This window comes from Festucalex cinctus, chromosome 5 (assembly GCF_051991245.1).
Source record: "Festucalex cinctus isolate MCC-2025b chromosome 5, RoL_Fcin_1.0, whole genome shotgun sequence".
In the NCBI taxonomy this organism is placed as follows: Eukaryota; Metazoa; Chordata; class Actinopteri; order Syngnathiformes; family Syngnathidae; genus Festucalex; species Festucalex cinctus.
Genome location: NC_135415.1, coordinates 17,002,973 through 17,124,868, shown reverse-complemented (window position 1 = coordinate 17,124,868; position 121,896 = coordinate 17,002,973). Strand labels below are relative to the sequence as shown.

Below are 121,896 nucleotides of genomic sequence, written 5' to 3'. Positions count from 1 at the left end.
GAGTTTACGCTTTATAGACTGCTGGGTCAGAAGTAATTTGGTGACATAAAATAACCCAAAACTAACCCAGCACTGCGTCCAAAAGTACTCCAGCCAATTTATACGAAGTGCACTGGGTTGAGTATTTGACCCAGCATGTTGGGGTCAAGATTTTGCTGAAACAAAAATTTGAATCCAACCTTGAGTAAAAGTAATCCAGTATTAGGAAGACAACCCAACATTTTTTAGTGTCTATTTATTATTCTCCCATCCAGAACTTATCAAGAACACATTAAATTGACCATTGATTCTCTTTTCACATAGTTCAAATAAAATGTGTGCACGGCTCACTCGATAAGCTTTTGCTTTGCTTAAGTAAAATTCAACTTAGGGTTAACTGAGGGCAAAGGTCTCCGGGATGTGGCTGTCACGCGCATCGCAGTGTACTAATAAACTGAACGTTACACGCACACACACAGAGACAGACTGTCAGAGAGAGGTTAAGCATGACTGATTAGATTAGGAATTATGAGCTAATTAATGCGTATCTTGGGAGAACTCGTGCAGCATGCTTATTAGGAGACACAGCCGCGGTCGGCTGCAGAGAACGAGGAACTGTTGTTAATTCCCACTATATTAGATGTGGCCTTACATTAATTGGAACAATATGCTGCCGCTCAGACCTTCCCGCGTTATGAATAAAAAGCACATGAAGATGAGACGTCTGCGGACACAGTCACAGAGGAGGATGGCATTCAGCTGAGAGCAGACCCGAGGCCAAATCATCTGAAATGGAACATTTGAACAAATTCAGACACACGCACTTTTCAAAAGCATTTTTATGATAACATGTGTCCTTGAAATTATTTCATAAAAAAAAATATTTTAGTGCAGATGTGTGTGGTTTTTTGTCAAATGGTGTCTCTTAGATACTCACAGGTAAACCCAGACTTTTTTTTTTTTTTTTAAAGAATTTAGAGTGGCCTTTTACAGTGGGCAGTCCAAGACAGTTTATCATAGCAAATACATGCTCACTAACAGATTTGGGCAGATTTGTGAACAATAATTGATTGAAACAAACAGACCTCTGTATATAGAAAACATGTTTGAGTTCAACTCATGAAAGTTGTTCAGTGGATTACAACTGCATTTAGTAGTCTGTAAACCAAACATAACCCAAAAAATTAACTGCCCAGCCATACCGTAAAACCCTGTGTATAATATGCACCACCCCAAATCACCCTTAAAAACGTTTTTTTTTACCCTTGTATTTGTGTATAATACACCCCGCCCCTTGTTGATGACCTTTTATTATCAGAGTGAATATTAAGAACGGATATTGAAGATTACAAACATACCAATAAAGTGTAAATGCTTTAAAATCCAGGATAGCAACTGTACTTTTTTTTTTTTTTTTCTTTTTCTTTTTTTTCCCCCCATACATCTGATTAAGGTCTTTCCAAAATATTTGTAAAATCCTTTTTTTTGACAATCTTCTTCTGGCTCTTTGAGTAATTTCAGTAAGCTACTTTATATGTTTTGTATTTCTGTTGCTTTTTAACAGCTTTTTAGATGTTGTTAAATGTTAAATATACTTTTCGATGTATTTTTTTACAACTCGGAAGTACTGGTAAATATCTAAACAATGTGAACATTTTTTTTTTAATTTCTTATTAAGCCCCATGTACCCATACACCACGCCATTGATTTAGGATTTTATTCATTCATTCATTCATTCATTCACTCATTCGCTCACTCACTCACTCATTCATTCATTCATTCATTCATTCATTCATTCATTCACTCATTCGTTCATTCATTCATTCATTCATATATTTTGCCCTGCAATTCGTTGGCAACCAGTTCAGGGTGTACCCCACCTACTGCCCAAAGCCAGCTGGGATAGGTTCCAGCACCTCCCGCGACCCTTGTGAGGAGTAAGCGGTTAAGAAAATGGGTGGTTGGATTTATATATTTATGTATTTGTTTATTTTGCAAATGGGATTTACAGTAAAATTTGGTAAACACGACTGCCTTCCTGTCGAGAGGTTCTCCGTCAGCGGTCACCAACATGTTGCCCGTCAAAGACCCACGAGTAGCTTGCGGGCCTGTTTGAAAAAAGAACTCAGCAGTGATGGGACATTGTGATTTCCTTGGAATGTCGCAGAAGTGATCAAATTGGATGACAATGAATAAATAAATGAATTGAAAATGTGAACACTTGCAGAAATTTGTAGAAATAAAGTAGTAATGAACAAAAGTGATGTTAGGCACTTCGGAGTTCATGGAGAGTAACAAATGACGTTAATATTGCATGGCTGGGATGTTACCATTTGCATTCTGGCTCTGGCTGAATGGGTCCTTTGTGACTCACAACAACGGCGTGGAGTGGAAAATCATTTTTTGAATGATAAGACAAAGCAATTCCAGTTGCTACATTTGTCAGACGGCTGTTGACGACGAGTGAGTCATGTAACATTTAAAGAGAATCTTTGGTGCCTGTGTGAGTTGCAGAGCCTGAAGTCAGGTGAAACTAGTCGGCCGAAATCAATATGAGGGTGAAAACCGTCAATTGGTGAGGAAGGTGGAGTGACAGGCACTGCCACAAGCTACTTCATATTCCGTCCAGGCTACAACTAGCCTTGGACATTCCCTATTACGGTTGTTTTTGTTGTTATTGCGACATCAAAGTGCTCTTGTTCCCACATCAGGTCTGACATGTCGGCGTTTAAGTGAATGTCAACGTTGTTTTGCTCATTTCAACAGCCCCAAATTTGCGACGCGACCTCCGGCAGACTCTCGGGAGGCTATCGACCAGTCGGATCCATTTGTTTTCCAGCCATTTCTCCACGCTGTCCATTTCTATCACATTACTTTGACAGAAATTGAATTTGCTCTGATGCATTTTGATGTCTCCTAAGTGCACGCGCTGGAAGTGTCGCGTTTCAAGTGGCGCGACGATGCGAAAACACTTCAGATTTAAACAGAAAAGAGGGAAATAGATTTCATTTTATTGTCTTCGGTTGGCATTTGTTTACGTGATTTTCTGAAAAGGATTTGTCCTTCAAATCTAGTTAAATGCACTTTGAGACATGTTTGCTTCCAGAGACTGTCATTGTTATAATTATTGTGGCAACATTCTTCCGCATGCATATATAAACTGCACTTATCCCAGTCAATGGGATCCATAAACATCATTTGCGTGCTTATTTCTTCTCTTGGTCAGTTCAAGAGTTCATTAATGTCACGGGCAAGTGTTTCTGTGGGCTGGTTGATGGGTCGCATACCAGTGGAACTTCTAGGCCAGGGCCTAGAATCTAGGTCATATGATTGAAGACACCGTGGGTCCCATATGGGATATTGACTGGGACCTCTGCTCTGCCCAGCTCAGTGAAGGTCTTAGCATCCAGAACGAGAAGGAATGTACTTTTGTCCTGGAAACAAAAGCGGAACACGTTAGTGTTTGTGTGTTAGTGTTTGTGTATAAAAGTAAAGTGATGCTTTGAGTTACAATGCTGAGATGATTTTCTTTTTTGTTGTTGTTGTTGTTGTTGTTTTTTCTCTGACTTTGAACAAAAAAATGAGATACGAACGCTCCCTGTTAGCCAAGGTGCCCACACCAACGAACAGAATAATGGTCCTTCCATCCATTTCACTGGGGACTGATTTGAGATAGCAGCGTTTTGGATTACAATTTTGGTCATGGAAAGAATTGAACTCTTAAGTCAAGGCACCACTATATCAACATTCTGGTATCATGCACAGTTTGATAGCGAGACTCGGTATTAATTAAACAATGAGGCTTGGGGAAAAACAGCACAGTTTACATTATTTCTGCAGATGTGAACTCACTTTTCGTGGTGTGATAATGACTGACAACACAACTCCATCATCTTCCTCCATCGCCTCTGGCGAAGCAACAAAGACAGGCTCAGACGGGAACAAGCCGGGATACCGCCACACCTAAACAGGAAATATGGCATTAAAATGTGCTATGCATAAAAAACAAGCTCATGGTCAACTGCTTTCCAGTCTAACTTTGACGTAAATAAACAATACAGCGTTACGCTGGTCCCACTCAAGACACACTTCCCCATTAAATCATACTATATTTATTCAGGACTGGCTGTGAATATGTATTAACACCCAATTTAGAATCTTCAATTAACCTAACCTGAGGCCCACCACACACTGGCTAAACTGACTAAACTATCCCACAGTTTCTGTCACTAGCTTAGAGGAGAGGTTGACCATCAGCTGTTTTTCTGATATTCAAAATTTGAATTGCTAGTGAAAGGTGTCGCGACATCACAGGTGTAACAGCAATGTTCATTTGGTGGCGCAAATCAATTAATGTGAACTGTTACAACATTCATGACACGTTAGTATATCGCAGGCTAGATAGCTAGCTAGCTAATGCAAGACGCTAACATAGGAGTCAACAGATGGACTCCAATGTAGGACAACAATCAAAGGAGATACTAATCAAAGCCAGGTTTAAAAAAAAACTGAAGTTAATAATACCACCTGTTGAGAGTCAAATCAAGCTAATAGCAATAAGAACAAAAATAAATCAAAACAGGTCACAGCTCTAAACATTTTTCACCTTCTTATACTCATTAAATCCTTTATGCTTGCTAAAGCATGTGATATGAATAAATCACAAAACTATTACAAATTTTGGAGTGTACTTTAAGTTCTGGTATGTTCTGACATTGACGTTTATGAGCAGTCTGTGATCAGTGGAGACCTTAAGCTTCTTGGTGTGTACGTCCATCTTGAGCAGGGAGTCACTGAAGACGTGCCCAAAACCACACGAGTAGAAGTAGCGGTAAGGTCGTCCGTTGTAGCGCTCGTAGTTGATCTGAGGGAACTCGAGGCCACCGTGTTGCAGCAGTTCATCATCGTGAAGTTCCTCGTGGGTCATGTAAACCTAGACAAGGTCAAACGTTCACTCACATTGATGCATTTTTTTTTCCAGTTCTTTTTTACAGGTCGATGTTTAAACTGATTAAATTAACTCATTCACTGCCAAAAAGACGTCAAATGATGCAATTTTTTTTCTGGTCTGGCAATGAATGCGTTAATAAATAACGAGAAAAAAAAATCAAAGTGGCCCTTGCAGCTTTCTATTTTTTTGTATGTGGCCCTCAGAGGAAAAAGTTTGGACACCCCTGCTGTACATTATATCAACAATTTATAATTGCTTCATTGATTTTTACCATGTTTAACGCATTCACTGCCATTGACGGAAAAAGACGTCAAATGATTTTTTTTTATTTTTTTTGCTGGTCTGGCAATGAATGTGTTAATAAGATCTGTATTCACTGTTAAGACTCTTTCAGTACATTTGCCTGTCAATCAACCAAAGCATCTTTAATATCACATTTTCTACCCTTATTTTTTTTTTATCAAAACATATTCTAATGAATAAATAAGGGTTATTGTTTTTAATTCTAATTCAATGTCCAACTCATTCCTCACAATACTCTTACCATGAAAACCATCCTGTCTAAGAGCTTATCCTCATCAGGTGTGTAATTACTCACAGAGTGTAGTAGTTAACGCTATTGATTACAATTTCAACTTCACCCTTAACTGTAAAGTGAAGTGCAATCAAGTTAATGACATCATTATTCAGTGATGTACGCTACCTCTCCAGGTTTGGTCATTTTGGCCGTGGCTTTATAGTTAGGCAAGGTCACGAGGTTCTGGTCCAGGGGGGTCGATTTGTCCACATTTAACGGCAGGACGTATCTCCTTGGCAGGTTTCTGCACAGTGAGTTGTAAAACTGATCAAACAAAACACAAAGGAGTGGAGCACCTGTAGTTTATCACAGCAAAATATGCTTTGCAACAAGTATTTTTATTATTATTTGTCATGAAGTGCAGTTTTTAATTGAAGTGATCGAAACTGAATTATTTAACGCTTATTCCAAATGTATGGAGGATGCAGTACAGTTCTACCTTACTCCAAAATACAACCACATCAACTAAATTCATTGCATTTATGTGTGCATGTTATGGCCAGTAAACGGGTAGAAAAAAAATGATGTCAATAAACACACGAGCCAAAGTGTACGTAAAATCCATCTGCTGGAAACAGGCATGAATGAATGAAAAATGAATATGTTCCACACAGACAAACACAAACTCACCTTGTCCATCTCCTCTCCCGGACCTCTGCGGAGGTTCTCCAGGGTAAAGTCTCCGATGACCTCGCCGTCATCCCCGCAGCACATGTCCATAACCAGCAGGCCGTTGTCTTCAAAGGCATTGATTTGATGCAGCGTGAACATGGGAGCTGCGCGGTACTTCACTTCACTCTCCTGTCGACAGGTGTCACATCACATAAAGGTAATTTAATTCAGTACAGCCTTCTGGAGTGGTCTTTCTTGTATGTGACCGAGGTCAATGACCTTTTTGAAACTGAGAGCTGCTTCTTGGTTAATAACTTGTGTGAAGGGCTACCAGTTTCATACATACTTCTGAAATAACACATTTGCTCAAGTTAGCTTTATTTTTATGTTATTATTCATAACTATGCCCTGCGATTGGCTGGCAACCAGTTCAGGGTGTTGAAGGGTGCTGAAGCCCTCTGGGATAGGCTCCAGCACCCCCCACGACCCTTGTGAGGAGCAAGTGGTTAAGAAAATGGATGGATGGATGGATGGATGGATGGATGAATTATTCATAACTAATGAAGTCCATCTAACAACATAGACTTTATGGTGTTACAGTATTTTTACAAGTTTTAAATAGTAATAATAATAATAGTACTTAAATGGTGGAGCCAAGAGAGTCTGGCCTTTGACTCACTTTGCCAGTGTGCCGGTTGACCAGGTGGAAGATGGTGTCATTGCGCGGCTCCCAGGTCATGACTTTGTGAAAACTCTTTCCCTGGATGCGGTACAGCATAAACTTGAGCAGATCCAACTTGATGGGCTGCTCCACAAACACAATGTAGTTCTCAGACATGACTGTAGGAGGCATACACAGAGGGAAGTAAGGATATGTTTTTACAATATTTGTCACACAAATGGTGTAGCGATGTAAATCATGTAATAAAGCAATACTCAGTAATATATTCTTTATCCTCTGTAAAGAAGGACTAATCTTACTGCCACCTAAATGTGGCATGACCATCTTCATGCAAGTGCGTATGTATTTGGGGGGGTGGACAGTATTTTTGTCCTAACGTAAGCCAAATAAGGGATTTACCACAGGCCTCACCCAGTCTTCTTTGGCTAAACAATGCAAAGCGAATTTATGTGACACAATCAAGGGAATTTGGAGACTAAAATATGTGCTTGTATATAAACACATGAATGTGGGAATAAACAGATCCTCTGCTTCTCCCGCTAATCTAGCCAAGGATGCAAGTGGGCGCCTTGAACCACTTTGCAATGCTTCACACTCTTAGCAAAAAAAAAAAAATGTCTTGTGCCATCCAGGAATAGCATGGAGGTCTGCACGCAATTGTATTGTGTATTTACAGAAGTAAACACAGAAGCTTGAAGCGCTGAAAGAGGCCTATCGGGTCATGTGACATATCACATACACACCAGCTGCTTGTGTTCCTCCTTCACTTGCTTATTTTATTTTTTATTTTTTGCGTTAACTAAAAGAAACTCCTTTTGTTTTCCAGTAATTTTCAATACATTCCGGAGATCTAAAAATGCAGGATAATGATATTGATTTGGGAGGAATAGAGACAATCACACACAGCTGGTGAGAACTGAACACAATACAAAAGCACTGTGATTGACAAAGTAAAGCAGGGTGAGACTAGAATTTGAATGAGTAATTAATAAGAGTATGGAAGGAAAAAAAAAAAGTGTAGGCTCAAGCCTGTCAAAGCAGGCAGGCGCCAAAGCTCTTCGCGTAGAATGCATTCGTTCGACTTATCCCTTTGGCGACGTGCTGCATCTCACCGAAGCTGTGATAGTAGGAGGGTTTTCTGGGTTCGCTGGCTCGGATGGAGCAGATCACTTTGGCTCCGTATAGGTCTGCGCCGTCCTCGCTCGCCCCCGTCTCCTCGGGTGGGGGCACGCGGATGATGTTGTAGAAGAATCCTGAGGTTTTTGCACATGTGTGTAAGTAACATACTGTAGGTGTAATAATAATCGTGTGTATAGAAATAGAGAAGGCGGGCAATTTAGAACATGAAATTGGAGTTAATACGAGCAAACATAAACACATGAATAAGTAATATTATGAATAATTAATATTCTTATTAAATACAGTTAATACACAAAGGAAAGTAAGACATGCACTCGCTAGCCACTTAATTTGGTTTATCTGCACAATATAATGAGATTCAGCACAAAAGAACCATTAAAAAATAATGATGCTCAGATTTGGTTGAAACTGTCAGAGATACTTTTTTAACAATGTTTTTTTTTTTTTTTTTTTTAATAACGGGTCAGCATGGTAGACTAGTGGTGAGCACGTTTGCCTCACAGTTATGGGTTCGAATCTCATCTCAAGCCTTGCTGTTTGAAATTTGCATGATCTCTCTCACACGTATCTTAAAAATACATCTCTAGCTAATGTTCAGTAGTGTCTAAAACTGTTCAATGCTTTATATTAAAGACCCGAAATCCTGTGAGGGAAAACAAAAGCCCGACCTTGAACCTTCAGGCCCCCTGGCGAGTGCCAGAAATTCGTACCTGAAAATAGTGCGTCATGGTCAGATAGGGGAGGCTGATGAAGACCCCACTGGCTGGACCTCCATAAAATGAAATTCAGAACTTGGAATTCAAAATGGAAAATGGATTCTGGGTTCAAATTTACATTTTCACATTGCCATATGGGGCAGTGGATTTGGAATCCATGGAATCTTCTCAGTTCATTTCATCAAATGCAACCTAGTATTTGAATAAATACAAATGCTAATAATTTTTGTAATTTAGTGTTTCAGCACCGGTATCGAGGTCATATTTATCCAGGTTTAGTATCAAAGTTAGAATTATGGTATTACTATTGCCAACTGTCTGTCAAAATGTGTACTCGCTCTCTATGGCAGTCTGCTTCTTTGACAATCTTGCCATGTTTTTGTGGTTCAATTAAAAAAAAAAAAAAAAAAGCAAAAAAAAATCCTGTATGTTGAGCCTCAGAACAGTTTTTTTTTTCCACAATGGTCCGCTTGATTGTGCGGCGGGCCTAAATGTTGCGGCTTTAGCGTGGGTGTTTACCGCCTTTCCCATGAGAGTTGCCCATGTTGTACGTGGCCCCTTGGCGGTCATAATGCGGGTGGGCTGTGGCTGCATTGATAGCAACATACTGGCTCCAGTCCACCTGAAATTGGCAAGTAACAGTCATCTTGGTGCAAATTTAGTTGATGCAAACGCCAGGAGAACATGAACGAGAGACCGCTTTGTCTCGCTACCTTTTCTTTGGTGTCCAGAGTTTGAGGATCAATTCTCCTCATGTAGTTGGTTTCTGTGCTGACATAATAGTCTCCCTTGTACTTGACAAAATTCACACTTGCATTGTCTGTGGCCTCTGTTGACAACAGAAAAATGACTGTTATATACAGCTGTGTTCAAATAACAGCAGCGTATTCAAAAGGGAAGGATGATGAATCCGATCTATAGACTTAAACCGTACAGAGCATGCATTTCACTTGCTAGGTAGGAGACAGAAGGGAATAGCCATCCAAAACAAACAACTTGAAGAAGCTACGGGGAAATCCTGGACAAACAGCACAAATTGGCCTCTCTGAAGCTTTACTCCCGTTTCATTTTCAAACAAACTAATATTCAGAGCACACTTTTATAGCAACATCAATGTTCAGGCTTCCTCACAGTTTAGAAGTTAATTTTAAAATATTGCCCTGTTGAGGATGTTATGGATTACAAAAATGATTTAGATTGTTATGCAATGCTTGGCAGTGGTAGGTTAAAATCCCCTGACCAGGTGATTTCATTTTGTTAAATGTTAGGTCAAGGTCAAGGACACATCTGTGCATTGTAACCTAATGAAATCAATGTGCTTCTTTGTTAAATATACTACAATATATTTGTATTAAGTTGAAAATTTTAATGCACAGTGCAGTTGTACATAAATAAAGAATTTGGGGTTGTTAAATAAATAGAAAACAAAACCCGACAAAGCTATCATTTTATGATTTGTGTTGCTGCTATAATTTAAAATCCAAACACATTATGATATACCGGCTGCACCTTTTGTTAAGGCTGGAAAATCAATGGTCATAAAGTCAAAAAAAGATCAGTTTTTATCTGTTTTACTTCACCTGTGCTTCTGCTCCCTAATGCATTCCGTGATGGCAGGGATACATTAAGATTCAGTAAAGGGACCTCTCCACTTTAGTGGGCTGATATTCATTCAGCATTTGAATTGCACATACTTGGGATCTGAAAACGTGAGAAGAATCGCGCAAAGACGTTCTTGCAGGGATCAGGCATGGCCAGCGTTCCGAACTCTGACACCACGATGCGGTTCTTCTCCGAGTTGCGCACGTACGAGTCACTTCTCAGGAAGCGGCTGCTGTACGTCACTTTGCCCTCGCTGATGTGAAATCTGTGCATCATGGCCATGCCGTCAAACCAGTGGGTGTATCTGAGGAGGGGGGAGAAAGATCAACACCAAACATACACCAAGTGCTTGGATACACCGGCACAATCTTGTGAGACGCGAGACAAATGTGCTGCCTTGACAAGTGAACTTGGATGACTCATGACTTGTTTTTATGAGCACATTGCAGTCGTGTAATGTGTTGTACCTGTCTTGGCCAAATTCAAACTTCCCTGGACCGTTCCTCAGAAAGCTCCCATTGATCCACGTTGGGACAGTTCCCTTGATGTTGGTGGGAATGGGATCAAGGCTTTCCTCCACAGAGCTCACCAGGGGGGCCACACTCTCCAAACCTTTGCCCTGGGGGCATCTCTGCCTGCTGGACACTGTAGGGAAATCGAAAACATAATCACCAAAATTATATTCATGATAGAAAGGAATGTAGTGGAATCACATTTGTTTTCATTGCATATATCACGGGTATAGGGCAATGATCAAGAAACATAAATAAATAAATGACCAACAGAGGGTGACAGAACGGAAGCCTGACGGGTTGCCAGATGGCGCACCATTTTTCTTAGATAGAAAAGAAAATTATAAGGAATAGGGGCATATTCAAGAGTATATAATGCATAATAGCACCTTTAATAATAAATCTAAACTATATTGCTAAATAAATCCAGTATACAGTATGTTTATATATTTATTTTATTTTATTTGTTTTAAAGTGGTTTTTACTTCTTGCATTGTAAATATGCTTTGTATGGTTCTTTTTATGTGTTTTTTAAATTGTTTTTTTATATATATATTGTTGTTGATTTTATCTGGACCATTGAGTCTGTAATAGAAGTTGATCTTATTGTTAAAATTTGTTATTATTTATAAAAGGATCATAATGACAGGAAATTACAAATTAAATTCTAACAATAAAATATAATACATACTAAAATGTACCAATAATAGTCATGCTAATGTACGACTACTACACTTTAAAAAATGGCTTGGTAAAATAAATAAAATAAAATGAAATGAAAAAAAACTACTAATCTAGTAGGTTAACCTCATATTGGCTTAATTAGCCAATAGACTGGCTAGACATTGACCATTCCGGGTGGTTACCGGCATACCAATTTTATTGGTTAGCCAAACAACCAACGAAATTAGTTACAATAAAAAGTAAGTCTAGATAGAACAATTGGAAATATATTTATTGTATCAATGTATTGCATTCTAAATGTATTTTTTTTTAATTATTATGATTAGGATTAGATAAGCAAGGAAGATTATGGGTACATCTAAAATGTCATTGAGGTAGCATGCTGACACTTGTGGAATTTATATAAATGATAACAAAATAAAAATAAAATTCACCAGTGACTGTTTGTTAAACTGTCAACACGCTAATTGAACTGTCCACTAAAAAAAAGTGCATAGATGAGGGAAACATTATCTATTGTGTGCTTTGTGAGATTACATAATGCCGTCCACCACTGTGACATGGCTCCCTGGGGTGACGTACTGTGAATGACACCTGCTCTATCTGCTGCCTTATCTGCCAACCAATAAGCAATGTCGATTCATTGCCTGCTATCACCGCACGCACAAACCACTCCGCTGCTTCAGATTCACATGATAAGCACGAAGCAAACCAACGTTGTGGCTCAATAGTGTGATGATGCGTGCTGAGCAGCTCACCTTTCTGGGAATAAATTAAGTTTGTTCCTGAGTTGCAAATGACACCGACAATGAAAACAAAAGCATATGCAATGGAGAGATAAGTGCTGCAGGCTACAACAGACTCATACACCGTCAACAAGGTGGGGTTAAATTGCAAACTGCTGCAGGCATTGGGGACGTAGAGGTAGCAGAAGTCTTTGCTTGATCAAACCCCCCCCATCCCCCCAACCTTTAGCTATATGTCATTGTCTCAACAATGCGTTCAGCAAAGACAAACTGTCTGTGAATTAGATGAACACTTTAAAATAAACAAAATCCCTTTATACTTTGCATTTTATAGTCCATTGTATTCATACTTTTTATGTTTTTCGTCCGTTTTCTTGACCGCTTATTCCTCACAAGGCTCACGAGGGGTGCTGGAGCCTATCTCAGCTGGCTTTGGGCAGGAGGCGGAGTACACCCTGGACTGGTTGCCAGCCAATCGCAGCTTTTTATTTATTTATTTTATTTTTTTTTATTTGTCCACGCTTTTAAACCAACTGCACATAAGATATATACCGTACCTCTCCACATAATCGCCTGTAAATATGCCAATGTAATGGAGATGCCTCCAGTCATATAATGTACATGCATAACCATTTACCCAAACACTGTGTTATGAGAGATCATCAGGTGTTGTTTGGGAAATTATTCAGTTTCATCAAATTGGTATGAAAACAGTTAGTATTTAGTTACTGAAAAAAATTTAAAAAAAAATTAATTAAAAAAAAATAAATTAGAAAAAAAAGGGGGGTTAATCTATCTAGCCAGCTAAATCTAGTGACAGGTGAAACAATTACCATAAATAGTCATACCTCTTGCCATTTTTTCAATGGAACAGTAGATTTTGTTAATCTCAACTGGCCCAGATTTCACCTCCGAGTGTATTTGTGATTCATTTAGATGGGATGATCATTATTTCAGTAGGTAGTAATTTTACAAAGTCTACACACCCCTGTTCAAATGTAATGTTTTTGTGAATTATACAAAAAGAGACCAACATATTCCATTTCTTTTTTTTCTCTCTTTTTTTTTGTCATTAATATGACTAAAAACCTGTGCAACGCAATTGACAAAAAAATAAAATAAAAAATAACTAAAGAAGTCTGTTTGAATGGGAAAATACAGTAAACTATTGAGACAATTGTGGTTGCACGTGTGTGCACACACTCTTATAACTAGGGATATGGCTTAGAATTAATTCATCACATTCAAATTCATGTTAAATGGAAGTCAGCAAACACTTGCCACCATTGAAAGTGCCTCTGACTAACCGCAAATAAAATTCCGATTTTCTAGGAGGCTTTTCTTGACATTTATGTCGTCAAATCTTACAGCGCAGGTCCTGGTCCACAGAGAACTTTCATAGCATCAGAGGGATGTCATTGTTCAACGGTGTCATTCAGGAGAAGGGTCAGAACTTCATCACATGTAACATGATGAAAAATTGTACTGACAATCACCATCCAGTGGAGAAAATATGGCGCAACGTCGGTGACATTGCTAAGAACTGAATGTCCCTCCAAAATCGATGAAAAGAGAAGAAATGTGGGAGGTTGCAAAGAGGTTGACAGCAAAATTGAGGAGCTGCGGGAAGTTCCGTCGTCCTTATATGGGCCTTCTTTATGGTCATATCAAAAACATGTTATATAAACAGGGGTGTGCAGACTTTATTCATCTAGTGTTTATACTTTTTATGACATTTTTGTTTGTTTTGTCGAATGTAAAATTTACAGTGGCTCTATCAAAGTTGAAACTGTTTCTTTAAAGCATACATGAAATTTAAAACAAATTCCATCTCGTAGAGGCTATTCAAGTCAGTGCTCTCTAAAGAAAACGTACTTCCTGTTTTTTAATGTTTTGTGTGCATGTTCATAAAATTCAAAGGGTAACCTACGACCAGTGCTATTATTATTCCAATTGATCCTAAATGCCAACCAAATACCTTGATGCATTTTCCCTTTTTGTCAAAATGAAGCTATAAATGAATTCAATATGCCCCAAGAAAAGTGCCTTTCATTCATAAATTGCCAATTCTGTCTTGCTGATATACGAGGCGACTACTCACTGGGCTGCGGCTCTGCGGTCCCGGACATGCTTGGCCTGTTGCTGTGCAAATCAAATGAGACTTAACACTGCGCTTTTATTACCGACAGTGTGAAGAGAAGAGCCTTTGGACTCTGGGATCGGTGCCGAGTTCAAGAGGTGGTCACTCGACATAAAAAAAAGGTACATCAGTCACGCTATCGAACAACTGATCGTAAAAATGTCTTAAGACACTTCCTACTGTTTCTCTTGTATGGCATAATACATTATGAATGATTTTTTTAAATTATGTATAGAATGTCAAGTACCTCCTGACACTTTGTAGCTTCAGAATCTTGCAGAAAGTCTTGCTGGAAGATTTGAAGCTATATACAACTCCAATTATTGTAACAAGAAATTGAGTTGAAATTGGCATCTCTCTACTACTGTACATTCTTTGTGTGATATACGAGCTGAACTGCAGAACAGTTGAAGATCATGTTGTGAGTTGCGCATCACATATTTGTGTGTGTGTGTGTGTGTGTGGATCTTGCCTGCAGCTCTCACGTCAGAATACAGAATTAACGCATATCGGTTTTTGCAGTGTTTGTTTTTGTACTGGTCAAATACATCGACGTGTTCACATATTTTTTTTCTCAAAAAATACGAAACACGGACCATATCTCAAAGATCCTGAGGTTATACTGTATCTATTACACATAGCCATGTTTCTCTTGTATATAGCTCACATTTTAAGTTTTGCGATTGCTTTTGCTACATTAAATCAGTGTCATTTTATACTTTATTTCATGAACTGTTATGAAGCAGTGGAAAGAAAGCCATTTTTGTTGGATCGTTCTTGTTAGAATAAAACAAACAAACAAAGAAAGCACAGTGAGGTTCATTCATATTAAATGTAGCTCCACGTCCCGGTGCATGAGCCGTACTCGGAATCCAAATAAATATTAACTCGCCATAACAGACTGCCTGCGTGCAACCGTGCTTCCCCTTCTCCCGCTTGACGTGCATGAGGGGAGTGGAAACGTGGCGAGTAGGAACAAGACCTGCAGGAAGACCAGTCGGGGCACGAGGCGCTTCTGAAGATTTAATTAAACGGCTTGTTCCGTGCTGCATGTACTTTCAACGCGAGAAATGTTGAGCTCCAATTAAAAAACAAAAGTGAAAAGATGATCCAATGCACAGCCGGTGAGGGGAGCCTGTGGTTGTCATTTTTCTAGAGGTGTAAAAATTGTTTGATTCCTTATTAAATGTAGAGCAAAATATTAGGAACACCTCACAATTTACACAGATGTCAACAACAACAACAACAATAATAATAATGAAAATATCGTTGAATTACAATAACGCTTAACTAAGAGCAGAGATCCACCAAAGTTGAAGTGTTGGCAAAAGGAATTGGTATCTGAATCAGTTGACTATGAATCAGTTGACTACTCATGCAACTGTTTCTGGAAAAACTGACAAGAGTTTCTTGAAACTGGAAAAATTTGTCAAAATTCCAATCGGGAAAAAGAGGCTGCAATGTAGGCAATTCCTGTGGTAGGCAATTCTGCGTGGTAGAATTTCTTTTCAAAGGCAAAAAGAAAAAAAAATCATGAGCTTCTCCTGAGAGATACTGAATTAATTGTGAAAAAAATTACAGTAAAATACACAAAATTATTATTTTTTTCTGATTAGTTCATCCAGGACGGGCTGTATATGTTATGGTTTGAGTTGGGTTTTGGTTAGTTTTTTGTTTTACTTTTGTCATGGTTCAGGTTGAGTTTGGGTTTTGTCTTTATCCTCATGTTTCTTTGAGTTTCATCCATGATCTGCGTTATGTTTTGTTGTCCTTGTGTGCCTCCCTAGTCTCGTCAAGCATTATGTGCACCTGTGTTTTGGCATGCCCTTCCTAATGTGTCAACCAATCAGCACCCTCTACCACTTGTGCCTTGCCCAGGTGTGTCACCTTGTTTCAATTAGTGTGTGTATTTAGTCTCTTGTCTTCCCGCTGTCTGAGTCGTCCATTGTCATTTTCCTCCTGTCATGCTGCCGGATCTGTTCCCACGCCTTCTCTCAGTTTACCTGTTAGGCTTTGTTTTTAATAGTTTCTTAGTTTGTAGTTAATTTTTGCCTCCTTGTTGTTGTTTATTAAACGTTTTGTTTGTTTTTTACACCACATTCTTTGCCTCCTCCTTCCCTGCCTCCTCCTTCACTTTTTTTTAATGTCTGTGGGAAAATCAAGTAAAAAAAAATACATTTGTAATACATTGTATACGCCCCACTTGTCTAAACAAGGCATTCAGATTAATATTTTGTTTGTGGAATATGACTATAAAGCAGTAAAAATTACTTGTTTTTATTAGTGTTGTTCCGATACCGATACTAGTATTGGCAGAGGTGCCCATACTGCATTAAAACAGTGGTATCGGTATCGGTGACTACTCACAAGTAACATGCCGATACCATTAATTCCAACGCTAATATAGGATTTTGGATGCAGCATCTTGTGTCTTGCTGGTGCATGACATTCACTGGTATGTGACATGTTCACTGCATGCCGATCTAAGATATCCTATTGGCCCTTGAATGCTCTGAACCAATGGCAGGACAGCTTTTTCATGTTAAGGAAAAAAAACCTTAAGTATCGGTATGGTATCGGTATTGGCCGATACTGCAAAGCTGGGTACCGGTATCGGTATCGGGAGTCAAAAAACGGGATCGGAACAACACTAGTTTTTATCCATCTCAGGAGGCAGCCATTTTGCTTTGTACTGCCACTTACTGTTGATTGAAAATGACATCACAGTGCCCGAGGGCTCACGTCACGACCGTCACGGCTCACCTGTTTTCTGCAATTGGTCATGTGACTTTTAGTTGATGGTACTTGTTAACAACTGCATTAGACGATGGCGTTGTATCGTTATGTGTCTGATTTGTGCACATGCTAATAAAATGCACTGTGTGCTGAAGTCATGCGCCCTGGCCCGTTCCTCACGATATTTCGAGATGATCTCACTCCCTTTGCTCCATACGAAGAACTATCATCGAAAGGCGATGTTTACTGCCACAAAGAGATAGAGAGCAACTATAAAAGCGGCGAGTCACCCAGAGTTCAGCAGTACTTCCTGACAGGTAAAACAGGATGAGACGAAGCTGCTACAAAAGCCCAGAGGGGGCCTTCCGAAGGCCGGGCATGCGCTAGATCCATCACATGCGCCAAGCTACAGGCTGCAGGTACACCTCAGCGCATCTGCCCACCGACAATGTCATGAATACAAGAGGTTTAATCATCACACGGCAAGGGCTGGCGCATGCATTGTGGACGGCGAGCAGCGATAAGCACAACAATGTTTTACAGATTTGACCGAGAATTTTAATTAGCTTTCAATTAATTGCATATCTGGGCACGGCGGAGCTCACAGAGGGATGCTGACTATCTCGGCTTATTCTCTTGTTGCCGCGCTTCATCTGTCGCCACACGGCCAGATGAAAAGGGTCGCTCGAGTCCAACTTGCAAAACATAACTTCAGAAATGAGACTGGAAACAGACTTTTCCTCTGGAACAATTTTCAAGTAATATTACTCTGTTTTCTTTTTAGCAAGAATAAATTGATACATATAGTGGTGAACTGATTGAATGGTTCAGAAGGGATACTTTTTTGATAATATTAATCATCATCACATCTTTTCCTCATTAATGTTAATGTAAAAGGTGAGCTGGTGCCCGAACGGCAGTGACAATAGTGTAAAGAAAAAGAAAAAAAAACTCTTGGGAATGCTACAAGGTTTCAGTTTAAACCACATTATGCCACCACGAATTAATTCTAAAACAATCACACTGAAATTTGTAATAAATAACAATAAATTTATTGTTATGTATAAAAAATTAGCTAAGCCTCACTCTGACAAGATGTTTGCAACAAGTCACAACATCACTTGAAAAAAAAAAAAACAGCATCAATAGCGTCATAATGATGCTCCAGCATGAATACACGCTTAAGATTTCCCCATTTACAGAGAGTCGTCTGTTTTTTTTATGCTGACTGTCAATATTAGCCGCAGCAATGTCACCATCTGGTTATTTATTATTCTAATGTTTCTTTGGTTGGATTTTCATTTTGTGATTCAGAGCAAACACGCTCTCGCGCCAGGAATCCAGATGTTGGCTTCTCATGCGCTTATGCAAGCATTTAAATCCAGGTTACAACAAACTGACATCGAAGGGGAGCATACAGTAGAAATGATGAGTCTATTTTGGAAAAACATAATATTATTTATGCAACTTTATTTATATTGGGGGTGGAAAAAAAGCAAGCTTTCCCAGTTAAGTGTATTTAGTTTTGCCTCCTAAGTAGGCATGATGTGCAGCTCCAAATGAAGGTCATGAGAAATGTTCCAGAGAAACCACCTGTGTGGGCTGCTTCGCCATTGGCTCGTCCTCATCCCTGGGGGGCCACTATACACCAATAGTGTGTGTTAATGCTTTCCCAAGGGGGGGGGGGTTGCCTGCGGAAGAACGTTTAAAAGCGAGTGAGTGTTGAGCGGCCTCTTTAGAGACGCATCAATCAACATGATCCCCATTGTGTTGGCCTCGGTTCTCATTGCTGCTGGTAAGAACATCTGGCCTTCTTTCTCCAGTGGGTGCGTGTGTGTGTGAGTGGGGTTTGGGGTTGGGGTGGGGTGTACTGCCTCAGGTAGAGCAATGACTCTGCATTAAGGACAAGGTATGCCCTGCCTCCGTATCCAGCAGATGGCCCCTGATGATGTTCTTGGTATTATTTTTTTTTTTTTTTTGAAAGCCGTGTGGTGGACTAGTGGTAGCACATCTGTCTCACTAACGTTCAAGTTTGAATCTCAACTCACCCCTTCCTGCGTGACGTTGCCATGTTCCCTCCCCCATTCTTTTTTCTTTCTTTCTTTTTTCCATACTCTGGTTTTCTCCCATATTTCAAAAATATTCTTCATTATGTTTTTAAGGCCACACTGAAAAGAAAAGTAGGACAGGTAAAATGATGTCAGTTGTTATAGTGAAATCTACATTCAGGAGACTATATTATTATTTTCACTTAGTCTTGCCTTAGTATCTGTTCCTGCTGGCATCAGCCACAAGTTTGCTATTCGAGCAGCAGAGCAGCTGTTATAGCTACTTATGATTTGCTTGTTTTTAAAAGCAAATTTTGCCTAGCAACAAGTAGCAATGCAAATGAGTGTCGTAAAATGAAAAAAAAATCTTAGCAATTATACATAGAAAGGTAGATAGATAGCTGAATAGATAGCTAGGTGTTTAGCGAGCTAGCTAGATGTGTACATTGGTAGCTAGATAGGTATATAGTTAGCTAGCTAGCTACCTAGAAACCTAGCTAGGCAGATACCTAGCTAGAGCTGTAGTTAGTTAGCTTAAAAGGAAATGTGTTAAAATATACATAAGTTGTTCTTTATTGATGAATTGAGCACTTTTCTTAAGCCACTTGTGACTGGTCGAATAATGTAATATTTCAAAAAGAAATGTTTCTTCCACCTGTTGCCCTTCACGCGTCCTCTTCCCCCAGCCCTCGGGTGCGGCACTCCGCCCATTGAGCCCCAGACTTCCCGTGTGGTCAACGGCGAAGATGCCAGGCCTCACAGCTGGCCCTGGCAGGTAACGCTAACACGTCCACATCTCACATCTGTCTGACTTTTCAAATCCGCTGGCAAGCGTCACGCGCCTGGCATCTGCTTCTTAGCTGACAGACTCAAGAGCTGCTGAAAAGTGCAGTAATTAGATGTTTGCCTCTGAAATGAGCTGCCATCCATCGCCAAAACCTTTGTGTGGATGTGTATGTGTGTGTGTGTTTGTTCCATGTGCAGATTTCTCTTCAGTATGAGAGGAATGGAGAGTGGAGGCACACTTGTGGGGGATCTCTGATTGCTGACAACTGGGTCATGACTGCCGCTCACTGCATCAAGTAGGAGTGTTAACATACAGGAACTCACTTATGCGACCACATAGACAGCTGGCACGAACGCGGCCTGTGACAAAAGGGCCTCAGGTTCGATTCTCCCCGGCTGGCAGCTGCATTTGCGGCTCTTGAGAAAGCAAAACTAACTCAAGAGCCCTTTGGTTAGGGAAAAGCTTCCAATTCTTGATGTCAAATTCAAAATGTATGCAAGCAAGTCAAGAGACTTTCATTTTCAATGTTGCACACACTGCTGCAAGTAAAACCTCAAATTGCATTCAGATAAAATCCTCATGGCATGTACGTTTTGTCCACAGCACGAAGCTTTCCTACAGGGTGTTTGTGGGCAAACACAACCTGGTGGAGGAAGAGGCCGGCTCCCAGGCCATCCTGCCTGCGAAGATCATTGTGCATCAGAAATGGAACCCTCTCTTCGTGGCTTTTGGGTAAGGCATGCTCCAGTTTAAAAAAAAAAAAAAAAAAAAAGGTTGTTGCTTCTAAAGTGAGGTGATTGATGATCTGGAGCAGGGGTAGGGAACCCTGGTCCTCAGCTGTGTTGGAGGCAGACATGGAAAACAGGCGGGACACGGCTCTCGAGGACCTTCCCTACCCCTGATTTCTGGAGGATACACAAAATAAAAAAAACACTACACAGTAAATTTTGCAGAGTACATTTTACTCTAAACAGAGTCAATTTTACTCAGAAGAATATTTAAGTAAATTTCAGAAGGAAATTTTGAATACTTCTACCCGTGCCTGCGTAGGTCTTCTCCGGGTACTCCGGTCTCCTCCCACATTCCAAAGACAAGCTTGGCAGGTTAATTGGGTTCTCTGAATTGTCTCTAGATGTGCTTGTGAGTGTGAGTAGTTATTCGTCTCTGTGTGCCCTGTAATTGGCTGGCAACCAGTTCAGGGTGTACCCTGCCTGCTGCCTGAAGCCAGCTGGGATAGGCTCCAGCACCCCCCGCATCCCTTGTGAGGAAAATCGGTTAAGAAAATGGATGGATGGATGGATGGATGGATGGATGGAAGGAAATTTTGAGTACATTATACTAGTTTATTCAAAACCAAAACAAATGTTGCACAAGGTTTGAGGAACAAACTCAACTTCAGCTTGGGAAATGGCACTCTACCACCTGAGCTATGCCACTCCTACTGTTTGCTAATATTCAAAAGGAGACCAAAAACATACAGCAACGACTTGTTTTTTATGTATTTATTATTAATAAACTAATACAATTTAGTCAAATTCTCCTTGCTAAATTTGCTTAGAATTTCTGAGTGAAAAATCTTTCATAGATTTTTTTCATGGGATAGACAAATTCTCTCATACACAATAATAGTAAAATGTATCCTGAAAATTTTACTCTCTTCCAAGTCTAAATTCTACTCTGTTTATCATGGGAAGAAATAGATTCTGTTTAGAGTAAAACTTACTCTGCAAAATTTCACTGTGTACTTTAAACTCAAGCTTGACTCCTCTTTAAACACAGTAGCATTATTCTGAGCACAACTTTACTCTGCCGTTGTGCCCTCGGTGTCTGCTTCCAAATGCACCTGCAGTCCAATACAATGAACTTCCCTCTGCGTGTGTCACGTAGAAACGACATCGCCATGATCAAGCTGTCTGAGCCGGTGACTTTGAGCGACCAGGTTCAGCTGGCATGCATCCCCCCTGCTGACACCCTGCTGACCAACCTCTACCCCTGCTTCATCACTGGATGGGGCAGACTGTACAGTAAGCATGTTTCGGTTGCGTCTTACAGCTGAGCGAGCGATGTTTGGACTGATGTGAGGCGGTATCTCAGGGAAACCTCCACAGTTGCGATGAAAATATGAGATACTGGCAAAAATCATTTTTGCGAGCTAATGCTCCAAAATTGAACATTTGCGATTGCCCATGGAAGCCGCCGGCAGCGGCTAGCGCGTGCGGTTGCTCACGCGGAGTTTGTGATGTGTGTTGTAGCCGGAGGCCCCATTGCTGATAAGCTGCAGCAGGCTTTGATGCCGGTGGCTGACCACCCCACTTGCTCGCAGCCTGACTGGTGGGGCATCGCTGTCAGGACCACCATGGTGTGTGCCGGTGGGGATGGAATCGTGGCTGGATGCAATGTAAGTAGATTTATGGAATGTGGGGGTGTCCAAACTTTTCTTTAAAATTCTTTGACTTGAAATTGTTAAACACACTGAAATCAATCAAGAAATTATGTATTGTTTATATATGTAGCATGTAGATTTTGGGGTGGCTTTGGCCCTGTATGCCACTAGACTAGATCCTCCCCTGCACCGAACAATGACCAACAACATTCAGAACCAAAACAGGAGCCATATGTAGTACATTGACCATTTTTACATAAATCGGACATTGCAATAGCAGAAAGTTGAAGAAAAATAGCATTATTGTTGTAGTCATAAATAGTTCATTTGTTTCTTTGCATACCTCAAAAAGCTTGACACTATCTATCCCTTCTCACTCTCCCCACCTCCTCCACATCATTTTTTTTTTTTAACTCGCCTTGTGGGTCATGTCAAATGTCATTTTTGAGTACATTCATTATGTTGCGGGTCCCAGAAAAATGAATGGTGGGCCGCAAAAGGCCCCTGGGCTGCAATTTGGACATCCCTAATGTATTGCATGTGAGAAGTGGGCCATGTTTGTTAGAACTATGAAAAATATAGTGGCTAAATAGCTCTGAATATTCAAATAAAACAATATCGGTGTGAGAATTTAGTAGGAAACCATACCAACAAAAAAAAAAATCCAATCTTTTCAAAGATTGTTTGCACCTCACGTAATGCCTACACTCACAGTAATGTGTTTCCAATTACTGAATAATTTTGCCAAAACTTAATATCAATTATTGTTAGGAATATAAGCTCTCATTTGTTTAAATAAGAAGTTTAACCTTAATTTGTTCCAAAATTCAAAACATCAATACTATCCGAATTAATAACCACAAAATCTTTATTGATGCACTGTAGAATCAATATTTCATGTAGAGAGTCTTGACTGGCAGGAAAGTGTAGAAAAAAAAAAGTTTTTTAAAGTGTAGAAAATAATAATAAATATGTTAATGTGAAATGTCAAATGCAAAAGTAGTTTGTGGTTCACAGCAAAAACTTTCATAATTGCTACACAAGTAAAAAAAATAAAATAGAAAATTGATGATAATTTTCAGCCTGGACAAAAGTATTGGGACACATTGGATTTGTTCTGCTTCGAGCAGATTTTCTTTTCTTTCTTGATGAGTTCTTGCATAAAAGACAATCAAATCCATAGAACGAACATATTTGACATCTGATTCTTGCTCAACTGAGGTTTCAGTGCTTTGACGATGTTTTGTGTCACGGTGGTTTTATTTGAGTTTTATGCAACTTTAGATGTGTAATTTCTGTGAAAATGTTGCTCAATTTCTCAATTCATTCATTTTTCCACTTTATAGCATATTTTGGTTTGTTGACAGCAATTATTTGCCTTTCTGACATTTTAAAAATACATTTTACATTTCTAGTCAGTGATTCTTTTTTTTTTTTTTTTTTTTTTTTTTTGTCCTGAACCTCATTTTACCTGCAAGGTCTTAGTCATCCCCTTGTCAGTGTGGCTGTAACCAGCAGCAGAATAAAACATGATGTCTCGCTTGTCAGGGCGACTCGGGTGGCCCTCTGAACTGTAAGAACATGGAGGGTACCTGGGAGGTGCACGGCATCGCCAGTTTCGTCTCCGGCTTGGGCTGCAACTACGAGAAGAAGCCCACCGTCTTCACCCGCGTGTCCGCCTTCAACGATTGGATTGATCAGGTCCAAGTCGCACAAATTCGACTTTGCTTCATCTAAGTTTTGCTTTGTTTTAATTTAGTTGTTTGATTTTTATGTATTTATTTTTTATTTTTTTGTCTTTTAGGTTATGATGAGCAACTAAAGATCATGACGTGTCAATAAATTCACCCATCTCTCTGCGTTCGTCTTGTGTGATGAATGATGTCATATTGAGAACATAACACATGAGGTGTTTGAGGTCATGTTGGGGGGAGCTGAAGCACCTCTAGAGTTTTGGAAGTCAAAATATGCGGCCAATAAGATTTTCCTCATGTAGCTAAAATATGTGCCTTGGCTCAATAAACGTTTGAGAAATGCTGCCATACAGTAAGCGACTGGACTAAACATCTAAGAACAATGTCAACAATTGTCCAGCAGGTGTCCTCACATGCTCATGTTGTAAAATCGGGCCTGACTTCTCACTATGTATGACGAGCCAAAGTGAACAGATGAGAGACAGTCCAGCAAACAGATGTGACATGCTGAAAATAGCTCCCCAAAAACATGCTCGCTACAATAACATCAGCGAATGGCGTCAGCTTCTTTATGAAAACGGACCCTCGGTATAAAATATGAGACTAATATCCCTCCATGGCTTGTCTTTATGAAAACCATAATGCTCAGCTGGGGAATCCGCCCTCATATTCTCGTGATAACAGAGAATGAAGAGCTGGTGACAATGGCAAAGCTGAGATTAACACTTCTCTGGTTTATGTGCCTGACTGTAATGAGAGTCGTGGTCTGAAATAATAATATTGATGAGAAAATGAAATAGTCTCCTGCCCAGCACATTCAATTGGTCACATTTGCGGGACATTTTGACAGAGGGAATTGACGACGAGGGCACGAGAGGTTGAAAGAGCAAGATATGAGAATTAATTAAAATGTGTGGACGTGTCTGCGTGTGTGCATGAGAGAGTGAGAGAAAGTAGAGCAAGATGTCTGGAAGATGTTTGATCTTTTAAAGTAAGCTAGCATGCACAAAAAAAGCCAAAATGTACAGTGATATTTTATTGATTATGAACTAATTTGGTACAAACTGCAATTAAGTTGGCAGCACGGTGGAAGAGTGGTTATCAAGTCCGCCTCACTGTTATTTTTAAATTGGTCATTCATGTGAATGTGAGCATGAATGGTTGTTGAGGGGGGATGTTTAATCTTTCCATCCACAGTCTGTTTGTCCAAAATGGGTGCCCCCTCGAAAGGATTGACGCCCCCTCCGAAATGATCAAACACGAGGTTGTGTGAACAGAAACTTTTTCTTGATGATGCTGCCTATTCACAATTGTTCATCAATGGGGGTTGATTGGTTGCCCCTCCTCAATAAGACAACTGATGCTGCCCCCTCAGCCCCCCTTATAGAAAATATGTATAGCGAAGTACCAATTCCCATACTAACTAAGCTAACTTTCTACTATCTTGCTCCTTTTAAATTTCTGTAATATGACTAACTAAAGAGAAATACTTATTTGATTGTTTTCAACTGTAAATACTTTAAACAGCAGCTCCAAATGAGTTTCTTTACGCGCAACTTTCTCACTTTCTGTCTGAAAGTGGAAGAGAAGAGGTTGGTGGCCTCAAAAGAATGCTTTTGTCTCCTTGAATTTATGTCGTGGTACCCCAATTGAAACTCACACACAAAGGAATTAGGACAGGGAACCATGCTGTTGTGCTGCATAGTAACCAGAAAAAAAAATGGGGAGGGAACTTGTCTGAGAGGGGCTTAAAGAGGAAAAAAGTACCCCCCAAATTCTTGACAATAATATGTTTTATGCACTACCACTAATTTAAATACAGTATTACAGTATTCCATTTAATATTGTGTTATTGGAATATGAGTTAAGCAGCAAAATTCCGCAGTTTTGATCAATATCAGGAGGCAACCATTTTGACACTTTTTGTCGACGGAAGATGACATCACAGTTGCTCAGTCTCAGCCAAAGACCAATCACAGCTCGCCTGTTTTCGGAAGCTGAGCTGTGATTGGTTGTCAACTGTGACCTGAACCACTGTGATGTCATCTTCAGTCGACAGCAAGTGGCAAAATGGCCGCCCTCTGAGATGGATGGATTTTGCTGCATAATTCATATTCCACAAATGTCATGTTTAGATTAGTGAGGTCACATATAACATATTGTCAAGAAATCTTTAAGGTTTACCTAGGGGCAAGTTATCTTGCATGCCAAGTAGTTACAATAGTGAGTCATTTTATGTAGTGTTTGTTGTTGTTTTAGTTTGTAGTGGTCAAGTTACACTAAGAACTGTTTTGAATGTTTTCCCAATTAAATTCCATATTCAAATTTCAGCATAATGTCCTAATAACACACATCTTGTTCAATTGACTTCTAATTTCATTTTCAATTTCAAGTTGGAACCACGCCCCAACCATCAATGGTATCACTCTCAAAACAACCGTCGTGATCCTTATTAATATTCCATTCAAGCACCTGAAGGGCAAAAATGGCTTTGTTGTTTATTTGTTTGATGCGTGATTATTGAGTCATAATTCACACTCACATTACAGATGGTACTTTTGTGGGCCGCATAAAATGATTTGGTGGGCCTGATATGGCCACTGGGACTTGAGTTTGGCACCTGTGAGACCAGCATCTTTTTAAAACAAAAAAAAAGATGATAGATTATTGACATTTTGGCACCTTTTACGTCACCTCTGTGGACTTTTACGAAGGTGTGAGGAGTAAATCGCTTGATGGGATGTTCCAAGAGTGTCTTAACTACTAACAGCTCAGTGGGGGGCAGAATAAGCAGCAGAGAGGGGGAGGGAGGGTGTGAGTGTGTAGTGGGGGAGGGACCGTTCACTGATGCACATCCCCACTATGTAGTGACAGCACCATCTCAGCCCCACCGCGCTGCAGCCTGTCAACATTTACTGCAAAGCGACTGGGACACCTCCGGGGCTGACCGCCGGCGTGCCGGCTCATCAAGCGCGCACCCACCAGGGCCCGGGCGGGCTCACTTTGATGACCTACTTTCACCCCACCAAGACTTTCACACTCTCCTGTATGCGTGGACTTGTGGCGTGAACCTCTCCTGACTGTGCGTCCATGTTTTGCAGGAGGACAACAAACTGAAAGGATAAAGAGGAGCGGGAAAAGGATTTCTGGACAAAAATAAAGTAAGTTTCCTGAAAAAAAAAAAAAAAGTGTGGCATTGTTGAATTTTGATGTTTTTGAAAATATTTTATGACTTAAGGTCATAAACCATAATGTGTACGATCAAACTGCCACTGATATCTTTTCAACAATATTTTTCATAATAGTTATTTGACAAAGCAAAACAAGAGACATGATTTTTACTTTTAAACTTTTAGCCTGTCTGACTTTAGTCCTTTATATTTTTATTGTTAAGGATACTTTTTTTAAATGATCATTTTCAAACATTTGCAGTACAGTATACACAATGAAACGAAACATGTTTTTCCAGGCCCTCGATCAATATCAACATGCTCAAACTGTTTTACATATTGTCACCTAGGGGGAATTCAATTCACCCTTTGTTTACACAGCAACAAACTGATGTCATCACTTGACTGTCTGTTATCTACAAAGTGCTATTTCACGAAAGCAAGTCGCCCATTTTGCATGTGAGTTGCATGTGCATGCGTGCAGGTAGTTTGTCACATGAGATGAAGTCGCAGTCTGATGCAACGGAGATGCATTATGCAAACGTTCACCTGATTAGCATGGCCGGCGCACGTTGCATGCCATGCGCATTTGTACAAAGAGGGCATTCTCGGCCGTTGCTCATGTTTGCATTCATTTACATTCGATTATCGGCCTATGTGGGCCGAATCACAAAAGTGGGTTTGTAAAAGTGGAGCAGGAACACACGCGAGATCTCTTTCGCTGTGTGTTGTCACTTTTCGGATCTAAAAGCTTGTTGGAGAGTTATTAACAGATGGACTGTTGCTGTCTGTATTGACTGGAGCCTCAGGGACATGTGTAATAATTGTCATATTTTTAGACTGCTGATTTTTGGACTTGAAACAATTTATGAAGGCCCTCATTGAAATAAATTGAATTAATCAGATTCATTGGTCACATATGTTAAAACACGCAAGGAATTTGTCTTCACAGTCATAACCCGTCCGAGAAACAAGAAAAACAAACAGGAAGCTGCAGCCTGGCGGTTCACTAATTAGCAAACCATCTTTTTTAAAATGGAGGGGAAAAAAGGAAAAATGAAGAAGAAGCAAGGGGGTGAACAAGGCTGGATCTTTGTGTCATGACTGGGTCATTCTAGGGTTATGCTTACTGTTATGACTAGGGTCATGCAAGGGTTGTGCTTATACTGACATGACTAGGGTCATGCAAGGGTTATGCTTACTGTTATCACTAGGGTCATGCAAGGGTAATGTTTAGTACTGTCATGACTAGGGCCATACAAGGGTTATGCTTACTGTTATCACTAGGGTCATGCAAGGGTTGTGCTTATACTGTCATGACTAGGGTCATGCAAGGGTTATGCTTACTGTTATGACTAGGGTCATGCAAGGGTTATGTTTAGTACTGTCATGACTAGGGCCATACAAGGGTTATGCTTACTGTTATCACTAGGGTCATACAAGGGTTGTGCTTATACTGTCATGACTAGGGCCATACAAGGGTTATGCTTACAGTTATGACTAGGGTCATGCAAGGGTTATGTTTGGGTCACGACCGTGAGGTCAAGTGTCTGTTTTGAACTGATGTAACCAGCATCTAGTTTCAACTGGTAAGACGCTAATGTCAGAAGCTATGTGATGTCAGGAACCTTTAATCTGTTTATCTAGTCAACAGCCAATCAGATAATTCCATGTCAGTCCTGTTACCCACATGTCTAGCCACAACCAATCAGATCGATTCACTGTCCATATAAGACTTTCTGAGAAGTGTGTGTCTATCTTGGATTATTACTTCTGTTACCTCTCTTCCTCTGTGCAACTCTCGTTGTTTGTCATCTAATCAAGTTTATTCCACGCCTCTCGATGTGAATAAAGAGTTAAAATCTTATTTGTGTTTGCGCTTTGGGATCCAACCTCTGCACATAACACTTTGCTGCTTTAAAGGGGAGCACAGTATGGACCTGGAAAAAAAAAAAAAACTCTTCACATTGCAACACAATAACATACATAGGCTACAACATTAATTAAAAAAAATTTAGAATAACATGTGACAATAATATGATTAAATGCAATTTGAGCAAATGTGTTATTTCAAAAGTGTGTATCAAGCTGGTAGCCCTTTGCATTCATCAGTAGAAGTGACCACTGATCTAATAGCACCTCTTGATGGATCAAAAATTGGACCGACCCTCTAACTAGGGTCAATTTGCCAAACTTTGTGTTGTTTCATATAAAACAAACCAGAATGCTGTGTCAAATTATCGCCCGATGAAAGTAAATACTTGAGAAAATAACTGGATGGGTGGACTTCTCTGCATGATTCTCCTTCTTCTGGAGAAGGCCTCATTAGAAATGCATTAGGCGTGTGTGCATGTGTCTGTTCTTTTTTTATCTTAAAGAACAGACACATACACACATACACTCTCTCCCTTTATGTCAGACACACACACCTGTGTAACCTGATAACATTCTCACGTTCTCCTCAAACGCGCTGCAGGAAAAACATTTCAACAGTGCTAAATGTGTTTTTAGAAGTTCCTTTTATCATTTGCTGCTTTTCATTTTTCCTCACACATACATTATATACATATATATATATATGTATATATATATATATATATATATATATATATATATATATATATATATATATATATATATATATATATATATATATATATATATATATATATATATATATATATATATATATATATATATATTAGGGGGGTGCCAAAAATATTGATTCATAAAAGAATCGAGATTCTCATTTATTAATCAAATCAAATCGATATTAATATCCAAAAATCGATTTTATTTAAATTAGAAATGAAGAAGAAGGGGAAAAGGCAGTTGTAGCCCACACTTACAATACAAAATTAATAAATGTTTAAAAAAAAAAAAAAAGACATTTCAATGTCTCTATTTGTCATTTTGTCTTGCGAAGCAGACTGGAGTAGATAATGACAATGTTGTGCATATCTGTAAATTGAAGCGGAAATCATTTGTCAATCAAATAATTTTGAATCGAAAATCGTTCGAATCGAGAATTGAAAATCGATTCTGAATCGAATCGTAGACCCAAAAATCGCAATCGAATCGAATCGTGAGACAGTCAGAGATTCCCAGCCCTAATATATATATATATATATATATATATATATAAACGTGTATTTATTATTTATTTTTTATTTTTTATATGTATTATTATTATTATTATTATTATTATTATATATTCTGGCCTTTTTACAGCTCCATGTAAATAGGGGGATTTTTGAAAACAACAAGAAAACAAACAGCACCTCTTTGTATTTGTCAGTCCCTCTGGTGAAAACATACCCTGAGAAAGTTTCCAGCCCTTTGTAAATCATTTTTATGCACCGACGCTGACACAAAAGATGTTGTTGTGTGGCCTCTAGCACGCACAAATGGATTCAAGTTGAGCGTCCGTTGGGATAAGAGCACATTGGCCGTGTGACAAACTTGGCTGACACAAAGTAGTCTTTAGCGAGCTCATCTTTCTTGTGGACTCAGCAGATCCACGTGACGGGCTAACTCGAGCCAGACACGTTTGCGTGTCTGTGTGTGTGTGTGTGCACGGGCCTGGAAATGAAAGGCATTGTTTTTCTTTCAGGCTCTCAATGATGTGGCACAGGAAGTGAATTTTGTGGAAGCGTCCACCGAGCGCTTCTCTGGCAATGGAGCATGATGTGAGGACGGGGCTGTCGGTGTGGGCCATCGCCGCCATCGTCTGCAACTCGGCAGTGGGCGTCCTCATCCTCATCCTCTTCGTCATCCTGTACAAGGCCTGCCAGGTGCCATCCAAACCGGCGCCCGTCTTCACGCCGGAACCGGCGAAGAAGAAGCAGAAGAAGCCCGAGCACAAGTATCTTCTGGCGGCCTGATCACGATAAAGTTGAGCCGAAAAGGAGCTCCTTGTTTTCACAAAATATGTGGAGTCCATCTCTTCCGCGCAGCAGCTTTGTTTGCAACGAGTTGAAGCAAGACCAAGAGCAACAACAAGCTGGCCCAATCCTCTTATCTGTGCAGCGCGTCTCTGGGACTGTCCATCTGTCTGTCTGTTTGCTGTACCGTGATCCTCCACTCGCTCTGAAAGGGATCCAACAAACAGGAGTGGGCACACCAAGTATGGTGGCATTGGATAAGAGGGGAAAGTGCACACCTAATGATGGAGACGGTGAAATCGCACAAGCGTGAAAGACTTATTCTTTTTTTCTTTTTTTTTTCTTTTAGAGAGAGTGAGAGGAGTTCGGCAACGCTGCTCAAACTCCTCAGTGATGAATTGTAGGAGCAAATATTACTTCCTCTTAATGTGCCTTCTTTCATTGCTGCCGTTTTTTTGGGTTTTTTTCCCCGATGTACTGGTAATAATAGACTGAGCAAAGCAGTAAGTTGTTTTATCGTGAATTAATGAAGACAACCTGTCATATCCATTTATAACCGACGCTCATTAAACGGGAACGTTTTCATGGGAAAATCATTTGGAAATTGTATGTAAAGTTTAGTTTATGACGCTAAGATTTTCACAGTAAAAGACGTCATTAAATGGCCGCAAAACATTCCTTAAACATGGCGGACATGCTAAAAGATCAGTTGAAGCTTTTTTTTTTTTTTTTTTACGATGAGAAATAAAGCGTTTCAAAGAGAGCTATGCTGTTTGTGCATTTTCTTAACGTGAAAGTAATCATCATCAAAAGCAATGCAAAAGTTCTTGCTGTCATTTTTTCAAACAGGGCTGTCTGCAAAACTCAATTCAGTGGATGGATTTGTATTTGAATTAACTGCACCCCACAGGATGTTGAATTTGATTGACAGGAAGTGGAACTGAATTCAAAGCAATTCCAAGAAACTCATTCTCCCTTTTTTTATTTGATTTTTTTCTTCTTCACTAGTGTGCTTTAAACAAAAAGTCCCAAATGTTTGGGCAGCCATTTTAAATACTAAAGCAAGGTATACTTGGAAATGAAGTGCTGTTCTACCACAACATCAAACAATTTCAACATATTTACAATTTTAATGATCTTTTTCATCTGAGTATAGGCTTTTAATGTCAATAAAAACAATGATTACATGTCACTGTTGACTATAATTGGGACTCTTTGTAATCATCTGTGCCATTCCCATGGTCTAAATATGAATTTGGTAGTGTACATGTTCCAAATATCAAACACCTTCTCTCATCCACACTGTTAGTGTTATGTAGTAGTTGCTCCATAGATCAATGCGTAACAGTTTCAAATTATTTTAGAGCATTTTTATTAGGTATTCAGTGTATTTTTTTTATATTATTCTTGTATTTCGTTGCAGCTACGTGAAAAACACGTCCATTATTATTATTATTATTTTTTTAATGTTTTGGGGATTAAACTGTTGAAACAAAATGACAAAAATGGACAAAAGTGTTTTTCACATAGCAGCGACAATTGATTAGATTTTACAGGATAGAGCATGTCCGAGCTGCCCTTTTTGCTTAATATGGCTCAAACATCTGGAGTTCAAATTATGTACTTCCTGCTCGGAAACGGCATGCAACATGTTGAACTCAAGTGTGACACATATCCTGCTGATAGTCAGCTACCGCCAAACTCTTTAGAGTCACATTTTTGTTAAATTGTCTGACTTTTCACGACTGCCGTCAGGTTCAACTGTAAATAGGACTAAAATGTTAGTAATGTGACTATTGTTTAGTTTTGAACAGAATTGTTTTGCTAATGTTGAGTGGCATTCAATCTTGAGCATTATTTTCTATACAAATGCTGACATTTTTATACAGCTTTTTTGTATTGCACATCTTTACATTATGGTGAATAATACCATATTGCGGCAAATCTGCAGCTAATTTCTTGTTTCTGTCCCCGCTGACTCCTTGCCCTCTCTTTGGCCTCCCACGCTGCCTTGTACCTGGACCAGCGCCAGCCGGCACAGTCAGACTCAACTGATGTGCTTCAAAGTGGCGCGCGTGACTGTGAAGGTCAGCACGTTCTGACTCTGTCTGAACCACTGCGCTGATCTTGATAAATGCTTATTGATTCCTCACAGTGAGAAAAAGAAAGAGTTTATGATTCACTCCGGTGCCGCACCAATGGAGGGAAATTATAAATGAGCTATGCCCGCTTCCTATATGCTCCAGTGCACTGTAATCCTTCCACCTTGGGAGCGAGCTATGCGGCTTGGACGATGTTTACGGCGACTCGAGATGGGGCATTTGCCATTCGTCGCCACTTCTTTACATCTGGGGCAATTTTTTGCAGGTTTGTCTGATGTGAGCTGAGATGAAAGACAGTCAGTGAACTCACCACGGCATTACGTAACGATCAGGAGAAATTGCATGTCGAGATTACTAATAAACATTGGACATAGGGTCAGTAATCTGCAGTTCCATCTGGACCCCTGGAGGCGTTGCATAACCCACATCAGCTCGTTAAAACATCACAAAAGAAATCAAAAGTTAATCTGTCTTTTTGCATGTGCACACTCACGTCCTCAGGCTCGTTGGAAAGGCAATTTGTTCAATGTTAATAGAAAACATGCAAATTGTGGCCGTGTGGTATGTTGCGTTTGTCTTCTATGAATAATTAATAACAAAACTGTAATCACTTTTAATCAGATCTTAAAACCTGGGCCACTACGGAGTTGCCAGCATCGATTTCATAAACGCGGCCATTAAAGTGTTTTTTAACTGCTCACACTGACAAGTCATTAAAATTCATTTTGTGGTTCTACATATGGCTCTATGTCTATAAAGGAGACATACTATAATGTGCTTTATTTCATAATTTAAAACAGTTTCCATTTGTCTTATTAACACGTTGGTGGCCTGTTTTGTTAAAATTATACAAAGGATAAAGAATTACGGAATAGATAGTGTCCACTTGTTACAAAATTTGAATCATACAGTTTTAGAGGTGCTGCTCTGTCTTATGCAAAAGCAGAGTATAAAAGTATGGCTTACATTAAAATGCCCAACAGGGGGCGGAGTTATTTCACGTGACCAACTACTCTGTACTGACAACTTGGTGACCTTTCTTCACACCCTTCAAGCATTTAAAGTAGGTTTAAATTAAGGTGAGGGTTTCAAAAGTAGCCAATGGGATCTTTCACAATGGGTCTCATTTTAAAGTTGGGGTAGTGTCGAGTGTGAAAACAGGTGAGAAACTCAATGCCATTTTGCTTTTGTGGCAATTGAGGCCCATCAATATCATCCAAAGTCGGTGTTATCGGGACATGGAAATGCCAATGTTGGACTGTTTTGAAGTTAATTTATTACTCTTTTTGCCAATCAGATTTTTTGTGAAGAGTGTCATTTGAAAGATGAGGTAATGTGGAGTGTCAAACAGGTGAGAAACTTTACGCCGCTTTGGTTTGAATGAAATGGGAGCCAGTTCAAATCCGAGTTAATAATAATAATAATAATAATAATAATAATCACCATCTCTTGACCTATGCAAAACTGTGGAAAACCCTGCTATTGTGGCTTTCAAAAACCCGTAGTCCAAACCAGGGGAAAATAAAATAAATAAATAAATAAATAAATAAATAAATAAATAAATAAATAAATAAATCTGGTGTACTGCCTCAGGTGTCATTATCTTATTTAGAATTTTGTTTGTCAGTTTACAATGTTAGCGAAGCTTTGGGAACACGTTCAGCTAGCGTGTCCTATAATTATTGTCTTCCTCTTGTCAAGCTCAGGTCGGTAAAGGTTGAGCAAACTAATTTCTGTCCAGAATTGTCCCCTCCCAGTTGGGCCACATTACCAAAATAGGTTTTAAAGTATTTTTAAATAAATAAATAAATACCTTTTATGTTTAAAGTACTTAATATCTAACAGTCTTTCTTTCTTTTTATTTATGTATGTCTTTATTTATTTATTTATTTATTTATTTTAAACACAAATACCAGGCCATCTTCTTAATCACATTGTGAGTGCTTTAGCCACCTCTGCTGGAAAGAAATTTAAAAAAAAAAAAGACCAAGATGACCCCAGCTATTATCAGTGACAGAAGTATAGAACGAGACTGCCGCCTGTTGGCTCATTTGTGAACTACAATGTATCCAACGCAATAACGGCTGATGTGAATTTTCCCAGTTCGCCGTTGAACCTCATGGAAACATAGAACACTATACTGCTGCCCTCTGCCGGTCAACACGGTGTGCAAACAAGTCTTACTTACTATCCATCCATCAGTTTTCTATCTCACTGGATCATTTCCCAGTTGACTTATGGTGGCTACAACCTGACTGATCACCAATCAATCACAGTGTGATTATGTGGCATCGAGTTGAGCCCGATCCAGCAGCTCTGATTAGAATTTTTAAAATGAAGTGCTTTGGGGAAGTGATCTGTCAGAAAGGCACATCATGACTTATGCCATCAGATTTTGGCGAGGCTTCCTTGCATAAGCACTCTCAGTATGACGACTTGTGAGAAGATCTCAGAGAGAGCATAACCCCTCATTGCTAACGTTGAATGTTTTTGATGAATTTAGTTTTTTGTTTCTCTTTCTGCAGCTTTTTTTTTTTTGTGTCAGATTTTATATAAAATAGAATTACTAGGCTGCGATTGGCTGGCAACCAGTTCAGGGTGTACCCCGCCTACTGCCCGAAGCCAGCTGGGATAGGCTCCAGCACCCCTGTGACCTTTGTGAGGAATAAGCAGTTAAGAAATGGATGGAGGTATAGAATTGCGAGGGATTCGTGTTGTTTTAAAATTTGTGCATGTTTAAATGTCACTTGCAATGTATGTGCATATCAACATTTTCATACACTGTCTCTATTTGGTGTATTATAATCCGTCTTTATATCACGACAACCAATAATATTATACCTCCACCATTTTGCTGACACATCAACTCATCAATAACCCTAACCATTAATAAGTCCATATTAAATCAAGAACATTATAACATCCACTTAACAGATGCAGGAGAAATTGGATGAAAATTGTATATATGAGTATGAGTATATGATTTATAAATGTATTATGGTACATGTCTGCACGCATGTCCAAGTGCACTTGTATTCATAACCAGGTTTATATATTTTATTTTTAAAAATATTAACCTAGTATTGTATTAATAATGAGATAAGTCTAAATATATAATGTATAAGGGGTAGGACTAGATACGTTTTTAACTTCTTCCTACTCCCTTTTGAACATGTAAACTGTGATGATTTTATGTGTTTTTTTTTCTTTTCTTTTTTAATTCTTTGTTTCTCTGCTTTTTGTTTGTATGTTTATATGTTCAATAAATCAAATCAAAATCAAAAATCTAATCAAATCAAATTGACATAATTTATGTATTTATTTATGTATTGATTTGTTTGTTTATTTTTCTGTTTATTTTTCTATTTATTTCTCTATTTATTTTTGTATTTATTTGTTTGCTTGTTCTTAGAAGCCACGATGCAAACAATCAGCAAAGAAAGATGCCTGAGTCAAAACAAAAAAGCTTTTCTTCATTGTTTCACAATACAATATTACAATTAAAATCGAAAATCAATGATCAATGATAACAATAACTTCCCTCGTAAGTTTTCATCATTCATCATCTTTCTTTCAAGTAAATGGCGAATTATGTCCATGCAGTGGAGGGCCTCTGCCGGGTCCCCGGGCCTCATCTTGGCCCACCCTATCCGGAAGTGGGTGGCGGCCCAGCGGTCACCCCACCAGCGCCGTCGACATTAGTACCAGCTGGGATGAAGCACGCCTCCGTGGGAGCGCAGTGGTTGTTATTATTTCACGCCTGATTGGATTGCCGCCAGCATCAAGCTTACAAACGCGATCTGCTCGCGGGCTGCGTCGTCTTGTCGGCCGACAACGAGGCGACATGATGGAAGAGATCGACCGATTCCAAGTGCCCAATGCCGTGCAGGAGGCGGAGATGCAGCCGCTGGTACGATACCATGATTAGATTATCTGTTTAGTGTGTGTTTTATTTGGATAATACACCACCCCAAAACAATCTCCATTTACCATCTGATCGCTAACGCGCGTGGCCTTGCCGTGCATACACGAGATGCATTCAGGTTCCGATAAATGTCGCGTGAACGAGCCGATCTGCCAAAGCAAACATTTTTGTTATCACAATGTGAAAGCAATGAGGTGTTTTATGGTCAATTTTGTTGTAGGTTGTGCTGTGTTGTGAGCCGCATCCGCCGCCACGTTCCCATCTTCATCTTCATCTTCATCATCATCATCATCATCCTGTTTCACGCAGAAATGTAGCCACATCACCAGCATCCACGCAGAATTTTGCTTCATTCAACCTGTGATGGCGTTTATGATTTGGAGATTCCAAAAAAAATTGCATGTTAGTTACTGGGCTGTTTAAAATGCGTGTGTGAGGTAGGGAGATTTTTGAAGTGGGGCTGCATGGGGAGGTAATTGCAGTCCATAAGGTGGCCTAGTCGTATTTTTGACGTCATATGCAGACGTGTCATGTATATGTGTTTACTCTTCCCTTTCTCGATTGCCATTTCTCCATAACCTGCTCCAATTAAATCTGACCAAAAATAAAATTTAAAATGTGTGAACATTTTGTAAGACAAGTCAATAGCATATCTTTAGTCTAGACTTTAAAATTGAACTGTAAAATAAGTCTGTGCAAAACATTAAACGCCATAGTCTCCATTGTTGTTCATTTAACTTTTATACACTCTTACAACTGCTGGGTTAAAAGTAACCAAAATTGGGTGAACTATAGCGAACTCGGAGCTGGGTCCAAAAGGGACAGAGCCACTGCTGGGTTAGATCAGTGCATTGGGTGAACATTTTGACTAACAAGAAGTAAAAACGACCTATACTGATGAGTTAAAGCTATCAAGGAATGTGTTATAAATATAGTCCTACCTTACTTTAAAACCTTAACTGAAACCCAGCTTTTGAAAACATAACATGACCATAACCACACATAATTAAATGAATGAATGAATCCTACTGGACAACTGAAATGATGCAGGGTTGTTGCTGTTGAATTGAATTCGATCCATTCAGTCGCCCTAACTGAACCCACAAATGTGACATTTCATCTTGACAGGCTTATTATTGACAGATATGCATGTTTGTCCTTTTGTTGCCAGGACCCGGCCTCCTCCACGGCCTCGGAGGCCGACTCAGACACCAGAGACGGCGAACCCGTCACAATCAACTATAAGCCCTCCCCCTTGCAGATGAAAATAGGTGAGAATTGATTAAAACGTTGCAATGTGTCCTGTTTATTTGCTATAAAATGTAAAACATCTTGGATGAAGTCCAGCACTGAACTGTCAATCTTGATCTTTTTTTTGTGTGTGTGATGTCAATCACATGAGTAAGTGAAAGCTTGCGCCAAATTCATCTGGCTCGTGCGGCATCGCCAGTATGAAGTAGGAATTACGGCCGTGGGTCACACTTAATCGTGTTATGTCTAATCAGAATGTCACAGCTATCATCCGATGTTCTTTATGACGCAAGCTTGATTATTCAGTGACCTTTGAAATAAAACAATTGAAAACGTCACCAGCATTTCACCTCACCAGTCCGTCGGAAGCAATTTAGAGTTCGGGTTAGAATCACCAGAAGTAGCTAACAAAAGCCAGTGAGTGATGTCAACATGTGACTTGGAAAGCTACAAACAATAATATTGATTAATTGTAGCCAGAATGGCACAAGTTTACAAAATAATTGATCATTTTATTGTCTGTGTGTCTTTGGCTTTCCTTGACTGTCAGCCAAATAAACTTTATTGACCGTATTTTCCGCATTATAAGGCGCACCTTCAATGAATGACATATTTTAAAACTTTTTCCATATATAAGGCGCTGCAGTAGAGGCTGGGGTTACGTTATGCAAACATTAGATGGTGCTGCGCTAAAGGGAACGTCAACAAATCAGTCAGATAGGTCAGTCAAACTTTATTAATAGATTACAAACCAGCTTTCTGACAACTCCATTCACTACCAAAATGAATAAACAGCTGTTTTATTATTTTCTTGAGGTAAAGAATTAGCTAGCGAGCCAAGATGGCGGGATCTTCTGCGTATGCGCGTCACCGATCGTGCAGGGTCGCCGATAGCGTCTTGATAGTGTTGCGACTCAATATTAATCCATATATAAGGCGCACTGGATTATAAGGTGTATGATCAGCTTTTGAAAAAATTGAAGGCTTTTAGGTGCGCCTTATAGTGCGGAAAATACGGTACTTAATTTACTTTTGAATTTTTTTTGTTGTTGGTGTACAAAAACACAAGCCTTCACTTGCTGGTCAAAGCACGCGCTGCTTAGTTCCTCCCATGATGGAAACGACAGTTTGCTTTTATGAATCGCAGACTTGCCACTAAGTAGCGAGAGGAATGAAACCCAATTCCCTTTTCTCATCATCATCATCTCACTTCCTGATGAGCACTTCTTTTAATTCTGCTAATCTTATTCAGCTTGTGAGTAGTTCCACAAGGGCAGGCATTGGAGAAACATTTCAAGTCTGTTAGAAGACTAATGCTTGATGTTGGAAGCTGGAGAGTGTGTGTGACAAGTAAGCCAAGCACGCTGACCTTCATTACTTGGAAGCGCTCTATTGAAGCCGATGTCGTGTTCGTGTGTGTGTGTGTGTTGCGCAGAGAAACAGAGAGAGCTGGCCAGGAAGGGCTCGTTGAAGAATGGCAACGGTGTGGCCAGTCCAGTCAACAACCAGCCGAAGAAGAACAACGTCATGGCCAGAACACGGTGTGTGGCTCGAGCTGTAATTTGGGAGGATGTCGTACAAAGTCGAGGACTGTGTGAAGGTCAAACTGGACTGGGGTGGGTTAGATAGGCTCCACTGATTATGATGAAGTTAAGTGGGAGTTTGTTATAAGGAAAATTTCCCCAACTAGTAAGTCAGCTTAATTTGCTGTTTTTTTTTTTTCCAGGTTCATTCTGTGCCCCCTTGAAATGGGCAGAGCTTGAGTCTTGTTTTCTCCCTTGTGTGTGTGTGTGTGTGTGTGTGTGTGTGTGTGTGTGGGTTTATTTATTTATTTATTTATTTATTTTTTTAAACAAGCTTGTGGTACTGAAAGGTGACTGGGCAGGTAAATTGCCTTTTTAGACATCAGTAAAGTAATTTAAAGTATTTTTAGCCTGATTCACCCCCCCCCCCCCCCCCAAAAAAAAAAAGCACTGAAGCACTGATTTATTTTAGTTTATTTTTAGTTGATTAATTTTTTTTAATAATCTAAATTTTATGAGGATCGCCTCCTCAATTCGTCCAAAATATTGAATCTGAAAGAAAAATTCGGAAAGTCTGCTTTTTTTTTTTTTTTACAGTGTACCATAAATCACAATATTTACCTTTGTTAATGAATGTATATAAATATAGTTTAGTGCTGTCACTATTGAATATTTTTAGAAGCAATTAATCTATCGGTTATTTAATCAACTAATCAGATTCATTTTTCTTTTGCATTAAAGTGTACTGTGTTACAAAAGCCTTTTTTTTTTTTTTTTTTTTTTAACTTGGTTATTGTTTATTATCCAGTGATTGGTGGATATTTTGTATTTCATATTTGTATAGTGATTGTTGTACTGTGTTACCGGTTTGGTCATTGTTTTCCAAAGTAAAAACAGATGTTTGCAAATGTCTTATTTTGATTAAACACAGAAGATAATTGGTCTTCTTTCATGAAGGATAATAGAAATCAGTGAACAATTACTGTTGATATGTTAAAAGCGGAGGATTTGGACAATTTTAAATAAAAAAAATGGCTCCAAAAATAACTCAATTATTAAAATAGTTGTCGATTAATTTGATAATCGATTACTTGTCAATTTAATTTTGACAGCTCTAATCTATAGTTTTGTTTTCATCTGATACCAGGGTGTAATAATCCTGACTTGTGACATGATTTAATGACCCCCAAGCAGCTCACTGATGAAATATGATGACAATTGTCTCCTTTTTTTTGGGGGACATGCGGCAGGTGCGTAAAGCCAGAATACGGAGAATGCGAGGTGCTTGTTTGTGCTCGTCTGTTCTCATATTCCCGTATGAGACGTGTTTCCTTCATTCTAAGTGGAGATGCTATCTCACATCCATTATGTGGGTTGCCTGTCACATGGGCTCTTAGCAGGAAGCGTTTCATTGATTGAGGGTTTCCGAGACGCCGCCCGCTTTGTTTGCCGTCTCGCTCACTGTTTTCTCCGCTCCTTTTGTTGTCGATGTGTCCGATATTCCGCCTCCTGGTTTGCTTTGTCATCCTGTTCTACCCGCATGAATCCCCATCACTCAATTTTGTCTCTGCTTCTTGCTAACAGGTTGGTAGTGCCCAATAAAGGCTACTCCTCGTTAGACCAGAGTCCGGATGAGAAGCCTTTGGTTGCGTTAGACACAGACAGGTGAGCTCCGTCCACAAACACGCCGATGAGTGTTGCAAATGGACGCCGCGCTTTAACTTCAGTGCTCTTGTTCAGTGACGACGACTTCGACATGTCAAGATACTCGTCGTCGGGATACTCCTCGGCTGAGGTGAGTTCCGCTTTTGCAAATAGACTGCATCTGGTGTTTGGATCTTAATGCCACCACAGATGGTTAGCATGTGAGTGTGGGGCTCTTGGTGTTAGCATTACGTAACAGCAGGCTGCGAGCAAGGCTCGCACCATGGCAACAAAATGATTATATGGCGGAAGGAGGTTGAGTTACAGTCTCATCTCAACAGACGTGATTCAAACCTTAGACATGATGACTCGTTATCATCATCGTCATCATATAGGCAATTTTGAGGATGTTTATTCAATGCCAGATTATTATTTTTTGCTAATATCAGCACCCTTCAAGAGTTACCTTGACATAAGGCTGGTATCGGCCTGATCCTGATACCTGGTATCAGTGTTCGCACCTACATACTAGATAGATAGATGTGGAAATGTACATCTACAATGACATTTTGCTGGTGTGTCACACTGTAAAGTTCTGGGTGGGAAATTCCACTGGTTCTTGTATCTTAATGCTCACGATATTATACTAACAGTAATAACCAGACGGCTGCATTTTCTCAGTTGAACTGTTTACTGGATGCCAGAAAGATCGAGTACACCGCTGCGGAGCCCTCTTCCATTAGCATGCGGAAGAGGAACTGATCTATTCAAAATCGTCCCTGCATTTATACTGTCTAGGCCGCCCGCCCACATGGGCGAACGGCTCAACCTCCACATGTGAGAATGTGTGGCCTGATGGTCTTAAGTTGAACTGGTTTTTACTGGATAGGTATGTCAGAATGCAGACAGATAGAAAGGCGCCAAGCAAGGACGAATAACAGCAACACAACGGCTTAGCTCAAGTCATCTATCTAGTCATCAAGAGCCCTAATCTAACAACACCATTTTACAACAAATATTTAATGATATTAGGTAAGGATATGCCGATTATCGGCCGGGCCAATTATGAGTGCCGATATTTGGCATTTTGACAATTACCTGCTGATAAAGCGGGTATCTCACTGAGCGGTGAATGCTTGCGAACGTAGCGAATTTAGGGTTTTCATTAGTGTTAGTAAGATGTTTACAGACAGTTTTTACTTAATTTCGAACATATTCAGACAATTTTTCACTGTTTGCGAAGATCTTTTGAAACCTTTTACGAACCCAAAATTGGCTACGTTGACAATTTCGTATGCATTTGTTGCAGTAAGGGAACATTTCATTTATGGATTTATTTAAATTTCCACTAAATAAAATATTATGCTAACACTGGGAACTTACTGCACTTTTTATTTTTAAAATTAAAACATAAATGCAATTAAGAAATTATGTTAATGTTGGAAAACTTTATTTACAGTAGAAAACTTTTGAGCATTATTTACTTGCTTATTTTATAATTTAGCTTAACACATGCTGATGACCTTGGAAGCGCCCTGCAAGTTTTTTTTTGTTGTTAATCTTAAAACAAAACTGTTACGTTTAAAATGAAATGAAAAGTGTTGTTGTTGTTGTTGTTGTTTTTTTTCCCTTGATGCTAATTTCACTTTTATTGACAAGAATATCGCCTTGAAATATCAGTTATCGGTAGGGGTGTTAAAAAAAATCGATTCGGCGATATCTCGCGATACTACATCGCGCGATTCTCGAATCGATTCAATAATCGGCAGAATCGTTTTGATTTTTTTTTTTTTTTTTTTTTTTTTTAGGATTCACACCTTGAGCATGGAAGAATGTTATATGAACAGAACATTAAGCCTTAATATTTTATTTTAATGCTGTTCAAACATGAAACAGATTACAACCTCTATAAGACTGAAATTTCAGATAAATAAATAATACATTTTCATATAAATCTTACACTCTACAAGCTTACTGATTAGTATTTTCTAAATTTGAATGAAAAAAAATCGCAACAATCGACTTATAAATTCGTATCGGGATTAATCGGTATCGAATCGAATCGTGACCTGTGAATCGTGATACGAATCGAATCGTCAGGTACTAGGCAATTCACACCCCTAGTTATCGGCCTCCCTAGGTCTATACTACTAATAATATTAGTGAATTTATATATGTCAGGTTGATAAATGACTATGCAAAAAAACTCCCCTTCACAAAATGTGTAAAATCACGAATCGTTCTACAGTCCAAATCCAAACCTTACTTGTAAACCTTCAAATTATTTGTGCCTCTTATAGCAAATCAACCAAGACCTGAACATCCAGCTGCTGAAGGACGGTTACCGCTTGGACGAGATACCGGATGACGAGGACCTGGATCTGATCCCGCCCAAATCGGTCAACCCCACCTGCATTTGCTGCCAGGCGACCCCCTCCACCACCTGTCACATCCAGTAACCCCTCCCTTCCCTCTCTTAGCACAAAATAACCCGCCATGTTCATCTGCTGAGTTTTTCTTTGCTGTCAGGAATGACAGCGGCGAGGCGCAGGTAGAAAATATATTACCAACTGAAATGTGCTAGAATAGGAATGAGCGGTCCATTCATTCATAGAAAGTTTTGTTTAAAACTGTGAGAAGGAAAAAGGTGAAAATAGTACATATGCACGAGTCACAAAAAGTTTGCAATTTGGGGATTTGAGATGAAATTTCAGGTTGAACCTCAAATATAGTAGAACTAGTGATGGACAAACGAAGCTTCATGAAGCACTTGTGATATTTTTTTTGACTCCTTTAGATGGCACTCTTGGTTTAAAGATGCAGTGGAACTTTCATCAATTTCCATTTCGCTAGTTTGTATTTTTTAACCAACAGCAACGTCTAGAGGGGTAAAAAAAAATATTGCATGTGCTTCATGAAGTTCCACTTCCTCATCGCTAACTATAACCTGAGCCGTTCAGTTTAATTTTCCTGTCTGTAAACTTTTGCATGCACATGGCCAATGTTTCAATACTTTTTTTGCACAACTTGCTGAATTGAACATCTAAATTCACAGCAGGCGTTTGCTCCGTGAATGCACCAATTACATTTCCTGCTTCAATTAGAATGAGTAATTGAACAGTCCTCTTCTAGCTGGGATAGGCTCCAGCACCCCCCTTGTGAGGAACAAGCGGTTCAGAAAATGGATGGATGGATGCTTTTAAATACTTGCTGCATTACTGTATTTTTCTTGAGGTTTTCAAAACAATAAAGCAGTCTTTTGGAAATTTCAAATTCATAAGCTTGATTTGACTTTTTGGCAGATGGATGGATGGATCCTGTTTCATACACAGGACAGTAAGTTGTGCAAAAAGAACTTTTCAGTTATTGAACACTTGGACATGCACATTTCAAAGTTCAAAGGTCACAATACATTTGTACGTTTCATCCTAAAATTTCACCCCCAAATATCCTTAACTTTTTCTGACTAGTGTATAATATATATATAAAATATGAATGCTGTTGTTTTCCTCCTATGGTAGGACATGCACATCTCCTCAATATGATATTAAACGATGATGATATTGCTGATCCAGCTGCTCCGCTTACCTAAAATATGGTTTACAATTTTAGCTACTGTTGTACTGTTTACTCGTCATGAGTTTAACCGATGAGTTTACTTTGTTGTGTGTTGACGTGGCAAACGACTGCAGTCTTGGCGCTCCAAGTACTGTAACATTGTACTGTACAAGCTTGGGATGTAGCACAGTCCGGCCCGCATTTCCCTCCCCCTCATCCAATCACTTGTCTGTCCTACCGGCTTTGAACGTCTCACGACGGGTCTTTGGGGATGAATGTAGGAACATGGCTGATGATCACTGGAAAAGACGACTGAAACGGGAATTCAAGAAGGAACAATTGCACATTTCATTTCTCCCCTTCCTTGCATGTTGGGACTGTGTGTTGCATTATTTAAATGTGCACAATTTGTTTTCACCTTTTTGGGCCTTTTTCTTGCACAGCAGCGATACAGTTTCCCCAGAAGTATTTTAAAAAGTGTGTAAAAAAAATACAATAAAAATGGAGATTGCTGTATATGGTTATAAGGTATGAGGCCGAAGGAGAAAGTACAGTATTTTGATCATGTCATTTCCACCTAAAGGTTTGTACATTTTTTCAGTGCCCATCATCAGACACAAAAAGGATTTGACTTCTGTCTTTGCACACACACACACACACACACACACACACGCATGCATGTACTGTACATAACTACCATGCCAATGTGAATAGTCGGTGGGAAAGTGTGGGTCTTGCAGCTTCATTTACTGACCTAGCTCCCTTAATTGAACTGATTATTTACAGTTAGTTGCCTTAAGTACAAACAAGCTCAGTATATGTGTGTATTATTTATTACCATGAGTTACTTTGATTTTTTTTAATGAACATGTAACTTGATTTGTCTTATTTTTACCTTTTTAAAACATGTGCATTAATTTTTCCTTGAATCATTTTAGTTCCATAAACACATTGTGGTATTTAACATTGTTATTGTTACATGTGTATGAAAACAAATAAATACACATCTAATGGAACCATCCTTTGCTTTTATTTTTGTAACTGCTCTTGTACAGTAATAAAAGGAAGTTATTTTAGTGAAGTAAAAACAGAACAATGTGGCAGGGTTACTCGTGCCTTATAGGCCTATTTGTCATTTTTGTAAATGACCATGCATATAGTATGGTGTTTGTTTTTTTTAAACGATGTAAAAAAAATAATAATAAATGCCTTCCTATACATGGCCATTTTTTTAGAGATGCTTTACGATACATGGCCTTTTTTAAAAGAAAAAAAAAATAAAGACAGCTTACGATACATAATTAGTCTGTTTTTTTTTTTAATGGTCGTTTAAAAAAACAAAAAAACTAAAGCACATGACTATACATGGTCTTTAAAAAAAACTTGTGGTCATTTACCAAAAAATAAAACATAAAATAAAAAAATAACTATGATACATGGTCATCTTTTTTTAAAATGCTTTACTATAGATGGCCATTTAAAAAAAAAAAAATGCCTTAGTATACATGGGCGTTTAAAAAAAAAAAAAAAGACGCCTTACTATATATACATAGTGGTTTAAAAAAAAAAAGCATCCGCCTTACTATACATGGTCATTTATAAAAAAATAAAAATAAATTTAAAAAAAGCCTTACTATACATGGGCGTAAAAAAAAATAAAAAAATAAAAAAATCCGCCTTGCTATACATGGTTATTTAAAAAAAAAAAAAAAAAAAGCTTTACGATTCATGGTCATCTTTTTTTAAAATGCTTTACTATAGATGGCCATTTAAAAAAAAATGCCTTACTATACATGGGCGTTAAAAAAAAAAAGAAAAAAAAAAGACGCCTTACTATATATACATAGTGGTTTAAAAAAAAAAAGCATCCGCCTTACGATACATGGTCATTTATAAAAAAAAAATAAAAAAAAAAATAAAAAAATAAATAAAAAAGCCTTACTATACATGGGCGTTAAAAAAAAACAAAAAAAAAAAAACGCCTTACTATACATGGTTATTTAAAAAAAAAAAAAAAAAAAAAAAGCTTTACGATACATGGTCATCTTTTTTTTAAAATGCTTTACTATAGATGGCCATTTAAAAAAAAATGCCTTAGTATACATGGGCGTTTAAAAAAAAAAAAAAAAAAGACGCCTTACTATATTACGGAAGCGTATTGCATTCACTTGAAAAATAAAAAAAAACTGCTGTTTTTCTGACTAATTTTTTTGGGGAGCTTTGTTTTTTTGAGTAATTTTTTTGTTTGTTTTTTTAAATATTTTTTTCTGTTTTACTGAATATTTTTTTCCGTCATAAAAAAAAAATATTCAAAAAAACAAAACAAAAAATTACTCTGAAAAACAGGGGAGAAAACATTATTCAAAAAAACAGAAAAAAAAATTTATTCCAAAAAACAGAAAAAAAAATTATTCCGAAAAACAGAAAAAAAAATTATTCCGAAAAACAGAGCACCCACTTCTGTTTTTCGGAGTAATTTTTTTTTTACCTCTGAATGAACTCCTGCTGCAGACTCGCTAATGCGGAAGCGGACACTTTCCCGCAGACGTCCAAGTGGAAGGACGGTACAACGTACCTTCTGGCTCAGTAAAGGTAAGGTATGTAGCCATGTACCGTAATTAGTAACACACATTATTATTAATGTTTTAGTGTGAGGTAGGTATGCCATGATTTTATGTTGCATGTAAGTATACGAACATGTAAATCGGTCGGCATAATTTTAGTAAGATAACAGTACAATGCCCAGCGTAATTTAGCCGTGGTTCCCGCTGGAATTGCTCATCCTTCACTTGACAAAATTGGAAGGAGCCATTCGTCATAACGTCGTTTGATTGCAAGTACAGTATACACTATTACGCTCCCGTACCATAGATTGAACGACCCGTATGTCGGCTACGTAACATTATATACTAAATTTCCGCTAACACTATGCTTATGAGTTTAGCGAGATAACGTTAATTATTCTTATTATCAGCTCATCAGTACGAATAGTAACATATTGTTTAACATGGGACACGTGTTTTAAGCTTGTAACGTTGAGGAAGGATGTTGCAAAGCCCTAATCTGGATGAACTATTTTGTAATTGATCATTAATTATAACAATGAAAAGGATACTGCTAAAAGCCCACTCTGACATGTTGACCTTAGTCTAATGTACTATTAGTAGGCTATATTATTGTTCATGAATAAAATTTGAAGGCTTTCATCACAAAAGGACACACAACACAAATCCGATTTGAGTGAGCATATTGAAATATTTAATATCAGGTTGACTTTCAAATGATTATTCATATAGATTTTGCCTTTTCATTTATTTTTGTAGTACCAGCTGCAATGGCTGCATCCTCAACCCCTGGCCTCCCACAAGATGATGGTCTGTGGGTATTTTTACGCAACAGAGGTGTTCCTGAGGCGCGTGTTCAGAAAATGCAGCAGGATCATGTAAGTCGCAGGAAATTTGTTCCCGCAAGGTACTTGTACCTTGTACCATGTACCATGTAATACATGTAGTATTTTGTCTCAAGTATATTTTAATATTTAACTGAATTGCAATTCATTTTTTATACACCTATACATCGCTGACCACATGTGACTCCAGGGGTTTTAATATTTATATTTGTCAATTGTATCTTCCATCAATGTAGCTTGATGTAGGACATCACTGCTATACCAATATACAAATAAATATACAAACTATTTACTGCCTTTTTTTTTTACAGGATTGGTAATAAATATTACATTTTAAAATGTAAAAAAAAAAAAAAAAATCAGAACAAATATACAATAGGCGAAGAAGTGTTCTGTGCCATCAAAGTAAGACTATAAGTATGGGTCATCATCACATTTTTCCAGTATAGGAATGTGCAACAAATGAAACACGTTTGATGACTTAGAGATGCACTGTCGACATGGTCATGCAGATTATTTACATAGTAAGAGTTAAAACATGTTCACTATCATGCTAAAAAGTAACTACAGGTGCAACTATTGATAGGTTATCATTTATTGATTTAAACAATTATTTTGAGAAGTGATTAATCATGTTGAGCTGTTTTTTTTAACTTAAAATTGTCAGAATCTTATTTCAACCTTTCAACTGTAAATAATCGATTATTTCTAATATTCCTCCATGAATGCAGACTGATTGGCTTTGTGCTTAATCAAAATACTCTCACTCTCTGATGCATGCATCTGTCACCACGTCACCCAGGCCCCACCATTCACGCAAACACGCGCGCACACACGCATGTGCGCACAAAGCTCTGAACTTAAATGTCAGATGTTGTATCAGCAGATTCTGCACACTACATTGTTGCGATCTTCATAATCTGTTTTTGTATTGTTTCGTACTGTCTATAGTGTTCAATCTGCATTAGACACCGATGATTGTATACAAAAAAAAATCAGAGCATGCAGTACTGCTGCTAGAATTTATTTATTTATTTATTTATTTATTTATTTATTTATTTATTTTCAAGTGTCTCTTTGGTGCTGTTCATTGGAGGGATCTGCAAAGCATTTCCAAAAAGAGAGAAAACTGAGGCCCTCAAAGGTGGTCCAAGTAAAATGCCTTTATAACAAAATGGCCAGTTGACTAAAAATTGCCAACGCGTTTCGGCCTTGGTAGGCCTTCGTCAGCTGAAAGGCCGAAATGCGTTGGCAATTTTTAATCAACTGGCCATTTGGTAATTTTTAATTGGAGCACCTTTTGGTGCCTCAGTTTTCTCTCTTTTTGGAACTGATGATTGGTTTTCTTGCTCATAATCAAATAGTCTTGGATATAATATAGGTGAACATTTTCACATTTAATGTGTATATTTTTGGTTTCATTGTAGATTGACAGCTCAATAATTGGAGAAATGGATGATGCTACGTTGGCGTCTTACATTCCAGCCTATGGTGACAGGATTGCCACAAGACGATTCGCTATGGAAAAACAGAGAAGAGGTGAAGATGATACAAGAAGACTTTCCCTATTCAAAAAACTTACTAAACAAATGGGCACAATGAGCAACAAAGTATGTGATCAAGGTTTTGAGGGGGAGAATACAGTACAACCACAAAATATGCGTCTAAAAAATAACAAGAGAGCCTGGAAGGCAACCAGAAAAATAGAATTAGGATGGATACATGACAACAGGCAAGTCAGAAAACGCAGTGGTGGAGGAACCAGAGTTGTTGATATTAACAAGAATGCCACTAAGATTGAGATTCTGTCACAAGCTAAAAAGCTGTTTTTCCCCAATGAGAAGTCAACAATGGGAACGTGGGAAGAGGTCAGTCACGACATAGTGGACTTTCAGGAAGCACAATTTGATGAGGATGTTAGTGTGCGCGACTATTATGACATACACAAATTTGGTCTATTAAGATTTTATTTGTTCACAAAGACCATAACTGGTGAAGATGACCCAGAGGAAGGAGCCGAAGTACTGAGAGATGAGCAACATGACAACACGATAGAATCTGGACAAGAGAAAGACACAATGAAAGAGATGGAGCAGCAGACACAGAAAAAAGACGACAGTGAAAATCCAATACACATAGTCGAAGATGATGAGCTGAGTCTTGCCACTGTGTCAGCTGTTGTCTCTAGTGCAGCTGTTCAGATTGATTTTTCATCTTTGTGTAATACATCAGTTGTCAGTTTTGGTCCTTTGGCAGGTGGTCCATTTCTCGGTGATCTTGATGATACACTCATACATGAGCCAAACCTTGCAATAGAAGGTGAACAAACGAGCCGCCTTGCCTATGCCTCAACTCCTACTAATGCTGTGACAGATTCTGTTAGACCACCAAGTCCTGCCTATGAAGTTTTGCATGTGAATGTGAAACTTCACAGAGTAACACTGCTCGATGAACTGATTGGCCAGTTCAAGGATGAAGCAATGATGACCTATTTTGTGAAATACAGCTTCATTGATGAAATGGGGGCAGATGCTGATGGCGTGTCTAGAGATGTATACGCTGCCTTCTGGACAGAATTCCTAGATTGTGCAGCTGAAGGTGCAGATGTGAGGGTGCCATCACTCTCCCCAAAATGGCAAGAGGAGGAATGGAGGTCTGTTGGTAGGATATTGGCCAAGGGACTGGAGGACCATGGGTATTTCCCATTTCGGCTGGCACAAGCTTTTACAGCAGCACTTGCATTTGGTGAACATGCTGTTTCATCTGATTTACTGTTTGACTCCCTGATGTTGTATCTTAGTCAGTCTGAGCGTGACCTCTTGTCCACCGCTTTGCAAGAGGCTGTTGTCGGTGAAGATGAGGAAGACTTTCTAGATCTTATGGATCGAATGGGTGTAAGAAAAATACCAACAAAAGATAACCTGAGAGCTGTGCTTATCCAGGTCGCCCACAAGCAACTCATTCAGCAACCAAAATATGCACTGGATAATATCGCAGAGGTTGCAGGACCAACCCTCAGGTGTTTTTTCCCCAATGTACCGGATATGAAGAAGCTTTACGACAACATTAAACCAACAGCACGGAAGGTGATTAAGATGTTAACAGCTTCTCCAGATACTGCAGCAGAGAACCAAAGTTTGCAATTTTTACAACAGTACATAAGGGCCTTGGATGAAATTGGTCTCCGAAAGCTGATGAGATTTCTGACTGGGTCTGATGTTATTTGTGTTAAACAAATTCAAGTCATTTTCACCTCGTTGGACGGGTTAGCACGACGAGTGATTGCCCATACTTGTGGCCCAACTGTGGAGCTGCCATCCACCTATAACAGCTATCCTGAGCTACGAGCTGAAATGGAGGCTATATTGTCCAGCAACTCTCTTGCAATGGACATTGCTTAGGAGTGGTGTTCACATGTTTCTCTCCCTCAGGCATATAAGCAATGCATGTTTGGAATTTTTGAATGTGGGATAGAGAATGTTAGGAAAGATTTGTTCAGTTCAATAGTTCTGTGATTAGTGCTGAAACAGTAACATACACAGATTTACTGTACAGTTTTTGTAATCAGAGCATGTAAATAGTCTATTGCTGGCATCGAGTGGAAACCTCCAAATTTGTTTAATTTTACAATTTTTTCACAAATTTTATATTATTAGTCAGTCCGCAAGTATTTATTTATTTTTTTACTATTGATTGACCAAAAAAAGTGTTTTGTACTCCTTTTAACAATGCAATGCCAATGGCTCAACAAACATAACATTTTTGTGTTTGATTCTTGGAAAGTGATGGCTTTGGAGTTGTGGTGAATCCACCCGATGCCAGCAATATATGACTACCTCTGCGCCTGTGTGATAAGCAAGCATAGGTTTGTTGAGTTATTATTTTGGATACTTTGTTATCAGCAGTCAATAACACACTTTCGTTATCAGTCTAGGATGAGAATTAAAAAATACCTCTGTTATATTTTCACTGTTAAATAATGCAAGTTGAAACACTACCTCATATCAGCGTGTATGTGGATCTGTCATATTAAAAGGTACTTCTGATTTTTTTTTTTTTAAGCAGATTGTGCCTTTTTTGTTGAGTCATGTCATTCAGGAATCATACTCTCTGAGACATGTTTATTTTTCTACTGCAGTGTGAACATTGGTCATGTTTTCTTTTGGTGTTTTTATTGTGAAAGGTACAAGTAGCAAATGTATGAAAACTCAGGTCATGATGCTTGCTCTAATAAAAGCTATTCACACAATATGCTTCATTTGCTGAAAATTTAATGGCAAATGCTTTTTAACAAATGCATACATTACGGTGACACTGCATTCAAATACATATGAATGTTTGATCTGTTTTTGATAGATTACATGAAAATCCAATACAGTTACCAAACTGTATTACATGTGCTACAAATTACACTTGGAATCTCTTTGAGAGTTACAAAAATCAAGAAGGTAAAGGGTACTTCCTTAGTGGTATGATACACAAATTAACAATATCAAAAGAGACATATTTCACTTCGGTATTAATAGATATTCTGTTTGTAAGAGCTACATTTGACATTAAGCATACACACGCAGATAGGTTACTGTATTATAGTGTTTTATTGATATTTTTTTATTTTCATTTTTGTAGACTGTTCTTTTTATAATGAAACCAAAGTCTTCTTTTTTTTTTTAATGGAACTATTACCTGTCAGAAACGATTTCCCCAATAATGAATAGAAAGAATATATAAAAAAGCACTAAGTGGAGATGTTCATTAGTATAAAATTTACCATCGTTTACAGTTGTTACCCTTTACAAGTACAACTTGGAGGCTTACATCCTGTCATTTGATCCAATAGGGCGGATTGCGTTTATACAATCCGAGCTCTGATGTAAGCACGTAAGAACATATAAAGCTCAATGGCTTCCTCTGGAGAGGTGGGTGGATGAAGATTATTTTCTGCCATGGCAAGGCAGCAAATGTCAAACACTGTATCATCGCAGGGATACGGTCCTCTCTGAAGGCATTCCTCTCTGCAGGTTACTATCTTTTGCTGGGATACCATTTTCAGGTACTCTCTAGCACCAAAAAGTTGGGGTAGGGTATACATCATCACTGGACGCCCACCTGGAGACACAGCATTCCTGCTTGGGCGAATTCTGTGAGTGTTCCAGAGCTGAACAACTTCCTGTAGTTCTTTCTAAATAAGTATAAATAAGGAAAGTGATACAAATCGGTTCACATATTTTCTGCAGTACAGTACACATCATGATGCAAACTAGCCAGTAACTTACTGCAAATCTGCTCCATCTCAACATCTGCAATATAGGCTGATGTTTTTAATTACATGATACGGTTAGTTAAACTGTATCATGCAATTAAAAACATCTAAACGCCAACAGGAACATTTTATTAAATTTTCCCACTTTTTAAGTAATTTGAATATAGGCTACAGTATATTGCTGATGGTACTGGTCTCTTCCTTTAATGTTTTGAATCCTAGAGCCTACACAGAGTGAAAATGTTTTCACTATTTAAGCACATTATATGACTACCACACCCAAACTACTCACACTGGCATTTTACTACCTTTTACTGCGTTTTCTTAAGCAGGTGCACTATAAGAGGGAAAATAGTAGTTATTTCAGTTCTTACCTCTATTATTTCAAGACATGTGAACTGAATGATACTTTTATCAAGGAAGTCACCAGAAAAAGAATCCGAGTCTTTTAGGTCTTGGAACAGGTTCATCCAAAACTGTGCGTGTTGCCTCCTTAAAAAGCTCCACCAGTTCTCTATTCTTTGGTTGTGATTGCTTGATCCATACAGATAGCATCTGTGCGCAAAGTTGTCGAGATGGTCGTGCCTCAAGAACATCTGCATTTGTTCAATATAACAGTTCTCAGTGCCGAGGTCCGAACGAATTCGGGCACAAGTTCCTTTCCTTGATGACACCTCATCAATAAAGTATCCAGCGATTATCTTCGGATCACTGTTTGTAGAGTAAGCATGTAGCCATATCACCATTCGCGAAAACCCATCTATTGCACCATTGATGCAGATTCCGTACGGTTTGAGTTTATCATAAGAGTCTACATGCCACAAAAAGTTTGGGCCTGGATTCTGGTATAAGCGGCGCCGAAGGCGATTCCTGCGTCTCAGTTGCACACCATGCGGATCCAGTATTTTCATCAGTATCCTGATCGTCTCTTGAGTCACGACATAGCCAGCCTGAATGCATTTCAAATGCATCATCTTGTATCCATGGAGCATGCCATATCTATCCAACTGATCCTGGACAAACATTGCTACATCTAGCAGATCTGAATGGGCTTTCCTCCTGAACAAATGCAAAGTCTTCAGGTGCCTGCGTAAGGTCGTCAAACTAATAATAATACCATCTAGCTGACTCAAAGACAGGACTATCTCCCAGTGCCTTAAACCCATATCAAAATAAAACTTGATTAAACTAAATAAGATGGTCATGTTTACTTACTGGCTCACAAATGACTGAATGTGTATACTATATTGCAGTTTGCTCTGTACTCTCTGAGGGAAAAACCTTAAAAAAAAATATTCAGAAAAACAGAAAAATAATTATTTTATAAAACAGAAAAAAATTACTAAGAAAAACAGGAAAAAAAAATATTCAGAAAAACATGGGAAAAAAATATTTTTTGAAAAAACAGGAAAAAAAATTACTCAGAAAAACAGCGGAAAAAATATTCAATAAAACAGGAAAAAAAAAATTACTCTAAAAAACAAAGCTCCCCAAAAAAATTAGTCAGAAAAACAGCAGTTTTTTTTTATTTTTCAAGTGAATGCAATACGCTTCCGTACTATATATACATAGTGGTTTAAAAAAAAAAAGCATCCGCCTTACTATACATGGTCATTTATAAAAAAAAAAAAAAAAAAAAAAAAAAAAAAAAAAAGCCTTACTATACATGGGCGTTAAAAAAAAAAAAAAAAAAAATCCGCCTTGCTATACATGGTTATTTAAAATAAAAAAAAAAGCTTTACGATTCATGGTCATCTTTTTTTAAAATGCTTTACTATAGATGGCCATTTTAAAAAAAATGCCTTAGTATACATGGGCGTTTAAAAAAAAAAAAAAAAAGACGCCTTACTATATATACATAGTGGTTTAAAAAAAAAAGCATCCGCCTTACTATACATGGTCATTTATAAAAAAAATAAAATAAATTAAAAAAAAAGCCTTACTATACATGGGCGTTAAAAAAATAAATTAAAAAATCCGCTTACTATACATGGTTATTAAAAAAAAAAAAAAAAAAAAAAGCTTTAAAATGGCCATTTAAAAAAAATGCCTTACTATACATGGCCGTTAAAAAAAATAAATAAATTAAAAAAAAGACGCCTTACTATGTATACATAGTGTTGTTTTTTTTAAAATCCGCCTTACTATACATGGTCATTTGAAAAAAAAAAAAAAAAAAAAAGATGCTTTATGATACATGGTAATCTTTTTTTTAGAATGCTTTATACATGGTCGTAAAAAAAAAAAGAAAAAGAAAAACGCCTGACTATCCATCTACTGTTTAAAATAAAAAAACCACCTTACTATAGGTTTTTTTTTTTTTTAAAGACGCCTTACGAAACAAACAAAAAAAAAAGCCTAAAGAGAGCGAAAAAAAAAAAAAAACACCAACATGGTCATGAAAAAAAAAAAAAAAAAAGACGTCTTACAATACATTACATGGTCATCTTTTTAAAAATGCTTTACTATACATGGTCATAAGAAGAAAAAAAAAAGAAAGAAATGCCTTACTATACATGGTTGTTTAAGTTAAAAAAGCCATTTATAGTAAAGCTTTTATATACATTTTTTTTAAACGACCATGCGATGCGTAATTTTATTTTCCTGTTGTCTGACTCAGAAGGATTCTCGCTAAAGTTAAAGAAACTAAAACAAAACAAGTCACTTGAATGAAGCACAATTAATTATGATTGTTTATCGAAGATGCAGATATGTGTGCAATTTTAAAATTACGTAGTATGGCTGCCGGGGCACCTAATCCCATTTTGGGCCCCTGGGGAATGTTGCTACGCCACTGATAATCCATACAGCAAATTCATTTCAAAAGTTGAGAGGACCTTGAGTTGGAGCTTATTCCATTTACTTGTTCTTTGAATCAATCAAAGTCATCATTGACATTTATTTTCACTTGACAGAGACTTTAAAGTCAAACGCGCCAAGAAACCCAACAAGCTAGCTAGCTCTAGCTAGCTAACTTGCTTACCAATGGAGAGTCCAAAAGAGGAATGCAAGTTTTTTTTTTTTTTTTTTAAAGGGAATGCTCAATGTGCAATGTCAGTTGTGAAGTGTGTGAATGTAGAACAAGTAACACAGGAATAGAAAGAACATAATTTTTAATGTTAAAATGTCCGAGCCTTAATTATTACAATGCTATACTCAAATGCATCAAGATAGGGTCTGCAGTGCCCGTCATTACAGTACAGACGCATCATAATGGCTTCAACCTGAAAGGCACCAAGACTGAATCACTGTATAACAAATGTCACAATAACAGGGAAAACAAAACTCAAGTCTCAGCATGGCTATTTATGTCCTTAGAGCTTTAAAATTTGATTTGTGGCTCGTGTCGTGGAGTGGTGCCCCCTCTTGACTTCATATATGACATAAAACCACTAAAATGGAAAACACAGTGTACCGAACAAATATAAAGACATATGCTACAAGATGAAGATGGAATTGATTTCTTAACTAAATAATTAATGAGTCCCAGCCAGATAGGAAGGCGACATGTTGTGCTTCAACGTCACCACCAGGAGGCGCAAAATGTCCATGGAAACATCCCTGACAAAATCCGAAGTGAGGACAAACAAGTCAAGTGAAGAGTACAGCAGCTGGCTGGCACTGTTGGTCTGAGACAAAACACTTAATATTCACTCTACATTGCTGAATATCAGTGTGAACAATATAACAAAGGAGAATATTGTTTTTGATAGTGGCAAAGGGGGCGGGGCCCTCCAGAAGGCACAGTCCTCAAGTGAAGAAGATGGCATGAGGTGCGCTTTTTGCGTTAGCTAAACCTAGTCAAGGTATTCTTGATGCATGATTATGCTTTTTTTTTCATGCTTATTTACAAGTTTCTTCATATGAAGTAACTTTGTAATAGTCTAATTTCTCTTTAAGTAAAGGCTAAGTAATTCATCTACTGTATGTACATGGTAATAATGCTCTACTTTACATATGCATTATTTTTACCATACAAACTTGACATTCCCTTTCAATCATTGAAGTGGAGATGATTCATGTTCACGTACTAAAACATAGTGTTGCTAACGACGACGCATACAAGGATCGTACAGTATATTATCCATCTGTTTTTATATGGCGCTGACTTTTGGCGACCATAAGTGGGCCACCAGCCAGTAGCGTGGCACAAATGGACAAACAAGCATTCACACACTCACCATTGGACATTTTATAGTATTTCACGAACCTGACCTCACATGCGTGTTTTGTGGGATTTGAGCCGTGCTAACCCCAAACAAGAATCAAAGCCAGAACCTCAAAACTACAAAGCCAGACTAATAACCACTATTCCATTGTGCTGCCTGATGTTACATTGATTTAAAAAACAAAAAGACACTAATACTAAAAAATTGATTAGAAGTCAATCTGACAAGATGATTTTGAATACTTGTCACATTGCTAAAGAACGGAAGCTTGACACTGAGAAACCAGGGTGGCACACAAGTGGGTGTGTCCATGTGTTTGCGTTGGCCGCCATTTTATACCCCCTGAGGGCTTTGGTCTCCAGAGTCGGACGACGACACGGAGACGGAGCTGTGGCGTCTCTTGGCGGCGCCGGCGCCCTGGAGCATGCTGGGATGGAAGCCGGCGTGGCGTCGGGCGTGCTTGGTCAGGTGGTCGCTCCTCATGAAGCACTTGTCGCACAGCGGGCAGGTGAAGCGCTTCTCGCCCGTGTGCGTGCGGTAGTGGCGGGTCAGCTCGTCCGACCGGGAGAACTTCTTGCCGCAGGCCGGCCAGGTGCACTCGAACGGACGCTCCCCTGGAAAAACACGGGAGAGTGTATAGATCGGGGGGCACCGTGCCGACATGCCGCCCGCGGACATCATTTAGCCTCCAAGAACCACCCACAGGCCTGATCTGACCACAGCTCACTACTAAGATGCGACTACTTTTTATGTTGCTATAATAAAAACAAAGCCACTTCACTTCAGTGAGCATTTTTTTTCCGATTCTTTTTTTAAAATCACACTTCCCTTAGTGTAAATTGTGAAATTACCATATTTTTAAAAAAAAAAAGAAAAAAAAAAAGAAAGAAAGAAAAGTATAGTTAAATGTAAGTATTGTAGGCCGACTGCAGCGTTCACGGATTTAGATAGTGGGCTAAGGAAATTGAAGAAATAATTCACTCCAAAATTATTTAAGCAAATGTATTAGTTCAGAAGTGTGCATCAAACTGATAGCATTTCACAATAATCATATGCAATTCTCACATAGACGATCAACGGACGGACAGCTAGCTAGTTAGCTAGCTAGCTAGCTAGCTAGCTAGCTGTCCGTCCGTCTCTCTCTCTCTCTCTCTCTCTCTCTCTCTCTCATATTCCGAGAAAAAAAAATGTTGAAATTCAACCGTAACCAAATGACTCAGTAGTTTCTGATCTTTCTTTTGGATTCTTGAAACTGCAATACAAAACGGATGACGCAATCCACAGGCAGGCAAAGTACAACCAGTTTGATCTGTCTCAGCCATAAACAACATTTTGAGGAGGTGTGGGTGTGCGCGGCGCGTGCGTGTTTTCTAGGAACGAAATCAGAACACGTTGATTTCGACCAAGTGAGTCACGATAAGCGCACGCGAGAGTCAGAGACAAACAGAGAGAGAGAGAGAAAGAGAGAGAGAGCAAGAGACGCCCAGTCTCCTCCCCCGCCACGTGCGCCACTCGACCACGTGTTTCCTCTTGTTTACAACCAGGCGCAAGGCGGCGGGGATGACGTATACGGAAGTAGCGGCTCGGACAGCAATGGAAAGGGGCGGTGCCTGTTAATCTGTGCACGGGGACCGCAGTGTCGCAGTGACCTGTATCATGGTCACTCCACACCAATTTACTCTTAAAGCAAGGAAGATGATTTTGATTTCACACTCGCATCTCTCAAGGGGGCCCCGAGAAACGGCAACATTGGCACCATATTAATGACACTGCAACGACAACGTGTCGGAAATCTCACGCATGGGCCACAAGCCAGCAGCTGCTCGTGGGGCGGCCGCGCCCCCTCGTGTGGGATGTTGTCGGTCCATATCAACGACACAAATGAGCGCGCGCACACACACGATGGTGTGTTGATTTTATACAAACTTTGTTGAATGTCCGTTAAGAAAAACAAAAAAACACGTGTTTTTTTTTTTTAGGAGGGGTTGGGGGCTCCAGAGTGTTGAGAAACGCCTCTACACAACGCACTTTCTCTTCCTCCTCCTCGCACTGGCTGAGCACGATGGTTCCTATTAATAGTTATCAATTTTTGCACGATCCACCCCTAATGTCACGACATGCACTCACGAACCTTTATATCGTGACGCAGTGACGTCACTACGTAGCGTCGTATACCCATTTATAAGCACTGACGTCACCAATAGAAGTTCTGATTAAAGGGCGGTTCAGTTTTAATAAATAAATAATAATAAAAAAAAAGTACCGGACAGGTGAGTTTTACTTACCGGTATGCACCCTCAGGTGGGCTTTAAGGTGGGAAGACTTTCCGTACATCTTCCCACAGCCGCTGAAGGGGCAGCGGTGCCTCTTCTCGGAGGACTCCCGCGGCTCCTCCGCCCTCCTCTTGCTCTCGACCGGCTTCTCCTGAATGTCCTTCTCCACGGCGTCGGGCCGACATTTGTTCAAGTCCAACAGAATCATCGCCACCATCAGCAAAGTTCGGTTCTCTTGGTTCTCTTTGAGCGTGTCGTCCGTCCGGACCGGGGGTGGTCGTGTGGGGACGGGTTCCGCAGAGATCTCGGACATGACCGCTGGATGTGGGGACCGGTGGAGATGGGAAGTGTCGCTTAAATAAAAAAAAAACACAAAAAAAACAATTCCCACACGGTGAAGAGGAGGATCAGAGCGTGGTGGTGTGCTCGATCATCCACACACGTGTCGGCGTCAATGTGACTGTCCCGCAAAACAAAACCCCAAAAAAGAAGAAAAAAAAAGAAAAAGAAAAGAAACCACGTGCACACCCACCACCAGTAAGCAGAAGCGCTAGTTTCAAAAGTCTCCCAGAATTCTCCGTCTATTTCTTCCTTCACGATGCTTTCACGACATCTAATCGAACGTTCCTCCACACGCGCGCTAACTGGTTTTGTCTGCTTTGTGCTGCTGCCGTTGTCCTCTCACTCCCGAGAAACAATTTCGCGGAATCCCATAGCGTCACCGCAGAAAAGGACGCCCATTGGCCCACGGGAAACGTGACCAGTTGTTTTAGGAATGGCCGATTCACGGAAGTTAGAGACCGGTCGGTGTGAGCCAATCAGAGGGTGACGTTGGCGGAAGAGGGGCCGGGCTTGAATGAGGCGGCGTTCAGGGACGTCTATTGACTGGGAAAATTCGTCTTCAACGCATAGCAGATGGACCACACACACATGATACAGATTATGGAATTGTACTAAAATAAACATTACTATTATATTAAGCATATACAACAACACGAATAATCATTGACAATTAAATACTATAGAAAAAACAACTCAACAAACAATTCAATAGTAGTTTATCTTCTTTATGGTTTCCAACGGAAAGATAACTGACTGCAAATTTAACAAGGTAAATATAAACAACGTATTTCTAACCGGTCATAATTACATTTTGAATAGTTGAATTACAGATATCTGTAACTTCTTTTAGCCTATGACATCACTATTGCCAATCTTTTGTAGAGGGTTTCTCATTCTATATATTGACAGTACTATTCAGTTAGAAGCCAAGTAGTTAATTACAAATATCTATAACTCCAATTTAAGACATATAGGCTCCAATGTAATTCAGACTATAATCTTAAACTCCAGTTACAGATATTTACAAAATAATTTCACCTAAAAGTTAACTTAATAAGATGTCTGAAATGATATGTTGAATTGAGTATATATTCAACTGGATATTTTTTTTAAGATTCATTTGCAGATCACATAGCTAATATCTGTGACTGAATTGTAGATATTTGTAATAATGAACCTCATAAATGGCATACGTGCCATGTCTTGAGTGTAATAATGACATTGCCGTTAACTGAAATACCTTTTTTTTTTTTTTTTTTTTTGATCAGGTAAAACTAAATTACAGATATCTGCAACACATATCCAGTCTAGCTGTGAAATGCTAAGAGGATGTGCCACATTTCAACGATGGCAGTACGGTAGAAAGCGAAATTGGTCATTCAAAATTCAGTATTTCCCATTTTTTTTTGTGCGACATGCACAGGTTTGTTTACTAACGGTGCCATTGCCACCCAGTGTATGATGTCACAGTTAAATAATGTATAATGAGAGTCTGGGGTTGCTATACTACACCTGGATGCATTGGCTAGCAATATAGTGGTGTCTGCATGCGCCTATGTGATGTTGTGATGTAATTAGCATTAAAAATGTTACTAATGTATGATGTATTAACCAACATTTTAGTGATGTCTGGGTGATGTGTTGTGATGTTATTTCCTGGCATTTTACTGTCATGTGGTGGTTGCTATGATACCCTGCTACTCCTTTTCTATCCAGGGGTATATACGCTCGAGGCGGCGCTTGAATGCACCGTCACCACATAGGTAACCTGATGCCTGTTCATTGATTGGCTCATATCATATGCTTAGCCGCTACGACATCCTGAGATAGAACGTGTGACCTGTAAATGTGTGACAAGAAATAAGATACATGTTTTGATTTTTCAAATGTAATCCGAGACAGCTGCTGCGACGACGGGCTCGTCCTAAATTAGCTGACCAACATGACGTGACTTGAAGACACCTTGTTTTCTTGCTTGCGTGCCTGGAAGAACTTTGCCCCGTCGCTTAGATGCTTCTCTGGTTTTAACTGATACTTAACATTTGATCCGCTATTTCAGGAAGTGAGACCAACAAATCATTAACTAGCACTGATGTGACATGATATTTGCAGACTGTGGTGAAGTTATCATGTGAACAAACAGGATGCTGGTTCAGGACGTCCTTTCCATTTACAACAACAGCACGCAGTCACACATAATGTTGATTAGTGTTGCGCATTGGGAGAAATGTGAACGTAATGCCACATACATGCAATGTTTGAGATGTATGTGTATGTCCGCCGCAACCAACCAGAACGTTTGCTATATGTGTTCAGTCCAATGAAATATCTAAAGTGGACACATCAGCATGAAGCCCATGTCGAGACGGTGGCTGACAAGTTTGGACTTATAAAATAAATAAATCACCCCTCCCCGCTCTTCCTACTTTTATCTGTGTGGCGTTTGCACATCACAGCAGACAATGAGGCGCTCTAAGGCATCCACACACGCACCACTGGAAGCATTCAAACAGAAAGATGCGTTTTCACTGGCATACAACATATCACAATTGCGCAGATGTGAAGAAAAGTACTACTCAAGTTGTTATGTAGCGGGAGGGGCAACTCAACACTCCACAACTATTCTCTGCCTTTGCACGTTTTCAGAAGTTATCTTCAAACAAACATTTTGTATTTAGTGTATTTGGCCACAAATACCTTAATTCACTGTAGAAGGTCTTATTTATTTATTAAAAAACAAAACAACAATGTTTACTAGGGATGCACGATAATTATCGGCAATTATCGACTAATTTTACGTCATACAGATAGACCAGATACTAAAGAAATCCACTGATAAAAGACGTCCCACATTGGTCCATCTGTTGTGTTTGTGGCTCAAGTTGTGCTCAACTCCTCAACCCCTCCCCTCTCCTATGGTAGTGTCACATATTTGTGATGTCATAATGTTTGTGACCTCGTGTTCACAGAAGTTGCATGGCGACATGGTTGCCATTATGGGCTTTTCGTTACTGCCCCCCCCCCCCCCCCCCCCCCAAAAAAAAAAGTTACCCTCAGTTTTTTGTTGCTTTTTTTTTTTTTTTTTTTTAAACATGACTATTGTTTAGACAAACTCAGAATGAGTTACTGGTTGTCTTTGAAGCAGATATATCAATAAAATTCAGCTTCATGGTACTTTAGTGTATTTCTACACGTTAGACTTATAGTATTATTAATTTTGCAAACAATTATCGGCTCTTTATTTGATTATATCGGCACTTTCTAAATTATTGGTTTATCAAAATCGGTTGAAAATAGCATTATCGTAATACTCTATTTACAATCTCAAAAAGGTCCAGTATTTTTATGCCCAAGAGCAGTACAATATTTGACTTAACAAAAATGCATGCAGTTAAACTCCTCTCATATTTAAACAACTTATATTTTAACTGCATGTACTGTTATTCAGCATCCGAATATAAAGCATCCTTTTACGTTTTAATATACTGTACTTCTCCGTGACCTAAAAAAAAAATGAGTTGGACTCACTCCCATTCACGTGTGCCCTGCTAAATGCTAACACATGTGCAGTGCATCTGCTGGTTTTGTCTGACAGGCAAAACATATATTCAAGGTCTCGTATGATACAGCACAGGCGACAGAGTGGTGGGGTGGGGGCGGTTGTTGCACAAGGCTTCTTTCGTGGGGGGAACATTCGTAGAAAACTCCATGGAAGGTGACAGGGGTTGTGTAAAGTTTCAGCGTGCACACATTTCGGACGTTTTGGGATGCGTTCAGGTACCCTGGGGTAAAAAAGGAAATTAGTTTTTACTGTTTATTTGAAGTGGCCGTTAAACTTGGAATGTAGCCTCCACTGTTATAATTAATATCCGCATGAAAGTACAGAAAGCAACCAAAACGAAGGACGAAGTACAGTGGAAAATGAGCGAGCCTTTTTCAATCAATCACAGTAAAAATGACACACCCACAACCACTCGTCCCTCTTTTCAGAAAGTGGCTAACCAAAGCCCCGCCCCTTTTCCTCGTGGCCCCACACTTCTAGGAATTATGCTTTGTAACTTGGGCCAGCATCGTCCTGCTTCTGCTTCTTTTCCTCAAAGGTTGTAACTAGTTCCTGGGAAGAGGGGGAGGGGCGGGGGGAGACGTAGCCCGTGTAACCCTGTCTCTCTTTTCTTTATTTATTCTTTTTTTTTTTTTTTTTGGCACCGAGTTGTGTGAGGTGCACATGTGGGTCAAGAAAATGAGTGTGTCGTCATCACGTTGCTTGTTGACTGTGAGCACATGCTGCAATGAAGAGGGGTCTGTGGGGGTGTGTGAGGACATTTTGTTCCTTTTTAAAGGGCCACTGGGTCTCACGCAGACAGTTGGTGTGTTGGACTGCAAAGTATGGCCTGTGGGTCCACACATGTCCCACTCAGTTCTTCAATGTGATCTAATACGCATTTACGCTATAAAGATTATTATATTTAATACTTGTGGTGTGTACTTGTTGTTCCCATTAAAATGGTTCATTAAAATATCTATTTTAAAATCTTTTTTTTCTCAATAAATAACTACTTTGGAGGCACACCTACATTTTATATCGAAACCTCCCATATCTCACAATACAAACACAAACAGAGCACATGGCTATCAGTTTGGCAAACTATTTGTTTATTTACCAATGCATGCCAGACATGATCCTATTCACATTTAAGAATACAGATTTGTATTTGCATCCAAATACTCACTACTTGGATTTCATAGAATAATCTCTTTCTCTGTCTTGACGGGTCATCTCTGTACACTCTGAGTGGAAGAACCGCATGCATCTTCAAGGACTTGGTTAAATAAATAAATCAAATGAGACCGGGAGGTCGCCGGGTCGGACGTTATTGCAGGGAAAGGACGTCTCTTAACGCGAGCATTACAAACAAGGAATTAAATGTGCTGATTATCGTCATATGCAGGCTAATGATTTAGGAAAATAGTTTAGAAAATACTGTACACAGAATGCACACGCACACATTTATAGCATCATGGCACTGTAAGGGTTCAAGTCAACGTAAGCCTCCACCCAGACATCTGTTTCCAAACTTGAGTGCAGCTATAAGACGCCTGCCTCGAGTGAGGACTCAGCTGTGCACACCGCAAGTCAAGAGAACACCACTCAGCTTCTTTGGCTAAGAAAAAAAAAAAAAGAAATAAAAAGAAAGGGGGAAAAAACTGTTCACATTCAGACGCGAGACAGCCGTCTGTCTGTTCCGGGAAAAATGACCTCAAACTTCCTAATTGTTGTTCTAGACATTAGGACGGAAACGTCTGTAACCTCATCAAGTGACGACATTCATTTTGTTGTCATTCCCAAAGACGTAACAGTGAAGTATTTTGATTTCATCTCTTAGACACGGCTAATAGTGCTAGTTTCTACTCTTCATCCTGGTGAACATGTATCCCCATCGTTCCTGATATGCTTACTAGCTTACATCACTGAAGTGTTGCTGTCCCTGAGCACTGACTTTGAGTCACACTTCTCCCTTTCAGTCATGTACAGTGGAACCTCCAAAGAAACTGTTTGCTATTTGTTTGGCTTTACTTGAAACACTCACGACTATACATGACGCGGTCAAAGTGAAGCTACACAGGATCCTTGGCGTACAACGCACTCGACCTCAGATATTCGGTGGTCAACATGACTCAAATTCCCATTAATTATGCTAAAATAATGTTTTTAACTTATAAAGTTGATACAAACTGTTTGTATGGTGTTTTAAGAGATTATAAGTTGTGCCGCTGGAAAGTATCCAATTTCCCTAAAATAATAAAACAAAAATCAATTAACTTCAAATAATGCATCTTTGTCAAACTATTAGTGGAACAAGACTCAAAGCAGGATAATTATCCAACTTCAGGAGGACACCATCATGTTTCTCATATTCATTAGCCACAAACTGGAAGTGACAAAACTACAGTGCTAATTCAGTTTATTTGAGTAAACTTTGCTAAAAATGGACAGGCGAGAACTGCAACTGTGTCAGGCTGTTGTTGTCTAGATTCATTTTCCACTACTTGCGTTGTAATTTCCTGCCTTTGAAAACTAGTCCGTCACTAGCCGCTAGCAGCTAGCTCCTAGCCACTAATGCTGCATTTGAGGATGGTCGGAAGTCAGATATATCCGAGTTGGTTGTTCCGACCTGAAAGCGTCCGAGGCAAAAGTAAACAACCAAAATGGCGGATAGTGACGAATTGTTTATTTTGGTCCTCAAAACTCATTTTGGCCTCCAGCAAACTTCCCTTCCTTGCAATTTTGCTTCATTTATTGTTTCACTCTTATTTCATAAATATTCCATACAGTTCAGTAGTTAACCATATAATTTCATGCAGGGAGATAGCGTCATACTGTCATGTATGTTGTACTACGTGAGCCTATGTTGAATATTTATGAATGAAAAAAGCTATCTAGTTTTATACGAGTAAATTGTGTTCTACCGTTTATTTATTCTTGCCAAATATTTACTCGCAGTCTGGTTTTCTTTATAAATAAAGATAGAATATACAGCAGTCCTATGGGCTATATGCCACAGAAGAGGCGGGACTTCTGACTTCCGCGTTTTTGCACATCGGCTTTGATTCCGGGTTGCGACGTCTGGGCCGCGTTCCAACACTCACATCTCCCACCCCTGCACCCCCCAACCACGTGCTCCCGTCAATGGGCGGGAGCGCGCAGGGCGTCTCTGAAGTGCTTCGGACAACTGACAGAAACACTACAGTACTACACACTCGGACCCGTCCACGGGAACGCGCAACCGAGGGCACAAAGTGAGAAGCACAAGTATTGGGACGTGGCCCACACGTCGAGAACCGGAACCGGAATTGGGTTATCCCTGTACTTGAGTAGGGTTTCTAATGGTACTCAGTCCTCACATTCCAAAAACATGCATGTTAGGGTTGTTGGCTGATACGTTCGCAGCCGACATATTAAGATAAGCGTTTAGAGTAGGGGTGTGAATTGCCTAGTACCTGACGATTCGATTCGTATCACGATTCACAGGTCACGATTCGATTCGATACCGATTAATCCCGATACGAATGGTCACGATTCGATACCGATTAATCCCGATACGAATTTATAAGTCGATTGTTGCGATTTTTTTCCATTCAAATTTAGAAAATACTATCAGTAAATTTGTACATGTACACTGTAAGATTTGTATGAATATATTTATCTAAAACTTGAGGCTTATAACCGTGAGCCACTGTACACAAACAGTTTGCAATCTGTTTCACATTTGAACAGCATTAAAATAAAAATATTAAGGCTTAATGTGCCGTTCATATAACATTCTTCCATGCTCAAGGTGTGAATCCTAAAAAAAAAAAAAAAAAAAAAAAAAAAAAAAAAAAAAAAAAAAAAAAATCGAAAAAAAAATCGATTCTGCCGATTATTGAATCGATTCGAGAATCGCGCGATGTAGTATCGCGATATATCGCCGAATCGATTTTTTTTTAACACCCCTAGTTTAGAGTGTAGGCGACATGAAGCTGTGACGAAACCAGGAAGTGCCTCTCTCTCTCTAGTTGCCTCTCTTACCTTGCAAGATCTCAACTTTATTTATAAAGCGCTTTAAGAACAGGCGTTGCTGTACTGCGAATCATTGAACCAGTCGTTTGAAGCCGCTAGCTACAAAAAAAAAGTTGCGTCGTAGTTTCACACTAGCCACTGTGCTAGTCTTTTACTCCTCACTGACTTTCGCGGGGTTTAGAATCGCTGCCGGCAGCTGAAAGAATGCTCTCATCTTTCTTTGAACCATGAGGTATATGCCACGGAAGAGGCGGGACTGTTTTTTTGCACATCAGCTTTGGCTCCGGTTCGGTTTGCAACGTGTGGGCTGCGTCAAAATACTTGTGACTTTGTGCTCCTCGGTTGCGCGCTCGCAACCTGGACCAGAACTGAACTCAAGTGCAAAATCACGGAAGTCCCGCCTCTTCCGTGGCATATACCCCATTAGAGCGTCCATTGGCCGCGCACAAGTCCACCATAGCATTGGTCGCTGATTTATCAGCTGTTTGACCTATTTTCTTGCTCACACTGATTGTTTTCTAATTCACTCGCATTGACGCCTGCCCCCCACCGCTAGGTGATGTCACACCGGAAGGGTCTATAGTGTCAACAAGCAGGTTGTCGCCAGACACTAAAATGAATCACTATTAAAAGGAGTTCATATTACAATTTGACTTCATCTCTCCATGCAAAAAGAGCAAAGATGAGTTGTCTTCAATGCACAAACAGACGTCCATACAAGCAATGCTGCTGCCAGCTCATTCCGACAAGCATCCACTTTTGTACATTTAAAGAGCTTAAGCAGATGTCTGCGCTGAGGCCACATGCTTACATCAGTCATGGATATTTCCATTTTTATGATGTGGGGGGAACATATAAAGTGAAGAAAGATGTGACTGAACTCCAACATACTTCATCCATGCCCCAAAGGCACCCGAAAATTTGGTATCCTGGCAAGTGTGAGTTGCCTATTTCGTTCCATTTTTTTTCCATCATATGATAAAAACTATTTAAAATATTTGTAATAGACACCTCTATATACATACATCAGCATGTAGTGAATGTAGCTGTCTTTCTTTTCATTTAAAAAATTTATATAAATATGAAGAGGTTATACATTATATCTGGAAATCAAACAGGCATTGAGCTGTTAGTCATTGAAGTGAAATGAAACATTAAATTAATGATACTATACTTGTGTGGAATGTATTGGCTGGAAAATTAAGCAGAATATTTAGTTATGTCCTCATTTGGAGAATGATGATGATTAAAAAGAGCCCTTTGTATCTACAGATGGACCTCTTTAATGGGGCCCACCGCACCGCAGTTGTGCAGAACTAAACAAAAACTGATGAGTTGCATCTTTGCGGCACCATTCGGAGTCAACCACAGGTATGAGCCACGCACACGCAAACCTTGGCCAAAGTTTCTCTTTTGAGCAAACCTCCCCTCAATTACGTCAAGTCCTTCTGATCCTCCACCTAAGCTCAGACCCGTCAGTGATATGTAGCGGTGTTTGGAAGGCACTTTCACGTGCGTGCGTGACTCACCTTTTCGCAATTGTTTCCCAATCATTCACTAGCTAGTTAGCTGTTTAGCTTTAGCCTCATAACCACTGAATTCGACACACTCCTATCTCAGCTTGACCAAAACACTAGTGAAGATGGGCATTATATTCAAAGATTTTTCAGTCGAATAGGAAAAGAAATAAAAGATGTAATGACACCTCTTTTCATTCTTTTTACTGCTCGAAATTCTGCTATTGTCTACTTTTATTGTCTTGACAAGAGAGTCTTCCAATTATCTGGCGCCACTCATGAACAGTACTGTGCAAAATTCTCTTAGGCCACCATTATGTCTAAGTATAACAATTTCATAATGCTATAATGACTATATACTGTATAATATGTATGAAAAAATATACAATAGACCTCTGCCAAGGCCACATTTTAAGGTCAAAAAGTGCCATATGTGTTTGTGACTTATTTGGCTACTTCCTGGTTCCGGTAGAATGAACAACAGGCAGCGCCATTATGATTTTGGGGGAGGGCATTCACATTAATATGATAGTGATATGGATAGACAAATTCTGGAGCTTCACCGTTATCCAGAAAGTCACACAAAAAGACATCCATTGAAAAGCTACTGTACACTTAAGACCTCACCTTCAATGAATATTAACGCTTGCTATCAGATTTCACAGTGAATGCAGCTTGCAGTTTTATTGAAGAAAACGTTTTCTATACCTGAAATAACCCCCCCAATCCATCCATCCATTTATAAAGCGCTTATCCTCATTAGGGTTGCGTGTGTGAGTTGTAGTTTTTTTTTTTATTTTTTTTTTTTTATCTCAGCTGTTCTACAGGCGAGAGGTGGAAACACCCAAGAATGATAGCAGGGCACATACAGAACAGACCGTAAAGCAAACAAGCATTTGCACTCATAATTCACACTTGCGCAAAATTTAGAGAAGGGGTGTCAAATATTGAGTCCACAAGACTCAAGAATTGGGTCCACAAACGTTAATTTTTCAACTCAAATTAACTGTTGTCACTAATTTTGTCCACTGGAGGGCGCATTGAAAACCTCTTAGATGACATTCTGAAATTTGATTTGATGAAAAAAAAAAAATCTCTAATTCTTCTTGAGAAATTTCAGATAATATATTATATATGTAATTCTTTGCCACCCAAAACATTACGCCATGGCCAAACTGGTCTGGCTCACTTTAGATCAAATTTGGGTGAAAGTGGCCCTTGAATTGATGACTTTGACACACTTGATCTTCCACGAACCTAACATTCAAGTTTTTGGACTTTAATGTAAGACTTTTAAACATCTGTGTGCTCTGTAAACGTCCTCCTTGGTTCATGCATTAATTTTCAAAGTGGCGTTAAAAAGGACCTTTGCACATTGCTGTGTATGTAAACAGGGTGGCAAGAATGTTCGATTCCAGTTTAAAACCGCTTCCGATTATGAAGTAACTCAATAACAAAGACTGAAATTCTTTGGGTCGATATCATTTTGGTTGCAGGTGAAGAGAGGCCGAATGTAAACGGCTAAACACATGAATGTAAGCAGAGTCATGTCGCAATTTCTTCTTTTACGCACACCTCAATCCACAGTAGCACGAGCATGTGTTTTTCGCTGTCTTATCACAAGGCCACTCGTCCTTGTGTTTACTACTTGGATCACCGCACACGCAGATTGCTGACAGGCATAACCTGACATATTACATGTCATAAAGTTGCCCCCTTTTGTTTTTTTTCCAGCAACTGCTTTCGATGAAAGAAACGAGCTCGGGAAGGAGCCAGACTGGCAGCGTAGTGGCTTGTGGAGCTGACTTTCTTACAGCTAGCATGGGGTCAATTCCCACAAAATGTCCCATTCGTGACTCTACAGTGACGCACCGGCCTAAACAGAATAAGCGCACGGATGGATGTCAAGTTTGTGGTTGCCATGACAACTACGGAGTGCTGCATGATTGTGAAAGGATTTCTTGAGGAAGCAGCTACATGACTTTGTTATCATTCTGTGATATAATGAAAACTATTCTACGAGAAATACGTTTTTGTGTGTTCCTTATCTTTGTCTTACCTTGGTAGTTCCAGTTTCTTTCCTTCTGTGATGTGGCTTAGACACAAAGACGGTGTAAAAGATAGTGGGTGGAAGACATACAGCACAAAAACAGCTTTCACTGAGAGTTAAGTTAGCTACAAGAGGGGAGCAAGTGAAACCTAGTCTAAATTGGTAGCGCTTTGTTGACGGTATACAGTCGGACCCGCTCACACACTCCATTTGATGATCCCGAATACACTGCAGATCTGGTTCAATTGGATATCTAAGGGCAAGGTGGTCCTGCTTTCATGCTTTCCCTTCTTCCCTGGTCCTTTCAGTGTGTGTGTGTGATGTGTGTCTTGTCACGTGTAGTTGTGTCTCTCGAAGCTGCGGAATGCTGATGGCGCGGCCAGCTTCCTCATGGAGAGGCTGTCAGTCTTGGCCGTGTCAGGCCGCGCCCCGGACTTGCTCCTGAGGAAGGGGTTTCTGGTTCCTGCCAGACCCCGACCCCCCGGCCCGGGCCCCCTGTCTGCCCCCAGACTCGGTCCCCTCTCCATCCTCTCACTCACAGACAGGCTCTTCCTGTGCGGAGGGGCCAGCGTGAGCGAAGGATGGGAGTCGTCTGAAGAGCAGCTGTTGGCTCGCTCCAGCCTGGAGAAGGGGGAGCAGAGAGGGGCCCCGCCGAGGGTCCCCAGACGAGGGGTGTCAGGTGCCGGGATCAGGTCCTCGGGGTCCTCCGGATCGGACTCCGTGTGACTGAGCTCTGCCTCTCTCTCTGGATGAGAGGAGCTGACGTCTGAGGGTTTATCGAAAGGGAAGGACGTGGAGCACCCGGGGGAGTGCGAGCGTTCTACGGGGGTGTACGGCGAGTTGACGCAGCGCGTGTCAATGCAGTCTGTGATGCTGGTGTACTCTGCGGCTTTGACCTGGACGCCCGCACCCAGTCCGCCGTAGCAGCTCCTCGCCGTGAACATCAGGCTGTGCGATTTGACCAATGGAGGCTCTTCCAGGAAGGACGTGCCCACCGTGGAGAGGAGGCGGCTGCTCTTGGAGCGCTCCAGCGGCCCGGCCGAGGGGGGCGGTGACGGCTCTGCCTCCCAAGGCGGGAGGCTGGTGTCCGGTAACAGGTGGGCCGAACACAAGGACAAATCGGCGGCCGCGCTGTCATCAAACATGGCTGTCCCGCTGCTGGCCGCACCACCCTCCGAGTGCCTGTCGCCCAAACCGCCGGCCGTGGCGCTACTCGAGACCCGGCCTCCCGGCAGCGCCGCCTCGACCGTGTCGGACTGCAGCGACGCCTCTCTCTGGAGGGGCGGGACCACACGCAGGGAGTCCAGAAAAACCTCGGCGGGTGCCGCCTCCTCAGAAGTCGAGACGTAGATATCGATGCACGACGACGGGCGGTGCTGCTGGGAGACTGACAGCGTCGCCAGGGGGAGGGGCTTAGACTCTTTGGTGGCGGCGGACGACGACACCGATTGCGAGCTGTTGGCTCGATGGAGACTAAGCGAGCGCTCTTTGAAGAAGCTGTTGGCTCGCTCGGCGCCGCTGGCGCGTTCGCCGCCGCAGCCGCCTCGGACGTAAAAGGAATGGCTTCTCGTCCGTGGCGCCGCACCGGTCGGGGAGGGAGGGGACATGGAGCCCTCGGCGGTGCACTCCAGCGCCTCCTGCAGGCGGTACGTGTTCCCCTCGGTGCTGTTGAAGCTGCTCTGGCGCAGAATGTAGGCGGCGTCCGCACACTCCCCTTGTCGAAGGATGTACGCCGAGTCGGTGCAGTCAGACGATGTCCGTGATCGAACTTTGTTGACTTCCCCGCGTTCGACACCCGTCACACGCTCCAAGGCCACCGCGATTCGGCCAATCAGATCCTCCATTTGCGCCAGGCGGATGTCAACCGTCTGCAGCGAGGCCTTCATAAAGTGCTCCCTCTCGTTGACTTCCTCAAGACGCATCGCCATGTTTTCCACCCTAACAACAGTAAGTTCCAAATATATCAATGCCAAGTAGGTTCGGACATTTAAAACATAAACATGTTCTATTTTCAATATTGCCACGGTCCCAAAACAGTATTTATAGATCATAGAGAAGGCTTTGATGCAGCCTCTGACCTGAAGAGGTTGCTTAAAGCAATGGTAGTTATTACAAAAACCGGCCAGCAGGTGGCAGCAGAGCATGACATCAACCAGGGCCATGTTGCAACAAGCTCTTTTCCCCAATGTTTCAACAGGTTTCTGAATAATAATAATGACAGTTATATTCTAATGCTAATTGCTGGAAAACGTAAACAGATATAGATTTTCGTGATGAAAGAAGAGACTCATCTTTTCTTTGGTAGGTTCCACATTTTTATAGTAATACAACACAACACAATATTCTGTGGGCCTTGCAAAATCAGTCAAAATGCAGTAAAACAGCCGGGAGCGAAAGGGAGTTGCTTCAGTGAAAATGGCTGTGAGTGAATGCGTTATTGAACTCCTGTTTTGTTGAAGGAGTTGATAACTGTGTGGATATAGCTCAGATTATTAAAAATAAAATCTCAAATGACAATCACATTATTAAAAAAAAAAAAATCTGCTTTATTTTTCCTTAACACAATAAAGCTTTGAAACGTTTTTCCCCGTCCTAGCAAGTTCTTTTCCGATCATTAAAATGGAAGTCAACCCCAAATTATACGATATCTTCCATGTGCCTCCACTAGTTTAAACACGGCATTCTGATTAACATTGTGTTTGTGGAATATGAGTTAATCAGCAAAGTCCAGCATTTTCAGGGTGCAGCCATTTTGCCAATTGCTGTTGACTGAAAATGACATCACAGTTGCCATGAATGGTCATTACCTGAGCAACTGTATTGTCATTTTAAACTGATGGCAAATGGCAAAATGTGTTTTTAAATGTTCTAATTGTACATGAAAAATAATGAAGTTATTAAGATTAATTATAGACAAAACATTAACTTCTTACTGCTGAAAATGGCTGAATGAGTCAAGTAGAGTTTTAAAAACAAGAAAAAACTTGAATGAATCAATTAATTACCTAGCCCGACCACAAATGAGATGAGACTAAATCAACAATGCCTCTGCTAATTGCAGCCAATTAGTCTATCACTTCCATACAATTTGCAATGAGACATTAATAAATCATTAGGCCTAACTAGAATACACAATGCTTGATGACATCCACACTGTAATGTAATGACATGAATGAAAGCTTGTTTATAGAGTTGACAAACCTTTCAGATGTGACTCTGATCCTTTCGTCGTTCGACGAGTGGAATCGATCATCCTTCTCTCTGAAATATTCTTCTATGCACTGCTCTTCAAAGTCGTGGACCTTCTTCAGCTCGTCCTCTGTGATGAAAAGCTCTGTGGATGACAAAACAGTTTGAGGGTGTTACAAGGGCGGCATACTAACGAACTATTTGACAGTATATTGTTTTAAGTGGTTAAGTGGCTGATGTCTTGAATAATAAGGAATGTGCATATTGATCCGAAAAAGGGGAAGACAGTTAATGTCGAACTTTTGTAAATGTAAGCTTTCAAAAGTTGGCACTGAGATGTGAAAACGGAATTACTTTCAAGAAAGCTCAATAGATAAAAGCGACCCCCACGCACGTTACAAAAATGGCACACGAACTATAATTAAAATTTTTGATTATAAAGAAGGTATCTGGTGAGAACATGACCCCCCCCCCAAAAAAAATAAATAAATAAATAAATAAATAACTAAAGCAGTTAATAGTTCGACAGTAAGGACAAAAAAAAATAATTAATGGAGAAATCATAGTCTACTTGGGTAAGATACCAACTGTACCGTTGTAGCTGATTTAAAACCAAATTGTTTCCATTTTTGCTTGAAATCATCAGCACTTTATCACCACTTACTCAGTCCGTAGTCCCTCTCGTCGTCGTCGTGCTTGCGCCAGCGACAGCACAGGTGCTTGAGCACCATGGTGATGTGACTGAAGATGATGAGCGGCGGCGGAAGGACCGGCCGCTCGTGGAAGGTCATGATGAGTTGGTAGCGCTGGAACTTCCAAACCTGGTTGGAGATGGACTTCACCTCGAAGAATGTGTTGCTATAATAACAACACAGTCACAGTAGAATGAGGATTAGATCATATATATATATATATATATATATATAAATATATATATATATATATATATATATATATATATATATATAAATATATAAATATATATATATATATATAAATATATATAAATATATATATATATATATATATAAATATATATATATATATATATATATATATATATAAATATATATAAATATATATATATATATATATATATATATAAATATATATATATATATATAAATATATATATATATATATATATATAAATATATATATATATATATATATATATATATATATATATATATATATATAAATATATATATATATATATATATATATATATATATATATAAATATATATATAAATATATAAATATATAAATATATATATATATATAAATATATATATATATATATATATATATATATAAATATATATATATAAATATATATATATATATATATATATATATATATATATATATAAGAAAAATAAACTGCTAATATACAGCTGATGTATCTTGATTATTAATAACAAAGGTTATTATAATTATTAATAATGAACACATTCAATAGTATATCATGTACATATATTCTCATACTTTTACATACACAGATAAATATATATATTTTTTCTTGTCAATCAACACTAATAATGCAGTAATAATAATAATAATAATAATGATAACACCAATAACCAATATTACTTTTCATTGACAAGCACTTCCTCTTGCTTATACTTTTCAAAAATGTTGATATTGCAGACTAAAGTTGATATCAGTTGGTTTTGCTTAATGGATGAGGAATGTGCAATGTGCCTTGAGATGACTATTATGAAATGACACGATATAAATAAACCCAACTTCTACATAGTTTGAGGCATTTTAGTGCAATAGAGGGTGTCCCAAAAGCCACTGCACAATTCCTTTTATTTTTCCTATTTTGTGATTGGGAAGTCAACCCAAATAATTTTTTTTTTGACAATAATAGGTTCTATGCAGGTGGTCTAAATATACTATTCTGGTTAATATTGCGTTATTAGAATATGAGTTAAGCAGTAAAACCCTTTTTATTTATCTCAGAGGGCGGCCATTTTGCCACTTGCTGTCAACTGAAGATGACATCACAGTTACTCGGTCTCGGGTAACAATCGATCACAACTCAGCTTCAGAAAACAGGTGAACTGTGATTGGTCATTGCCTGAGCCCTGAGCAACTGTGACGTGATTGATGTGAGCAAGTAGCAAAATGGCCGCCCCCCTGAGATGGAAAAAAAAATGGCTTGATTTTGCTGCATAATTCATGTTTCATAAATGTTAGGGGTGGCACAAAAAACCGATTCGACCGAACCATCGGTCGTCAAGGGGAGCTAAACGGCCGTATCGGTAGCAGACTTGTCAACCGATACAAAATCCGCCGGGAATCCTTAGATACATTGCTTGTAAAGCTGTGGACCGGATATCGCGTTGCTGTGAATCGGTTGCGAGTGAGGCTTTTTGGTTTTCATAACAATAGCAAGAGTTCTGCACCGTGCTCTACTTGTTTTGTTTACATTTCAGTAGCAGCACTATTCAAGCTACTTCCGTGTTTACAGAGAGCTGGCAAAGTAGTACTCAGAGACGCTTCATTCCCCGGATGTTGTAAACATAATGCAAAGACGTTATGCACCTTGGGGGGAGCCTACCGTCAACGCCGTGCTCGCGACACGGCGCGCGCGCTCACAACGAGTGACAACATGCAACAGTGGAGACAGTTAGCAAAAGCCGGTGCCATACATCTCGGTATTTCCCATGGCTATCGATTCCTCTCGGGGCACTTGTATGTCCCCAGCCGGCGTTGGTACTGCGCGCGAGCCAAAAAGAATAACTCCCGTGACGATCCAATGCATGGATTCAAACGACACATGTATGTCCCACAGCCAACACACCAGCTAAGCTAAACGCACACTGCAAGTATCTCATTTCTCAGTTTGTGGCTCCCTGTCAATGTCTACAACTAGCATGAGCAGCAGATAGGAGAACTGAGACGTGCCCGTGATTACGTCATCAAACGCAAAATGAACGACAGCCCAAAAAACAAAACAAACAGTCGTGATTCCGTTGTCATCATCGTGTCTCAGATGAAAAAAAACCCAAAAAGATGTCATACATTAACCAAAAATGAATGTGGTGGCAAAGAAAAACAAAAATTGTTACAAACAAAAATTGTTAATAAAAAGGGAAATGCACTTTTTTAAATATTTTTGGATATATAAAGTTGTTAAAATGTGTTTGATAGATTTATTGTTCCATAAGGTGGCTTCATATTTCTTTTGGCTGGACGGTAGGTTTATGTCATGTCTTAAATTTATGTTTCTGAAATAGTTCACAATGTGGACATATTCTGTTTAATTGTGTAGGTGTCTTTTTAAAGGTTAAATATTTATATTTCAAATTGAATTATCAGCCTTTTGTTTTCCTGATCCTGATTTTGAATTAAAAAACAAAAAACAATTATAACTGTCAATAACAACTAATAAATATTTAAACTGATAAATTTTTCAGTCATATCGCCCAGCCCTTTGTTCCGGCCCATTTAAATAATTGATTCAATATATAAAAATATAGAAGACATTGTTGTTGTTCTTTTTTTACACATTTGTAGATACTGTAAAAATTTGTGGTGTTTTAAGATTAATGTTTACAAGCAACAAATGTCACTATAAGTTTTGAATATTGAAATTAATCGTATCGAATCGAAAATTGTATCGTTCCCAAACTTAATCGAACCGTATCGAACCGTTCTGTTCTGAAAGATAATTGTTTTTCAATCGAATCGCAACTTGTGTATCGAGATACATATCGAATTGGCCTCATGTCAGAGATTCCCACCCCTAATAAATGTAATATTAATCAGAATGTTATGTTTAGACTAGTGAGGTCACATAAAACATATCAACATATGTCAAGAAATGTTTAAGATTGACTTTGATGTGTTAGATGTGAGGCCATCAAGTATTATTCATACTGACTTCCCAAACAGATTGAATTGCAACCTATACAAGACCAGGAAATTTTACGTACTTGAAGACAGCGATGAGGAGATTGACCAGCAGTATGTTGGCCACCAGCAGATAGCAGGCCATGATGGCCGGGACAATCCAGGCGCCCGTCTTACACGGAGGCAGAGCGACCACCACTCCGTCCTCGGTGGTGATGTTTTGCCCACACGGAGCTGCACGCCAAACAAAAAAAAAATAAAAGATGAACGCACAACACAGCTACAGCTAATGTATCTCATATGACACCAGTAGCTCAAAAGTGCAAAGGTCACAGAAATAAATAAGCCAATTAAGGAAGGCATATGATCGAAATGTTAAAGGTGACAAAAAGCAAGCAGAACACAAACAAAATAATAATAATAAAAAAAAAGATTAAATGCATTTTTACTTGCAAACAAACAAGAAGCATATGTTTATTTTATGCTTCTCTTCATGAGGGAGCAGGGAACCAACAAAAACACATGTTGACAATATATATCAAGACATTGTTTATGTTTGAAATATATTGTCACAGCTGGGGTAGCTTAGCCATAGGCTGCTTTGGAATGTATTTAAGATACATTCTGTGTTTTTTCCATCTGTGATGGTTCAGTTGCTGCGGATTACCATCGGGACATTCAGCCTGGGTTCTTGCTTTGTTTGCCATTTCCGATTCATTCTTGTCATGCTCGTCAATTATTCACACAATGCAGCCCAAAGACAGAGAACTGAAGTAATTGTCTACGTTCAAAATTTGCACGCTCAAAATCTCTGACAACTGAACCACGTGAAAAAACAGTTTACACAAGATGACGGATGGCTGATCATGATGCACTGAGTTGCTTATTTATGCGTTTCATTTTTTTTTTTTGGAGTCTGGCTGATGCTGCGCGGCTCCAGCGAGAAGCCGAGTCAGCAGTAAAAGAAGGTTTGATGTGCGTGGCTGGCGTGAAAGATTCGACATGGCAACAGCATTTCTTACAGTCAAGCTTTTTTAAAGTGACGGCTTCAAACTGGTGGCAAGAAACATCAAGGGACTATCGCAAGTTTCAACTTTGATAGTTCCCCTTGCTGTTGAAATGGAAAAAAAACAAAACAAAACATGACAGACAGTGAAACACCTTGTTTAAAAAGTGTTACTGCCATATATTAATGGCTAGAAGGCAGCTTGTGAGGAATAAAGTTGCAGACAGGAGGTAGCCTTTGGTCAAACTACAAATGGACCAAATATTAAATATATGTACACAGCAAAATCAGTAGTATTAACATCTACAGAGTTAAATTTAACACTTCAAAAGTGTCAATATTGGTCCATACAAGTGGTAAATGCAGAGTTAATTTAATGCTAAGTGATCAGCACTGTAAAATAACACACCTACTCTGGACATCATTTAACTCTGAAAATGTTCAAATTATACTTGAGGAGTTAAAATCAACTCTCACAAAAATAACCCTGAAATTTTAACACTACAGTTTTTGCTGTATAGTCTTAGTCTAACATCTGATATAATACAGGGTGTCCAAAAAAAAAAAAAAAAAAAGTTAATTCTCATTTAAAAATGTGTACAAATTAAATTAAATATTTTTACAGTACACTAACTACCACTTTTGTTGTTTTTTTTTTTAACACATCAAAAATGCAGGCCAAAATAAATGAAGGTTTTTGTGAAATTTCACATTTGCTGTATTTTTTTTTATTTTTATTTTTTAATGGATTAACTTTTTCTAGGACTTGTACTGTAGTACTTAAATATTCATATTACAGATGATGCCACTTATTTTGACACCCTCTATTACTATACAGTAGCTGACCCAAGACACCAACCAAAAGAGCAACTTCAACCAAGTGTGTGGTATTGCATGCACACTTGTGGCCTCTAGTGGCAAGAGTGGGCATGGCGTGGAGGTCAAGTGAGCATGATGAAGCAGGGGCAGTGAAATTAAGATAAATATCATTATTCAATCTATATTGAGTAGATTTACTGGAATTTTGAGAGCACTGGGCAATGTGCGATGCACCACTACTACGCCAGGTTCCGAGAGATCGCAAGTAATTTTCGACCAGCCAGAGTTTTTCATTCAGCCTGTGCTGTAACTTCCTACTATGAATATCTGAAACACAGAATGAAAACATTATTTCAGATCTCTTCTCTTTGGGCCACTCCTCCCGTAATGGACAAGCAAACATATTCACAAAAAGGAACAGCACACAGATACACTCTCAAACGGACCCAACACAGTCTACAGTACAGTATGTGTTCACGTTTCTCTATAGTGACATTAATATTCAGACGCTAAATGGAAGACTGATGTTGTAACTTCACAGAAAATGCACAGTTTGTGGCACAGAAAACATTTGATTATTTTCCACAATGTACAACGTATACTAGAATTTGAATGTCTAATTCTGCTATGAGGTAGGGATGTAACAGTAGGGGCAATATCGTGATATTGCGATATTAATACTGCCACAATATATTAGGGATAGACCGATTATCGGCCGGGCCGATTCTCGGTGCCGATATTTGGCAGTTTGACAAATATCGGTATCGGCCTTTTGACCAATCTGAAGGCCAATAAAGCGGGTATTTTGAACACATTCTGACAATTTTTCACCTTCTGCAAAAATCTTTTGAAACTTTTTATGAATCCTGATGAAAACCCCAAATTTGCTACGTTTGCATTCATTTTTTGCACAGTGAGATACAGGAACTTTTCATTTATGGATCTATTTCAATTTCCACTTTATAAATAATGATGCTGACACTGGGAATTCCCTAAATGTTTTATTTTTAAGAATTAAAAAAAAAAAGAAAAAAAAAAAGAAATGTTGAAACTCCCTGCAATGTGTTTTATGTAATGTTTCAACAAAGCTGTCAATATCGTTTAAAATCAAAAGAAAAAAGTACATTTTAATTTTGACACTAATATTTTCTCTTCTACTGCAAATTAATATCGGCTTGAAATATCGGTTATCGTTCTCCTTGACTACTAATAATCGGACTCAGTATCGGCCTTGAAGAAGCCATATCGGTCTATCACTACAAAATATCGTTGTCGTCACGTTATGATATTAAAAGCAGAACATCTGTTAAAAAAGTCAAGTTGATTTCCATTTGTGCAGTTGTAGCACCCTCTGGTGGCTATTTTTTTTTAGTGCACTTTAATTTTCACAAAACATGTTTTGGCCCTTCTGTATTTAAAATCCACACTAATGTTCAGATAAAGAGGAACGTAATATGCTTATGAACCGAGTCAATATGTGGAGGAACTCAATGTGTGCATGCATTAGCAAGTAAGTGCCTCAATATTGTTATTAGAGACTGCAGGTTGTTTACATGCACTTCAGAAAATCAACAGTATTTGTTCACTGATTTCTGTAGTCCTTCATGAAAGAAGACTGATTATCTCCTGTGTTTAATCAAAATAAGACATTTGTTTTTTACTTTGGAAAACAATGACCAAACTGGTAACACAGCACAACATCAAATCCGCCCCCCCCCCTCTTTTTTTTTTAATCACTATAAAAACTTGAAGTACGAAATAAACACCAATCACGGTTTATAAGCAGTAACCACGGGTAAAAAAAAATATTGTAATACACCTTAATGCCAAATTAAAATGAATCCGATACGTCGATTAAACGATAGATTAATCAATTCTAAAAACATTCGAAACTCGTGACGGCCCAGATTCAATATCGCTCGATGGTGAACTTACGGTCAATCTGGTCAGCAAACACCTCGCCGTAGATCATCCAGTAAGGCATGAAGAAGATATTGCGTGCCAGCATCCAGGAAGGGTCTTCATTGGGGTTGAGGATGGCCTGCCGCGCCACCCCAAAGCTCATGAGCACCACCAACATGATGATCACAAAGTACATCATGTCGATCATCTGACAGAAGGGGCGAAGAGGGAGAGTTGTCAAAAAAGCACGAAGGTGGCTCAAAAAGGGAAGGGAGGACGGAAGAGAAACATCTGAGAGAAGCCCACGTCTGAAGAAATTGTTTGACTAATGATTGCCTTCGTTTGCGCTTCATGTTTCTCAATTGACTCGGAGTCTCGGTTGATCAATCAAACTATAAATTAATGTGCTCAAAGCGGAACCTTCGCTCAATATTCATTCGGCCGCTCCGTCCGTCTTGAAGTGATGAATGAAGTTACCATACTTCCTTCAGAACAATTAGTACTTGAAAAAGCACACAGTCAATCAAATTAAAGCCTGAACAGTATATTAATTTATCAGAATTAGCCACCAAGATCGCCTACGGCAGAAAAGGGGACTAGTGTCAAGCACGTCTTCCTTACAGTTTCCGCAAATCTCATCTGCTCCCCCTATGCTTTTATGGCTTTTCTGCGGGTACTCTGGATAAGAATGTGTCAATCAGTCAGCTGGAATTGGTTCACCCATGACCCAACTGATGGATGGATTGATCCCCCTTTGGCCATAGGAATCATCATCACGCTGAATTAACAGAATATGATGTTATTGTATGTGAATGGTGAACAATGAATGACTTGTCACAGGGTTAGTACCCTCACGGGTACTACTTTTGTACACTTGACTTTTATGGCTTTGGTAAGCCTGTAATCGTTTGGCCCCGGAAATGGCACAGTTATCTTGGAGTCTGGTAATTAGCCCTACGGGATACTTTAGTGTACTTCATAAGACTGATTGTGGCTATATAAAGAATCTCATTTTCTAACAGTTTACAACATGCAGGGGATCTTCCAAAACTCAAGACCGTAAAGCAGTGGCACTCAAATACAATTGATCACATTCGGGTTCAAGCTCATTGACAGTTTGACAAGTTTGACCTGTGAATAAATAGGTGAATAAAACAAAATATGATACCTGCAATAAATCAATAATTAATAAATCTGGAGGGTGTTAAGAACATTTTTCTTAAGATCAAGGGGTCGGTCCCTGTCCCCAGCAAATAACAGCTGTTATAAGTAGGGGTGTCAAAATTAGTGTGTTACGTTTGAGTTAATTTAAAGTTCCTCTAATGCCACAATTTGTTTTTTTTAACGCACAATTAATGACCGCCCCTAACTTGGAAAGTCTGTACTGGGGGAATTCCAGTCGCAACACAGCAGACACATCCACGTCAAAATTTGGAAGTAATAAATTGAATAATAATGCATATATTTGTGGAGACTGGGGTCAAGTTATGTTTTTACAATTTTAAAAAATGTGCAGAATTTCAATGTTAAAGATTATCTAATCTTAATATGAATAGAAAAATTGACTGAGCTGTCACTAATATCTTACAAATGCAATTATATATTATATCTAGTGGTAGAAAAATAACCACAACACAAATCAATATCATACTTGTTTTTTTGTTTGTTTTATTTATAGTACCGTAAGTACATCTATTTAATTTTAACTCAACTTTAATGAATTATTATGAAATGACTTATCAATGACTATTTCTATCAGTTTAACATTTTTTTTCCCCATATTTGTGTTAACAAGAGCATAGGGGGGGAAATATCTCATTGCACATTTTATTGTACATTTAGAACAGAATTGTGAGTTAACCATTGAAGTCATGCAATTAATTACAATTAAAAATTGTAATCGCCTGACACCTCTAGTTATAAATAATCCTTACTTTGCACACTCAACAGCGTCACATCATTAGTTAGTTAATCATAAAACAATGTGTAACTTTTTACACTGGTATGAAAAGTTAAAGGGGCACGATGCGAGTTTTTGCATATTTGCGACCCCTCTGGCGAAACGTGGAATGGACCCCAGCGACGTGCACACGGCCAGGAGCGTGCGCGACTTTTCGGGCACGAGCAAACCTCCAAGTTAATCGAACAAACGTCAACACGGAGCACAACGCCTTTTTCATAGGCTTAATAATGTCTACAGAGGTAAGAAACGTATTAATCTTCAAGTTACTTTGTATGTGAAAGTCGTTTTGAGTGACAAAAGCTTACGTAATTACAACCTTCCAAACGTCAATAGTGCATCTCGTGAATCCGATGACATTGAGGATAGCAATACGTTGCTAATATGCCCAAGTGTGGAGACATTAGTTAGCGACCGTGTGGTAGTTTTATTCTGCACCGCTATCATAAATAGACCCTATCGTATTTTCGTTACGAAGTCTTACCTTTTTAGCAAAACGTCAGCAAGCTGTGGGTCCCGTTTCATCCCCAGGATAGCTTTTAGCTCTCGCCACCTGACGAACGCTGCTCCTATATTTATCCGCGTCCTCCCGTGACGCTGGTCTGAAAGTTTTTTACTTCTCTTTGTCTTCCGTGGAGTCTCCACAAGGGAGACGTATCGGGTGCAGGTCTCTTCAAGTCCATCTTGAATTAGCTGTCCTGTCCGTGAAGTTGCGTGAACGCGCATGACGTCATACTCAGAGCAAAAGCTAAAGTTTCCGACCCGAACGCTCCAACATTTTTTCCTTCTACAGAAAAATAGGGGCAACAGTCATTGTGCCCGTCCATTATACAATTCTTAAAACATGTGCGGGTGAAAAATATGGTTATTTTAACACTCAAATTTGAGTCTAATCTTGCATCGTGCACCGTTAAGAATGTTAAAAAGCACAATGTTTGAGCAACAAGTTCATCTCCACTTTAAAGGTGTCGTGAGTAATTTGAGTTTTGTTTTATCATACAGTGTTTATCTTCCTTCAGCGTTGAAGATGTTCCTGGAAGCCAAAGATGGCTTCACTCTCCTGCCAAGTGGCTTCAACAAGAGACGCTGGCGGCTTTTCAAAGTTAGCACTGTGTTGTTTATGCTTGTACTTGTTGATCTGATTAGATCCTACACTTCTTCTTCTAAATTACCTTACAAGTATTTTCGGCGCGTCTGCCCTTTTCAAAAGTTTTACTGGCTCTTTCCCACAAACCATCTGGCGGGTCAGTGTAATTACGGCTCGAATGAATTCAGACGCCCGTGTGCATTTGTGCTTGTTTTTCCTCCGAATTGCTTTGATTTTAAGGCGGCCGCACCATCACAAAGTATATACGCCAATTACCTGACAAAGTTATTACATCCCCTCTCTAATTGCTGTTTGTGTTATCAAAGAGAGCTTTTTGTACAGCACCACGAGCAATAATCACCTCAAAAACAAAACAAATACACACTTCTGATCTCTTCCTACATCAAGCAGCCGAGCTGTGATTACACGAGGTTCTCTGTACCGCATAGAAATGAAACTAAACGGTCACGTTTGTAACACAAAAAGCAGATCACGCTCCGGCTACATCTCACCATCTTGCCAATCATCATCACATAGGGACCCAGGTACTTGTTGACACCAAAGATGTCGAGCAGCCGGATGTACCAGTAGATGATGTTGACGCAATAGATGACCCGTCCATAGCTCATGAGCGGGGGCTCCTGGAGACGCAGAACCATGCCGACAGAAAAGATCAGGATGGCCATGAGGTCTGTGATGTTCCAATACTCCTGAAGCCACACCTTGACCTTTTGTAACAACTTCCCTGGCTCTGACATAAGGATCTAGAAGAGGGTTGGAGAGGAATTAGAGCCGGGAAGGGAGACCAGAGGAGGATGCTGAAATATGTCAGAAAAGAATTGAAGGTAAATACATGTGAGACTGAAAGGGGAAGACACAAGTATACACATTAAACAGAGATTTTTTTTTCACCAAACAGTTAAAAAAACAAAAAACAAAAAAAGAAAACATGACATGACATGTCAATCAGCACCCCTGACACTGCGTATTTGAACCCAGAGGTTCCAACCTATTTCTAACATTTTGTGTACATTATGCAGCAAAACAAAATAATTCTAGAAACATCTCTCATATAATGTACTGCAGTACTATATCAGTGCAATCTACAACACATCTGGAACCAAATGGATTGTTGTTGCTGGAGTGATTATGATGCATTGCAGCAAAACTGCCGATAGAGGGCAGTGTGAGTTCATCTATTCAGGGGCATAGTTCAGTAAAAGATGGACGTGACAAAGTGATGAATGCTTTTCATAGACTTACAAGGTCAAAAGCTAACATATGGTAATCTCGTTAGTCTACATTGTTCAATTTTCCCCCTTTAATCTTTATTTATTTTGCCACCTGTCCTAAATAGCCCCTGACCCCTATTTTGTATCCCCTATTTATCATTCATTGTTTGATGAAATGGATGTAATGCTAGCTGCAGCCACACAACTTTCTGAAGCATTGTGACATAAGTGTCATCAGTTCATTGGGTGAAGTGATTTTCCGAACATAATGTGTGTGTAATGTGCACGAGTACCTCTCTCATCTTCTCAATGCCGTTGGTGAAGATGTAAGCGATGACAATCCACTCTTGAGGGGACGGCCATAGTTCCATCTTTACCAGGACAATGTAGTTGAACAACATTAGGTAGCCCACGTAGGCCATCTGTAGTGGAAAGGAAATGTTGAAAATTGATAAAAATGCTAATGTGCTAACAGCTCTTTAGCTAACAAGGAAAATAAATAGCGAACTCAACATAGTAAATGTTAAGACACTTGATAAGGGTTTAACATGTGTTGTATTTCTAATGACATTTCACATAGCTAATGCTAACATGCTAACAGCTAGCTGTATAGCAAGAATTGCTAAATGAGAAACAAAAGACCCAAAGTAGGCTACTGTAAGCCGAGAAGGATTTGACATCTTGTCCCATATCCAGGTGCTAAATACAGCCAATACAGAGCAATTTAGACATTTTTACGCGTGCAAAAAAATAAAAAATAAATAAATAAAAAGATAAAAATGCCAACACGCTAACAGTTGGTATGCTAAAATTATAGCACGGTATCAACGTAACAAACTCTGCAAGGCAGACCATATAGCTTTTACATCTTGCGCTGTATTCAGGTTCTATTTCTAATGTGAACTGATCATATGCTAACATGCTAACAGTCAGTATGCAAAAACACAGCAAGGCGACTAACAAAAATGCCAAGACAGACTGACATCGCTGAGGAGAGAAATTGCTAAGATGCTGTAATCAAATGGCACTTCATTTAGATAGTGCTTTTCCACCTTACAGGGCCCTCAAAGCGCTTTACATTTTTGACTACCCATTCACCTACTGATGACGCAGCATCAGGAGCAATTGGGGGTTCAGGATACTTCGACATGCTCACAATGGCATGGGATCAAACCCACAACCTGTGGGTTGGGAGACGACCACCATACCACTGAGCCACACCGTCCCCAATCAGGCGCTATTTCTAATAATAATTGATGAGAATCTCATCTCATCATGAGATGTTAACATGCTAGCAGTTGGTATGCTGAAATATAGTGAGACAGCCACCTGAGTAAGTCGAGAGTAACAATTGTGTGATTTGCCTGCCGCATCAACCACTAACTGGTTGGCTGCTGTGACACTTGCTCATTTTAATGACTGCTCGCTGAATGAGTGACACTAGCCCTTAAAATAGAGATTTGATGTCGAGACACCTCACTGCTCTACCTGCACACTTGGCCTGAAAACGTCCATTACGCGTCTCCCGCGGCTGTGCCTATTAACATCAGTCATCGACTGACTGATTTGATTTCTACGGCTCTTGTAATATGAACTGTAGCTCATCACCATGCAGACCAGAGGAAATCATATTCAAATCAGAAGTTAGGCCGTGTGTGCAAGGAAAAAGGTGAGCACAAAATCCATTTTGCTGTCAGACATTATTGTGTAATTCAATTGCAGTCAAATTTATCTTCTACCGTCATAAAACAACAGTAAACTAAATTGGTAAAAAGATCTGTGCAAAGTGATAGATTTGGTTGCGTACAAAAAACTGCTACCACAATGCTGAGCAGTATACAAGAGTAACGGTGAGCCAAGGAAGACCACACAATACATTAATATAACTCACAAAAGGAAACAGAGGAAAGTAAATAGCCAGAAGCAGGAAATGGGATGAAAGGAGAAGCATAACAGTGACATCTCTTCAAGCAAAGTTAATGCAAGTTAATTTATGTGATATCAGAAAGAATACAATCAGCACATAAGGCCATTAAGTGTACCCCAAAGGCACACATAAAAATTCAAAACACTTTTACATCATGTTGTTTTTGTTGTGTTTTGATTGCAGGGCATTGCTGCGCAAGTTTGCCTTGAAATTCTGGTTTTGAATCTGCAGCTTTGCGTCCACATTTCAAAACCATGTATGATAAGTTCATCAGACTTTCATGGTTGGTGGTGGTCTATTTGTGTCCTGTGACTGACTGGCAATCAAATTGTGGGTGTACTCTGCCTTTCATCCAAAGTCAGCTGGGATCCTAATGAGGACAATAGAACATGTTTGTTTGCAATTCGGTTATAATGCTCTGTTTTGTGATCTGTGTTTATTCCTTTATAGAGTCACTGGCCACAACATTAGGTATACCCGCACCATTCTTGTCCATTAGGTAACACTGCTACTTATAATAATAATAATAATAATAATAATAATAATACATTGCTTTTGTAAGCACCTTTCAAGGTGCTCAATGTAACTGTACATAAAAAAAACAAAAAAAACAAAAAACATGTACAAAAGAATAAAACAAATAAATTAAAATATATATACATATACGGCAGTGTATTTGAAATGTGTGGTCTATACTGAACATGTACGTTTAAAGTTTGGATTTGAAGGTAATGAAAGAGTCTAAATTGCACAGGTCAGGTGGCAGAGCGTTCCAGAACTAGGGAACCGAGTGGCTGAAAGCTCTGCTCCCAATGGTGCTGCAAGAACAATCAAGTAGATGGAGGAGGAGGACCTGAGGGTGCGGACTGGAGTGGCGATGTGGAACAGGTCAGACAAATATGGAGGGGAGATGTTGTTGAAAGACCCTGAAGGTATGAAGAAGGACTTTTAATTGAATCCTCTGTTTGACCAGAAGCCATTGAACCTCCTGGAGTATGGGGGCAATGATTATGTGCAGCAGAGTACTGCACTGAGGGAGGCCAAAGGGCGGGAGCCGTGCGACGGAGCTGGTTGATGTTGCGCAGGTGGAAGTAAACAGACCCGATTCTGTTACTCATATCTGAATGGAATAATAGTGTGCTGTCAAGGATGACACCTGCACTCCTAAAACCTGAAGGGGAGACTAAGACGTGACCTACTGGAATGTAAATGTGCCAATTAGGAGGAATCCCATCTTATCTTTCTTTAATTTCATGAATTTGAATGTGAAACAGGACCTAATATTTGGATGTGAGAAATTGGGTGTGCAGGAAAGGTAGAGCTGGGTGTCATCTACAAAGCAATGAAGGAGAACATCACATTTATGGAAAATGACACTAAGGGGGAAGAAGTAGATAACACATAGGAGCTCCAGGACAGAGCCCTGGGGCACCCCTGAAGTGATTCGTGACGTGATGGATGAAAAGGACTTTAGCTAAATGAACTCAATGCTGTCGGGTGTGGGCGACGCCAATGAAGGAGTCAAAGGTCACACTCAGGTCAAGGAGGATGAGGATGGAAAATGAATCAGTCAACTATAGCGAGGACTTCAGTTGGCGATTTTTATGAGAGCAGTTTCAGTTCTGTGGATGGGAAAAAAAACAGACTAGAAAGGGTTGTAGAGGCTAATTTTTCAAGAACTTTGAAGATGAACAGTAGATTAGAAATGTTATACCTAAGCTGTGTTCCAATCTCCTCACCAGTCTAAACTGTCAAATCCCAGTGAATCCGGGAAATGACAAGAGCAGGAAATAATAAAGCTGGGAACACTGTTTGCAAAGGCAAACGGTAATTGAAGCTGCTCCAGAATCAACCGACCTACGTTGGTGTTTATTTCCGGGCCTCAAACTGACCGTATGGAACCAGAACTTGACGATGGGAGCGTTGTAAAACTCGTAGATCTTGCGTCCCATGGGGATGAGGCGGTGGCGGTTCTGAACCTCCTCAACGTCCTTCTTCCTGGACGTCTCCGTGGCTACCTTCCCCAGCATCGCCTGGGGGGGAAACGGAAACCCCACAAGGAGCGAGGCGGGCGGGAAGGAGAGCGAGGAGGGAGGCATAAAGGCATGAAGAGAGTGGGAGGAAAATGTGATGCGTCAGAGGGGGAGGGAAGACAAGCATGTCAAAGGAAAGTGGGTGGATGGGGAGTGTTGAATACAAGAAAGAAGAGAATAAACACAGAGAGAGGATAAATGGTTACTTTCTAGTCAAGTGCATCAACTTGGTCATTTATCATCATGTCATATCCAAAGAAGCAAGCACAGGCAATGTCATCATTCCAAAAATGTGAAATGTGTGTTTGAAGTGAGTGTTGAGGCGAGTGACTGCTGGTGACACACAATGACACACGGACACACACTCATGGATTGTGTCTCAGACAACAGGACGGGCCAGAGGAGACAAGAAGAAGACAGAAGAGGAAGACAGAAAAGGAAGACAGAGAAATGTGGTTTCCATCTGGGACACAATTCCGAAATCCATGAGAGAGGGTTCACACCCCATTCTTATTATGGGTCATGGTCTTCATGTGAAAGCAACACCAGGCCACTGAGAGACTTTATCCTTGGAATTTGTATTGCAATCACTGGACACGTAATTAGGTATACCTCCACAATCCAATACAACAGCTGTATGAAACATTGTGTTTGCACAAAGATAATATTGCCCAGTTTTCAACATGTCGATTTAAAGTAATCTCCTAACCAAAATATATTATATAAGTATTTTTTTGTGTCCTCTTGGAGTACTGTTAGACGTGCAGTTGTGTAACTCAAGCTTTGTACTTCAGCTTCTATTTTCAAGTGTCAAATGATCCCAAACGTTGAACATTCCTTTCATTTTATGCATGCTTTCTTCTTGGCTCACACTTATTGCTGTGTGCGCTAACAGTCAGTGTGGAGAAATAATCACCACAAAATCCTACAATTTAGCGACTAATCCATGATATAAGTAAGGATAAAAAAATATATACATTTATATATATCCATCCATCCATCCATTTTCTTGACCGCTTATTCCTCACAAGGGTCGCGGGGGCTGCTGGCGCCTATCTCAGCTGGCTCTGGGCAGTAGGCGGGGGACACCCTGGACTGGTTGCCAACCAATCGCAGGGCACACAGAGACGAACAACCATCCACACTCACACGCACACCTAGGGACAATTCGGAGCGCCCAATTAACCTGCCATGCATGTCTTTGGAATGTGGGAGGAGACCGGAGTACCCGGAGAAGACCCACGCGGGCACGGGGAGAACATGCAAACTCCACCCAGGAAGGTCCGAGCCTGGACTCGAACCGGAGACCTCAGAACTGGGAAGCGGACGTGCTAACCACTCGACTACCGTGCCGCCACATTTATTTATATATATATATATATATATATATATATATATATATATATATATATATATATATATATATATATATATATATATATATATATATATATATATATATATATATATATATATATATATATATATATATATATATATATATATATATATATATATATATATATATATATATATATATATATATATATATCTATTCCACTGCAAAGTACAGCTCCAATAATTATAATTAAAAACATATATATATATATATATATATATATATATATATATATATATATATATATATATATATATATATATATATATATATATATATATATATATATATATATATATATATATATATATATATATATATATATATATATATGTTTTTAATTATAATTATTGGAGCTGTACTTTGCAGTGGAATAGAACTTGTAATATTATTTGTTATTATTTCTGCTATACTAGATAAACACAAACCTCGGTTTCCGTACACCTTTGGTTTTTGCAGACCAAAATGTTATCCCAACTTTCTTGCACCGGCTGTAGCCTATTTCAAAGTCTTTTGCCTGCTTATGTGACCACTCATTTTCTGTTTTGAAGCATTTGCAAGAGAAAAAAAAAAAGGAAAAAAAACCCAAACTTTTCCATTTCAGTTTTTGCCTATGAAACAAATTAATCAGTAAAACAGAGGATTCACTTTATACAAAAAAAAAACAAAGCAGATATTTGTTTAATACAGCCATTCTATTTGATCATACATTTGACTTTTATACATTTAAGTATCTGGCGGTGCATTTGTACAGTCAGAAGCTGGGACAAAATTGCAAATGTATCCTCTAACAGCACATGTTGTAGGTTATGTCTACATGAACACAGGCATTTTTAAAAATATATATTCTATCTGCCTTTCCTACATATGCAAAATGCACATATGACATTTTTACTTTTTTTTTTTGTATTACTGTTTTTTTAACCTTACACTACAAGACAAACTACATGATTCCACTTTTTCGCCATTTTTTGAAATGACTTTCTTTTGTCTTCTAACCAGAAAGTTAGAAGTTTTAAAAGCTCCCTGCAGCTTGGCATGCATTTGACAGCCAGAAAATGTGTTTTCATTTGCACACAGATTACACTTAATGCGGATTGTACTCTGGACTGGGCTCAAATTATGTTTTGTTTTTTTTTTTTTTCCAACTACTTGTGTTTCTTACAACTCTGCCTTGGTTCCTCTCAGGTCAGATGTGCTTTTGTCTGTTTCTTTGTACCGGCTTGCTGGCTGTGCTTAATGCGGATGGGAAATAGAGTGGTGCTGAAAGGTGCTCAACTTCAATGCAATCAGTTCAATGGGCAATATAAGGTCCAGGTTGCGAATCACAAATCAATTTCCACTCTTGATTTTAGTGCACAAACTGGATCCTGATATATATATATCCTGAACTGATTAGATTGAACTGGAAAAAGTCCAAGTGCTGCCCGGCATCCAAGTCTGTATACGCCGATGGAGCAACAAGGTGCTCGCTCAGACTCTGGATGATTTCAGATGTGCAGCGGCAAGCACGCACGGGAACATAAAATGCAAATCCCGGGCCTGCCCATGCTCGGCAGCCCGCATGCGGAGTGCGCCGCTGCAGCAAGCCATCGCCGGAAGGAGAGCGTGAGAGGCAGCTGTCAGCTAGCATTGTACTGTACCTCATCTTGGCGGGAGGGAAGGAGGGAGGGAAAGAGCGAGGACAAGAGGGAGCGGCAGAGAGGAGATGGATGGAAGGAGAAACATTCACGAGGAAAACCCACAAGAGACGCTACAACTCCACGACCGATGTCTTGGCTCAGACAACGAGAAACAGGAAGTTTGGCCGTGTTGTGTGCGTTTGGAGATTTGTAACGTGTGCGTGTGTGGCTACAACAAATTTGCATTGCGGGCAGAATGAAACCGCACTTGTTTTGGACACTACTAGCTACTGAATGTGCACAGGTTCTGAGATGCAGGGCTGAGGTGGGTTCTCTCACCACGGAGTTGTACTGCGCCTCACAGTAAGATCTTACTGTGAACTCCATGTCTTCCTCCTCCTTCTCCTTGACAGGCTTCTCGGGCTCCTCTTCCTCCTTCTCCTGCAAGTAGGCCTCCTGGTCTTGGGGCATGTACGACATCTCGTCCTTGTTCTTGAACTCCAGGCTCAGGATAGACGGCGGCAGGAGCAGACCCAAGATCACCTGTCGGGAGGCGTGCTTTGAGTGACGGATGTGATAAGAGTGACGAGCAGCGAGGCAGAAATTATGACGAGAGATCGACGCCGCTAAAGATGCGCATTGATCATCGGTGAACGTGACACGTGTCGTGATTTGAACGGTCATAAACTGGGCAGAGGCCGCCGTCGAGGTCGTCGTTACGGAAGTCATTTGTCAAAAGACCAAACGTGTCACAGAGGAATCTTTGCTGCAGTCACACAGACCTGCAGCAGATAGAGTGCTGAAAACGCTTCGAGCATCTACTTAACTAATTTGCTCCCCAAAACATATAAAAAGCACTATTTTAAATATTGCCATGGTAAAAAACGCATATTTACGTTTTTTTTTTTTTTTTGTGGTAATGGTAGTTATTACAAAAAACGACCAGCAGGTGGCAGCATGTTGCAACAAGCTCTTTTTGTTAGTGTTTTCACCAGGAATGTGAATAATGATTAAACTTAGCTCTATTCTAAGTCTAATTGCTGCAAAATGGAAACAGATACAATATACTTTTTTCCTGTTGAAAGAAGAGACTAATATTTCTTTTAATAGGTTCCATGTTTTTATAGCAATCGAACACAATATTCTGTAGGCCTTGCAAAATCTGTCACAATCCAGTAAAAAAGCTGGGGGCGAAGGGGGTTGCTTCAGCGGAAATGGCTGGGAGTGAATGAGTTCATGGTAAAATGGGAAAGAAGATGGACGGAATTTGCTGGAAGTAGCTCTTTAATCGCCTGTACAGTGAATATTAGGGCTTCGGTATGCCACAACACTCATCTTAAAGGGGTCATTTGTAATCATTGGAACAAGCTCACGAGGATCCATCTTGGATCTTAATGGCAATATGTTGCCAGCAGCGAGCAACACCCACTCAATGCTACATTATGAAGACATTATTAGATAGAAAAAAAGAAGAAGAAGAAAGGCTCCACTAATTATCATTATTTTTATGAACCACAAAAACATAGCGTGATTGTCAAGGAAGAAGCGGATTGACATTAAAAAGAAGAAACAAGTGACAATAAAGGAAAATAGCGCTGGGAATGCTTATGAACCTTTCAATTTGATACATTAGGTACTTTTGATTTGATTTGATTTGATACTTATTTAACTTTTGTTTACCTATTCAGTTGGAAAAAAAAACATATTAATTCCCATGTGAACAAGTGTGCATCACCTCCCATTTTTAAAGTAATAAAACATTGCAAAATACAAATTTGCACAATGACCTATTTCTGCATGTGGAGTAAAAACATGACTGGTCTGTAGACAGAAAAAATAAAGTGCATGGACACTTAATATTTCTTTCCTCCTGAAAATGTGATGAAAATAAAAATTCTGACTGGCACATCTTACACAAGAAAATACCTTATTATTGAATATTGTATTGTGTTTGAGTGTTACAGGTGAATCCAAAATGACCACATAATGAGATTCTAAAAGTTGAAAGTGCTGGCTTCATGGTCGTCATTTGGTTATTTATCTATTTATTTCCAAATGTGGCCGTCTTCACACAAATCCCATGCAAAGCGCCCCCCACTGGCCAGGAGGTGAATTGATTCCGAAGATTAGCTTTATTGACATTGAATTGGGGAGTGAAGGTGAGCGTGCTACAAATACGCTACCACTCAAGCAGAATGATTGATACAGTGATTAAGGTATTGTAATGCCCTTTCATGTGGGAAAGGAGAGCCAATGGGGAAAATTCATTTGATATTCATGTGTAAATTTGTTGAGTTTAAAAAATTGTTTAAAAGCAAAGTTAAAAAAATTAGTTATGTCAGATAAGAGCATGAAAATTGTATATATGAGTATATGAGTATGAGTATATGATTCATAAATGAGTATATGATTCATAAATATATTATGGTATATGTCTAGGAATTTCATGTACGGTACATATGTTGCTGGCAAATGCACGCATGTCTAAGTGCACTTGTATTCATAACCAGGTTTATACATTTTATTTTTAAAAATATTAACCTAGTATTGTATTAACTCATTCACTCCCAACCATTTTCACTGAAGTGTTTTCCTGGATTTTGACTGATTTTGCAAGGCCCGCGAAATATTATGTTCTATTGCTATAAAAATATGGAACCTACCAAAAGAGAGATTAGAGTCTCTTCTTTTATCAGAAAAAAAGTATATTCCTATCTGTTTCTGCTGTGCAGCAATTAGCAATAGAACATAGCTAAGTTTCATCATTATTCACAATTCTGCTTAGAACTGTGGGGAAATCAGCTTGTTTTAACATGGCCTGGTTGATCTCTTATACTCTGCTGCCACTCAACCATTTTCTGCAGTAGATAGACTGCATCAAAGCCTTCTCTATACTCTATAAAAAAATAAAAAAAAACAAAAAAAACCCCATATAAATACGTCTTTGGGACACTTAAAACATTTAAAATATGACGTATTTATACGTTTTTGGGAGCTAATGAGTTAATAATGAAATACGTAAGTCTAAATATACAATGTATAATGGGTAGGACTAGATAAGTTTTTAACTTCTTCCTACTCCCTTTTGAACATGTAAACTGTGATTGATGATTTTATATGGTTCTTCTTTTCTTTTTTTAAATTTTTTGTTTCTCTGCTGTTTGTTTGTATGTTTGTATGTTCAATAAATCAAATCAAATAAAAATGTTCTAAGGCAACCATGATTTACCAATTAAGCTAATAGTTAGCATAACTAATTTTATTCTTCTTTGGATTTCCCGGCAATTGAGTTGCCCCGATTTTAAAATTGGCTGTTCAAAATTTGGTATAAATGTGGCTTCTGTGTAAATACATATTTCTGTCCAGATGTTCACGCTGCAATATTGAGAGACAGCAACACCATGGACAAGCCAGACCATCGAGCCGAAGGAAGGCAAGTCATTCATTTAGCTACAGCAGCACTCCAGGCTCTATGACAGCGCACAAAGTGCTTGCACGCATGTTGCCTGCAACCAGTCGCAAATACACGCTTCAGTTTGCCACCACATCATCATCAGTCAAGAGAATCAAAATATGCCAAACATTAGTCAGACTTTCAACGTGGGTTGAAATCGATACTGTCAACCCGGTGATGGCATTCAACGCCTGCGGTGATTCCATCCTGATGAGTTAAAGTGTCGGGAATGGATGCTCACCGTCGCCGCGGTGATAGCCTTTCAGACATGTGCACCCACATTATTTTGACAACATTTGGACAGTGTTGTTTGCGAGATGTCATGACGCCCCGAGGGCACACCATCTTGTTTGTTCAACTTGTGGCGTGCTTGCTGTCTATCCTCTCCCATGAGCCTCAGCAGTACACTCAAAGGTCAAGGAATACTTGGAGTGCTCTCTGCTCTGAGAGGCTAACTCATAACAGGGTGCCCACCTCCTGCGGACTGCACCCCCAGCAACCCACAAGCCAACTGCTTGTCTAAATGAATCCAGCCTCTCTAATCCTCCTTCATCTTACTTCCACAGGACATTAGGAAGAAGAAGAAGAAGAAGAAGAAGAAGAAGAAGAAAACGCCACTCCAAGTGTCTTTTTTTTTTTTTTAGCCATCAGCCAGAAAGATGAAAAGAAAATGAGCTCAGTGTCATTTTCACCTGTGGGAGGTGAATTTACACACATTATTGAGTGGGCAGTAAAAGTGAAAAAAGTGTCCGCGGCCCCGAAGGCTTGAGCGAAAGCTCAATGTTAAAATATGTGGGACACGGTTTGAAGGTTTTCTAGTAATTAAGGTCAGCTCTTTCGTTCCCCGTGGCTTTTTAGAGGAGGATCGGCGGGTTTAAACTAACAAAGTTGTGGCAGAAGGTTCCTTGCTTGTGGCTGATTAGACTCATTATTCCCGTAAGTGATCGACTTTACTTTCACCGCGATGAACTCATGGGTATTGTCCATAAATGATCTGAAATGCCATACCTACAAGCAAAATGGATTTGCATGAAGAATCTGCTGCGCTACAATACACTTGAGCTTTTTGAACATGATGTATATTTTTGTCAAATGAGATGAAGTGAGATAAGCCTACGCGTGACTTCGATTTTTGCTTAATGTTCGAATCGTGAATAATGATGAAGGCAAGTGAAAAATTGCAGTTCTTTAAATATTGGTCTGGGTTTCTTGATCTTGTGGCCATTTTGATAGATTAACAACAGAATAAGTGGTGAACTTCCAGTGCGTAAAAAATGTCCCATTCTTGAACCTTATTCTGACTTTTGTTTCTTAAATGATCTTGAATTTGTTTTGATTGCAGGATTGTGACCTGCTTTTATGTCCCTTTAGCCAATTTCACTTTGTCAGACAGGTTCTATTTCAGGATTTCTAGACTTAACAGGTCTCACAGTTATCAGGCCCATGTGTGTGGCTACTGAAATTGAATTCAAAAGAATGTGGCTAATGAGTTGGTTTATCAAGGGAGTAATTACTTTTTCACACTGAGCTAGATAGGGTTTGATAGCTTCTTTTTGGTTAAATAACAGAGTCATCACTTCAACCCCATTTTTTCAATTTACTCTAGTAAAGAAAAAAAACAGGGAGAGACAACAAATTTTTTTTTTTTATTGATATTTTCTCTTACCTTCAGTCCCGAGTTCTTGCGCATGCGCAAACGTCCCATCCACATGTCCGTCAGCAACATCTGACTGCAGGTGTGGGCGATAAAATCGCGATGCTTGGCGGCTACCGCTAGCTGCAGGCAGGTGGCGTTGCTCCAGTTCTTCAGCTCATACGTCAGGAGCTTCATGGCCATCTGCTCGTCCTGTTTATAGGACTGGTCCAGAAGTTCCACAGCCAGCTGGCCAAACTCTCTAGGAAATAGTATGCAGGACATAAACACACGCATAAAGACATGAACAGAGGGAGTGTTGTGCCTTGTCACAACATGTAAGGACTACATGAAACTGGTCCCGGCATCACTGACCATCTGGTCTACATTCTAAATTAGATTTGCCTATAAACACCAACACCCATGAGGGAGGACTTAAAAAAGTCTGCACAGGCGCAATCCTTACAAACGGCTTGAGTAGACACACACGACATCATGCTGAGAGACAATTTTATCGGGATGTTACCGTATTTAGCATACATGAGATTGGCAAAATGGAAACAACCATCTGAAAACTATGACAGTACATTGTTAAATTATTACATCTCTCAATTAAAACTTTCTTTTACCCACCAGCAAATAAAAATTTTTTGCAGCTCTTTCATTGGATGTCAGCAGCTGTACAGTACCTTAACTCATTCACTCGCAGCCATTTTCACTGAAGCAACCCGCTTCTTTCCTGGCTGTTTTACTGGATTTAAACAGATTTTGCAAGGCCCACAGAATATTGTGTTCTATTGCTATAAAAACATGGAACCTCCCAAAAGAAAGATGAGAGTCTCTTCTTTCATCAGAAAAAAAAAGTATATTTCTATCTCTTTTTATTTTCCAGCAACTTGCATTATATTATAGCTAAGTTTCATCATTATTCACATTCCTGGTGAAAACATTGACAAAAAGAGCTTGTTGCAACATGGGCCTGGCTGATCTCTTATACTCTGCTGCCACCTACTGGCCGTTTTATTAAATAACTACCATTGTTTTAACAAGCTGCATCAAAGACCTCTGTATGCTCTTGCATAAAACATTAAACAAAAACGTGTAAATATGTTTCGGGGAGTGAAGGAAAAAGTATAAAAAAAAAAACGTGTTTACACGTTTTGGGGTTTGACTGAGTTAAACACGGATTTTCAGCTCGGCTCAATTTAATGGGCTTCAGATTTTCACCAAAACAGAAAGCCAAAAAAAACAGGTTTCATTGACTGAATACATCAATGAGTCATACAAGCAAAAAAATACAAATTTGAACTGATACTAGGTATCTGGCCGATATGAGCTTTATTTTAAAGTGTCACGTATTAGTGGAGGCTGCCGATACCAGCCACTGAAAAAATAAAAGACATTGAACAAATCCTCCTGGGCAAAAGTTGGCACTATACTGTGGCAGTTATACATCGGTGAACTATCACCTACGTCAGAATGTGAAGACGCTAGCTTGCTAGCTAGCTAACTACGTGTCGCCATGCAAAAGCAAAACTACTGCCCTAAATGAACAGTTATTTCTGTAAGCCGAGTGGTCCCCTCTAGGTGATTACTATCGTCTCTAATGCGCGTCCTTAAATAATGATGATGCATGTCATCAGATTTCTCTATGTATGTCATTTCTACCGCCTGGGAGCAAGAGGAATCGGAATCAGGTCATTTTCCGGGGAAGAAGGCACGTCAGCGTTTGCGTCCATAGCTCACCTGGAGTTGTGGTTCAGCTCCTGCGAGATGTCGTCCACCATGTCATTCTCGGACGCCTCGTGCGCCATGGCCTTGCACAGCTTGCACGCGACCAAAGCTTTGGCCATGGCCTCTTCGCCGTGCTGCCAAAAAAAGAGCGCCATCTTCTGCCGCTTCATCAGTACGGCCCACACCATCAGCTCGTGGAAGGGGAAAGGGAAATGGTTGATCTCGGGGTCGTCCAAGTCGATGTCCACCTCCTCCTCTCTCTTGCGTGTCGTTTTCTGACGGCCCCTCCGGATTGGCATGTCATCCTGGTGGCGAGCCGTGACATGTGACAGGGGGGGAGGAAAAGATAAGACAGCTATGTAGATTCTTTCTGCAAGCAATGATTATGGATGATACTCATTACCATAAATCTGAACAGCAGATATGGCGACCTGAACACTTGGAATTCGACAAACAAGTATGTTAAGGCCTACATATGAATGAAAATGACATGATAATGTTTGTCCATCTGAGATATTTTTTATGTTGCTGATCTCCACATGATGAGTTTAAAAGAGGAGGAAAAATCTGCCTTGTGAGAATATCAAGGAATGTGAAAAACACTCAAGAATTCTCTCATTTAAAATCCCATTCCTCTTCCTGATGTCTGAAAACGGTTCTTGGTAGTGTATTCCCTCGTTCACTTGCTGTCTCTGGATAGATTGACACTGCTATTGAAGGTCATCATGGAGGTATTGATTTCAAATGTCATTTCAGTACTAAAAGATTAATGTTCAATTGCAATGGCTCACTGTTGCGCTCTAGATATTGTACATGCTTTGAAACAAAATCAGGCCAACAATTATCACTGCTAAGTAACGTGAGATAAAGCTGTTGCAGTAAGCTTGTAATGGCTAGCAAGGTAATATTTTTAAATGAGCATTTATTACTAACAAGGAGACACACAAGTGAAGAAAGGCAGAAAATAGACACAAAGGGCATGCATGATTTTTTTTGTAAATACATGATTGACAAAAAACAAAAAAAACAAAAAAACTGCAGCTACGTCACAGTGCGGAATCACACATGGGGTCAGTCATTGCTCATTCAGTCCAATGAAACTGTGAGCTCAGACCAGCGTCTTCTCACAAGAATTTAGTAGAAAATGCCACACAAGGGTGAACTGATCTGCTCTGACCATTTCGGGGAAGTTACAGGGTCAAACAGTTACCATCATAAATCTTTTATTACCTGTTGCAGAATTTGATTTTATTTTTTTTAACTACAAGTGTGTAACCTTCTTAAATCATACTAGTGTAAATATTGTCAAATACCAAATATATATATTTAATTTAAATAAGTAGATCCTATAATTTTGTAATTTCATGGTAAATGTTATGCACAGACCCCACCGGGTCAATTTCTGCTTTCTCTATGTGTGCTTCCAACAATCTGATTTTAAAAGGAATGAGGGGAGCCGCTTCGTTTGGCCAGGAGTCGGCTGCATTCCATCCCACATAGGAGTATGCTATCTGAGCTAGCCTTGCAAAATACCAAAAGAAAGAAAACTCATACTCGCCGTGAGATGTTGCATTGTGCCATGGTAGTATTTGTACTGTTTTTTAAATTAAGTTAGCAGTTTTAAGTAGTTTATAAACTAAGTATTATTTTTTTGTATGAAATCCTACTAAACACTCTTGTGAGAAGAGGCTCCTCAGACATGTACAATGTTGGGACTCATTTAAACAGTCTGGAGCCATGAAACAGTGATGATTTTTTTTTTTTTTTGAGAAAAGAAGACACTGACTGACCGAGAGACAAAACGCAGACCAGCACATATATTTGAAGAAGAAGAGGAGGAAGAGGAGGACGGGCAGTGAATGAATGAGCATGATGGGAACACTCACCTCCATCCCCAGCAGTTTCAAGGCTTTGGGCTAAAAAAGCAACAAGAACATGAACAGACTGAACAACACCTTTTAGGATGTATTTCATGGAATGTGTACGCTATGTGTACAGCTACAACCTCTCTGGTTTTATTGTAGCAGAGTGGTGGATTTAGTACAGTGTTCTGTGCGTCTGTAATAAAAACAAGGCCATGTTTGCATTATGCATTCATGAGCTACCATCCCACTTGGTAAAAATAGGCATGGTTTCCTTCAGGGATTTTGATATCTGCATCTATTTAAAGGCTTTGTTCTTTGTTAACATGTTTTTATGTGTTTGCGTGCGTGTGCGCGAGCTTGTGATTGTGATCACAGGTTCTGCTCGTCAACAAAAAGGCAAAATAAGAACCAACTGCCTCCACATCAATATGTGTTTGCATGGTCTCCATCTTCCTCCATCAAGCTGCTTTTGCTGCTTCCATTGCAGACATGCAAATAAAGAAACAGGCATATGACCGCACACACATACACACACACGCATAAGGCGCACCATCAAACAAAAATGATAGCATTTGAGACACTTCTTTTTGCATATGTAACCATATGTAAGGTATGAAGCCGAATGAGGGGATTGCTTGTAATGAATGTGCGCAAGAAGTGGCAAAAAAAAACAAAAACAAAAAACAGTGCATATAGGACCAGTAATGACTCTTTTGCTAGTGGATTCTGATGGCTCAGTGAGATGAGCGGTACTGGCTGTATCGACAACACTTACACTAATTATCAATGTGAGTTCAATGACACACATGCAGCTGAAACAACATCAATCTAAAACATGATCAGTATGTAATAGTTTGACCTTAATTAACCTGACATCAAAATCACAGCTTCAAAATAATGTGGATGGGCCGCTCAATAGCAAGCTAAAATGATTAGATATTTATATAATGCCTATTTTAAACCCTTCGAACCCATAGATGATTGCAGCGGACATGACATATTTACGTGTCTAAACCAATAAAACACATTATATATTATATATAACGAATAAAAACATGGGATACCCCCCACCAAAAAAAAAAAAAAAAGAAATCCATGTTACATGGTCATGTATGTTATGTGGGGAAAGAAAAAAATAAAATAAAAAAAATAAAGAGTCAAATCAGCAAAAAAATAAATGAAAAATATTATAATAAAAATGCCCAGCAGGTCAGAAGGGGTTCCAACATGTTACATCTTCATGTTCATCCCTCTCCATTGAAATAAACAGAAATGCCATTAATACGTGCACTGAAAGCAACATGCCAAAAATAGTAATACGGCTTGTATTTCCTGCATAATTATGGGTAAAGGGTTGGCATGAACTTGCTACCCCATTCAGGTATGTCAAGTAATATTTAAATGTACATGCAAATTTGCCCTGGTTTGCATTTTATTCTTATTAAAATATAATGTATCCATATTATCCATCATGTACTTATCAGGTTAATTTACTAATATGGTATATTTTCCTCAGATTTTAATTATTAATATTAGTAAATCGTGTAAAAACAAAACAAAACATTAAAATAATGAGTGTTGAAAAAATAGGAGATGTATTTACTTACCCGTTTGGGTCCAAAAAGGTTGTGGTACAGAGTCCTGAATCTCTTCCTGGTGTAGTTACAACGATAAGCCCCTCCCATTAGGTACTCAATGACCAATCCGATATCGATGAGGCTGATGCGGTAGTCTGGGGGCAGGTTTCCCTACAAAAGCGCACAACATTAGCAAACGACAACTTCTTGACAAGGCAAACAAAGTACACACTCACTGCAACAACAACAAACAATCCACATCAAAACTGAGTTTGGCTATGAAAGAAAACGTGATTATTGGATTCACCTTGAAGTAGATCCAACTGAACCCTGGATATTCTCGCTTGGAAAGAACACACAGTGTCAGTGAGTAGAACGCACGATAAGCACGAGCAGGGGAAATGAGAAATACAGAACACGACGGACAAGATCTCTCTTCCAGCGCGTCACACAAAATTGTTTTTTCAACAAGTCCGTGCTCTACATTGGAAGGAGAGCGAATATTTGGGCTCGTCTCTCCAGGGGTGAGACATTGACAAGATCGCTACTTCTCTGGCCTTAAGCAAGAATTCCCAAGTTATTAATATGCAACGGTGCAGACTGATTCTAAAGAGCATGGTTAATTTCTGCGGTAATTATAAAAGATACCAAAGCTGGATAATTTGCTTAGGGATTCAATGAAGAGAAAGACAGAAACAATCTGGAAACGAGGGTTAATACGGATACGATGAGTACCCTTATAAACTTAATTCTGCCTCAGACGCGGCAGTCAGTCATCTCTTGGAACACGTCACCTTATATGATGTCCACTTAGTTGAATGGGCTACAACACATACCAATAATCTGGCAAAATTTGAGGAGTCTCTACTCGTTCCGATCAAGGTCACTGGATTATGCTTCTTGTGTGAATGTATTTATTTTTTCCCCCCATCACAAATCTTTTTCGAAAACACTCATGCTGAGTATGTTCGTCTTCTTGAGTACGCTGCCACATACTAGGGATGAACCACGAAAGATTTTTTTTTTTACTATAATGCACAGCGGTCTCGTACCTTTATTGCGCCACTGGTAAAAAAAAAAAGAAAAAGAAAAAAGCATACAGTGCTGAGATAAGTGTTATACGAACCAGTGTCAAAAAGTGACACACATGTTGCAATTTTGGACAGCTGTTGCTGTCCGTGCATTATTGGACATAAGACTTTGGCGACAAAGATGGCTGCTGCCGTCAGTACTCACTGTCCGTCCCGTGTTCCCGCTAGTATTAATGTTTCAAGACTAGGGACGATTAAAAATAACCAAAGCTAGCAATGCTAACATTTAACATCCACAAGCAGCGTATTTTTCGTACTATGGTTTAAAGTCTACTGTAATTTGGCGAAGGGATGACAAGATGTCAAAAACAAGTAATTAGCGACTTTGATGTGGAATACTAAAGTCAACTTGGCAAATCAGTTGAGCCCTTTTTTATTTATTTATTTATTTATTTATTTTTTACATATTTTGTCATTAGCCAGCAAAATGGGCGTCGGTTAGTGCCCACCTCTGGCATTTATTTTGACGCATATTGAATACATCCACTCAAATGCCTTGTTAACTTTAAAATGGAATCTGTCTTGAGTGTGGTATGATTTTTTATTCTTGGTGGGAACGTGACAGACTACTATAAATATATCTCATTCAAGAAAAGAATTTCAAAAGGCAATCATTACAAATATAAATAACCTGGATCATGCCATGTAACTACGTATTTGTCTACGGAACAGATGTATTTTTGTTGTCTCTCTCCAGCTAAGAAAACCAACAAGCCAAACAGACAGGTTACTTTCCCTGCTGCGATCTTGGAAGCACAGTGACAAGCAGCATGAAGCGCCAATGTTCATTTACTCCTCAGGAAAGTCCATTTCTGCTTGAGCAGCTGCAGCCCACAAAGCCAATCTGTGAGTTTCTGGCTGAGCTTTCTCACCGTGTAATGATTGGAGCACATTATACCCGAGAGCAACCTTCAGCAACAGTTACCAGAAGAACACCTGCTTCGGGATCAAAAGATCAACAAAAGGCCATGTTTGCGGAGGTGAACAAGAACGGCAACAGCGGAGACTCAATCTGGGGTGTCGTTAAAATCTAATTGACTTCAGTCAACAGTGTAGGTCCACAGCATTGTAAACTACAAAATAATAATAATAATAATAATAATAATAATAATAATAATAATAAAATATGTTAAAATCTGAAAATACAGGAGGTTAAATCATGGCATTAATCATGTATTAACGCAGATTAATCACACAATTCATTTTGTCCGAAGATCCTTTAGCTTGACAGCGGATGGTTACGTTAAAGGTTAGCACAGGTTGTGTTTGAGCAATAAACATAACTACATGCATTAAAGTAAAGCATTTAATAAATGTTTGCGTATGACACTCAGAATATTTGTTCATGTCAAACTACTGGGGTCATTTTTTTTTACCTTTTAAACTATGCAAAGTAATTAACTGGAAAAAGAGTGTGCAGTGGATCAAAAAATGTTGAAGACGTCATCATAACATTAAATATCGAAAGAATTAACACATAACAGCTGTTGTTCCAATTTCTAATTTGGCAGTAAAAAATGTTGCTAAGAAGCCTTTTTAATGAAGTGATTAATCGTGGTTAATCAAAATTGTAAGCCATGAGTAATCTGATTAAAAAAAGAATCATCTGACAGTATTGGTGAACAGTGTTGTTCAAATTACATTATTTAAGTACTTTTCCTGGAAAAAGTGAATTTGTTACAGCATTACTTCTTCATTAATATAAGTAGTTACTAGGTCAAATAATTGTGTTACTCTTATGAAAAAAACTCCAAATATGCCTAAAAATTCAGATTATTTATTTATTTATTTTGTGGGATTGGGTAGTTTCCACACACTACGATCCCGAAATATGTAACAATTAGTTAAACCCACCCTTAAAAAAATAAATGGCATATAGATAATTTGCCATTGAAAAAAATGCACCAGAAGTGCGTATGACACATACGGTGACGACTCTCCATAACTCCCGCTACAAACTCAGACTAAACTTAGCTCCTCTTTCCTGACTACATTAACTTCAACATACTTCGTTGACACCAATTACAGCTCACTTTACTGTCAGCCTGGGCTTTGCCGCCATCTTGTGGCGTTGCACAAGGAGCCCAAAAGGTTGTTCAGTGAATAGCTAAGGTTCCACAGAAACCAATTTCAATTGATGATAGTGAACGGCACATTAGCGAGAGCTGACTGCTACTCGGTTGATGCATTTGAAACATTATTTTCTTGGAATCCTAGACTTGGCTGCGCTCTGCTGAGTACCGCTCTAGTTATCTTGTCAAGACTGCAAGTTCAATACCTTGCATTAGATCTCATTAGATTAGGCAGGCACTTGTCACAAAGTGTCTTGTGGGTATTAAATAAACAACTCTAAAAGGAATGTCTCGCCATGCACTTTTTTTTGCATGTGTGTAGGTTGGGTTGTTCAAAGAGGCTTTCCGCAGCAAGTTTAGATCAGAGTTGTGCTTGAAGATAGCGTAAAAGGGGGAGCGTGTGATTGCACCATCCAACCTTTTCCGCAACTCCCGGCGGAGGATGCGGCGCTAGCGTAATCAGTACCGCTCGAATTAATCCACCCATGTTGATACTAAAGCTGCTGATGTTGACCCCCTCCACTAACTCCCAACTGAGGGGATCACTCGAAATTGGCATGGGCGAAATGTAAAGGTCAGATTGCTGTTTTGTTATTTTCCAATCAAGTTGCGCACACGACAACAACAAAAAAAAAAGTATGCAAATGGTGTCGGTTCAGCTTGCGACAAGTCGATGAAAACATTTCATCATCGTCACGATGAAATTAACATGATTGTGATGCAAAGAAAGAAATCACAAATGCGGCAGTGTGCGCACTTTTCACTTGTAAACACACACAATCCGCACAATATGAATCCAAACACAAACAAAACACATTGAAGTTCTTCCTTCTCAGCCTCACAGCAGTTCCACAGCTGTTTTCTCAAATTCAAAGTCTGCGAATAAAAGACTGTTTAATGCGTGTGGTGCTTGTTTGCAATGGTGCTGTGTGCCTTCGAGAAAGAACAGAGTAAATAGTGAAGGAGTAAATGCGAGTCGACAGAGGGGATGAGAGTCATGCACAGCTCTACACAGCTACTGCAGCCCGCAGCTCCAGCTGAAAGAGAACAGCCAGCCTCTATTTGCGGTTCGGAGCGACTAGGACTAGCCAAACCAACGATACGATGCAAATCAAAAGAAGCTTCATGTGGTTCTTTAATACACAAGACATTCCAGCCAACATTCCCATAGGCTGTGTCGAAAATGACGGCAGTGATGCTCGTACCTTTTTCACATCCCTGACAAGGTGGTAAAGCGTGTTGGACGGCCCGTGCCTCTGAAATCAAAAAGAATGAACCATAACACTCAGGGATGATGATGCATGCTACGGGACATGGTCCGTCAAGACCTGAATGATGTTCTCACCGTGTTGTAGAGCTCCTCCAGCCTGGACAACGTGAGGAAACGGTGCATACTGACGCCGTTTTCAATCAGCAGCTTGACAAAGTCCACTCGGTCCAGAACTAAGGCATCCAACATGGCTTGTTCCAGGGAACCAACCTGAGCGACACCGTGGCAAGGAGTAGCAGATGTTAGCACAGATGCTAAGTTTATCAGCCACTAGCATTACTACCCGAAGATTTTTTTTCACTACTCCCTCTGACTAAAATTATCCTTATAAAGATGACGCAAGTATTGCGTAATGACTTCAGTCTGCTGACCGACTAAGGTGCACCAACTTTAGGTTGCTAGTATATTGCAGCTACAATATTACTTTTTCCTAAATCTGGTTCTCTACATTACTGTAAAACATATATTTTTAGGTTACATTTTGCAAACAAAAAACAAAAAAAAAACATCGAGCCTGTTCTGGTAAAGATTTACATTACACTAGCAATGGGACTTGGCTGCCACAAAGTAAATTCTATAGAATACATTTCACTGTATTTAGAGTGGGACCAAATAGACTCAGTTTTAGAGTAGGCTAATATTTACACTTGGACGAGAGTGAAATAAAGATTGAAAAAAAATAAAAGTCACTCAAGGGTTGAGGAACAAATTTAAGACCTTTAGTTTGGGAGATTGCCACACTTGCACCTGAGCTATGCCCCTCCTACTGTTTGCTTATCTCCAAGAGGAGACCAAAAACATTGTTTTGGGGTTCTTGGAGTTAGGAAGATTCCAGCTGACATGAGCGATATACTGACACAAAGCAGGAGTAGATTGGCTGTCTCCCAAGCTGAAGGTCGGGAGTTCGTTCCTTAACCCATGAGTTACGTTTACTTATTTATTTTCCAATTCTTGATTTTACTCTCTTCCGAGTGTAAATATTACTGTAAAACTGAGTCTATTTTGTCCCACTCTAAATAGAGTCAAATTTACTCTACAGATTTTATTGTGAATCTTTGTGGAATTCTCTAAAAAGCAAGGAATGAGTACTTCAAATGCTTCTAAAATCCTACTTAGCAAATTACATTGACTAAAAAAAATTTCCATTTGTGCTATTTAAGCCAACTTTTTTAGGGTAAGTGTTGGCCTTTGAAATTTGGTCATTTTGACCTGTTGACATCTTGGAATTTTGGCCTGTACTGGAAAATGGTGAATTATTTTATCTTTTTTTTTTTTTACTGAAACTATTGGAAGAGGGGGGTTCTCCGTGTAGAAGACGAAATGAAAGGATGAAGGAGAATGCGGAGAAATAAAGTTTTACTCTAATTTGATGGTGGTTTTAAACAGATCTTCTAGAGCAGAGATGTCCAAACTATGGCGCGGGGGCCATTTGCGGCCCGCTATACGGTTTTACTAAAAATAATTTTTCAATGCTGTTTAAAAAAAAAAAAAAAAAAAGAAAAAGAAAAAGAGAGTGGATTAAACATTTTTAGCTCCGCAAAGACACAAATTTGCAGCTAATAATTCAGTTTCACAAATAAAAATAGTTTCATCCACTTGTTGATAGTGTCAAGGTCCAATTTGTGAAAACATCACATTAAATTAATGGTTCTTAAGTGCGGTCAGTTTACTACCGATTGTTCTTGTTGTGGTTCAGAATATCAAGTTGGGATTCAGCTGCTGCTCTATTATAGTGACAAACAGGGGTCACTATTTGCCTTGTGACTGTTAGCAGTTTTCAATAAGTAACTGTACATTATATCAACAATTCATAATTGCTTCATTGATTTTTACCAAGTTTAACTCATTCACTGCCGGACGGAAAAAGACGTCAAATGATGCATTTTTTGCTGGTCTGGCAATGAATGTGTTAATAAATAACTTTAAAAAAAAATAAAAAATCAAAGTGGCCCTTGCAGCTTTCTATTTTTCTGTATGTGGCCCTCACAGGAAAAAGTTTAGACACCCCTGTTCTAGAGGCAGTGGCACACAAAAACATACCACAAAACCTTCTTTTGAATATTTTGTTTCTTACAGGCCACTGTTGTCCGTAGATGAAGATCTGACTGCGGGCGATGTCAACTCTATTCCACGCGAGAGCCAAACTCAGCTGGTCAGGAGCTGACGCGTTGACACCTGAGGGAACACATGATTCAGATGCATTTTTGGCTTTCAGTCCTTTGTACAACCAATTAGAGTATACAGCCGTGTGATAGTAGTTTGACGCAGAATCACTGATTCTTTTAATGGTTTCAAGGCACGGATGCTTCACCCCAAGCACTAAATCCTTGGAAGCAAACTCAGCAATGTTAATTATGCAGTGCAGTGTAGTGAGGATTGCAATGACCTCTACATTGGGGAAACTAAGCAGCCTTTGAACAGGCGCAACATTGACAAGTGGCTTCTTTGGGTCCATTCGCTGGCATCTCAAGAAGAAGGGACATTCCTTTGAGGATAACGGCGTCCAAATTCTGGATACGGAGGGGGTCTTGAGTGCACCTGAATTTTGTTGTACGTCTTGCGTAGAAAAAAAAAAGCTTGAACCTTGAAAAGCTATATGGAAACAGAGAAGGAGGGCTGAAGCATCACCAATTGTATAACAATGTCCTGACAGCCCTCCTCGCAGAGATGGTCCCATTCCGCGGCCCTAATGAGCTGTTTTGCCACCAGCCAATTGAACGGCCGATTGGTATGCAGGACCATCGTTCGCCAGCCACGCTGGGCAACAACACCCCTATTGCGATGACTCCCAGGGGACGTACCCTCCTTGGCATATATACGGAGATGCCACAGCTAAAATTTACAACTGAACAAGTCTTTCCGATTGAAGGAAAATAACTCCAACAAAGAATAAAGGTTCGGTAGAATCGATTCAGCCTTTGCAAACTACAATGACTGAGAATCTACACAAATATATTTTCAGCATTTGATTCACGATGAAATCAGTGGACATTTGAATGAAGTGCTGTATACTTTTGTTAGATGAACAGTTGAAAACAGATTGCTCCGCAGTTTTTTTTCACCATCTGCCATTTTAGTTTGCATTTCTTAAATCTGTCTAATCTACAGATTGCTTTATCTGGTTTGCGTTTCTCTTTGATTTGATGATAGCTTTTCAAATGCCGCAAAAATCCAAGCAAACCAAAATGAATCACAACAACCCACGTGGCAGTACAGAGCTTCCAAATACAAAACGTTGGTAGCAGGGCTAGGAATCGATTCTAATTTCCTCAATCAATTTGAATTTGTTTCACAAGAGTTCCGTTCAATTCAATTCACTCCAATTCAATCCGATATTGATTGGTTATGGAACATCAATTCTTCCTAAATATCAAGGACATGATAACTCCACAAACGTTACTGTGGAGGCAGTAACTGGTTAAATTATTTAGTTTATTAATGAAAGTAGCGTGTCCTAATCACTTAAATGTTCAACAAACATTGACAAGAAGGATGAGATGCAAATATTTTCATAATTTTAATTCAATAATTGTAAATATAAATTAAACAGATTCTGAATTGTCTTAAATTGCAGTAAGCCAGATCCTTCATGAAATAAAATAAAAAATTTAAAATTCATGTGAACAGTAAATTTAAAGAAAACAGTAAGATACAAAAAAATATATATTTTCTTGGGAATTTATGGGAAGACGTGATATTAAAATAATTGATTCATGGGTTTATGGCTTGAAACCAGGCTTGAAAAGGAAAATCAATTAAATATCGATTGTTTGATTTTTTTTTTTCACTCAGTCCTTGTTGGTAGACAGAGACAAACAGGCAGACAGTTGGACAGGACTTCTTGATTATGTGCATGATCATCTCGTTCTCATGATACAATACGGTACCATACGGCATCCCTACAACCGTAGAGGCACGACTATTGCGCTTTGTGCTCTGCATTATGTCATAGAAGAATTCCCCAGGACTTTATTCCATAGGACCGGGTAACAAAAACAGTTTGCGAAACTGTATTGCGTGGGGTGAATGTGAAAATTGCCAGAAATGTCAATAACAAAGTATGGGCACAGTTAAAAGCGAAAATTCTACTTTAGGGCAGAAACGAAGTATTTGTATTTGTACAGCATTTTAAGCTAATTTAAGAAATCAGTCTGCTGTGAATTAAAGCGTAATAATCTTTTAGTATTTAGACAAGAATATTCAATGAGCCAAACCGAATAATCACTCTACAAAGTGCTTCTACTTTAAGGCCTGTGCACACATTACTGGAGCCTCATGCTGCGATTTCAGATGGAGCATTGCTAATAAGAGGACAAGCTCGCTAATAAGCACTTTACTGGAGATTTGTGTGCATTAATGTGCAGGGTGGTCTTGTTTTATGCAAAGCATGTGACCTTATAGTGCTTCTCCGGAGAGGCTAACTAGCGGCAAATGATCTTTATGGACCAGATCCTCCGGATATTGACTCCCTCAAGACAGCGGACATCAATTATTCCAAAGTCTGCTTTGTTCAACTACTCCCTAAATCTCACAACCTCTTGTTTGCTCTGTTCCCACCTCGCTCGGTATTCATGTGTTTGTCGTGCTTCAGGCGGGATGGCGGTTGCGTCAGTGGGGGGGATCTAATCCAGCGCTTTCAAATGCTGCTGGGCAGGATGCGACAGTGGCAGGATTTCACTTTACACTAAAAGCCTGCACACGTCTTTTTATTCACTGTGCGGCAGAGAGAAATGTGCATGTGAAATGACTCTCGAGCGGGTTACCGTGCACGTGTTTTTTTGCTCTATTTGCATGATTTGACTGAAATCCTTTCTTCAATTTCTATTTAAAAGACAGGTGTAGAAAGAAATGAAAAACAAAAATAATAGAAATCAGAAACAATCAGTGATAACAGAATATGTTTGTTCCCTGACAGGCAAGGCAATAAAAGGCACAAATCGCTGAGCCACGCACGAGTCCAAGAAATTATGCATCTGGACGATGCTGTAATAATTATGCAAAACGTTTCTCTTCCAATCTCCTCCAAACTCTTGGCGAGTGCCAATGAGAGAATGCCGCAAACTGCTACTGTTAGAATCCTATTGCACCATGAGAGCAACAGTGATCAATCTGATCCTGAGCCACCAATCGAAAGTATGGATTCAGTGTGTGCATGTGTGGGGTGGGCCGGGGGCGTGGGGGGGGGGGGGGGGGGGGGGGGGGTGGGGGGGGTGGGGTGGGGGGCGGTCTGGGAAACAATTGAGAAGGAAGTTCAAGACACAACTGTGGTTGAAATTACAGTCCAACACTAAAATTTAAACCAAGGTTGTTCCATTTGGAAATAGAAACCTACAAAAAACTGAAGGAAAAAAAAAAATGACATTTGAAAATATTGACTTCAGTTCAGTGGGCATCTGAAGGATTAACTTCATAATTGTTGATGCTCTTTCTTGTTTCTTTTTTTGATAGCCCCATAGAATCGTACTGGCGATGGCAAAGAGGAGAAGTGTGAGGATCAGAATCAGATTTATTGGCCATTTGTCTTCACTAGGGATGGGTGAGTACCGATACCAGGTATCGGTATCGGGCCGATACCAGCCTTTTTTCAAGTACTCGAGTATTCGTGACGCAGACGAGTACAAGCGACCGATGGCAGAGGGGGAAGACGTTAAGTGAGTCCTCCTTGCCTGTAACTGCAGCAGTTTTTTACCAAAACTTCACCGGTTTGGAAATACTTCAAAATTGTGAATCTTAAACTAAAAGAGCATTTTTGTGTTTTATTTTGAGCGTTAAGACTATTGAAGAGTGACTGTGCTTTATTGTTTTTGTTTTTTTTATTTGTTTAAAAATATCTGTTAGTGATTTTTTTATTTGTCAAAATATACTCCTGGTATCAGCAGTTGGTATTGGTATCGGTGAGTACTGAGGGTCTGAGTATCGGTATCGGTCTGAAAAAAAGTGGTATCGAACATCCCTCGTCTTCACAATCACAACCCATCTCAGAAATCTGAAAAATAACAATGACCAACAGAGAGAGACAAAACAGGAAGCCTGGATGTTTGCTAATTAGCATCCCATGTGTCTTAGATAAAAAACAAGAAAATATAAGGAAGGAAAGAAAAAGGCCCAATATGTGCTTTTTTTCGGGATCACCATTGAACAATTTTAGATTGGAAACGATTGCAGTACAAGCTTTTCTGTCCTGGTTATTCAGGACAGTATGGCTAATGATCATTAGCGATTAAATTAACATTAGCAAATTAATCATGGTAATAGTGGAGAAGAATGTGCAAACCAGCCAGGTTTGGTCTTCATACTTAAAAGGGACATCAACATGAAAAATGAACGTTTTGGAGCTTTTAACCATGTTAAAATGATAATTCCTCACCAAACACATGCCTGAAATGGTTTTTTCCTCCATTCGCCCCTCTTTGAGAATTGCTGCCTTGCATTCAGAGGAGTGCTCAAACTCAGATCTCCGACAGCAGACTGCAGTAGGCTCACCGAGGGCGTGGCAATCACACGGGGAGAGGCGGGGGTTATACTGAACCGGGTGCTTAACTTCCGTGTTAGAAAAGTAACCAGCAAAAAACCTAATATTTCATAAAAAATTACATCGCCGTGGTGTCAAAGGTAAGATTTAATCATTAGCGTAAAATAGTGTGATGTAATCCCTTTAATACTACTTCATACTTTAAATGTTATAATGTTACATATCCTTATAATCCAACCCACAAAATAAAAAATATTGTGGCAATTATTTTCATATTTATATATTTGATATGGGCACGGTGGGTGCGAGTCCAGGCTCCGGCTTTCCTGGGTGGAGTTTGCATGTTCTCCCCGTGCCTGCGTGGGTCTTCTCCGGGTACTCCGGTCTCCTCCCACATTCCAAAGACATGCATGGCAGGTTAATTGGGCGCTCCGAATTGTCCCGAGGTGTGCTTGTGAGATGGTTGTTCGTCTCTGTGTGCCCTGTGATTGGCTGGCAACCAGTCCAGGGTGTACCCCGCCTACTGCCCAAAAGCCAACTGAGATAGGCTCCGGCACCCCCCGCGACCCTTGTGAGGAATATGCGGTCAAGAAAATGGATGGATGGATGAATATATTTGATATTTCAAAGGTTGAAGTAGACACGAGTAGAGATGTACATGCTAATTTTGATGACGATTTAGCTTTAAGCTAGGGTATGTAAACTGAGCACAACTGTAACAAGATTTCTTGAACCAAGAAAGACACGAGTTGAACCACAATCCCCTCACATTCAATTCCAAGTGAGCTGCATGAACATGAACAAACGTATGATAGGACTCGAGTGGGCTGATGGAAAAGTGAGTTTGAGAGGACCAAAAGAGGATTGTAGTTTATTACATTGCCTGGTTATGGTTCAGTTGCGTGAGCATGTGTGTGTGTGTGTGTGTGTGTGGTCGAATCCCAGTGGTCTCAACCGATCCCCAATGCATGTAAATCAGCCTATAGTGCCGTTGATTTGCTTCGGCAGACAAATCAATAAGAGGTTGGTGAATAAAAAGTTCACCATCTCGCCAAGTAGATAGATGGACGAGCCTGCGGGGCCAATATTGAGGATTTACTTAACCATCTTTGAATATTATATATAAACAGTATTAAACCATCCCCTTAGGATGCCAGACATCAAACAAACATGGCAACATGCATACGAATGAAAACATGTTTGCGTGTCTTGAACGTGCACCTGGTGAAAGCAATGCTTTTTTTTTTTTTTTTGCAATGACCCATCCCCCCTTTTATACAACTTCCCTGAAGGGCAATATGGAAGCCACTTACTTTAGAGTTATACTTCAGCACGCACTCAAACGAGGGCCTACCTTTTAGTAGCGCAGTGAGGATGGCAAGGTCAATGTCCTGATGACCTTCCGACCCCATTCGGAAGACTGTTATCTGGGAGGGACAGGGTGACAGAAATTGTGGTGAGGAATTGAATTTTGTTTCTCCTTTATGGCACCACATACTTTTTTTCAGTAAAATGTTTTCTCCCTTTATTTTGAGGCATGTTTCCAGGTAATATTGATGACATCGGTGTATATACACATGTATGAGTTCATGCGTGGAGGGCACCTTGAAAAAAACCAAGAACGGGTGAAAGCGTGTTCTGAATGCCTGACGAGTTCCTCCTCTAATCCTGCAATCCCACCATCCATCTCCCACCTCCCCTTTTTTTTCCCCGCAGCCCATCTCCCACCCTCGAAATGGCTTCATTTCATAGAGCGCTGGGAATCTGCGAGCTTTCCCTGCTGCTGCTTCTGCATTCTATTGGACAATGCAGCAATCATGCAAGGCAACCCCCAAATGATGTTTTCATACAAACATGACTGTTTAAAAAGTAATCCCATCCTCATTGGTGATTTATGGTTTCTATTATCTTGGCCCATTAATCATCCGCGCACCATATGCTGATGACATGCGGACTCATCCCGGTGAGAAATGAGTAGCAATACCTTCGACTTGTGTCACGCAATCACTAATAAGGGAACCAGTTCGATATGTTGGGGTGTGCGTGTGTCCAACACACACGCACAGCTGTGTAATCAAAATGTCTTTCTTCAGGTGGAATGAGAGTGCAATGTGATGTGAAGGCATCGATTAGAGGTCTTTATGAGGGGTAACACAGATCACGTGTGTAATTGCGTGACTGCAGAGACACGCGACTGCGAGTCCAAAATATTTATTTTTCACCTTAATATTATGCCCCTCGTTTTTATAGCACTCGATTGCGGGGCCATGCCTCAGTGGATTCCAACTCAATCAAAGGACAACATGTGGAGTTTGTTCAGAATAAAATGTAAGCCCCAGTAGCTCAAAATCGAACACAAGACATTTTGCTTTTTCTTTGGCTTTTGGTGGTGGTGAGATTTACAACACTTTAAGGGGTCTTAAGAAGAATTTGAGAGAAGATGAATACACTACACCAGCAGAGCTTACATGAAGAAAGGGGACTCAAATTAACAGAACGTGTTCCAATTTTTATTAGTTTTGAATGACACTTATAACAGTGACTCACGGAAGGAAAATTAGTCATGTGAGGTGCAGCTTAGGTTATTTAAGAAATAAGTACAGCGTTTCCGTATCTCTCACTTCCATCCCCGTGGTCCTGCTGCAATGAATATTTTAAGACGAGTGGTGATCGGAATAGCCAAAGCTAGCAAAGCTGACTGCTATTCTCATCCACAAGCAGCTTATTTACGCACTCTCGAGCTGGCACGGATGTAAAGTATAAAAAGTTGTTGGCCGGACATTTTGCTTTTCCACAGAGGGGTGCATGGAAAGTGCTTTCTAATTTGGCTGATCTGAAACAAGTGATTAGCAATTAGTCAATTTCAGACTTTCAAAGTTGAGTTGTCAGCTAATCCATTCAATAACTGGTCTGTAGTCGGCTTTAATATATCCAATTTGTGCTGTTCTATACCAATTCTCATATTGATATACTTTTCTGCTGCCCTCAGGACAAGAGATGGATGAAGGTGTCATTTAAGAAAGACCATAATAATTGAAGATCTTCATCTTAGTTTCCGCCCTCCCAGATGTGTCCACCTCTACCTCTCCTTCTCCCATCCAACATCCTCATACCCAACAAATGTAACCATGAATCTTCTCACAAGCATCCGACCCCTTCCTTCCCCCTTCTCCAATCACGTCCCCAAGGTGACCTATGAGCGTCTGTGCTTCCACTCGTAATCAAGAGCTTCTGCAACAAATCAACCTGTGAGAAAATGCAAGCTTGCTAAAGTAATTTGCTGAACATCTCAATAAATGGTGAGTTTTAATTCATTTTTACACTTGTGGAGTGTTAAGAATGTTACAAAAAAAACATAGGGTCTAGTTTTCAAGATGGTTTCATAATACCTATGGCTGCATCCTGTAAGAGGTATTTAATCTTACAGTGTAAGATTATTACAACATAATTGTATTGAAATATAACACAAAATTGTCATTTTCTTTAGCACCTGTCCACATTAGGGTCTCAAGTGAACTGGTTTCTATCCCAGTTGACGTTGGTTGAGAGGCACATTGTGGCCTTGACTGAATATATATCGAAAAACAACCACCCTTCACATTTACATTCATGCCTTCAGACAATTTAGAGCTGTCAATTAAGGTAACAAGAACGTTTTTGAAACGTGGGAGGAAACGGGCACATGCAAACTCCACAAAAGAAGGCCGGATATTCAAACCCACAATGTTAGTACTGTGAAGCAAATGTTCTAACCACTGGTTCAATGTGCTTTCCACTATTCTACTTATTGTTAATCATCATTGAAAATGATAATTAATGTCATTATTATTCAAATTTAAGGGTGAACTAATGTTCTGGAATGGATTATGTCAACCCTTGGAGCTTGCAGTGTACTAATATGGTTAATAATAATAATAATAATAATAATAATAATAATAATGATAATGATAATAATAATAATAATAATAGGCTTCATTCCATCCGTCTTCAGCTCTGAGCAGACCAGAATAAAGGATACGAGTTGAAATGCAGTGATTATGAAGTGACGTTCAGAGGCAGCGGGGATTGGGAAAACGGAGATGAGAGGAAATAGGAGGAGAGGAAATAGGAAGTCTGCGTGAGGCAAAGGAAGCAAAGAGGAGCAAAGGCGGATGTGAGGAATGTAAAGGCAGAGCAATCTTCCTCCGAGTGGAGGATTCCCTCAACTTTATATGTGCTAAGCTACATGCTTTGGAGATCAGGGAAACAAAGTGTCGAGCTGACTCGAAAATATTACTGTATATTATCATTTCACATGAAAGGTCTGTACCATGCTGAATGAGACATGTACGGTACACACATAAAGCACACACACAACCACATTTGGCTCTCACCATTTAGTGGCAGTCAGCAAAATCATTCTCGGTGTAAATTTAAATGCGAAGAAAATAGCAATTTACAATGTGACAGCCAAAACAAAGAATATTTGGAACTAAGTTTCTCTCATACATTTTTAAACATTCACAATGCCCAACTGATAAACGGTCTCTCCGGCTACTTTGTCTGTTCTTTCCACGTTTTCGAAAAGCTCATTGTTCTCACTCTGTTTTCCTTTTTTAAAGTCACATATTTTCTTTGATTCCTCATCTCCTAAGTGACCATTTTGCTCTCCTACTAATTCTTAATTTCTCTTGTCAAGAAGCCGATGAAACATGGTTGTTCCTCGTGAATATTTAATTGGAATTAAACATATAAGGACTATTCTTCACTCAATTATTCATGCCAAGATGGGAATTATCAGGGCGCTCAATGAGAAGCCCCACTTGCATAGCATCACATTTGATGGGAGGGGAGGGGGCTGCCTCATGCATAATTGATAAGACTTTTGGTTAGAAATTCCGCAGGAACAAAGTATTTGGTCCATGCATCCTCTGGTTGCATTAACACCTATAGTTTGTTTTCTCTGGAGTAACTGGTTGGCTGGTTTGTTAAGCTGGTTCCATTTTGCTGATGTTTTTCTTCTTTTCCCCCCCAGCTCTTCTCATATTGATCAAAGTTTAGTTTGCGCATTGTAACTGATTGGTCTACTTGTGGTCCATGAACATGCTGTAATTCTTTCACTTTTTATGTGATTTGTGTGTGTCAAGTCCACTTGTGCACAACACCGGGATGGGAGAGGCACAGAAGTAGCAGGCAGCATAGTGCCAACTGCTTTTTGGCTCAACAGGCAACCGTAATCCTTTTTAGGCTTTTTGACACTGCATGGTACCTGAGCAATTATGATTATAGCATATTTCCTGCGAGACAAGTCAGACTTTTTAAAACAAGCCAAACCAGTGAGAGGATTGTGTGATTGAATTCATTATCAGCAACACATAACATCAACATATTCGGCCAAAAATATTTGTATAAAAAAACCTTCTAGGCCAATGAAATTAAATACTGCAAGTCCCATAGTAACTGAGTGCGCTGCCTTGTACTGCTTGACCACCAAGCCCAAAACAATTCGCTGCCTCACATTCGTAAGCCAAACCTCATATTGGCAAGAGTGCTGTAAAGCGTACTTTACGAGGGGGACACACTAAGACGTAGTATCCCATTTTGGGTTGTCCACTTTAATGGAAGTAAGGGAAAACTAATGTGAACAATATTGCCACTGATTCACTCTAGTCTGTATATTGTGTCATTATTATGTGATGCTATTACAACAGTAGTAATTGTTGTGTGAGTTCATAGCGGCAGCATCAAATTATCTGGGCTCTACAGCTGCTCCTATTGAATGATTCACGCGCGCCATTGTTCCGCTCTGCTGTTTTGTGTTGAGAAGCTTCATCAATGGGCTGCTGGAGGCCCGCTGAGGGTGCCGTCAATCCTCTTACATGGTGTACAAGTCAGTGCGATGCTCGGGCTTCCAACCTGCTGCGTTGCATGTGCCTCGCAAAGAACAACAAATTCAATATGCTTCAATTGAACTGGAACACAAAGCTGAATAATTAAGTGGAAGATGCGGATTAAATGCTTCTATGTGCGACTAATTCAAGTTGTATTGGCGAAGTTACACTTGTGGCTATCTAGCGCTGATTGAATCGAGCCACGCTGCAGAATAAAGTGTAAGTAGTCAATACGTGTTCTCTGCAGTGATTTTATGCGTGAACATGTGTTTGTAAAGTTAGTAAAATACATTTTATGTACTGCAGTTGTGCTCAGAGCATATGCGTCGTATACCTGTAATGAATGTAGTGAGACAACTTTATTTCAATTGCTGTTTGCAAAACCACAATGAATACACAGACAGCACATCCCTGTTTGCCATTAAACATCATTACTGTATTAAGAGGATGCTTTTATCTGACTGACAGTGCTCCTAAGGGACTGCGGCTGCTCGCCAACAAAGATGAACGTGCGTGACAAGTGCCTCACCTTGAACTTTGTATAAACTCTCACCGTTCATATGATCTCAAATATTAATACCAGGGATGAAATATACAGCTGCATTGATGTTAGGATGCTGTGATTTGATTGACACTGTCGAAAAAAAAGAATGAACAGAACGAAACAGTGGAAGGTCAAAAGGTCAAACGACATTGAGAAAATAACTGGTGGAGTGTCAACATGACTCATGACCCTTCACCATGAACCATCACTAATATTAAAATATAGCAGTGTAGTTGGCGGATATAATATTATTATAAGCCACTGTAGTATTATGCACAGTTTGAACACTTAAATACAGGGAAATGAAAAAAAAACTGTACTCATCAGTACTCCAAAAACAAACAAACAAACAAACAAAAGCACCATGTGTATTGTGGTATATTGAAACAAAATTGAATACTGTACTGTAAATTACAAAAACTATTGTGGCACATTGCTAAGTATGGAAGACAGTCAGGTTACCGCCATCAATTCATTCATGGAATAAGAACATTGGTTGAGTTGTTGGCATGTCTGTCTCATAGTGCTGAGGTTCAGGTTCAAATATTTGGCTCAAGCCACAGAGATAAAGTAAGGTAACCAAAATATAAACGAGACTCAGTATGATACACGCGTTTAATAATCATATTGTGCAAAGGAATG

At 39.4% G+C, this 121,896-nt stretch overlaps 6 protein-coding genes across 16 annotated transcripts in view; 3 read left to right on the top strand and 3 right to left on the bottom strand.

Moving 5' to 3' along the window:
• Positions 1 to 667: 667 nt before the first annotated feature.
• On the bottom strand, positions 668 to 14,330 carry bco2l (beta-carotene 15, 15-dioxygenase 2, like). The gene is made up of 13 exons (XM_077521297.1): positions 14,303 to 14,330; positions 10,727 to 10,904; positions 10,352 to 10,563; positions 9,371 to 9,486; positions 9,177 to 9,279; positions 7,914 to 8,054; positions 6,799 to 6,959; positions 6,138 to 6,308; positions 5,634 to 5,771; positions 4,730 to 4,912; positions 3,832 to 3,942; positions 3,267 to 3,413; positions 668 to 765 (listed from the first exon to the last, which is right to left on the bottom strand). The coding sequence occupies exons 1-12, from the start codon at positions 14,328 to 14,330 to the stop codon at positions 3,297 to 3,299; spliced, it is 1,659 nt and encodes a 552-aa protein (XP_077377423.1). The 3' UTR covers positions 668 to 765; positions 3,267 to 3,296.
• Positions 14,331 to 18,809: 4,479 nt separating this feature from the next.
• ela3l (elastase 3 like) lies at positions 18,810 to 24,158 on the top strand. Its single transcript, XM_077521299.1, has 8 exons — positions 18,810 to 18,872; positions 19,812 to 19,900; positions 20,110 to 20,207; positions 20,516 to 20,644; positions 21,800 to 21,936; positions 22,165 to 22,310; positions 23,844 to 23,996; positions 24,100 to 24,158. The coding sequence occupies exons 1-8, from the start codon at positions 18,833 to 18,835 to the stop codon at positions 24,115 to 24,117; spliced, it is 810 nt and encodes a 269-aa protein (XP_077377425.1). The 5' UTR covers positions 18,810 to 18,832; the 3' UTR covers positions 24,118 to 24,158.
• Positions 24,159 to 36,779: 12,621 nt separating this feature from the next.
• Positions 36,780 to 46,062, top strand: fam219ab (family with sequence similarity 219 member Ab). The gene is made up of 6 exons (XM_077522818.1): positions 36,780 to 37,055; positions 38,242 to 38,341; positions 39,757 to 39,862; positions 41,429 to 41,509; positions 41,585 to 41,639; positions 43,789 to 46,062. The coding sequence occupies exons 1-6, from the start codon at positions 36,990 to 36,992 to the stop codon at positions 43,945 to 43,947; spliced, it is 567 nt and encodes a 188-aa protein (XP_077378944.1). The 5' UTR covers positions 36,780 to 36,989; the 3' UTR covers positions 43,948 to 46,062.
• A 1,537-nt stretch (positions 46,063 to 47,599) lies between these two features.
• LOC144019370 (uncharacterized) lies at positions 47,600 to 52,704 on the top strand. Its single transcript, XM_077522399.1, has 3 exons — positions 47,600 to 47,638; positions 48,370 to 48,488; positions 49,883 to 52,704. Exons 2-3 carry the CDS (start codon positions 48,381 to 48,383, stop codon positions 51,854 to 51,856), a joined length of 2,082 nt encoding a protein of 693 aa, XP_077378525.1. The 5' UTR covers positions 47,600 to 47,638; positions 48,370 to 48,380; the 3' UTR covers positions 51,857 to 52,704.
• Positions 52,705 to 56,814: 4,110 nt separating this feature from the next.
• On the bottom strand, positions 56,815 to 61,736 carry klf9 (Kruppel like factor 9). The gene is made up of 2 exons (XM_077522783.1): positions 60,173 to 61,736; positions 56,815 to 58,501 (listed from the first exon to the last, which is right to left on the bottom strand). Exons 1-2 carry the CDS (start codon positions 60,471 to 60,473, stop codon positions 58,221 to 58,223), a joined length of 582 nt encoding a protein of 193 aa, XP_077378909.1. The 5' UTR covers positions 60,474 to 61,736; the 3' UTR covers positions 56,815 to 58,220.
• A 9,530-nt stretch (positions 61,737 to 71,266) lies between these two features.
• Positions 71,267 to 121,896, bottom strand: part of trpm3 (transient receptor potential cation channel, subfamily M, member 3) — a 152,656-nt gene continuing 102,026 nt past the window's right edge. For 2 of the 11 annotated variants that reach the window (XM_077520872.1, XM_077520873.1), the window contains 19 exons: positions 116,195 to 116,267; positions 110,443 to 110,543; positions 108,444 to 108,578; positions 108,304 to 108,354; positions 104,243 to 104,278; positions 103,966 to 104,106; positions 102,380 to 102,409; positions 100,506 to 100,798; positions 98,793 to 99,021; positions 94,012 to 94,215; positions 90,511 to 90,651; positions 86,985 to 87,113; positions 85,972 to 86,223; positions 82,446 to 82,620; positions 80,709 to 80,837; positions 78,769 to 78,919; positions 75,484 to 75,677; positions 74,832 to 74,964; positions 71,267 to 73,568 (listed from right to left, as the gene is read on the bottom strand). In XM_077520872.1, the coding sequence (XP_077376998.1) occupies positions 71,963 to 73,568; positions 74,832 to 74,964; positions 75,484 to 75,677; positions 78,769 to 78,919; positions 80,709 to 80,837; positions 82,446 to 82,620; positions 85,972 to 86,223; positions 86,985 to 87,113; positions 90,511 to 90,651; positions 94,012 to 94,215; positions 98,793 to 99,021; positions 100,506 to 100,798; positions 102,380 to 102,409; positions 103,966 to 104,106; positions 104,243 to 104,278; positions 108,304 to 108,354; positions 108,444 to 108,578; positions 110,443 to 110,543; positions 116,195 to 116,267 (4,203 nt within the window). In that variant the 3' untranslated portion in view covers positions 71,267 to 71,962. The remainder of the gene's footprint in view (positions 73,569 to 74,831; positions 74,965 to 75,483; positions 75,678 to 78,768; positions 78,920 to 80,708; positions 80,838 to 82,445; positions 82,621 to 85,971; positions 86,224 to 86,984; positions 87,114 to 90,510; positions 90,652 to 94,011; positions 94,216 to 98,792; positions 99,022 to 100,505; positions 100,799 to 102,379; positions 102,410 to 103,965; positions 104,107 to 104,242; positions 104,279 to 108,303; positions 108,355 to 108,443; positions 108,579 to 110,442; positions 110,544 to 116,194; positions 116,268 to 121,896) is intronic. The other 9 variants (XM_077520877.1, XM_077520882.1, XM_077520878.1 and 6 more) reach the window with 7 other exon arrangements.

What these genes read in the sequence shown, in the direction of transcription:
- LOC144019370 (XM_077522399.1), top strand. Translation starts at nt 48,381, where the DNA reads ATGGCTGCATCCTCAACCCCTGGCCTCCCACAAGATGATGGTCTGTGG. An exon ending in AGAAAATGCAGCAGGATCAT is followed by an intron (nt 48,489 to 49,882) that starts GTAAGTCGCAGG and finishes GTTTCATTGTAG; the next exon opens with ATTGACAGCTCAATAATTGG.
- klf9 (XM_077522783.1), bottom strand. Translation starts at nt 60,473, where the DNA reads ATGTCCGAGATCTCTGCGGAACCCGTCCCCACACGACCACCCCCGGTC. An exon ending in CCACCTGAGGGTGCATACCG is followed by an intron (nt 58,502 to 60,172) that starts GTAAGTAAAACT and finishes GTGTTTTTCCAG; the next exon opens with GGGAGCGTCCGTTCGAGTGC.
- fam219ab (XM_077522818.1), top strand. Translation starts at nt 36,990, where the DNA reads ATGATGGAAGAGATCGACCGATTCCAAGTGCCCAATGCCGTGCAGGAG. An exon ending in AACGTCATGGCCAGAACACG is followed by an intron (nt 39,863 to 41,428) that starts GTGTGTGGCTCG and finishes TCTTGCTAACAG; the next exon opens with GTTGGTAGTGCCCAATAAAG. An exon ending in CGGGATACTCCTCGGCTGAG is followed by an intron (nt 41,640 to 43,788) that starts GTGAGTTCCGCT and finishes TGCCTCTTATAG; the next exon opens with CAAATCAACCAAGACCTGAA.
- ela3l (XM_077521299.1), top strand. Translation starts at nt 18,833, where the DNA reads ATGATCCCCATTGTGTTGGCCTCGGTTCTCATTGCTGCTG. An exon ending in CCTCTCTTCGTGGCTTTTGG is followed by an intron (nt 20,645 to 21,799) that starts GTAAGGCATGCT and finishes TGTGTCACGTAG; the next exon opens with AAACGACATCGCCATGATCA. An exon ending in GAATCGTGGCTGGATGCAAT is followed by an intron (nt 22,311 to 23,843) that starts GTAAGTAGATTT and finishes CTCGCTTGTCAG; the next exon opens with GGCGACTCGGGTGGCCCTCT.
- bco2l (XM_077521297.1), bottom strand. Translation starts at nt 14,330, where the DNA reads ATGTCCGGGACCGCAGAGCCGCAGCCCA. An exon ending in TCAACCGGCACACTGGCAAA is followed by an intron (nt 6,309 to 6,798) that starts GTGAGTCAAAGG and finishes ACCTGTCGACAG; the next exon opens with GAGAGTGAAGTGAAGTACCG. An exon ending in CGGGAGAGGAGATGGACAAG is followed by an intron (nt 5,772 to 6,137) that starts GTGAGTTTGTGT and finishes TTGTTTGATCAG; the next exon opens with TTTTACAACTCACTGTGCAG.